Source organism: Triturus cristatus, chromosome 7 (assembly GCF_964204655.1).
Source record: "Triturus cristatus chromosome 7, aTriCri1.1, whole genome shotgun sequence".
Taxonomy (NCBI): Eukaryota; Metazoa; Chordata; class Amphibia; order Caudata; family Salamandridae; genus Triturus; species Triturus cristatus.
The window spans coordinates 433,813,982-433,958,160 of record NC_140590.1 but is presented as its reverse complement, the minus strand read 5'-3'; the positions used below and the strand labels follow the sequence as shown (position 1 = coordinate 433,958,160).

Here is a 144,179-nt window from a genome sequence, read left to right as displayed (position 1 = left end):
AACACACAGCAAGGGCAGTCCTTCTCTTCAATTTCTTCAGCTGTTCTTCTTTGGCAGAGGTTCCTCTTGATCACGAAGTAGTTTCAATCCTTTTTCAGGCTTGAGTTAAGTCTTGAGTTCAGGGGTTTCAGCTCTCACATTTATACCCCTAAATGCCTGTGAAGTCTTTGTGTTCAGGGGGCTCTGAGCCCGGTCCAAACCAGACCTGGGTGTCTTCCTGCCAGTGCATGCCTTCTTTCTTTGATAGTCAAGGTCTGGGCCTCAGACACTCCGCAGGAGGTGGACTCATTCTTTTGTGGCAGCAGCACAGCCCTCTTCGCATCAAAGGGGCTTCTCCACCCACCACACCAAATGCAGGCCAGCCTGTTGCTGTCTCACCTACTCCTCCCTGGTGTCAGGACACTTCTCAGACCCTGTCACGTCCAAACCCAGACAGTCAATACACAACCAGGCAGAGGCACTTAGGATGGTTAGGACAAGAAACCAGTCACTTCTAAAAGCGTCGTTTCTAAACACACAATTCAAAAATATCTTCACAAAAAGATGTTTTATTACATTTTGAGTTCAGACACACTAAACTGCATCTCTCCATCTTATGCCTATAGGCAGATATGCTGGAAACATGTCACACAGCATTCCCCATTCTGTCCTATGGGCAAGTTGGCCTTGTAACAGTGAAAAACGAATTTGGCAGTATTTCACTGCCAGGACATGGTACACACCTCAGTACATGTCCTACCTTTCACATACACTGCACCCTGCCCAGGGGGGGTACCTTGGGCCTACTATAGGGTTATCTGATGTGCATACAAAGGGAAGGGAAAAGCCTGGCAAGTGGGTGCACTTGTCAGAACAACAAGGCAGTTAACAAACTGGCCGCAGGTACTGCAGTGGCAGGCCTGAGATCTCTTTTTAGGGCTACTGTTTAGCCTTAATGTCCAGTTCCCTCATGCTTAACTCATGAGCCAAGAGAATCTTTTTCTCTTCCAAGGCGAGAGCATTCTTGCTCTCCTCTGCTCGCTTTTCACTTTCAATGAGCAGCTTCTTCTCCTCTGCTTGAGCCTTAAGTTTTAAAACCTCCAACTCATACGCTCTGACCCTTTGGCTTTCCTCCAGCTCCTCTGGGGAAAAACTCCACCCGGAATGGTCACTACCGGCCCCTAAGACTGGCTTTCCCACTGGCAAATCCTGTAGGCCAAATCCATTCCCTGTGTCATCCTCATCCACCTCAGAATCACCGGTCTCCTGAGCCCCTTTGGGTTCCCACCAGGCCCTCAAGGCCGTTTGCAGCTCCTCCTTCTTGGCGCTACTTTTCATGGGACATCCCAAAGCTCTGCAGAATTGCCTCAATTGATCAACTTTGTAGGTAAGCAATGCCTCAATTTCGAACTCCAATTCTGCAACCTCACTTGCTACTTGACTCCTCTGAAACATGATGTGTGGTTTAAAGGTCACTCAAAAATAGAACCAGAAATCCAAAACACGATATGTGGTTCCGTCGTGGTCTGCGCTAAAACTAGTGATGTACGGCAATCACTGTGAATGAATTGCAAATACACGTTCCAATCCCCTACAGCTGACCACCAATGTCAGAACTGGGGGTCTCTAGTTAGCTGAGGCAGTCACCTTAGTCCAAATAGGGACCCTTGCTTCTAGTCAGGGAAAGGAGGGACACCCTCTTTGATAACCCCCGCTCACCCCCTGGTAGCTTGGCACGAGCAGCCAGGCTTATCTTCAAGGCAATGTGTAAAGTATTTGCAACCGCACTCTCAGTGACACAGTGATAACACCACAAATGGACACCACACTGATGTATAAAAATAGCGGTATCTTTATCAAGAAGAAAAAATACGGTAAGACCAAACGATAGAAATCCAACATATGCGTATTCGTAATATTTCACTTTGCCGGTTATTAGGCCAACAAACACTTGTAGATTCTTGTGGTATTAATGAGCTGTTCACGATATTCAAATGCAGTCCTAATGGAATGTTATGCAGTTCATAATGCAGTTTGTATCGCCAGACTAATGCAGTCCGTAATGCAAGAATAACGCAATGCTCAATGCAAGTAATCAGGCAGTTCGTAATGCATGAATAATGCAATCCTCAATGCACGTAATCAGGCAGTTCGTAATGCAAGGATTATGCAATCCTCAATGCCCGTACTCAGGCAGTTCGTAATACAAGTATAACGCACTCCTTAAAGCAAATAATAAGGCAGGTCGTACTGCAAGAATAATTCAATCCTCAATGCACATAATCAGGCAGTTCGTAATGCAAGAACAATGCAATCCTCAATGCAAGTAATAAGGCAGTTTGTAATGAGAGAATTATTCAATCCTCAATGCACATAATCAGACAGTTCGTACTGCAGGAATAATACCAGGCCAATTAATGCGATTAGCGCGGGCACCACTAGGCCCCAATCACAGACAACTGTTCTGAACTTCCGAGGGCAGCCCCGGTACTGCCGGGCAGGTCCAAGCCGCACAAGGTCTCTGCGCGTCTAACGTGATGCAGCGGCAGAGAGTCGGGAGCACTCCTGTACTCTTCCTGCACGCCTCCCCAGGCCACACAGGCTTGCAGCTCCCGACCGGAGTCCAAGCCTTACCTGGGGGATGCGCTGCCTCGCTCTCTCTCTCTCCCTGCTCATCGGACGTCCTGCTGGGCGCTCCTGATGCAAGGCGACGCTGTGGCCGGACAGGTTACGGCACTGCCTTCCCTGTTGCTGACGATCTTGGGCAGATTCCTCTTGCGAACAACGATCACGATTACCTCACGACTTCCTTAGCTTTACGAAATCTTTCAGCTCATTGCGGCTTGGGACGGCGGTGGCGATCTTGATCCGCAGCCTCCGTTACGATGACGGCTCGAGCCACAAACAGCTACACAGCAGCGTGGACGATGATTCACGCTGCGGGGGCACTACCGTCACGGGGCACTTTCCAACCAGCACCACAGACCCTGTGACAGTCTCAGGCTGCACACGCACAAAGCATCGCTGAGACTCGGTTGGGCTTCGGGCCACACAATCCTAGGGCAATGCTTATGAAGGTCTCAGGCTGCAAAAAGCACATGCACACAGCGTGGCTGAGAAACTTTTATGTTCCTGAGTCTCCACAACAGGGAGCCAGCGCTCCTCGGGCCCTTGAGGACAAGTTACTTCAGGACACAGCACACAGCAAAGTCCTTTCATGCAGGAGGACACAGCACACAGCAAAGTCCCTTAGCCTCTCCTTGGTTAAATCAGCAAACTGCAGGCCAGCCCCATAACATACAGCAAGGGTCAGTCCTTTTCTTCAGTCTCTTCAGCTGTTCTTTCTTGGCAGAGGTTCCTCTTGACCATGAAGTTGTTTCAATCCTTTTCAGTCTTGATCAGTCCAACGTTTAGGGGTTTCAGCTCTCATAGTTATACACCTAAATGTCTTTGAAGTCTTTGTGTTCAGGGGGCACTGACCCTTGTCTAAACCATTGCTGGGTGTCTACCTGCCAGTGACACCTTCTTCCTTTGATAGTGGGGGTCTGGTTCCTCATTCACTCAGCAGGAGGGGGAGCCATTCTTTTATGGCAGCAGCCCAGACCTCTTCACCTCCAGGGGGCTATTCCTCCCCCCTACACTCCGGATGCAGGTCAAGCTGTTGCTGTCTCACAGACTCCTCCTCTGGGTCAAGACATTTCCACCATCCTATCACTTTCAAATCCAGACAGTCAATCCACAACCAGGCAGAGACACACAGAATTGTTAGAACAAAAAAAACATCCACTTCTAAAAGTGTGGTTTCTAAATACACCATTCAAAAACCATCTTCATAAAAAGTTGTGTTATTAAATTGTGAGTTTAGGCACACTAAACTTCCCCACTCCATCTTAAGCCTATGGGAAGATAGGCTGGAAACATATTATACAGCCTTCCCCATTCTGTCCTATGGGCAAGTTGGCCTTGCAACAGTGAAAAATGAAATGGAGAGTATTTCACTGTTAGGACATGGTACACACCTCAGTACAACATCTACATGACCCCGCTTGCACACGTCGCCTGACAGCACGGCCTCTACATAATCTCCTACGCCGACGACACTCAGCTGATCCTCTCCCTCACCAAGGACCCCATCACCGCCAAAGCCAACCTCCATAAAGGAATGAAGGCCATCGCCGACTGGATGAGGGACAGCCGCCTGAAGCTGAACTCAGACAAGACGGAGGTCCTCATCCTCGGCTCCAACCCTTCAGCCTGGGATGACTCCTGGTGGCCGACGGCACTGGGGACAGCCCCGACACCCACAGACCACGCACGCAACCTGGGAATCATCCTAGACTCAACGCTCTCAATGACCAAGCAAGTCAATGCCGTCTCCTCCTCCTGCTTCAACACCCTCCGCATGCTCTGCAAAATCTACAAATGGATCCCAACAGATACAAGAAAGACAGTCACCCAGGCCCTCGTCAGCAGCAGATTCGACTATGGAAACGCCCCTACGCAGGAGCTTCGACCAAGCTCATCAAACAACTACAACGCATCCAAAACCACACCACAGCCACATCCCCCCCCCCACCTGAGAAACCTACACTGGCTCCCCGTCAACAAGAGGATATCCTTCAAGCTCCTCATCCACGCACACAAGTCACTCCACAAGACTGGCCCTGCCTACCTCAACAACGTCTCTCCTTCTACATCCCCAACCGGTGGCAAGAATCCTGATGTTACTACTGGAGAGCCTCAGTTCCTTCATATCCTCTTCCTTAGAGAGTAATCTAACTTGTTTTTTTTTTATCGTTTTTAGGATACCGGGCTGATGGATAAAATCCTGCCAGTTGGACATGTCAAGATGCAATTCAGTACAGGCGGTGTGCAGGCTATTGGACCACGAGTTATTTTCTTCCTCAAAAATTGATTTTAAGATTGCTTTCATTGAGTGCGTGGGAGCCGCACATACCTCTCGATAGAACTGCACAATCGAGGCCCAATGCTCGTAGCTCTGTTTGTTTAGCCCGAATTCCAATCGGAGCAGTGCATTCCGGGCATATGTTGGTATTTGAAAGATTCGCTTAAACGCTCGACAATTGGCTTGTTCCAAGATGTTACTATAAGCCGCCGGGAATGCTAGTTCGCCGTATGTGAGAGAGGGTAACAACTTAGCGCTTATGACCTTTCTGATGGATATAGTGGATGGGCCGCTTAATTTAGAATTCAACATGCATAGGGCATACGAACCTGCCTTAGCTTTTTGTTTCCATGGAAGCGATGTGCGCCGTGGGTTTCACATTGCTCGTGAGCCAGACCCCCAGGTAGTTGTATTTGGTCGTTGTTGCTATATTCAAGATGCCTAGTCTCCAGTGTTGTCTAAGTTTATTGGCATATTTCCCAAATATTACCACCTTCGTCTTTCATGCATTTGACCTTAGGTCGTTGTTGTTGTTGTACTTGTTTAGAGCTTCCAATAATCGTTTCATGCCTGTTTTGGTGTGGTCCAATAACACCATATCGTCCGCATACTGCATTAAGAATAATCTAGTCGAGCCAATTTTAGGAGACAGGAGGTTAGCCTTGGATAATGCATTGCCAAGGTCTGCCGTGTATAAGTTAAAAAGGAGGGGCGCCAGTACGCAGCCTTGTTTCAGCCCTCGATCTGTTGGTATCTTTTTAGTGGCTGCATTCATCGTGAGTTTCACCTGTACCCATGTTCCGGTGTAAAGGCTGATTATTGCTTTTAGCAGTATCGGAGGTACCCCCCAGTTTTGCAATTTCTGCCACAACAGGCTCCGGTTAGTGCCATCAAATGTTGCGGAGTAGTCCACGAAACATGCAAAGAGTGGCAGCTGCTTTTTCTGAGTGGACTGTTCTGCTAGGTAAGCGAGAGCTAAAATATTATCCATCGTTGATGCTCCAAGCCCAAAACCGGATTGTTAGGCTTGAAGGATTTCATTGTTGTCGACCCATTCCTGTGAATCTTGCAGAAGGAGGCTTGCATATCCTTTTGCCTCGATGTCCAGGAGAGCAATCAGCCTATAGTTCATTGGATCCCCAGTGTCTCCGTTTTTATGAATCGGTTGCAGCAAAGAACCTTTCCAGGTCTCCGGGACTGTTGAATTGGTCAGGCAATAATGGTAAAGTGGTGTAAGTATGGTACCCCAGAAATTGCAGTCTTCTTTGAAGAGATGTCCTGGTAAACCATTGGGACCCGGTGCTCCATCCTTTCTGATTTTTTTAGGATTAGTGTGACACGGTTCGCTTTGACATGGTGAGCTGTTGTTTCTTCCCAAGGTGAGGGTTTCCCTGTTACTGGCTGTACGGCTGAATCTTTGATGGTTGGAGCAAGGTTGTTTCGCAAATCATTGATGATATGAAGATTTTGCTGATGAGGCTGAGCCTGACTTGGCACACGAGAATACAATGCGGCCACGTGGGCAATCCATGAATAGCTGGAAACCACGTTGCGCCTATCGTGGCCGTGCCCAGAGAGCCTATTGATGTATGACCAGAACTCTGCTTGTGTGTATGACCAGAACTCTGCCTGTCAATATGAACCTGGACAGATTCGACCACAACTATTACTCTATTCCAAGTCTCTCTAATTCACCCTAGACACAGGCCTCACCCTCAAATAAAACATTGGCAAGAACACCCAGTTCAATTGGTACCAGCTTCTCTGTTAAAGACAGATTTTATTTGAGAAAGTGAAGCTACTCCATCTGAAAAGTGACTTTAGAACTGCCATCTAAGCCCTCATACTCATATCTGCATGGTAATAAGACCCAATTTAACTGAATCTCAGAAAATAGACTGGTACCCTGAAAGACATATTACAGGCTGCAGCACTCCTCCTCCAGTTGATGAATAACAAACACTATGGTGCCGATCACGATCCGGTAAAAAATTCCCCCGTGCGACTCGTATCCGGTCTTTTTACCCTACGAATTGTACAAGTGCCGTACGAACTGGCAATCACGATTCGCATGGTAAAAAGTCCATACGAACCGCATTGGGAACATTTCCCCACACGTCCTCGGGTCGGAAAATGTGTCCGATACGTCCTCGGACGATTTACCGTACAAACGTGAAAAGTCAAGTCCGACCGAGGAATCACGATCCATCCCGTGCGTCCGAACTCACAACCGTATGGAAAAAACACCGTCCGCACCGAACTCCTACAGCAACCATGGAGACATGTGCCCGCATACGCGCCCAACACTCCCCCCAGCCCCCGTACGTCCGACACGTACCCCCCGTGTATGTACACCCCCACCCGTCTAGGTACACCCCAGTACGTCCGAGTCCTACCCCCACACCTGTACGTGTCATACCCCCGTGTACCCACACCCCAGTACGTGTCGTCCCACCGTCTATGTACACCCCAGTATGTTCCAGTCGTACCCCCACCCCAGTACGTGTCGTACCCCCGTGTACCCCCACCCCAGTACGTGTCGTACCACCGTCTATGTACACCCCAGTACGTTCCAGTCGTACCCCCACCCCAGTACGTGTCGTACCACCGTCAATGTACACCCCAGTACGTTCCAGTCCTACCCCCACCCCAGTACGTGTCGTACCACCGTCTATGTACACCCCAGTACGTTCCAGTCCTACCCCCACCCCAGTACGTGTCGTACCACCGTCTATGTACACCCCAGTACGTTCCAGTCCTACCCCCACCCCAGTACGTGTCGTACCATCGTCAATGTACACCCCAGTACGTTCCAGTCCCACCCCCACCCCAGTACGTGTCATACCCCCCGTGTACCTACACCCCAGTACGTTCCAGTCGTACCCCCACCCCAGTACGTGTCATACCCCCCGTGTACCTACACCCCAGTACGTTCCAGTCGTACCCCCACCCCAGTACGTGTCATACCCCCGTGTACCTACACCCCAGTACGTTCCAGTCGTACCCCCACCCCAGTACGTGTCGTACCACCGTCTATGTACACCCCAGTACGTTCGAGCCCCACCCCCACTCCAGTACGTGTCATACCCCCCGTGTACCTACACCCCAGTATGATCCAGTCATACCCCCACCCCAGTACGTGTCGTACCATCGTCAATGTACACCCCAGTACGTTCCAGTCTTACCCCCACCCCAGTACGTGTCGTACCATCGTCAATGTACACCCCAGTACGTTCCAGTCCTACCCCCACCCCAGTACGTGTCATACCCCCCGTGTACCTACACCCCAGTACGTTCCAGTCGTACCCCCACCCCAGTACGTGTCATACCCCCCGTGTACCTACACCCCAGTACGTTCCAGTCGTACCCCCACCCCAGTACGTGTCATACCCCCGTGTACCTACACCCCAGTACGTTCCAGTCGTACCCCCACCCCAGTACGTGTCGTACCACCGTCTATGTACACCCCAGTACGTTCGAGCCCCACCCCCACCCCAGTACGTGTCATACCCCCCGTGTACCTACACCCCAGTACGTTCCAGTCGTACCCCCACCCCAGTACGTGTCATACCCCCGTGTACCTACACCCCAGTACGTTCCAGTCGTACCCCCACCCCAGTACGTGTCGTACCACCGTCTATGTACACCCCAGTACGTTCGAGCCCCACCCCCACCCCAGTACGTGTCATACCCCCGTGTACCTACACCCCAGTACGTTCCAGTCGTACCCCCACCCCAGTACGTGTCATACCCCCGTGTACCTACACCCCAGTACGTTCCAGTCGTACCCCCACCCCAGTACGTGTCGTACCACCGTCTATGTACACCCCAGTACGTTCCAGTCCTACCCCCACCCCAGTACGTGTCGTACCATCGTCAATGTACACCCCAGTACGTTCCAGTCCTACCCCCACCTCAGTACGTGTCGTACCACCGTCAATGTACACCCCAGTACGTTCCAGTCCTACCCCCACCCCAGTACGTGTCGTACCACCGTCTATGGACACCCCAGTACGTTCCAGTCCTACCCCCACCCCAGTACGTGTCGTACCACCGTCAATGTACACCCCAGTACATTCCAGTCGTACCCCCACCCCAGTACGTGTCGTACCACCGTCAATGTACACCCCAGTACGTTCCAGTCGTACCCCCACCCCAGTACGTTCCCGTCCTACCCCCAACACAACCTCCTAAGTACGGAGCGCACCCCAGGCCCCAACATCACCACCGCATGTACGAGTCGTACCAACCCACACACAAGGACAGCACCGTACAACCAAATGGCCCATGTACACACCGTACACACGCTCAAAACGCACGTACACAACCAGGACAAAACAAAACAACACAAGAATACACCATTCGAATGGCACAAAGCCACTAAACATGTCCAACAACCACTAAAACAACACATTCACTGACCTGCAACTGCCAAAAACAAACAGAGGCCAAATACACCACCACTCCTTATAACCAACCCACCCAAGATTCAAACACAGCCACACCCACCAATGGACCAATAAAAAGGGCCCACACACACAAACCATGAGCCTTTGCAACAGACTCACTGCTGCCAGACACCACAGAACCACACTACAAGCTACACCACATCTTACACTTGCACACCTTCACACAACCACCCTCACAAACACCCCCTCATCACATTCACGCACACACACACACAACCATCCACACACCCCCCAACATCCACACACCCCCCCCACCATCCCCACCCACACCCCTCACCATGCCCACCACCAAGAATCCAAAGTTCAGTATCCGAGAATTGGAGGTCCTTGTTGATCAAATCCTCAGAGTCGAGCCACAGATCTTTGGAACATTGGTCAGAAGCACCAGCCTGGCAGCAAAAACTGCCATGTGGCAGACCATCGTCGATGCTGTGAATGCTGTTGCGGACACCAGACGGACCAAGCAGGAATGCCAGAACAGGTGGTACGATCTGCGGAGGAGGGTCCGAGCCAAGAGGCAGGATGAACACGACCAGGCCAACGCCACCGGAGGAGGGCCCTCCCGCAGACCCGTACACTACCATCCCTGGGAGGAGAGGGTGATGGCCATACTGCCGGTGGAGGCAGTCGAAGGATTAGAAGGACTCCGAGACCCGGGTGAGTACACAAACAACGCACCTCACAAGGGGGGAACGGCATCCACAACCAAAATCACCAACAGGCACGCAACCACCACAAGCCATCGCATGACTCAACCACACTCCATGAGCACGCACATGCCACTGCTGCCACCATGCCCCATGCACCCAGCTGGACAATGTCAAGTCACAGGCCACAGAAGACAACAACACATGACACGGTAACCCGGATGGCGGCAGGCTGGGCCCAAAAAAGCACATAGTGCAACTCAGAAGCAGACAGCAATTCACTCTACCCATATGGCCTAGGTCACAGCCAGACAAACAGTGTGTCCCAACACAGGAATGACTTGCCAGCAAATGGCGGACGCCTTGCATCAACACATGGGGGTGAAGGCACTGTTTTGCACATGACAGCAGCTAATGAACAGCCAACATTGTGAACGAGTGGCAGCACACACCACCACAGCAGCAGCGCACAGACACAGACACTACACCCAATGGGTGCCTGGAGATCAGAAACAAACTCACATCAACAATCCAAGGGCCACTCAAAGATCTGCTAACAGTGTGTGCCCAGGAATCTGGGCAGAGGTGACAGAGGGTGACACACGGAGGGAGGGAGAGGGGGACAGAGAGGGAGAGAGACGGACAGAGGGAGGAGGCTGACACACGGAGGGAGGGAGAGGGGGACTGAGAGGGAGGGAGAGGGGGACAGAGATGGAGGGAGAGGGGGACAGAGATGGAGGGAGAGGGGGACAGAGAGGGAGGGAGAGGGGGACAGAGATGGAGGGAGAGGGGGACAGAGATGGAGGGAGAGGGGGACAGAGATGGAGGGAGAGGGGGACAGAGATGGAGGGAGAGGGGGACAGAGAGGGAGGGAGACGGACAGAGGGAGGAGGCTGACACACGGAGGGAGGGAGAGGGGGACAGAGAGGGAGGGAGAGGGGGACAGAGATGGAGGGAGAGGGGGACAGAGAGGGAGGGAGAGGGGGACAGAGATGGAGGGAGAGGGGGACAGAGAGGGAGGGAGAGGGGGACACAGAGGGAGCGAGACACAGGGAGAGCCAATCAGCCGTGTTGCGTGTGTGAATGTCTGCTCGTCAGCAGGTAGACTGCGTGCATGTAGACAAGGGTGGCCAGTGCCAGAAGCCCCCCTCTTCACCATGGCAAAACACATGGCCATGTCACAACCTGTTCACGAGCACAAGGACAGCTACCTGGATCATATAAGTGTGTGGATCCACTCCATGTGCACATGTACAGTGCATGGCTCGCCACACCTGCCCACTCCACTGCTGACTGCAGTCACACTTGACGCAGCAAGTAAGACTGTGCCACACATAGTTAAAGGGGCCAAAGTGGTGCCCAAGGGACACACCCATGCACAAGTGCACTGTGAGTGGAATGCAAGACAAATCCTAATTCCGAGAGGAAATGTGCCAACTGTGAAAATGATGAAACATGGATGTTGCATGGACAAAAATTAACATTGTCTCTCTCACACACAGGTCAACGTCGTGGTGCACCCCCCAACACTGGGGGGGAACACTCACAGGACCTGGATCTGCAGGAGCCCGATCCCACCGGCAGCGACCACTCTCACCACTCTGCGGACGACCCCGACCAACCTGGCCCCTCTGGTGTCCAACCACCTGCAGCACCTGCGTCAGGTACAACTGTGCCAACCACCACCCCCACTCCTGCCACATCCCAGGAGACACCCAGGATCCCTGCCCCAACACCACAATGCAGCCAGGCTCGCCAGGAGGGACACGGTGTCCCGGGCACCCAGGAGGAGGCAGGCGACAACGCCAATGCCACCCCTCAGGGGTCCCGGAGACCCCATGTGCCCACAAGTGCAGGCCAGGTGCAAGTGGGCAGGGGTGGTGGGAGTGGAGGACGGCGGAGGCGCGAGCCTGACCAGTTGGCTGGGGATCCGGTATTTTCCCATGTCCGTAACATCCTGGACTCATACCGGCAGGACACCACGGGCATGGCCCAGGTTGTGTCCGTCCTCGAGGGGATCAAGGCCCAGCAGGCCCAGCAACATGCGGAGCTAATTGCCTGTCTACTGGTACACCAACGGAGGATGGAGGACAGACAGGCTGAGCAAGTGACGGCATTCCAGGGGATTCACGCTACACTCCGTCGGATGGCCGACACCATGGCCGACCCTCCCTGTGCCAGAAGGCGGAGAACATCACCACCCACAGGGAGGGATCAGGAGGAGGAGGAGGAAACATCCGACGGAGCATCCCAGACGTCGTCACGGCCTGCTGGTGAGGTTCCCCGCAGGAGGCCGGGTCGTCCACGGAAAGGACCGTGAGGGTGGCTGCTACATCACCATCTCCCAGGACACCTGGCCTGGCACCTGGCCCACTGGAGCAACAGCATCACAGCATCAAGAGACATTCTCTGCCACATGGCCCTGCTGGTCACTGGCTGACCAATGTTGACAAAGACTGTGGCATGGACTCTGAGGATTTCCAATGGCAAGGACCCCAACTCCCCTACTGAACTTTGGATTCAAACATCCCGGAAAGACCCTTACTTTGCCCCACCCCCCGCCCCCCCCCACTAATAAATCACACTATGATGAGTAGATGCCTGCTGGTAGCATTATTAACTAACATGTGTCTTGTAAAGTCAAAACATGCCTGAGTCATCTTTTGTCTTCAACCATCCACACCCTGGGGCCTGAGTCTGGCACAGGACACATGGGTCACAGTGTATTAGGCAAGACAGACATGGAGCACCATACACACCCGTGATGGGCCCAACCAGCTGAGGGGGTTGCCGAACAACCGTGCTGACACACACATTGAGTACAGCAACTGTCATGCGCAGTGGTCAGGGATCCAGTCCAGTGTCCTGGGGGGCACCCAGGCATGTGTACACAGGTGGCAGAACCATGTCCTGCAAGCCGGAGTCCGGTGGATGCCGAGAATGGGGGCCTGGCCAACGTTGGATGCATGGGGATGGCACATGTCACAATACCAACACAGTCATGGACATCATGCCCAATACACAGTCTCAGCCCACACCCACAGCTTGCATCTTGCAACTCGACACATTGACACATAGCAACAATCAGGGAATACCATGCCAGACATGCAGGATGCACCGTGGCAACACACCAGCATTGACTGAGAAGAGGCACCTTGGAGGCATAGGGACACCTTTATTAGACATGTATTCGGGATTGCAGAGGCCACTCGAAGTACACATGAACACATCATGTGGAGTAACATGTGGGTCCAACACTGGCACCCCCCTTCTGCAGCACACATGCGTGTTTGCCATGGAAGTGGCACACAAGCGTCGGCTAACAGCTAAATACCCACAGCTGCACACGGAGAGCCTGCCATACACCATAGATCCGCTGATGTCGAAGTCCCACACCATGTCCAGCCAATGCTAACCGTATGTGGCCAAGGGCAGTGTCACACACATTGATGCCATCATCACAATCCCCTATCCCATCACTGATGCCTGTCAACCAGGCAGACCATCTATTCAGGTGTACACAGCTGCATGTCGTGTCCCATGGGGATGCGACATGGCTGCAGAGGAACAACACATCGACAGGGGCAGTGTGCATACATCATGAACAACTGCCACACCCAATACACCCCAGATGCATCCCTTACCCCATGGAGACTTCCAAACGTGTCCGTGCCTGTAACGCTGAGTCAGCCCACGATGTCATGTCCATGATGAATAGCAGTGCCACAACAATGCAACCAGCAGACGGCATGTGCAGGTACCTGGGGAAGAGAGACACACAAGAAGTCAGCCACAAAAATGCACAGCCACTTGCATGTGCATTTACTCGACACATGTATGGATGACAACATGCTAGGTCATTATGATGACTGGGGAAATACTACCATCACTGGCACCATCACTCCAGTGACACACCCACACACACCTCTGAGTCACATGCCATACATGCAGGTGGAGACACACATCACAACGCATGCCACACGGGGACCAATGCGTGCACACTCAGACACTGGTACTCACCACTAAGCAAAGAAGTCGCGTATGAGCCGAGTCCGGATGTCCTCTTGCGGCTCCACATCCTCCACATCAATAGCCCCATTGCCAAGCCCTTCGTCCTCCACGGGTGGATGGTCCTCGTCATGTTGATTCAGGATGAGTGGCACAGCTCTTTCAACTGCCATGTTGTGCAGCATGCAGCAGACCATGAAGATCTTGCAGACCTTTGCCGGGGCATAAGGGAGTGCACCGCCGGTCTTGTGGAGGCACCGGAATCGGCTCTTCAGCATGCCAAACGTCCTCTCTATCACTCGCCTTGTCCGGCCATGGGCGGTGTTGTAGCGGAGCTGTGCCGGCGTGATGGGGTTGCGGAGAGGTGTGATCAGCCATGGCATGTTGGGATAGCCAGCGTCCCCTACATGGGAAGCACATGGTCATCGTTAGAAGTGGTGAAGCGGTTGTGCTGGTAGGCGATACAGAATAGAAGACAGACAGACTGTACCCACCTACAACACATGCCCGTTCGTTGTGCAGCTGCATCATCATATCAGGCATCCCGCTACGCCTCATGATGTAGGCATCGTGTGCTGATCCTGGAAAACGAGCACAGACATGTGAAATCACCATGTTGGAGAGACACACCACAAGGGCATTGATGGAGTGGTAGTGCTTCCGATTGCGGTACGCCACCTTCCGTGCGTGTGGTGGTACCAAAGCTACATGTGTCCCATCTATGGACCCTATGACATGGGGCATCCCTCCCAGGGCATAGAATCCACGCTTGACCTCAGTCATCTGTTCAGGGGTTGGGAACTTGATGAAGTCATCCAGGTGAATCAACATGGCCTCCAAGAAATCATGCAGCACACCGCTGAACATGCTCTGGGACATGCCACCAACATGAGCTATGGTATTTTGAAAGGTACCCGTGGCAAGAAAATGTAGGGCAGCCATTACCTTCAGCTGGGGTGTCAGTGCCGTAGGATACCTGTGCAGCGGTTGCAGGTGTGGTGCCAGTCTCGCCGTCAACTCCAGAATCAACGGTTGGGTGAAGCGGTAGAGCCGGATGCTGTCATTCTCCTGCATGGCAGCCAAGTCTGGAATTATTTGGGCAAGAGGCGGCGCTCTGCAGTAATTTGGAAGTGACAAGGAAGAGTGAGTGCACCACGACAACAACTCATGTCTACTGAGCACATGTTAATCTGGCAATACACACATGCTACATAGGGAGTCAGGTATGTGCTACATGGCCAGCACACGTATGGATGCAAGGTGGCACTCCTTCCAAGACCCAGCTACACACGGAGATTGAGAACCTCCCCATGCCACGCCATGGGAATAGCTGTGTCCCAGTGCAAGTGAACAGCCAGACGCAAGACAGGAGTGACATACACCCACACATCAGCAGAAGTAGGATGCCGATTGCAGAGACTGGTCGCGGAACACTGGAGCCACAAATCACATGACATTACACTAGGACAGCCCACACACCTTGCCATGAAGGTGCACATGTCATGACTCACCACACATTCCTTGTGAGGATGCAGACATGGCCTTGTCACGCTACTCCGTGTCCCATGCATACATGTGCACCTCACATCCGATACCACATGTGGCATGGTGTGCGGAACAGTGTGCAATGACAATCTACACACAGACACATGTTGGTTGCTGCTACGGCTGCAGCTTATGAGGGTGCTACAACATCAACCTGATGTAAATCCCCCACACATAAATGACATAGTCACATTGTGCACTGTGGGTAGTGACAAGTCAGGTGTCATAACCCCTGTCCCGGGCATCATGGGACACTTCCGTGTGTTGGTGTCCGTGCCATGCCAGTGACGCTTACCCCAAGTGTGCAGTCCGACATGCACACATGTCAAAGGAGTCAAGGGCATGGCTGGCACACATTGCACCGTCACACAGTACACCTATACACATCTCATCATACATCTGGTGCCTTCTCCACTCAGGAGTCATGTTCCACATCACAGCCTGTCACACCTGTGCCCCACACATGTAGTAATGCACAGACGATGCCTTGATGTCCATTCCTGGACAAGTATGTCCATCCATGGACAAGTATGTCCATCCATGGACAAGTATGTCCGCCCTATTCCTACCTGTGTGTCGCCTATCACCACTGTGATGTGTAAAAACCGCCGTACTGCTGCTAAGAGGGCCTGTGTACGTTCCCAAATCACTGTGGGAGTGCTGCCGTATGTGTACCCATCGTGATGGCGAGCGTACAGGCATTTGTACGGTCCGTACCACTACGAGTACGCATACGCGTGCAGACCCATAGTGATTGTGAGCGTAGATGCGTGTGTACGGCCCTGTCACAATGTGTGTCCTCGCGTATGCGTACTCGTAGTGGTACAGGCCGTACACACGCATCTACGCTCACTATCACTATGGGTCTGCACGCGTATGCGTACTCGTAGTGGTACGGACCGTACACACGCATCTACGCTCACTATCACTATGGGTCTGCACGCGTATGCGTACTCGTAGTGGTACGGACCGTACACACGCATCTACGTTCACTATCACTATGGGTCTGCACGCGTATGCGTACTCGTAGTGGTACGGACCGTACACACGCATCTACGTTCACTATCACTATGGGTCTGCACGCGTATGCGTACTCGTAGTGGTACGGACCGTACACACGCATCTACGCTCACTATCACTATGGGTCTGCACGCGTATGCGTACTCGTAGTGATAGTGAGCGGACATGCGTGTGTACGGGCCGTACCACTACGAGTACGCATACGCGTGCAGACCCATAGTGATAGTGAGCGTAGATGCGTGTGTACGGTCCGTACCACTACGAATACGCATACGCGAGGACACCCATACTGATAGTGAACGTAGGCATGCGTGTACGGTCCGTTGCAACGCATTTGGGGTGCCCTAGGGCCCCGAAACGCACCGTACCTGTGTGTGATGCTCCAAATTACATAGGGGACACGTATTGAGGCCTACATGCATGCTGGTTGTCATGGAGACCAAGTTCAAAATCCGAAATTGTTCTGGAAGGTGCACAGCAGAAGTCAGTTGGAATTCTTCTACATTGTTGCAATGTGTTTGTGGGTCTGACATCATGCAGGAGAATGAAACCGATAGAGAACCCACAGACTTCTAGGTTTGAAGGGATTGGTGGAAACATAGGATGCAAATGTGAGTGACCAATCACTCTGTACTCCTGTGCATGAGACAGGGCAGAAAGGCAGATATAAGGCAGCCAGGTCCCATGAGGGAGTACTTGCCTGCACATCTTTGCATTCGTCGACCCAGCTGCTGCTACTGATTCCCTGGAACCATGTCAAGGGCTGTGGAGAGGACACAGCCATTCACCCTGGAGGAGAACATGGCTCTGCTGGATGTGATCCTCCCACAGTACTCCATGCTGTATGGGCGACCAGGGTATCAGGTGAGTGCATAGGCCACTGGCACAGACTGTCCCTATGTTGTGACTGTGACTTCTGGCATTGTGTCCTGGTGTGACACACATGCCATGTACTGTAGGGGGGGTCCCAGGGGGGGAAGCCTGATGTCTCCCAGCAGTGCCCTGAGACAGGAGGGGTGGGTGTGGAGTCCTCCCAGCAGTGCCCTGAGACAGGAGGGGTGGGTGTGGAGTCCTCCCAGCAGTGCCCTGAGACAGGAGGGGTGGGTGTGGAGTCCTCCCAGCAGTGCCCTGAGACAGGAGGGGTGTGTGCCTATCACTCCCAGCAGTGCCCTGAGACAGGAGGGGTGTGTGCCTATCACTCCCAGCAGTGCCCTGAGACAGGAGGGGTGGGTGCCTATCACTCCCAGCAGTGCCCTGAGACAGGAGGGGTGGGTGTGGAGTCCTCCCAGCAGTGCCCTGAGACAGGAGGGGTGGGTGTGGAGTCCTCCCAGCAGTGCCCTGAGACAGGAGGGGTGTGTGCCTATCACTCCCAGCAGTGCCCTGAGACAGGAGAGGTGGGTGTGGAGTCCTCCCAGCAGTGCCCTGAGACAGGAGGGGTGGGTGTGATGCACAGTGTGAGCCTTGATCACTGATTGTGACATTGCCATCATTCCACCTGTGTACCCACTATGGCACGTACAGCTTTTTCCCTCACCAGGGGATGATGTCCCTATGACAAAGGTGCAATGCGTTGGCTGCATGACATGCCTTGTTGTAAACAGCTAATTTGTTCTCATATGTCTCTCTGTGACATGTGGCTGGTGTATTGATGTGGTGTCACTTGTTCTTCCTCACAGGTAGGCGCCACTGCCAAGGAGCAGATCTGGCTGACCGCCGTCAGTGCTGTGAGGGGTGTGGATGGTCGGAGGCGGAGCCTGCCCCAGGTGAGGAAACGCTGGCAGGATATCCGGTGCTGGACGCGGAGGATTGCACGGCTCCTGCTGGGGGACTCACCTGAGAGCCACAAGAACCGCGGCCGCCGCCGTCTGAGCCACCTCCACTGGCGTGTGCTGCCGGTGGTCTTTCCAGACCTGGAGAGGCGCTTACAGGCGATGCAGCAGCCGGAAGGGGGTAGGTACACGTGCGTTTGTTGTGTGTCACCGGCATTTGTAAGGGCACGGTAGCATTAATTCACTGGCAGGGTTTAAAGGTGCTGTGCAGATCCTGTTTGCCCCAGTATAGCGCTGCGCCCCTGCCACCCTTCCCCTCCTTGCAATGTGTTCCCTGGTCTGTGTGTGGTCACTCCTTCACAAGATAATGTAGGCTGGTGCTTTGTCCACGAGAACAATGCCTGTAGCATCATGTGTGGGGGTGGTGTGTAACAGCTTTTTGGACCTTGGCTGTGCCCTGTCAAGTGCACTGCATGTGGGTTCCATGTCAGTTGGCACTGATGCTGACTCCAGACATGGGAGTTGGTCTCTCATGTGTCATGCCTTACAGCGCGCATGTCCTATGTAGTGGCCTGTGACATGATGTGCATGAGTGTGCGATACGCATAGTGCAGGGATGGTGGCGTGTGTTGCAGTCATTACCATTCAGTAGCATGTGGTTGCGTGGCCACTACTGTCCCCTGGAGCACCTTTTCCTCAGTGGTGTGTGTCATCATAAACGTGGACACTCTCAGTGTCTACAGCGTAGGTTGTGCTCTGTGCCATTGTCCCCTGGCACCATGTATATAGACGTGCTATTTTGTACAGGTGTCCACTGTGCAGCCTGACCTGATTGTCCTTCTTCATACTCACAGTTGGCAGTGCCTGTGTGTCTTGTTATACTCATCTGAGGATGGGCACTGGTACCTCATTATTTGTACAGGTGCACCTTGGCTGTTTGGCGTCCAATCTTCCATTTTGCCTGCCCCTGTGTTTATCACCCAGACTATGAGATGTTGGTGCCACCTGTGTCTCAACAATTTGCCTCGTGTAGGGGTTGGTTGGGGCGGGCAATGCCTATATGTAAATTCCTGATTTCTACTTGCTGGGTCTGGGCAGTGTGTGATGTTTGTCTGGACACACACGCAAGGTGCAGTGACCGAGTCATGTTGGGCATGTTTCCAGCATTACCTATGCAGCATGTGTCTCAAGTTCGTGCATATGGTCCCTGGTCATCGGTATTTTCACCGACGCTGTGTGGTGCAGATGCAGTGCTGGATTGTCCCCAGGGCCTGGGTGCTATGTCAGACTACGTTTCCTGTCTTGAGCTATTGTCTCATGCTCTCCATGGTGTTGCAGTGGCATGGTGGCTCAACCAACTGTGTGTTTCATGCCCTACATCGGTACCTTGTTTAGTAGATGTCAGGGATCTTCCTTTTCAGGCTATGCAATGTTACCTATGTAGATTGGACTCATGTGACTGATGTGTACAGCTGTCTGATTAATTTCTGTCTCTCCACCCTGCCCACAGCATCGTCGGGGGACACAGAGGGAGACATGGACACAGGCAAGGCGGAGGGACCGAGCACCAGTGCCAGCCGTGACATCGGGGCTGGCACATCGAGTGGGACAGAGGTGGAGGATAGTGCGGCCGAGGACCTGTCGACTGGCACGTCAGAATACGAAGCTGACAGGTCCGAGGAGGATGTCTCCGAGTGGGCAGTGGCTGCACCAGCAGCTGACAGCGGAACAACACCTCGCACCGCCCCCTCAGTTCCCATCAGCCGCCTCCCACTTGCTCGTGTCCCTTCCCAGCGTGCCCGGTCACAGCATGTCTCCTTCCTGCCAGGCACCGCACCCCCTGCCCCTGTCTCCACTGCTGCCGCCAATGCAGATTCTGTGGACATCCAGCGGCAACTGCAGGTTGGTCAGGCTGCGATCCTTAATGTCCTCCATGCCCACGGCAAAACCCTCACCAACATCGAGGCATTCTTGGAGGGCATTCATTCATCGCAGGCTGACCAACGCAACTTGCTGAGGTCCATAGACTCCACACTGACTGCAGCAGTGGGTCTCCTGCAGCGCGACCTCCCCCCACCTACCCCTGCCCCATCCACACTTCCCACTCCCATGCCTGTCCCACATACACCCAGACGTCGGCATGCACCCACATCAACGGACACGGGCACCACACCAGCAGGGAAGGTCCACCGCACTCCTCCTGACACGCACACACAGGGTGAGGTAGGCACACCCACTGGGTCGGGGGGCAAACGTGTGACACGCAGCCATAGTGGGAGTCCGCATTCCACCCAGTCCACTCCCTCCAAATCCCCTCCCCTCAGCTCTCCTGGCCACATCTCCCCCAAGGACTCCTTCATGGCCGCTCTGTCCCTGAGCCCCACAGTTACACCACCACGCAAGCGGTCAAGGAGGTCCCTGGTCAGGGTGGTTGAGTCTCCCCCCCTGTCTCCACCCTCCCCCGGTGGCGCTGCGACCCATCCCTCTGACCCCCCCCCCCCCTCCTTGGGGCCTGAGGTCCCTTCGGGTGCAGGGGACTCCCTGGAGGACCTTGCAAAGGTGTGTAGTGCCATCCTGGCCTCCGCCTTTGGCACTGACCCACCCCCTGTGGTGGAGTCCTCCATCCCTGCACCCACAACGCCGCCCCTTTGCCCTGATGTCCCTGCGGTGCCTGTTGCTTCCCCCCCCCTGATGCCCTCACCAGTGTGGAAGACGATGCCATTTGACTGTGCAGGCAAGGTAGGGGACACGCATCCCACTGTGTCCCCCATCCAGCTGAGAATCATTGACTGCCCTATGGGCTTTGTGAATATTGAACTGCCTGCGATCCACGGACATTGTGCTCATGCTGAATAAAGCTTAATTTTGTTTTCATTATCACACTACTGCTATGCTGGTATTGGTGTTGGTGGGGCTGCTACATGGTTTTGGGTGGTGTTTAAGGGTTTGGGTGTGTGGGATATGTAGTAGTGTGCTTCTCATTGGTGGGACCCTGGGATCTGTGTGCCATCACAAGGTGTTGGCTAACTTTCTTTGTTCATGTAAGCAGTTACTGCATGGTGCACTTGTCCCAGGGTGTATTCCTTCCTCTGTGTACCCAGCTTTCTTCCCTGCAGGGTGTTCCCAATGTTTAGCGCAGAGCTGTGTCTACATGAGCTGTGTGTGTGACGGAGCCCTTCTACTTTGGCCATGCATGCAGGGCCATGTCTCCACCTGCAACAATCGTGGCATCCGTGGTGATCACTGTACTTGTGTGTGGAGTCTGTTGACATGAGTTCATGGGGACATGTTCCCTTGTAGGCAGTATGCATGAGGATAATTCTGGCCTCACACACATGTGTTACACCCCTCCTGTCTCAGGGCACTGCTGGGAGTGATAGGCACCCACCCCTCCTGTCTCAGGGCACTGCTGTTAGTGATAGGCACCCACCCCTCCTGTCTCAGGGCACTGCTGGGAGGACTCCACACCCACCCCTCCTGTCTCAGGGCACTGCTGGGTGGACTCTGCACACACACCTCCGATTTCAGGATATGTACGCTTGGAACATACACGGTGGGGGTACGCTCAATGCATTCGAGGTGAGGGTACGAGTCTACTTACACTGGTGTGGTGGGGGTACGCTCCATGCATACGCGGGTGAGGGTACGGGTCGTACTTACACTGTTGGGGTGTGGGGTACGCTCCTTGCATACGCGGGTGAGGGTACGGGTCGTACTTACACTGTTGGGGTGGGGGGTACGCTCCTTGCATACGCGGGTGAGGGTACGGGTCGTACTTACACTGTTGGGGTGGGGGTACGGTCCGTGAGTCCGCGGGTGGGGGTAGGAGTCGTACTTACACTGGTGGGGGTGGGGGTACGGTCCGTACGTCCGCGGGTGAGGGTTCGAGTCGTACTTACACTGTTGGCATGGGGGGTATGCTCCATGCATACGCGGGTGGGGGTACGGGTCGTACTTACACTGTTGGCATGGGGGGTACGCTCCATGCATACGCGGGTGGGGGTACGGGTCGTACTTACACTGTTGGGGTGGGGGGTACGCTCCATGCATACGCGGGTGGGGGTACGTGTCGTACTTACACTGTTGGGGTGGGGGGTACGCTCCTTGCATACGCGGGTGAGGGTACGGGTCGTACTTTCACTGTTGGGGTGGGGGGTACGCTCCTTGCATACGGGGTGGGGGTAGGGTCCGTACATATACGTCCCCACGCTATGTGATGCTTGTGCGGCCCGTACCCAGGCCTTTGCCACGTGGGTGCGATCCGTCCCGCCATTGTTGGGGTGACGTGTGTGGGCGTGGTACGACTCGTACCCACGCTCTTCAGGTGTGGGTACGGGACGTACCTGTCTGGTTGTGTTGCCGGTTCGCGTGGTGACGGACTTCCGTTGTGGCGGTCGCTGGCTTATCAGGACACGCCCCCACCCCCTCGTGGTGACCAGGGCATGGGAGTCAGGTATGTCCAGGCCATGTGTGGTGTGTGACTTATGTGGTTGTTTTGTGGCCTGCCCTGGTCCTGCCACCCCCACCCCACCCCACTTTCCCCCCTCCCTTAGTTATTCTGACCTTCTGCGGCGTCTGCGTCGTAACCTGTAGAGGAGGTGGACTGCTATGAGGGCAGGGATGACTCGTAGGTTCGGGTCCATGTCTGTCCGTCGCGTACGGGTACTCCTTGATCGCGTCGTCCTGTCGCGTACGGGTCCTCCTTGATCACGTCGTCCTGTCGCGTACGGGTCCTCCTTGGTCGCGTCGTCCTGTGTGTCCGTCGCGTACTGGTCCTCCTTGTTCGCGTCGTCCTGTCTGTCCGTCGCGTACTGGTGGTCCTTGTTCGCATCGTCCTGATTTCCCGGCAGTTTTTGGGTGCCGGAAAATATTCACCGTGCGGGATGACGTCGGTGCGAATCGTAATTCCTGGGTCGTGAATGGCTGGCTGCGAGCGTCCCGACGTCAGGTCGGCGCTTTCCCGGATGGCATTGGTAGGGTTTTTTTGTTCGGTCGGGCTTTTTTACGAATCGTACGGTGATGGTGTACCCGTGCGAATCGTAATTCCTTGTTTGTATGAATTGACGACCGGGTACGCGTCGGACGGAGATTATGCTCCGTCCGACGGTTCGTACCCGGTTTTTACCGGATCGTGATCGGCACCTATATATGCCTGAAAAAAGATAGGTCTGACAAGAGTAACAGCATACTACTTTTGTAAATCAGCTATCGGCACAAAATGATATATTAAAATATTGTCAGTTATTTTCTTTTACTATTTTTTTTATACTATTTTTATTTTAATTATTATTTGTTTAGATCTACACAGATGACCACTTGGTGAATTCAGAATGTTGTCTAGTTTTCTGAAATGTATAGCTTTCTGGATTCACTCCTGGGTTTCATACCTGTTTTCACCACAAACTGCAAGTATGCTTACACCACAAAAATTAGAAAAAAAAATAACTGCCGCTTAGACAAAATGTAAAAAACTGCGGTAAAAATTTTTTTTTACAACTATGCCTATTCCTAAAAGGTTGAAAGATGGTGCACTTAGTACAGAAATTACTTTTGTTTGTGCCACTTTTAGAAAAAGAATATGCGCTTTCTTGCACCGCACTATTTTCCATTTTTCGAAAAAAACACAAAACTTTGCTATATTTTATTTTTTTCCCTGTTCCCATCAAGGCAAATCCACTAACCCTGGCTGGGTACCTTTAAAATCTGCAACACATGGGGGGAAAGGATGCGTTTAGTGAATAAAACGTTATGAAGGCTTCTCAGCGAAGGGTCTCAGTCATCAAGAAAATGGCTCAGAACTGGAGGTGCAAAAGACTCAGCAGTTAAAGAGTTTATCACTATGATGGAAGTAATAGTGTCATCTTACAGTGGGCTTTTCATTTCACTCAAAGGCAGGCAGTATGACTCCTTGGCACATGGTGACTGGGTCACTGTTTCCAAACTAAATGGATACCATTAGCATGGGGACAGATTGATGACTTTGTCACTCCTCACATGTGAGAAAGACTTCATGGCGCTGTCAGCACTTCCCTGTGTTATGTTTCTAATTAAGCATCACCCACGTTATGCTTTTATCGAGTCGGTGACCTACGAGGAAAGAGCAATATAATTTGAAAGTATTTTGAGTTAAAAAAAAGTTTAAGACTAGGGCCGGACAGGGAACAGAAACCAGCCCTGGCAATCTGCTGGGGGGAAGGGGGAGGGGTGGAATAAGCGGAGGTGGGGGGGGGAGGGGTGGGGGTAAGGCGAGCTGTTTACTAGGGCTGGTTTCGGCCGATTTTGTTACCGGAGGCGATATTGCCAGCCCCCGGTAATAAAACAGCCCTCAGGGGCCCAAAACCGGTCCCCACCCTGGCGGCCGACCGGAGAAACGCCCGGTTCCCGCTACGGCCAGTCCGGCCCACAAGCGCCAGAATCATCATTCAATAAGAACGCTTCTGACTGGAAGTTCAGTTTCATTGCCATCCACATGAGGGTAGGTGCGAGGGGCCCATCTGCAGGTTGTTTGCTCACTTTAAACACTTAAAACATCTCTCTCTCTCTGATTAATTATAAAGCACGTAATCATGGAAGACGCTTGCTAAATAAAAACGGACATCAGTCTTAAGGATTGAAGCATTAAAGTGGATTAAAAAACACACAGCCCGCCCAGTTTCCCCTGGGAAGGACGGTGACTGAAGCTGTGCTGTGACCTTCGCACGTATCTCGTCTTGTCTTGCTTGGAATCCTAAAACCGCATGCCTGGGACAGTTGGAGACGCCCCCTAATGACCACATCAACGCATGACAAACCCTCCCCGTGTTATGAACTTTACGTTAGGGAAGAGATTTGTTTGTTCTTTGCTTCTTTACCAGATTGTTATTATATGAGTTGAACGTTCACCGAACTATAGGAAGTCGTTGAAATGGATGCTGTCTAGGGACCTTGGTAAAAGTACACATCTCTAAAACAAGCGGAAATTAGCACAAGTTATCTCTGTGTTTGCAGCACTAAAAGAAGTATGAATTAATGAAATGATTTGTTAACGCGACGAATCACCCCCACAGGCGCATCTCGGCGCACACTTTGCTTATCCTCGGGGGAACTGCACCATCATTTCCATGTCTTGTGTGTTATCCATGAGAATTTACGTTGCTCATGAGTGTGTTTCTTGCGTGCTTGGACTCACAGAGTGGAAGAATCATGGTTTGCGATTTCTAGCCCTTTCTGCCATGAGTGTGTGACCAGTAAGCACTTTAGTGTGTGGTGCCGCCCCTGACTATACCTGCTCCCACTATGGGTATTCTTAAAGTCCCTGTGACTCCTTCTGGTCAGCTAAATGGCACCCTTCAAACTGTTGAATATGATCTTAAAAAGTGAGATTATTTCGTGGCGCTATGTAGGAGGAGCTCATTTAAATGTTTGTCAAGAAGGCTCTGGCACCACACCAAATTAGTGTGTGCATTTGCTATAACACACGTCTTATGGGCTCCTTCGCCTAAAGTGGCAACTCCTGACATAACATAATGAAAAGAAAATAACTTTTATAAAGCGTGACAATCACCCCGGGGTATCTAGGCGCTAAGCAGAATCTGGCAGGCTGAGAGGATCCAGAAGATGGGCAGAATTATTTGGAAAAAAGCCACGTTTTTAGATATTTCCTAAACTCTAGTAAGTTTGTTTTTAATTTTCGTTCTGCAGGAAGAGAATTCCATAATCTTGATGTGCATAAAATGAAGCCTCTCTCACCCCAGTTGGCTTTCTTAAATCTGGGGGTTACCAGGTTTCCACTTGAGGATGATCGCAGTGAGTGCGCTGGGATATATCGCTGAAAATGCTGTATAAAGTAGTCTGGCCCGACAGCTTGTTGTGTCTTGAAGACAATGCAAAGTGCCTTTAACTGTATACGTTTGTCAATGGGGAGCCAGTGTCGTTGAAGGAGTGCTTGAGAAACAGATATATGTTTTGGAATGCCCAGCAGCAGCCTAGCTGCGGCGTTCTGCAGTGTTTGTAATTTATGTAGAAAAGTTTTTGAATGTTAATAAAAAGTGCATGCCATAATCTACTTTACATAACATACTTTATTGGTCATGCTAGTTATGTAGCATCTTACAAATATCGAAAATAAAGTAAATAAAAAAGATTAAAACATTTACCCTGGGAAAAATGTAAGGATAATATATTGTGCCAGTACTCGGCTTCACTAGGCAGATTAAATGTTTCTAGGTCTCACTTACTCAGAAAGTTGGCGAAAGCCTCTTGTGGACCAACCAAAACTGTGGGATAAGAGCCTATCTATGGCTTATCACTAGTTGGCTTTATTGTTAGCCTCATTAGTAAGATTTTGATGGCTTGCCTTCCACTTCTTGAATGAGCTCCTTCCCTGGAACATGGCCTATTTACCATCCTTTTGATTAGCTGACGTATCCTCCCACTACTCACATTTAGGGAACTACTTGTTTGTTCATCTTCGAGTACCCCATGAGAGTGCATGTGTGACTTCTATCTCGCCATTGCATGCTGCTTCCATCCCCAAGCACCACCTTCCCTGGTGTCCTATGTACTGCTGCCTCATCCCATTCCCTAAAGCTTGGCCATTGCTTTCCTAGCCCATCCCTTGCATTTTATCGTTTTTTGAGCCTCCCTCTGCCCATCCTCAAGCTCCTACATTGCTCTCTTTGGAAAAGCCAATTACCCAAAGATTTCCACCTCACCCACTATGACACCCACTACTCTGTTTCTCCCTGAACCTCTCAAGGTGTTTTTTTATTAATTTTACTGTTTTGTCATGTTTTTCTTTAGGTGTGCACTTGTACATATTTTGGGAATGATGTAGCTACCAGCACCGGCCACACCATTTTTTCTTCTTTTTGCCAAGGCTACACAGCAATAGCTGAAAGCATTTTGCTTATTACTGATGCTGGTCTGCTTCGAAAAGTTTATTTCGCAAAGTCAGTAGGTCACAAATGTGAGACTTGTTTTTATTGGGTCTTGTTTAGGTGACCAGTATTACGAGCTGCCTATTACACTACCAAAAATATGTTTTACCCTCTCTTGTCAGAATCGAATGCTGAGTTCTTAGTAAGTGAGAAGGTAGTAATATAAAAGCAAAAAGCGAGCGGAGCTATAACTTATCTGTTATGACTCTTTAATTGGGAAATGAAAGGGTCAGTATGCTATCAATAAAATCTGAACATGACACGATTCTAAGGGTAATAACCTTGTGGGTTCATTAACAAATAATAGCATTACAGCAGTGGGATTACTTAATAAATCAAAAGAATTAGTGTAATTATAAGTGTCCAAATAAACTGACGTAGAGCCCATCTCCCTGGAAAGCCCAGATGATCACTAACAACTGGCTCTCCTCCAAAATAACACGTCTTTTATCATGTTTTTAGGACAAAAGGCACATGCGTTTTCATAACATGCAATAGCTTAGAAGGGTTGGATTAAAATGTTTCATTCATGACAACCCATGAATCTTTTAGTTGGTGCAACATCTCTTGTAGTTCCTACTTCATAAAGCATCTTGTTGGTTAAAGCTGCACATATTTAGTTAAGGAGTCAAAATCATACATTATGAATCACAGGAATACAATAGCTTCTTCAACTACAGCAGAGCTTGGCTAAGTAACCTTGAACATGGAACAGATATATTCTTCCCTCTGGAGAGGAGAATACATTTTCATACATTCTTATTGGGATATACCATGGTTGAGGCCCTGCTTTTGTTGATTTTCTGAAATAGGAAAGAGACAGGCATAAGGAATGCTTGTACACTTAAAATAAACATGCACCTTTTAAGAAGCATTTCGTAAATGATTGTCAATGAGGCCTGAAGCATGCCTAAATTATAATTATTATCTAGCAAAATTAAAACTCCTTTACATTTGTCATGTTACGATATATTCAGAGCCACAGGGATTATGCAGCAAATGAGGGCCAACATATGCAGTAGAGTTGAAAAATGATGCAGCAAGAAAATGCAAACGATGTGACAAATTGCGGCATATCTTATGATGGTATTATTTGATTATTTGTTTATTGTACATGTTAACACTGTCTTTAAACACCTTTTAAATACACGAATAAGCAACTGAAATGTGACCAGACAACCTTCGCCAAGGGCCTTCTACTGCGAGGAGCATATGTCGCTGCCTTTTTTGTAACTTTAATGCATTTGAGCTAGAAATATTTTTTGTTAAAATCTGCAAATTATGCGGCAACTGATGGTTTATGTGACAAATCCAGAAAATTCATAATTATGCGGAAAACAAAAACATGGTAGCTGCAAAATATGATCATTTCAGTGGCCCTTGGTATATTGTTTGGTACTCACTGAAAATAAAAACTATACCTCTATATTTCCTGTAGCAGTTATCAATTGTTTTCTAAATAGTGTATTTTCTTGAATGGTGACCAGGTCTCTTGAGAATGTACTCAAACAAACAGATCCATGCATATAATAAAAATGTGTTTACCAAACTTTTTGTCATTGTGTATTAATGTAAATACCGAGTTTAGGCCTTGATTGCAAGTAATGCCTCCACTTCTCATCTGCTCTAAGGAAATGGTAAATGAGAACAGGCCTAGGGCATATGCTGGAGGGAAGTGGAGGGGAGGTGGGTGTTTGGGTGGCAAAGTGAAAGGGAGGATATGGCCTCTAAGGATAGAGCATTATGCTTGCTCCTCTATGCCCCGGGAATGAGCCGGTGGAGGCCAGGAGCTGATACTCTGTGAAGAACGTACTACGGAACAGCACCCCAACAAAAAAACTTCTTTTTCCACCAGGCCATGAACTCCCACATAGTTATGGAGATGTGGCAGCCATTCTAGAGTTCTGGTTATAACTTTCTTTCTGGCCCACATTGTCTTTGCTAGGCAATAGTAATGCCACGTTGATGAAGCCAGGACCTTGCTACCCATATCTGGATTTTCTTTGAACAGAACTTTTGCTTTCCATTTAAAGTTGTTTTTAAGGACATTCGGAAAAAAAACTATTGTTGAGGATGAGTTATGTTGTGAAAGGAACTTCGACCTATTTGAACATTTGACTTCTAAGACAGTAGGGTTTTCGGTGTCAATTAACGTTATACAGTGACTCTTAAGTTTGAATCTTTTTTAAGAATGTTGCACATTTATAATAATGCGCAAGGTATTCTGGGGTCCAATAATGTTTATATGAGTTGCAAAGTTAGGAATTTTAGAATATTAATATTTGTGAATTTCTTTACAATGAGTCAAGTAGAAACTATAGGTCATCTTCCACATGAACGTGCGTAGTGATGAAACTTTGGGTAGTTGATAAGTTGATAGGGATAGCATTGAGGAACACATATGTAAATACTCATCTCTTGTATTTAACTTAGGGAGTCACAAGTTTCATATCAAAGTGCAAATAGTTGATTACACAGTGCTATCACTAAGGTATGTCCATTCGCAATCTAATACAAGACTGTTGTGTCCTTTTACTAATAACATCTCTTATTGCCTTTAGTTAGCCCACAACACCTTAAAGACATTAGAGGGGAGCAGAAATAAAAGTGATGGAATTCAGAGTCGCTGCTTTTTCTCTTATCCTATTCCCCTTTCCTCGTGTTTACCACTCACTCATGTTCTTGCGTTCATTAGTTGAGTAAGAGATGGAAGAATGCATCGCTCTTGTTGAATCTTGTGTACAAGGTCAGTGCTCTCTAACACAGAGTTTGGACTTTGTTTCGACTCTATTTATAATCTTCTCTGGGACCATAACCCACTCTGATGGCCCTACATATTCGTGGTCTAAGTTTAGAGAAACAGTGCTACTTCTTCCAAGATTCCTATCATGATGTCACTATTTACCAAATGTATCTCTAGCACTGTTAAATGCTAAACTGTTACCAAATATAACTCACAGTATTTGACACTTTTCACCAATACTGGTTCTTGACCTAACATCAGGCTTTGGGAAATATATTTGGGTGAAAACCCATGTGTATACTTTTGTAAGTCACAATCTATTTTTATTTCTGACACCATTGTCCTCCTTATCCAAGATTTATCTAAGCCATGCCTCATGCTCTGCCTTCTGCACATGGGGACTCCTCGTCACACTCATTTAACTTGAACCGTCACTTACACTGAAGGCAGTCTGCTGCCTGGAGGGTATAACAGTTTTTGTATAATTTCAACACACTATGCTAATTCTTCTGATAGTTTCTTGTGCTTCCTTGTCAGTTTCATTTACCCCTTTTCTGTGATGGCCCATTTCATCATATCTCTTTCCTATGCTACGTGAAATGATAAAGTAATTTCAGTAAATATGAGGATATATGTCTTAAGGTATTCAAAGACAACCAAATTTCCCCTGTTCCTTTTAAATGTATATATGCGCTGTGCGTTTTAAAATGGCTCAGCTGTATTTTTAGCCGGCCTTCTCCAGGAGAGTATCACTCAATATACTTCTTCCATATCAGGCACTGTACACCATAATATGATAGATTTGGACCACAGTGGTTTCCTTTCACAAAGGCCATGCACTGATATAAATTCATTTTTATACACTGCTATTCTAAATCATGACCCTCTTGTTGACATTCCTGCCATTCCCTCACAGCTCAAAAGCCAGCTCTTTTTTGAGTGTCAGAGTGTTACACTCAGCCGCCTTCCATCACTGGTGGGAAAAGGATATTATAGGATTAAAAAATACAGTGTATCTAAAATGATCTCACTCTACTTTCACCTAGGCTTCTAAAGTTCACTGCTGCTTCTATGGTTAGTACCACTGCCTGAAAATGTGGTATTCTAACAAGTTATTTTTGCTGGGCATCACTTATGTACCGCGGCATACAATAATACTTTTGAATAGTGCTATTCTGAAGAAAAGGCCAGTGGAAAAAAAACACACGTAGAACAAGTGCATATGTATATTGAAAATGAATGAGACTGAGAAATGTGTCTTCAGTGAATGCTTTGGCTACATGTGTTAGTCGGAGGTATTTGCTGTATAATTCCATTGTTCATTTCTTTTAAAACTCCGTCTAGTTTTACTCATAATACCAATGAGAAGGGTATTTCATTTCATTGTTTCTCTAGTCTGCAACCTTCATTTGTCCTGTTTCAGTAGTATGTTTGTGAGTTGTGAGCTAGGCCATATGTCTTGAGTATGTACAGGGATCTAATTGGGATGGACTAGTAGTACATGTTTTGAATGCATTGGGGACCAACCACAATACTGCTTGACCTACAACATTACGATTATGAGTTTGGCGGTGTGGGAGTGGCCCGCCATGCCAGTGCCACGTTCCCACACCACCAAACTTGACTTCTGGCCACCTGCCATATTACGAGTGTTTTCATAGTCGGGGGGGCGAGTCCTTTGGTGGTCACACGGCAGTGCCTATTTGAAAGGCACTGCAGTGGGAGCGCCAAAGCCCATTCCTGCACGGCATAGACTGTGTAGTCCATGTCATGCAAGAAAGGGGGTGCATGCACACAGCAGGGCACACCATGTGTCCCCCTGTATGTATCACCAGGCCCAGAGACAACAGGGGGCCCTGTAGGGCCACGTTAGTTTCCTCACCGCCAGCATTTTCATGGCATGAGCACTGCCTTGAGACCTCTGGCGGTAAGGAAACTCGTAACATGCTGCGGCACCGCCAAGCATATTGAGGCCCCAGACTGCCACGCCCCACCAGGGATCCTGGATCCCCGGCAGTTGTGGCGGTCCTATGGCGATCTGACCACCGTAGTCGTAATAGGGCAGTCAGGCCGCCGGTGCGTAACAGGGCAGTCCAATGGACCGCCAAACTCGTAATTAGTCCCTTAGTCGTTAAAGCTGTTCTCGCTTCGGTTTGGAAATGGTAGATGGCTTTGAGAGCTGGGTTAGAGTGATTGGAGTTCTGTACTTTCCATTATAGTTTGAAGAGAATAGTTTTTCTTATTTATTGAAATATTTTTGGCTCCTGAATTAATGCTGACTGGAGAAGTGTTTCCGATTTATATAAGCTTTTTTGTTATCTATGTAGAATTACTCTTAAAGTACGAGTTGGTATGATCCCTAATATAGTGTACACGGCAAACTCAATTGCCTGACGGCACTAGAGTTGTATTGTTATGAGAATAATTCCAAATATTTCAGTAGGAAAGCATTATTTTCAAATAAAATAAAAGGTTTTGTTTATAAAATGTAAGTTGTATTGTAAGTGCACTTATTTTTCATCGAGGGCAAACCTAAATTTGGTTCAAAATAAGGGGTCCTTTTGTTGAGTTTGTTGCAATTTGAGCGGGAATAAACCTACCTTTATCTTGCTATTCTCACTAATTCCTCACCCTGAAAACCCTTTCTGTTCTGCTCTTTTTGCACCCTCCCACCTGGTTGCTTTATTTGCCAGTAATCAACTTCTTATTCACTACACCGTCAATGATCTCCCCTGTCTCTTTCCATCCCTAACTTTTACTTTCTTTTCTGTCCGTCATCTACATGTTTTCTCTCTATTTTTTCATACTTTTTATTTACATTTTAAAAACAACTGGTTGCTGAGACTCCTATCCTTCTGTTTATTACATAATACAATCATTGTTTAAAAGAAACTGTATTTATTTTTGCTATTTTAACAGCTGGTGTTGAAGGGGGTACTATGGATCTATATATGCCCCAGCCTGAACACTGAGCTTATAATAAATGTATGTATAAAACATTACATTCGAGTCGTGTTCAAAACATTTGTGAGGTCACTTCCTATGATATAATTCGCTCCCAAATACGTGCAATGACAATTCCACTACCCTTGTGTTTTTGATAAAATAACACTACTGGATGTTTCACATTATTCACACTTATTACATTGTCACTGCTGTTTTTGCCTGGCCTTGCATATACTTACATGGAAAGTCCTTTTAGTGATCCCTTGATCCGCAGTCACAATTCAGAGATCCTTGAAAATCTGTTAAAGTCAGTATCTATTCCAGTGCATTTTTATTCTCGTTAACGTCTAGTCATTGGCTGGAAATGATGCTTCAAAACCAGGCGTTGTTTTACCAGCTGCCTCCGAGAGCCTCGTCTATATTAATTCAACAGTTCATGGTCCTCTGCAGCTGTACTCAGTTTCATTCCCTCGGAGGATGCCCACTGAGAAAACAACAGACGAGTAGAAGTAGGACAGGGTCTGCTTTCCCTGCTATAATATTATTTCTCAGTTAATTTCTGTGAATTTGGTATCACTAACAAACAAGCTCTGGTGAAGCATATTTGTGTTCCTATGCATAGACAAAATGCAAACCACTGTACAACCTATGACAAGCTAATTCAAGACAAAAAGAGACAACATAAAGGCAAAAAGAAACCAAAATAATATAGGTAAAGACAACAAAACATGAAACGTGACAGCATAACTTAAAGCAACATACAGCATGACAACGCAAAAGTAAAACACAACATTGAAGTCTAGCACACAACAGTGCAACCAGTCTTAGTATTACATAAAATGATGTCAGGCAAGACAACATAATGCAACCAATAAACAGCAAAAGAAAGCAAATATCACAAGAAAAGACAAAATATCAAAGTAACATAAGACATAATGAGGTGACATAACACAAGGTGAGGCAACTCACAAGGGAATACAAGGAGACATAACACAATGTGTGGTCAGGCAATATATGAGCAGACGAGGAGACATTACTTAGTGGAGGTCTAGACAAAAGTATAAATTAAAAGCAGGCAATGTATTACAAGAATGGCCAACCTAAAACATGTCAGTATACCATGGGGCAATTCATGAAGTCATTTTCCGATGAAAACATCTGTTTATGACTGAAAATGCTTTCATTTACGCTTGCAGGAATTCACAAAAGGAATACTGGAAGATATAGGTGGTTTGAATATTGTGCGCTTCTCCATCACAAGTGGAGACAAATGTGCAGTAGTGGTATGTTTAATGCAAGGAATTGGAAGTGGATGGAACAAAGCGTGTCCAGCCTTGGAAATTTGTGACCGCCCACAAACTTGTATATTTTTGAGCATTCACACACTCCGATCCAGTCGACTCTGTGGAAATGGTCAGTTTTACTCCAACAAAGGGCTGCAGCAACTTCCATTCCAAAATCAGAAGAGACAGATCAATTCCAAACTTGATAGTGATGTAATGGGAAGAGGCTTCATAGGGGGAAATGTTTTGCCTGTAGAGAAAAAAGAAAAAAATATGGATTTGCACGTTTCATTTGGTTTTATTTCTTCAGTATGCAGTATTTTGCATCGAGTAAATTGGATCCCAGGAAATATCCCTTATGACATTCTCAATAGTATACGTGGAAACATGCACCTGGCACAGCTTTTCAGGTAAAATGCTTGCAAAGTGTAAACAACATAAATAAATCTCCAGTCTTTAGGACTAATTTTATAGTTGCATTTGTAATATGTTTTCTAAACTGAGCCCCCCCCCCCCCCCCCTACGTGAGAGAACAAATCTGAGTGGTATCCAAGAAGAAGTGACAAAAGAAAACATAATACAGAGCAACAGTGGTCATTACTACACACCTCAAGACATAACGAGTAAGAGGGGTCCTGGGGAAACACTGGGGCAGATTTATGTGGGACTTGCGCCCCTTTTACGCTGCCGTTGCGTCACTTTTGTGACGCAGCGGTGGCGTAAACCCTGCGCCACGTTGCGCCCGATTTACATCGTGACGCATCTATGGAGATGCGTCACGGTGTAAAGCCCTGCGCCACGTGAAACCTGTGTCAGGTTTCATGTGGGCGTTGCGACACAGGGGGGGGGGCGTTCCGTCGCAGGAACGCCCCTGAAAAGTGACTCAGTGAAATCTATAAGATTTCACTGGGTCACTTTCCCAACGCTGATGCGTCAAAACCCGGCGCCTGCTTGAAGCAGGCGTAAGGCTTGACGCACCATGTTAGGGATAGGGTAGGTTGGAACAGTGCTGGAGTTGCGTCGCGCTTGCGACGCAACTTCAGCACTGCGCCAACCTTACGCCGGCAGATACGTCACGCATCTGCTTGTCCTTGCGCCACGATGCACCGCATTGTAAATGCGGCGCATCGGCGGTGGCGCAAAGGCAAACTTGCTTGACGCATCTTCCCTGGCGCATCCATGCTGATTTGCAGGGATGCGCCAGGGAACATAAATCTGCCCCACTGTACTTAACAGCAAGAGGTAACATAAAGGATAACACAGCATATCATGAGGTAAAAATGTGCCTTTGTAAATGACTGGCCCCGTTTGCTGCCAGATATACTGTACATTTGGCAGACCCTGAATGGGCCAGTTGGACATATTACAATCTGCAAGAGCGTTGTATGTTAAAGCTAAGTTTAAGCCCTCTGACTTGTCTGCTCACTAAGGATAAGAGGAGTGCACGCCACAGTTGCTTACCTTGGCAGGCAAATGATACGGTCATTTCTATATTTATATTTTATATGACAAAAAAGGTTGCAATGAAATGATGATCATTCTTAAGTGTCAGTCTCCATCCTCCCAAATACAGAGAGTGGGTGTGCCCAAGGAGGCAGCAAAGGCTTTATATAAGGAAACAAAGGCTGGTAGCTGGTGCTGACTTGGAAGTTTGGGGTAAGTTTTGTCTCTGCTTCTTTTTGTCGTGCTATATCAATCCATCTATGCTGAGTGCTTTGACGTGCTTGTTACTTGTACATCACTTACTCGAGATGCAGTCATTGATAACTAATACAGACCCCCAAAGTCAAAAATATTGTTTAGCCAATTTTAAGTGCAAAATGTTTTTTACGAATATATTATATATTCGTTATATGTACTGCCTATTTTATTATGAAATTCTTTCATATGTACTTTGAATTTTAGTAAAAGCATGTATTTTTCTGTGCATTGAATAACATCATGAAAACGATGTAAGGCGACTGCTGTCTCTTTTGTAGATTAGCAAAGCTTGCATTAAAAGCAGTTTCTTCAAAACGTTTTTACAGGTCAAAACTTCAACTATCTCCCTACTTTCTTGTACTCACAATTTCACAATAAGGTGAGCATCTATGATCCCATTTCATTGCAGTTTTGTCATGTTATACGTTGTAGCGCAGGATGCAGTTTAAACATATTGCTTGTGTGCCTTACTGACTATACGCTGCCTCTACAGCTATTCATAAAACGGCATATTTAAATTTTCCTTTGTACTTAACCCTCGGTGTGTGTAAAATCTGCTTAACGGTGGGGGCATATAAGAAGTGGCGTGGTTGGCATAGCATGTTTGAACACTTGTGGGGTCCGATAACCTACCAGATGCCAACATTGATACTACAGAATGAGCTTCTCGGCGGAGGGGGGGCGGGGGGGGGGGAGGGGCAGGTGCAAGGAGCCCCGTACCACGGTATTCGCAGCTGATTCACACTCCTCATGTCTTCCCTTCTGTACAATCCTCTATCTGATGTAAATTATGCAACTGGAGAGGAGGCGCTGGATACCGTGAATATTGTATAAATGATGTATTGCTGCTGTGCTTGAAAGTTCTGCTGCAGATAATAGACTCCAGGAGTGAGCTGAGTTCAGAGTGCCCGTATTTCCGGGTGTGGAGCTGTTATGAAGCGGACAGCCTACAGAACGCAATAGAATTATGTGTGATACGCAGCGCCATCTTGTGCCTTCCGTGGTGCGGTGGCAGCGGTGCCTAGTCTAGAGTGCAGCCTTTGCAAGAGCTGAGCTCGGTGATTTCTGCACATGCGCAGCTGCTGAAACGCGCGCGTCATTGTATCTGCAGCTACAGCTCCTCCCATCGTCCACCGTGTGTAACTACAGCATTTGATGTGCTTGTATGATTAACGGTTTGATTATTGTTCACGAACAACAGAGTTAGATAGTTGTGTAATAAATCCTTCTCGAAGTAAAAGTCTGCAGCCTTATTATAAACTACGTGTGTAATGATATAGCCCGGTAACAGGACCAGTTGGCCTTGAATAAGCAAAGGGATATTGAAGGCCACGTTTGGTTGACTTAGGAAGGCAAACACTTGGATAGGCTTTAATGATTGATTGGTTCAGTGACCAGTAATATCTTCATCTGCATTTGACACAGAGTGTTCACATTGCCACTCATTGATGACAGGTGTAATACGTGACCTAATATATTCCCTTTCCCACTATTAAAATGAAACACTTTTCATCCCATAATATTCTAAATATACTTATACATGTGTAGGTACGTGCGTGTAGACACCACTAGACAGTGTAATATCTAAATTATTTAACTGCTAGTGAGAGGTTGCTCCATGAAGATGCAGCCTTTTATATTACTATTACTGGAGCAACAGAGCGTTAGTACAAGAAACATTGCCCTTAGCAACAAACTACATGTCAACTGGTCAATGTTGGTTTGGGTGGTTACTTACGTGAGATGGTAAATTGTTAGGTCGTTGGAAAGTGGTGACTATGGCAAGATAAAAAATGTACATTAAATAGTATACAATGCATTTATTTATATATGCTATAACACCCTACTCAGTGCAGCCTCCTATTTAGATATTGCACCTCAGAATGAAGTCACGAGTAGAACTATTGATTGCGCAACATGTATTAAATCACCAATCTCTAAGGGACGGTCGATGTATATTGATTGCTCTTCCTTCCTTGCTTGGTTTTAAGAGGATAGCCCTTTGTACAATTTAGTGTATAACTGGCACCTGATTCATTTCTAGTGGTTCCAGTGAACATTGGTGTATGTTGTAAATATGCCTCCCTCATGCACTAGTACTCTGGAATGATATGTCGATATTTGATTGCTCGCAGCTGCAGCCATGAGCAGTGATGCCGAGATGGCTAACTACGGGGTGGCGGCTTCCTTCCTCCGCAAGTCTGAGAAGGATAGAATCGAAGCCCAGAACCAGCCCTTCGATGCAAAAACATACTGCTACGTGACTGATGCAAAGGAGGAATACATTAAGGGAAAAATCAAGGGCACGGATGGAGGGAAGACAACTGTGGAAACCGAAGACAAGAGGGTAAGCAGGGGACGTTCTGGGGAATTGACGAAGGCCGTGTGCAGCCTTCAGTGTGAGCACCGAAACCCTTGGGGTCCTTGTCATGGGTATGAGGTGCTATTCAAATAGTACCTTATAACACAGTACAAGGGTTTTTTTGCATGTCACAACCTACTTAGAACATGAGGGCTAAGAATGTGTATTCTAGCTCTAGCATTGATGCACTTTTTAAAATTTCTCTGTGTAGCTGTTACATATAGAAGGACCCTATACCGGCAGCCAGGATTACGTTACTCATACATGGCATTGTCTATCAGTGACAACTTGCTTGGCATGAACCCTAACTTCCAATGTGCTCTAACAGTAATAGTGAGTTTGGAATCAATGGAGAGACATTTATACCATATCCCATCACAGAGTGAGTGAACATGTGAGTAGTGCATTTGTGGATGTGGAGTGTTTAGTTTGTCTGCTACTACCAGGCAGCAAGGATCTGGATTACCAAGTTTCATTCCAGAAGGACCTGTCTCATGGAAGCATGGTTGCCCTGGTGACGAGGAGATATCGAAATCCAAAATTAGGAGCAACTTTGGCTTTTCATCTTGCTTAAGAAAGAAAGGCTAGGTACCTTGGTAGTGTTTAGTACACGGTTAATGCCTCCAGGCTGTAATACCTTTTATTGGAATCGCTAAAATAACATGCTCAATTGGCATTGCAGTACAAGTACACTTCTGTAGTTGTCTCCCTCCTTGTTGCTTTAGACATACACAGCGGACTATCCAAAGATTTTATATGCGTACACTCGGACCATTTACTCAATAGAATGCCCCCCACAATCTCCACATTGTAGCAAGCCTCGGGTGCACCCAATGTTATGATATCTTTACACGTCATCTGTTGTATGATTCTTACGATACATCTTCGATGATTCAGCATGTGTTTTGATTGTTGGACCAAGCCAGTCTCCTGGCTCTGCTAGGGCTCTAACAATTAATTTACTGAGTTGCACACCTCAATTGCTGTAATCTTTCTGCAGTCTTGTTACTTAAGTAAAATACATCACAAGCTCAAAAGTGTGCTTTAGAACGTTAGTATCTCAGCACCAAATAATACCTAACTTGCTACTTTACTTACATTATGGTGTAATAAACAATGTGCACTGAAACATCAATCATCTCTTCTCTTCATTTCAGACTGTAACAGTGAAACCTGTTGATGTGTTTCCAATGAACCCGCCTAAGTTTGATAAAATTGAAGACATGGCTATGTTGACCCACCTCCATGAACCAGCCGTACTGTATAACCTCAAAGATCGTTATGCAGCCTGGATGATCTATGTAAGAGCAACTCAGTTAAAGCGAGAATTAGTTGTACCCACCCTATGTAAGATAGTGATGATATTCTGTTATTTCACTGCATCAGACATACTCAGGTCTCTTCTGCGTCACGGTGAACCCCTACAAGTGGCTGCCGGTGTACAACCCAGAGGTGGTGAACGCTTACCGAGGCAAGAAGCGCCAGGAGGCCCCACCACACATCTTCTCCATCTCGGACAATGGCTATCAGTTCATGTTAACTGGCAAGTGTTCTTTGATAACATTTTTAAATGACTCATGGTTTCGAGTAAAAGAAGGACATGTTGGGATGGCATTTACAGAAGTTACTGGTGTCAGCTAAAATACATAGGGCCCAACTCACAAAGACATTTTTATTATTATTTATTTATTTATTTTAATCATTTGTTAAGCGCGCTGTCACCATGGCAGGCATCCTGGCGCTGACTGAAACTAATGGGGTGGGCAAAGGCCAGAAGCAACAGGGGACAAGATTAGTGGACAGAAGTCTTGGGGAAAAGCCAGGTTTTGATTCTTTTCCTAAAGGGTAGAAATTCAGAAATATGTCTAATTTCCGCTGGGAGCGAGTTCCAAAGCTTGGCAGCTGCCACATTGAAGGATCTGCCTCCGGATCTGATTTTTTTGAATTTTGGAACCATTGCCAGCTTGTCTTCAGAAGAGCGAAGCTGCCTAGCTGGGGTATACCAAGCAATTTCCGTCTGTTAACGTAAGTCTAGGGCAGCAAGTGCCTTCATATATGCCTGTTAGGAATTCCACAAAAAGTTTCTTGACAGGTGTAAATGGTTTTACTACTGCAGCTATTTCAAGCATGAGTGTAGAGGAATCCACCGGAATAGATACAAGGTTGGGAAGTTGGCATTATAAAGTGTAGTTTGCCTTAGAAGTTGCCAAAGCCCAAAATCATTTTTGTTTGTGGGTATTCACAAACTAATGACTGTCCCCCTTCCAACTTTAGAAATAGTGTTAAAGTTGCCCCAGCCAAGAGAAGCTGTAACCCCATTTCCAGGATGGCAAGAGGAACAGATCACCTTCACAATTGGTGGGGCTGCAGGGGAAGTGATTTTACCATGGAGACAAATGGAAAAAAAAACAACTATGCATTTGTACAGTGGAGTCAATTTCACCTCTCCCAAAATCGATGCTACATAGAAATCTGCACAGGGGGACTAGGAGCCCATAGTAGATGTCACCTTACATTCATAGTAGTAAACCTGGAAGCCTGAGCCTGGCACAACTTTCCAAACAAACGTGTGGAAATGAATAATTCATACAAGTACATCGAGACGGAGATGTAAATCTTCACATGCACTTTTCCGTTATTTCAACGATTCGACACCATAGACTCTTTACAATGTAGACAAATGCAATTTCCAAGCCCATATTTCTCCAAGAGTTTCCTTGGCAGCTGTTTTCATGTCCAGCTTCCTTCTCATGGCTTGGTTGTCAATGTCACCTAACGAAGAGCATTTCCTGCAACTTCTAATCTTCTTTGGGGAGCTCTGCCTCTTCTTCAAGCAGTGGTAGCCCGGTTTTTATTATCTAAGCATGCCTCTATTCTGGCAACATCACAATCACTGCACAAGTATACTTCATCTTTTTTATATACTTAGAGAAACAACATTTATTAGGGTACTGTTGCAGAATGGTGCCAGAGAGAACAGAAACTGCTGCTCAGGCCTGTTTAGGCTGGGTCATATAACCCTGCTCTGACCACCTCCTTCCGGTCTCTTTCTTGCTACCCTTCAGTGTCTTTGTTCAAATAACATCTTTAGCGATATCTAGCAGTATGTCTCACTTCTTTCTTTCTTATAGCACTGCATATACCCACTATAAATGCTGCTCGGCCTCTGACTCCCCTTCACTAGCAAGTTTGTATACCCCTCATTGATATATGCGTTTCTCCATCTAGCTTTATGGTCCAATTGTTCTGTCTATATTAAATCTCATTTCACTATTGGTCTTTAACTTGACAGAAGTACAGTTCCTGTGTATTACAGAATCATGGATAACTTCATTCAGACAAGATTGCGTGATGCACTCTCTTCCTTGTGCTATGTGTTCTGCATAACCCAGCTCAAACATCATATGCAGGCAATTGGGAGTGTCAATAGTGGCGCCGTGTCAGCCATTTGGGTTCCCAGTTACACTAATCTACCTGCCCATCAGTTGTGTCATTCAAACAGTGTCCCATCTATTTTCTATGCGCCTGCCCACATTCTTTAGGCATTATTTCCTGCCTTCTGGGTTTCTTTTACATTTTCTGATGTTCTTAACCATTACCCCTCTATTTCCTTTTCATGTTGAATACCCTAATTTCTTCTTAGAGATTAAAGCTTGCTCCTGACTATTATTAATTTCACCTTTCAATGTATGCCTGTTCCTGATTTCATAAGAGTCCCAACTTACCTCCTTTCATACTTATGGCTTATCATTAGGCAGAATCTTTCAGACTTCCCATCTTTCTTCGCTTAGCTCTGCTGATCCTTAGATTCTTCAACTCACTTTACCCATCCAATGTTTTCATTCCCTAATCTTATTTCTCTTCTGCCCTTACACTATCACCACCTTCACATGCTTGAACCTGCTTCTCTAGACATTGTGATCCTATTTTCCCTACTTCTTGTTGAGATTTCATCTACTTTGTACCCTAATCACACTGTTTTCTTATTCTCTTTTCTCTCCCTGCTTACTGTCTTAATTCATTTCTTACCACCTTCCATTCAAATTCTCTCTTATGTAATAATTTTCTACTACTACCATTTGCAGATTCTGAAACTTTTGCTATTGCAAGACGTATTACTTTCAATCTGATCTGCTTTCTTTATAGTCTCCATATGTTCTCCTCTTTGTCTTTGCATCATTGCATGGAAACCCTCCCTCAAAATGTAAGCACTTTTTTTAAATCTCAACTCCTCATTCCTAGCTTTCCTGTTACTCCCTTCTTCTCTACAGTCTAACATTTCTTCTTCTTTTCAGTCTGACGTGTGTGCTTCAACTATATTGTAAGTGTTTTAGTCCCTCATGTCGTCAAGCAGTCTAAGCTTTAATGCTTGTTTTCTGCTCCACTTTACACTGTTATTCATCTAATTCCCTCTCTGTGACCTTGTTCTCTGCTGTTCTTCTTGCACCATTCTGACCAGTTTCCTCATGCTAGTAGTCATCATACTTTCTTCTATGACTTTGGGTGCCCGCAAGATCTGTAGTAAGACAATCATTTTGTTTACTATTCACTAACTCCCAAACATAACGTAATGCTTCAAGTGGTTTCTTGGTACTATCGACAAATACCGTATGTGTATTGATAGCTACCTCAATTACACTTATTTTCTTCAACATCAGAAGGCTGAACGCCTGAGAGGACATGCACTGGGATTAGAACAGGTGACAGAGAGTCAAATAAAGATCCCTGAGGTGGAAGCACCAGCCTATTAAGCCGCTACACTCTGCACAGTATTGTTAATATTTCTGACTTGGGCTGTCAAACCACTTCTGTGTGTACGACTGCCAGTTCTTTCTTTCCTTCTCTTTTTCTCAATTACTTCTCGACCATATCGCTATCTTTAAACTTTTAAATTCTACATACCTCTCCATTCCCCATATCACAACCCATTAAAACCCAACTGCCTGGTCTTGACCGTTCATGCATGCCATAGCTTTCTGTCTCCTTCCCTCTGCTCTTCTTATGCCCTTTTATGCCTCGCTCTGTCCATGTTCTTGGACCATCTTTCTACCCGTTTTCTCTGTCCAGGCTTCTGTTTTTTCTTTGTCCGTTCTTTTTATCACTACATCCTTTCTTTCTCACTATCTGCATAGCCAAAGTCTTGAATATCCCTGTACCACGGGGACCACTTCTTCTATCTATTAACTGGCCACTCCGACCTCTTTTTAATGCCTCTTTAGATGATCCTTTAATCCCATTTGCTAACATAAATATTTCTGAATGCGCACAGGCATGAATTACATTTTTCCTCCCCGGCATCCGTTTGTGCCCTCAGCAAGTCTTCAGCATTTTAAAACAAAATAAGAGAAGATGGTTGATGCCTCTTAAATACAGAGGTAGTGGTCCAAAGTTTACCAGCGACTTTTGGAGACAACAAAAACCAGTTGTTTCCAAATGTCGCTGGTCTAACTCTAAGATCTATGAAAAAACACCTTTTCCTCAGAATGGAGTTGTGAGGTTGGCTTAAACCAGGTAAACCTTTCCTCAAGAAAGGCTGATTTATTTGTGAAACATCTTTGTGTACAATGACATAGCTTTAAAACAATACATCTATGTACTTGGAGCCAGTGGAAAGGTTTAAGGACAAGGCAGATAGAATCGTGCATCTTGAGGTCACAGTGATGGTGAGAGGTCGGATCAGGAGGTCCCTCGTGATGAAGCTTTCCTGAGCATTTAAAAGTCAGCCGATTCCGGAATCGAAAACCAGATTGCATTAGTGCAATGATCACAGGGTCATACGTTCCTGATACAAATAGTGGGACATTTTCCTTAAAGACTTTTAATGAAAGAAGCAGGTCTTGGATAAGCTGCTACGTGGGAATTAATTCCAAGATTTGCATTAATGTGTATGCCAAGATTGTTAACTTGTGAAGGGGTGGCTAGGGGTGGATGAGTGCAAGAAGGCGACCATTTGAAATAATATCAGCATTTTACCAATATATTGTGTCCAGAAGTAGCTTACAATTACTGCAGGTTACAATTTAATGACCATTTTGTAATTGACCCTTTGGTTTTCAACTTTGGAAAATGTTCTTATTTGAATTGGGCAGAATCCTGAGTTATTTAAGGTGTATGCTAATGTTTGAAACATAGTTCTGAAATAATGTTTTATGTAGTGATGAGGAGTGATATAGTTCAGTTTCTTTTACGCTTCTATCCAGGGATGAGTTTCACACCATCATGGAGTATGTCGCCAACCACTGGCTGAAAGCTCCGATGGAGTGCCATGGGTTTTGTTCTAGAGCATGCTCCCATATTATGTTCGGATCCTACCATTTATCTTGAAAGATATTTGCAAACCCCCAATACGTATGCTTGCACATACAGGCACACACAGGCGTGCGCTTGCTTCTATACTCTGTCGCTGTTGGGGCTTAAACATGCGGAATATGTCGCTGGAGAAAATATAAAATGGGTTTTACATCAAATTATCTGATGGGCGCAAAGTTGGCTCCTGCCTTTACCAAATCTGTTACTATTGGTGGCTTAGATGTGCCATCTGAAGCTAGGTTTGCTCCCATCTCCTCCAATTAAACAGCCATTCCACTTCCGTGACTCCCCTATCTTTCTCCTGGATCACACCTGTGGCTTCTCCACAGGCCTGCATTGTGGTCCCCTCCTCCGCTCACCCACCCATAGAGTCTCTCCTGCTCCACAGACCGAGCCCACTTCTAATTCATCATATTTACAGGGAACTGAAAAGGTGGATTGGTTTTGGATGGGCAATCATTTTTGACTCTGAAAGAAGACCTGGTGCAAAGCTGTACAAAGTACATCACTTTTTCATTTAAATGCCTACTAGTCATTCAAGAGCATAATCACTCATTCGCAGAGATAAAAAGCAGTGCCTGTTAGATGTTCACACAGTGGCCAGTGAATATGTTTAGACCGCCTTCACAATTCCATGAAATACATCTTTGTTTTGTAGAGGACCACCATGGTTAGATCAATGATTGGCTTGAGTAATGCAAGATTTTCAAACTAGGTCTTCGGTCTGTGAATTTCATTTTCAAATATTCTTGAAAACTCACCCCTTCCAGCTACACCGAGTTGTAGCTTCTCACTCATTTTTTTCAATATAATCTCAGTTTATGCATGGTTGGCCAACAGATGCGTAGATTGCTTGCAGATTGTATTCTGCTTATCGATCTGCTCAGTCATTCTTTTCTTTTTTAAGTTTGCGGATTGAAGGTTATGAACAGTACAGAGGCTTTTCATAGAACTTCTTTGTGTTTTTTTCTAATACATATTTGTATTGCTTTAACAGATCGTGAGAACCAGTCAATTCTTATCACGTAAGTGTTTACTCACGTTTTATTCTTCAATGCAATTTGAATGCCAATCACATCTTTGCTCTGCTGTTTATCTGGGCCAAAGTTATATAATCCTATAATGATTATTATTCCTTTTTCATGTGCTGCATGCCTCCTTGGTTCTAAGGCACCGGTAATTTTAGAAATATCTCTATAATTGCAGAGAAATAGAGAGGGGTGATGGGGCAAAGAGCCAAGAGAGAGTGGGGACAATTTAGAGTTTGCTAGAGCAGAGGCACAGTGACCCCACCCTTCCAAACTCAGCATTCTTCCACTCTGTTTACATCAAGAGGAAGCATTGGGTTTACAAACGCAGACACTCAGATAGCTCCACCAGCGTAAACCCTTGACCTGATGGCTGGTCCACCAAAGTACTCTCAGTTGAGACTGACAGTACTCTACCCTATGTAGGGCAGGGTGAACGTCACTTGTATTCCCTATCCGGGACCGCCATGTGAGGCATGGTTGTCACTGGTAGGGAAAATGCACAATGGCTCCCATGCACAGTGAGAAATCTCTCTGTGTGCATGGCCATTATTTATGTTTGCTGAAAACAAGCTCCTGCAGCAACATAACAAATATGGCCCTGCTTTGCAAAACTTTAATGACCTCACAATGGGGGCTCCACTGAAAGCACTTACATCCCTGTCTGATGGCTGGGATCTCCAAATATGGAGACAGCTCCTTTGCTAGAGAGCTGAGGCCTCCGATGACTTGGCAAGCCGGTGAACCGCCAGCCCTACTCTATATCAGGCTCAGAGTTCGGACATTGTTGTTGATGCTTCTTGCTGAGCCTGTTTTTTACTGTAGTCTTTCGGTCAGTAGAAGGGATATGAGCAATGACTTGGTTATGCTCTGGTGTTGGTGGGAGTAAGTTGTCGGCTTCCTTTCTTTTTCACACTGAAGTAAGAGTACAGTGCCCATTGGGCTCTTGATATGAACCAATCCGTGCTAATACAATCTGTAAATATGTGACTATTTATAATGTATGCATGACATCAGGAATATTCCATTACTGGGCTTTCCTTTCTACACATCGTTGTTTTGGGGTGTGTTAGTACAATTGGTGCATCTGAAGTGCACCAAGAACACAACTCTCAAAATGCATTAAGTTATCAAAAGAGAGCCCTGGACTGGAAACTGGTGTCTGGTGTCATGGAGGCATCTGCTAACCTTAGTTTTAATGCCATTCTTTAAGTTTCATTTGAAGATGTGGGGGCCGTATCATGATTCCATTCTGCACTTAGATCAACTTTTAGTTGCTAGTTATTTTTGCTTAGTTGGTTAAGTAAAATGCTGCATACTCAATATTTCAAGAAAGACTGGTGTGGGCATAGGGATTAAAGATCAATGCCATCAGTTTCATCTGAAGCCTCACATCTTTCTTCATGCCTCTGTTTGCATTGCTCAACTCCAGAAGCACATGCTAGAGGCTTCCTGTAACCAATCTGAGACAGTAGAGTTAGATGGAATCTTGTCTTCTAAGCCCCCAAATATGTTTCAGCAACACAGGCTGATACAGAGAAGGGTTAGAGAACCGGTTGTAACAGAGAATGATCAGGGTATATGACTCTCACTCCACACTGGTCACTACAAGAAGGACTGAGTGACCTGACCTTAACTCTTCTGGTCAATTAACCATGCATGCCCTCACATTGTGGGGAAATACTTAAATTGCCTGCTCAGAGCCTGTGTGGCCTAATCACTGTGACTAAGTGAATAAGAAGCAGACCTGTGGGTCTGACCTTCAGAAATAAAATGATTTTCTAAGTTACATCCACAGTGCTTTGCAGCACCATCATTCAAGAACATGTTCTGCTGCACCATTCCCTGGGAATATCATTTCCTTTGCCAGTTGTACTTTTTATGCCCAAATAATTTACTAATGTAAACATTGTTTTAGCAACAATTCTAAGTAGCATTATTCAGGGAGGTTATTTGTTATCTCTCAACATTTTGCTGGAATAATTCCCATGTAATAGTATTTCTGGGGTGAAGCTATCTTGTCAACTTATTCTGAGAGCAATTAACACTCTTTTGCAATAGTTTTTCTCCCATTATATAGTGATTTGTGTTTGAATTACACCTGTAAGTGCTCTGCATAGCAAGCAAAATTTGCATTGCAGATCAATTAATTAAAATGTTTTGTACTACAAATGGTAAATGTTTAACAAACATATTAACCCTCATGCAAAGAAGGATCTGATTTCTGGATTCAGTTAACATAGTCAAGTTCACATTCACACAGCTAGTTACAACTATGAACTTCAAAACTGGATGAAGGTCTTCTGCTATAATATTGCTGAATATCATGTTGAATGTCATCACTGTAATCAATTAAGCCATTTGTGTTATCGTCAATTATGTTTTTCATTATTTCATTTGAAGTGTAGTATATTGCCCTAATGGGGGTGTTTGGAACATTTGTGGTGTTCAAAATTAGAGTTCCTCCAGTGGAACTGGATGAAATTCATAATGTTTCAATGTATGAAATTGTGAGATTTTTTTTTCTTCGCCCAGTGAAATTATCCTGTTTATTGAGAAAATTGCTCCCTAAATTCAATTTGTTGTTTTCTACTCAAAATAAGTAAAAATAACTTTGAAGGAGTTGCTCCAAAAAGTACATGTGAGTGCTTTTTCTCCCACAAGCATTGTTTTTGAGGGTTAGTAGTCACTCAATTGTTTAATAAAATGTGAATATAACATGAAGTTTCTCCAAATTTCAGGAAATTTTCAGAGGTGAAGTCTAATGATTTAGTACAACCCTCTCGCTTTCTTAACCAATATATATCAATGCATGAGATATTTTCAAAATTAATTGCTTGGCTTTGTAACAATTATGTGCTACGTCTAAAAAAAGATTGTTTGGATTCCGCCATATAGCTTCCTGCTATTAGAATTTTTTCAAGATATGGTCTTCCATTTTCAGCACTCTAAGATACATCCAATTATTAAATTTGTTTACTTTTTATCACAGTGGAGAATCCGGTGCTGGAAAGACTGTCAATACAAAACGTGTCATCCAATACTTTGCAACAATTGCAGCTGTTGGGGATGTGGCCAAAAAGAAGAAGGAGGAAGCAGTTGGCTTAAAGGTATCTCACCTCTTAGTTTTAGTAATTCCTAACACTTCATTAGCAAAGATCAATGCGCATAAAAACTGCATTTGCATTACAAGAATCAATAACATTAACAAATTGCAGTTGAAATTAAAAAGGTGAATTTAGTAGTATCAGAAGTATTATGAAGTACCTAGTAATCCATAGTGTCTGGTTAGTATTTCCTCCCATTTTCTGTGAAAAAGACTGTATAAAGATGAGGTTTGAGTCGATCCAAATGGCAGAGATCGAGGGATTTTGGGAAGAGGTTCACAGAGAGAGCCGACTTCTTAGTTTAAGCCATAGGTAAATTGATACTGTGCATCATGTTATATTTTAAAGTCTGTACACTATATGGCCAGGGAGTCGCCGATGTCCCATGAATATGAATACTTACCATAACCCAAAGACCCCATGACACAACAATGCAATGAGCTCATTTCTTATTTCTTTGGGCTAGAGGTCATAAGACCCCTGGGCGTATTTATTATAATTTCTCACACAATAAAACACACATTTTCTAACCTTTTTACACAGTAACCACAATATTTACAATTTGCTTACAATTGTGACCTAGCCTTAACGGAGACTCTAGTACATGGAAATCACCTAATCATAACCAGGCTGTTCCTGTGCAACCAGCAAAAATATTCCATAACTGTTCTGAGTGAGATCAAGACTGCCTCTGCCCCTTCTTTTACCCCATTCCTATGTCCCAAAAGACAGGGGTCCTCCTTATGGGATGAGCCCACTTCCCTCTCCCCTCCCTAAGTGGATGTCTCAAACCTCTGAAATTCTTGTGCAGGGGGCCCGGTTGCCCTTAGGATACTTACCGTGGGCACCCCCTACACCCAGGTTTGTCGTCCTCCAAGAGCCTGTGCTAGGTTGTGCACAAATGCGACTGCATGGGTTGTGGATACGTAAGGACCGCATGTCAGCGACCGCCCAGAACACCCCTTGCCACCTACTTTTGACATGGTAGCATCACTCCTTGGAGAGTCCAGGGACGCAGATAACAAATTTGGTAAAACAGGATGCTGTAAAGGGCCCGAAGTGTCCCCACAATCTTGACCTGACCCGGCAAACTTAAATACGACAATTCAAGAAAAGCAAAATACCGCAACTGCTAAACCAAACGAAGAGATCCAAACAAACATTATTAAATACCACACCTATGTCATGATCAATCACTAGCACAATACTTACCCTGTTATCATTAAAAAAAACCTTCTTCGCCCGACCCCTATTAGCACCCCAGTGGGCCCCTTGCTCTGGGGATGGTGGGTGGGTATTAGCTCGAACCCGCGCGGCTCGCAGCAGGGCAGTACCGAGTGGAGGAGGCCCTCAAACTGCCGGCAGCACGTGGTTCCTGCGGGGGGTGGTGTGGCATCCAAACGGCGACCGAGTCTTCTCAGGCCACGGGCAGGAAACAAGAGATGCCTAAATAGGGGCAGGACCAACATACACTGTCCTGGAAGCATTTAGTGCTTCCGGGGCAGCGGCCGCGGATAGCCAATTAGGGCAATCCCTCACAGACAAGACAGGGCGGCCACGCCTGTTTGTGCCGCTGGCCCCCTGCTCCCCGCCATATTGTTGGCTCTCCCGAGGTGGGGAGAGTCTCTGTTAAATAACTCAGCCCTAAGTATTCTGTGTCCCATGAGGATATTTTGGATGTATAATGTGTGAAGGCTAGTACATGCACTTTATTAACAAGAGTGGATTTGAGAATGTTAAGTACATTAGTCAAGTGTTTTTTAATGTATTGTTTTTTATGTCAAATTTGCAATTGGCCCATAATAGGAAAATATGTATAAGTTACTCTTTAGTGAATTATTGAAATGCTTGGAAGATTTGTTAAAGTCAATAATAAACATATATTTGAATTGAAAATACATAGCCAATTATAAAAAAACAATTATAAATAGGGTTTGTTTAATTCTGTTGAGACATCATTTTTCAAGTGATATTTGATTAACTAAAACCATCAACAAAATCATAATTTTATTTATTAAACACAAAGTTTAGGTTCAGGGTACAATCACTCTAAGACTTGCAAAGTAACGTTTTCTATGATGTTATTGATATGGCAAAATCTACATAATAGTTAGAGAAATTAAACTAGGTAATGTGTTTTTCAAATGATTACAACATATGGTAACATATTACAATTTTTACTTGTTCATAAAAAAGATTGTGAACTTCACATAAAAAGCAGCAATTTCTTCAGTTGGTTTAAAAAAAGGGCCCGTTTTAGAATAAAAAAATTAGAGCTAATATGAGTAATGTTTTTGTAAAGATTGGTAATTGTATGACAATAGTTCCAGAGACAATATGTATAGGTATCATTTCAACCAGTCACTGTATTTGAAACTAGTGTCAAATGTATGTACTAAAAGTATTGTTTAGTGATTTGATGATAAGGCTCCATACATGTCATAGATAAATGTTACATATTTTTTATAATTTGTTCTCTATTGTTTTGCTAGCTGTTATCTGCAACAAGATTATTGTAACATATATTTGTAATACTTTTAAGGGTACATTGGAAGATCAAATCATTTCAGCTAACCCACTCTTGGAAGCTTTTGGGAATGCCAAGACCGTGAGAAATGACAACTCATCACGATTTGTAAGTTCACCATGCAAACCAAATCTGAATTGTATAGTTTCTGTGAGCAATTCTCAGAATAAGACGGTGGAGGGGGGCACTGTAGGGGGCATAGCACCCACAAAAATGATTAAACATTTAAATTAGGAAACCATTTGAAACATCTTTATACAGCATACAGCCAAAAGCCACATGCTTTGCATCAATTTGATTTCATATGTGTATTAGTGCCATAAGATACCTTTTAAAGAGATGCTTTGATAGAGGTTTGACAAGGGCAATTGTATTTTTAAATCCTTTCCCAGGCGCCTTTTCGAGTATCCCATGATTAAACAGAGAAAGAAACAATAATTTTGGGACCAGAATTAGGCCACAATTATTCTATGACATGTTATGATTTTATGATACCTGACCCAATATACTCAATCAATCAGTCAATCAATCAATCAATCAATCAATCAATCAATCAATACCCTTTATCCGATTTTAAAGATAAGATTATATAAGTCAAGTACAAAACGATACAATAAATACACGGAAGCAGCAATACAGAATTGATGAGGTCACAGTTTACCCAGCTTCAGAACGCCTGAGAGATACCATGATAAAAAATACCAGACTCTGGGGGGGGTAGATATGTGGTAAATAAAATAAATATTACCTGACTGAATTTCATGCGGAATCTTAAATTAAAGTAAAATAGCTCAAAATAACGAGAGGCAGAATCCGTGGTATAAGAGGTTTTCTAATGGGCTTTATTCCATTCAAAATGGCCGACTCGAGTCGCGGCCCTCAGGTTCCGTCACCACGAAGGTTCAGGAAGTGAAGTACAATAATTTATTAACAGACATGTATTTTTATAATAAGTACATTACAATGAAACGAATGTAGAAGGCGTAACATTTGATAAGAAAAATGACGTGACAGTGACATAATCGAAACTAGGCGTAATAAGGAATAAAAGAAACATGATTGGTTAGAATTATCAGGCATAGGTGGATCTATAAGATAATACTTGGCATAGATGCGCGCGCGGCAGCATGACGTGTAATTGACGTGCAACTAGGGGGTGAAGGGGACTTGACATTTAGCTCTACATGTGGAGACGAGAAGTCTGGGGTCAAGTCATCCTAATCCCAAATCATATCTAACATCCTATGTTTAAAGAACTATGTTATCCACAAGGAAGGACTCTCGGACAGAATCTATTCTATACTGACTGTGTGCGTGTACAAGCGTCTAAGTGTCTATATGAGATGCGAGGGGCAGAAAACTTTCCATGGCAACAGGACTATGAATCACTTGCAGGAGGACGGAAAGGCTGAGTCCTTTGCTTGTGAGCTAAAGGAAATGTTTACCTAAATCACAGGACAGGAATGCATCGGCTGGAGAGCAAAATAGATAATTCGAAGGTGAAATACAACTTCTTGGCAGACAGGCGAAAACTGGCCGAGGCAGGCACCGTTAGCTGCACAGGGAGTAGGACAAAGTTCATGGATACAGATGCGAGCTCAAGCTGAAGCTGTCAGAGACAGAGAGCAGGGAAAGGCTTTGAGGACAGAATCGGGCCTACTCGCCTGAACTGTAAAAATGGAGTAACTTAGCCATATAAAGTCGGTGGCCTTTCCTATTTAGGAATTAACTATCCGGCCCATTGATGGCGGATCTGACAGAGAACATGTTGACGGTGGCCGCACATGTATTTGCGTCTTCAAAACTGGAACTGGAGAGAACATACATGTACTTGTAACATGCATATAGAACCGTTGGGGTCCAAGATAGGGGACATAACTGATCAGGAAAATCCACATTTCCACAGATAAAAACTGTAAAAATAATAGCAGTGGGCTCACTTGATTAAAATTCATAGATAGCAAAAAGGGGTGTAAAAATTTGTGATACGAATTACTATACCTAGGGCAGATCATGACTATATGCAAAGTATCAGTGATGGAGACATTATCTCCTATACATCCAGTTAAACCAGAATCTTTGTAGCAGCAACAGCTGGGGGATATATGCAGTGGAAAGAAGACTGAGCCTAAAATGGCTTCAATGGTAGCTAGACATATTAATATTTAGATAAGGTTCCATGCCACTCATAGTTTTGACCAATATAGAGTGACGTACTGAGTACTTGCTACCACCTTGCCACTAAAGGCCCGTTTAACCCAAGTAAAACCAGTTTTAACGATACAACCTGATTCAAAGAAAAGCTCAGGCCTCCCAAGGGTTTTCAGGCTAGATGAGATATAATACAGCTAGGGGGTTTGTAACGAATTATCCAAGGAAATGCAATCATAAACAATCTATTAAACCCCAGCTTGACCCTTAATCCTAACTGAAAGCCAGAGAAGCTAGAGCGAAGGGGAATAAAGTCAGAAACGTAACCGGTGCCCATTTCTTCGTGGGCTACCTCACTGGGTGTACTTTGTAGGATCATTAAGAGCTCCCTAAAACACTTGTTTTCTGCTAATTGGATGGAAGCAATGGGCCCGTAGCCCAAACCCATAAATGTATACGGGAATGCATTTAGCTTTGAAAATATTCAAAACTGTCTTAAAATGAGTGTGCCCTAGCCACAAGAAAAATTACTAATGCTATCGATAGCCCTGTTGAAGAACATTATGTTGTGGTTAATCAGCGGGTACCAATTAAGACAGGAATCCAATTGGATGCCCATGTATCGAAAATTGTCAAACTTGCTGACATATTGCCCCTTCACCACAAATTTCTTGCTTTTATTCTTATTTGAGCTAAACACCATCACATGAGATTTTGAGAGATTAATGGAAAGATCAAGGCTTTTCATAAAACCATTAACAAGATCTAAAAGACATAGTAATCCCCTAGAAGTGCACACAATTAAAACCATGTAATTTGCATAAAGCAGAGCAGGGATCTGATGTCCTCCTGCCCTAGGAACATCCAAGGTTACTTCTGTTAAAACTGATTCCAAACAATTGATATAAAAAATGAACAAAAAAGGTGCAAGTATACAATCCTGCCAGACCCCATGCTTCAAGTTAAAGTGCGATGTGTATTCCCCATTGGCGCCGTATCTAACTGATACCGAAAGGCCATCGTGCAAATCACGCAAGAAAGTGACTAATGTGGGCTCAACCCCCATCCGCACCATCATTGGCCACAGCCGTCCGGGCCATAATCCTATATTGTGGATCGGGCAGAATGTTGTGCTCTTTCACTCAAGTACTCATAAAATCCTATTTCACCTGTAGGTTATCCTATTTTATCATTGGCTCTTTTGAAAGTATATCGCATAATTGACTTGACATGTATTGAATATGTGCACATGCTTCAGGGCAATAACAATACATTGCTTTAGAATAGTTTTGATGTACATTGTTCATGTTCTGAACTCTCGTTATGTGCTGAGTTTTGTCATGATTGTAACACCCTTTTTCCGCTGGTGGTACATTCCATCACCTTATACAATAGTTCGGGTAGAAGGGCGATCTGTACAGCTCGTGGGGGAATCAAACCTGCTTACCTGCCTTTTCATTGCACATCCACTACAATCCCTCACAGACTTAAGTGATAACAGAGTAAAGACAACCACTTCCAATCTGTAACCAGGTGCTGCCATTCCTTTTAATGGCTTGTTTGCCAGTTTATCTATGAAGATATGATTTATGCCCTGATGGAGCTGGATCTCTCTCATCGCTAAACTGCTACACATTCATTGATATATATCACGCAGCTAGAGTGGCAAGGCACGACTTTGATATTTTGCAAAATATGGGTATGTGAAATATTCTGGGGAAAGATTAAACCCAAGGATGTATTTCCTGCAGATGGTGTGATTTTCAGTGCAGCGAGATGATGTTCCATAAAAGTGGTCATTAAGTTAAGAAAGTAAACATCTTTTTTAAACTGAACTAATAAATAAACATTGCATTCGTGATGGAAAATGTTAAACTTGTGTCTTATCGTTTTTCACCTCATAACAGGGTAAATTCATTCGAATTCATTTCGGCACCACGGGGAAGCTGGCTTCTGCTGACATAGAAACGTGTAAGTTGCTTTTTTCTGTGTTGCTTACTTTAGTCTCTAAATTAGATCGTTGATTTGCTGTGAAGTGACAATGTTATATCTCTGCTGTAGATTTGCTGGAAAAGTCTAGAGTCACTTTCCAGTTGCAAGCTGAAAGAAGCTACCACATCTTTTACCAGATAACATCAAATAAGAAGCCTGAACTGATTGGTAAGTGATTGGGCATTCAAAGTCTATGATATAAAGTGCAATATTGTCCTATTTGCAAGTTGTCTGGAAATACCTATAGGTCTCTGTATGACTAAATGTACACACATGGAAACTGTCATTGTGTGAAATGTTATTTCTTTGCTATGAAACACAGCACACGTGAATCCACCAGTCTTGACATTAACATTGTTGCACACACTTGCTACTGGAATTGGAAATAGTGTGTTAACTGTGTGTCTGGGATGTTTGAGTAGTGTGTGAGTTGAATTCTTGTGTGTTGTGTTAATGCATCTAGTATGTGTTTGTGTTATACAGAGAGTGTGTGGTTAGCATTGAGTGGAGCATGATGTACAGGGTATAATGTCTATATGTGGGTTGTGTATGTGCACAATGAGGTGTAGGTGTGTTAATGACTGGTGGAAGTCATTGCACTTGGTGTTATATTGGAGGGACAGAGAGAGGGCTTTAGATTTTGCGTTGCACAGTCTGAGAATGTTAAAGAGGCAATGCCGCCTTCGGAGGAGCAGTTTTTATAGCTAAAGTATGATTTCTCTTAAGACAGATCTGGTGCTTTCAGGTGTGACTGTTATTTGATAAGGTCCATTGGCTAGTGTAAATGAATTCCACTGAAAGTGAGGATACAGTATTGAAGACAGACTTAGTGCCTGATTTACATCTTGGTGGATGAGATATCCGTCACCTCTGTGAGGAGTAACCTGTCCGCCAACATCTAAATCTGGCTCTTAGTTTCCAGGCTGAGATAGTGCACGGTTCCTAAATTGCAGTCATGTGGTCCAAAGCACGACAGCATGCGATACGGTGGACTGCATTGTATCGACCCTATTTGCCTAATCTGAGAATCCAGTCAGTAGAGTGTTAATATACTCAGTCCTAGAATGCAATGTGGGATGTAGTGATTAGTGGGTTACATGCATTTCTGGATCTTTCGTAGCAGATACAATAATTGGGCTGAAGGAGCAGTTATGTGGGGGTCACACCACAGTTTATATCCTAGCAGGAAACCTTATAAAAGTGCTTAGGAGACCAGTGAGGGGATGGCCTAGTTTGCTGCTAATTATCCTTACCAGGTTATGTGGTAAATCTTCATGACAAGGGTAACAAGAAAATGTATTTACTTTAAATGGAATAAGCCTGAGAAAAGGTCATGAAGCTCAACCTTTGTTTCTGAAGATCATTGTCTTGGAGTGAAGGTATATCTGTATATTTGGTATACCTTTGTGCTATGATTGCAGTGCAGACCAGGACTCACCAAACCCGACCCCCAGAGGCTCCAGTTAAAAGTTGGACAACATGGGCAACCGACTCAATCCCTCAGGCATCACACAGATCATTTGTATATGTTAAGTGTAAACTTTAGTATGGCTGATTGTTGATAGTAATCTAGAAAAGACTGGAGCCTACCCATTTACTAGTGGCATTGACCTGCTCCATTACCAATGTTGCATCTGTCTACATTTTAATCATAGCATTTGTAATCAATCATAGCATTTGTAAAGCACGCTACTTACCTGTGAGGGTCTCAAGGTGCTGGGGGGTGGGGGATGCTGCTGCTGCTCGAAGAGCCAGGTCTTGAGGAGTCATCTGAAGGACAGCAGGTCTTTGGTCTGCCGTAGGTGGATAGGGAGGGTGTTCCAGGTCTTGGCAACGAGGTGGGAGAACGATCTGCCGCCGGAGGTCACTCTTCGGATGCGGGGGACTGTGGCCAGGGCGAGGTCTGCCGAGCAGAGCTGGCGGGTGGGGGTGTAGAAGCTGAGTCGACTGTTGAGGTACGCTGGTCCGGTGTTGTGGAGTGCCTTGTGTGTGTGGGTGAGGAGCTTGAAGGTCATCCTCTTGTTGATGGGGAGCCAGTGTATGTCTCTAAGGTGGGGTGTGATGTGGCTGCAGTGAGGGATGTCAAGGATCAGGCGTGCAGAGGCGTTCTGGATGCGTTGAAGCCGTTTCAGGAGTTTGGCCGAGGCTCCTGCGTAGAGGGTGTTTCCGTAGTCCAGCCTGCTGCTGACGAGGGCCTGGGTGACCGTTCTTCTTGTTTCGGTGGGAATCCACCTGTAGATCTTGCAGAGCATGCGGAGGGTGTTGAAGCAGGAGGAGGAGACGGCGTTGACCTGCTTGGTCATTGAGAGGGTGGAGTCGAGGATGACCCCTAGGTTGCATGCGTGGTCGGTGGGCGTTGGAGCTGTTCCCAGTGCGGTCGACCACCAGGAGTCGTTCCAGGCTGAAGAGGATGAGGACCTCTGTCTTTTCGAGTTCGGCTTCAGTCGGCTGTTCCTCATAAATTGGGCGACAGCCTTCATTCCTTCGTGGAGGTTGGTTTTGGCGGTGTGGGGGTCCTTGGTGAGGGAGAGGATCAGCTGGGTGTCGTCGGCATAGGAGATAATGTTGAGGTCATGCAGTCGGGTGACGTGGGCGAATGGTGCCATGTAGATGTTGAACAGCGTTGGGCTGAGGGAAGAGCCCTGGGGTACGCCGCAGATGATCTCGGTGGCTTCGGAGCTGAAGGGGGGGGGGAGGAGGACGCTCTGTGTCCTGCCGGAGAGGAAGGAGGTGGTCCAGTCCAGGGCCTTCTCTTGGATCCCGGCGTCATGGAGGCGTGTTCGTAGTGTGCGGTGGCAGACCGTGTCGAATGCGTCTGACAGGTCCAGGAGGATGCGGGCCGCAGTTTCTCCGCTGTCTAGCAGGGTCCTGTTGTCATCTGTGGCGGCGTTGAGGGCAGTTTCGGTGCTGTGGTTGCTGCGGACCCCGGACTGGGACGGGTCTAGGATGCTGTTCTCCTCGAGGAAGCTGGTCAGTTGTTTGTTGACGGCCTTCTCGATGACATGTTGAGGCCGGATTTATGTCCATTGTGAGAAGTGTGGGCATGCTATTCGAATGGCATATAAAACCCTGAGAAAACAATGCAGGACAAACATCTCACCATTATCAGCTCCCACATCTCAGCTACCAAATAATGTCTATGTAGAGCTGAGTTCATGTGCGTAACAGGCTTGTACACATTACTAACGTGTCAGGAAATCTGCCTTCTTTTGTACATTGCTATATCGCCTTTTCTTCCTTTCAGACATGCTCCTTATTACCACCAATCCCTACGACTACCCGATGGTCAGTCACGGGCAGATCACTGTGGCCAGCATTGACGACAGCGAAGAACTGATGGCAACAGATGTAAGTACTCGATATCTCTGGGATTGTACACATGACCTGCTCAAGAGAGAACCATTGGGGATACGGGCAGTGGAGGCTGGCACGGATCGGGGGAGGCGGGACAGGGGGCGAGGAGGGGGTAACGGGATATAAAAAAAAAGAAAAAACGTACCCTACTGCCGTGTCTCTCCATCGTCTCTCCTAGTGTCGGGAATGGAACAGGAAGCAGCCAGGCTCCCCAGACCAATCACAATGCTGCAATGCAGCATTGTGATTGTTCTGAGTGCCGTAGTTCGGCCCTCAGCCAGGGACTGGGGGTCTGGCATGTTCTTCACGCAGGCTGTAATGCAGCCTGCATGGAGAACATGCGAAGTCCGTCTTGGGCTGGCCTAACAGTCATTGCATACTTAGGAGTGTGCTACCACTCCTACCCTGCCCTGCTCTGTGAGCAGAGCAGCCCTGTCCTATCGCGCAAAGCTGCAGCAGCAGGACAAAATAAAATGATAATAACTATGTTATTATCATTTTATATTTTCTTTCTTTCACTGCTTCAAAACAGTGGGGAGACACTCATCCGCCTTAGCGGAGGAGCCGCCACTGGATACAGGGGTCTTTAAAACAGCAAAATCTTGTTAAACACTACCTATGCAAGTATTGCATGCCTATGACCGTTTGCTGTGTAATGCTGACAGAGAAAGCAACAGTACTTTGACACAACATTAGGCTCATGATAGACACCAAGGCATTAATGTCGAGTTGCGGTTGTTCTGACCAGTGCTTGCTCCTGACTCCAGATGACTAGTTGTGGGGTAACCTTGCTTTCAATGATTTATCCACACACAGATTCCTCCACGTATGTATGAAGGAATGTCTATGGGAAGAAGAGGCAGAAAAGGGGAAACTGTGCAGAATTAGTTAAACGGATTTCATACTTAAGTTTTTTTTCCGAAACAACTCAGATTGAAGTGGTGAATTCACCCCGGGAAAAACGTAAAATGCAGGAATGGATTTACCGTGCAGCGATGTTACCGCACAGCCTTTCTGGCATCATTCCAGCCGCAATAAACTGTAAGCAGCGCAACACTAAAGTATATGGATAGCTGACTGGCACTTCGTATGCTCTTATTAGATTTAATCATTATAATCTGCGTCTATATCCAAAATGCTCATTTAACCCCTTCGCTGCGGCGGGAATTCCGCCGCAGCGCTGGGGGGTGCGGGGGGGGGGGCAGCGCGGTGGCGCTGTGCTCATGACGGAGCCACTCCGTCATGAGCCACGGTTGAGCTGTGCTCATGACGGAGCGGTTCCGTCATGACTCCGCCCAGTTGTGTTGTCCCCCCGCACAGGCGGGGAAACAGCGCCGCGTAGGCGGAGCGGCCGCCAACGGCCGTGGCATGACGGAACCGCTCCGTAATGAGCACACGGCAACCGTGGCTCATGACGGAGCGGTTCCGCCATGAGCGGGGAAGGGGTTAATGAGCCTTTCTAGCTATTACAACACTCGTTTGACATTAGCCCTCTGTCATGATGCCAGTATTTTCTTTTAAAAGTTTTCATTACTGATCTGCTGTACTAAAGCACATATAGGCCATCAGGGGGCCAAGTGTAGTAAAACAAAGGGAAACCTTATTTATCAGGTCTGATAAATAGCGTCTATTACATATGTTTTCCTAAAATGGGCAGAACATGGGTATTCTGTCACACTAACATTTCCATATCACAGAACTTTGGGCCTGGTCCTTCCTTTCAATTCTGTCAGGTTTGACCAGCCGGAAATTATTGGAGGGCAGACCAGGTGCAATAAAACATGCAAAACTCATAATTCTCATATGTGCGGTAGCAAGAGTTATAGAACATATCGGAAATTATCATACCATATTAATGATGGCCACAGTGTGTTTGATATGGCAATATACGTAATGTGCTATTTTGTTTTGCCATTTCTCTAATTGACATTATAGATATATATTGGACCTCAAACATCATAACGCAAGCAATGTTTAGATCAGACCTGAAACATTTTTGTTAAAACACAGCCCTATCCATGCTGTGCCACGCTGCCTCACTTTAAAAATGCAAACAGGCCCTTTCCAATAACGGTGTTGATTGTAACTTCTCCTTCCTCAGCTACTGAACAGATGTTCTGTCAAGTCTTGATGTTACATCTTGGTATGTGCTAAATTAAGCAAGGCAGGCAGTTATCTTTGACACCATCAGCAAGAAGATGCCGATTGCTCTTAGAAGCTTGACATCTGGGCCAATTTTCGGAGAGCTGCAACAAAATGCAATTTTTCCCTGGGCAGCAAAAGTCTTGAAACAGGTTCTGTTTATTACACAATTGAAGATAAGTATTCTTTAGTCGAGGGAGACTTGCTGCGTCCATTTTTATCACTTTCAACGTTGGCTGCATTTGACGAATATTCACTAAATTTAAACTAATGTATTAGGCCACAATGGAATTCTTATCCCAAATTTTGAGGAGATTGGTCATGGGGGACAGAAAGGTAAAGTAGGGACAACATTTTTTATGTTTGTGTTGGAAAGTGGGTTATGCCCAGGTGTAAGTACACTAACACTGTATAGCATCCAGTAAAGGTCTCAGTAAATCAGCCCCTGGCTCAACCCTTGGTAGCTGACAACAAGCAGTTAGGCCTAACTTAGGAGACAGGAGTGTAAAGCATTTAAAAACACCAATACATCAAATAAGTAACACATAACCCTCAATAAAAATTCCACACCAATTCATAAAAATAGGCAATATTGTTATAAACAAATAGACACCAAAACAACAAAAATCCAATGTAGGAATCCGAAGATGTGAATTTTTAAAGACTAACCCCTTTATAGTGCTTAAAAACCTATAGTGCCACACTGGGCACCTGGTCGCACTTGCCTGGGACAAAGTTTGAGACATACTGCGACAGAGCGATACACTAGGCTGGAGGCCCCGGTCAAAATTTTACCTTCACACTTAAATACTTTTCTGGAGCTTTTTATTCAGACTATCCACAACAGGCTGGATTCGGAGGGGGTTAGCCGCCTTGACTTTCCTTGAGGCCCTGTCAAATCCTGGAAGTCTGAAGCTCTGGAGCTTTCTGTGGGACGAACCTGAAAACCTATCTGGGTCGCGGTTGAAGGTAATTGGCTTGACTCTCAACATGGGGTCGGTCACCTCATGGAGCTTTTTCACAAAAGTTCTCCAAAGTTCTCCAAACTTCAGGAGGTGCTTCCTGAAGGTCTCCTTGTAAGTTCAAAGTGTTCAAATCACCAATACAAATGCCTGGAATCTCCTAGATGATCTCTAGGATATCTGTACTACAAATCCCTCAATACATCTGACAGATCCTTAAAAGTTCACCTGGAAGCACTAGGATGGGGACACTTTGTGGAGTTGATGCAGGTGGGCTCCCTTACCCTGTAGCTTGCAGGGAGTTCACTTCTTATTCTTAATCCTACTTGAAGGAAAGAATAGTCCCCAGGGATGTAGCACCAGATTTTGCAGCAGGCACAGTCATTCGGAGAGTGGGCCTTTGGGTGCAAATCCAGATTCCAGCACGGCAGTCCATCTTTTCCTTGTAGTTTCAGGCAGCAGATCTGAGCGACTATGCAGCTCTCACATATTTATTCAGTGTTCTGAGGTGACAAGCAGGGGGCACCTCTGTCCAAACAGATGTTGGGTGCCACCCAAAAGCATGCCAACTCCCTCCAAAGTGTGGCATCTTTTTGTCCCACAAAGCACTGCACTTCCAAAATCCAACATGGATGATTTCTCTCCAGAGGAGTAAGAGCTAGCTAAACCAACCCACAGTGTGGCTCATTGTCATTAGCTCTCCTACCACTGACCTCTGTAAATTCCTGCGCAAAGCCTGCCATCTGGCTGGGGCACTGGATGTGGAGGTAGTTACACCTGGTTTTCCTTACTGACCTGCTCTTTCTTTGAGCTCAGTTTAAATTACCCAGCCCTCTCTGCAGGACCCTTGCTCTCCAGCTGCAGAGCTCTCTCCATCAGATAACATCTACTCCGTCAAGCCACTTATCACATAATCAAACCAGCCTGGCTAACCCTTTTAATACTGACCAATCAGCAGAGAACACTAGAAGGCTGTATTTTGGCTTACAGAAGCGAAAGTTCCATAACTTCTCTTCTTTTCTAGTTATGATAAATTCAACAATGGCAAGTTGCATTTATCAACACCTTTTTTTTAGTCCTTGAATAATATTTTGCTCCTTTCCTAGCAAAAGTTATATCTACATAAAATATTGTAATGTTAGCATGGAGCTCAGTATCTACAATGGGGGAAAAATGACATGGGCAGTTTTTAACTCACCAGGGCACATAAAACATATTTTATTAGGGCCTTACTCAAGGTTACATGACCCCCACCCCTGGGACACCTTCAGGAGACCTGGAGGGTGCCTAATATGTAAAAATAAGGTAAATTATCACTTGTAAAGGGCCCATACCACCAAAGTCGAGTGTACACATAATTTCCTTTTAAAAACAGGCTGCCTTTAAAATGACAGCAGGCACTCAGCAGTTCACACATGCAAGTGCAAGAAATCTGCTGGGTATCTAAACATCCAAGTCTTATAACATAGTAGGGACTTACAGGTATTTGTAACCCCATAGCCCTATTATATAAGAGGGACTTATAGTGTCTGTTAATACCAATTGTAAGAATTTACTTTTAAAGACAGGCTGAAAGGTAGGACTGCCTTTTAAAGGACAGCAGGCACACAGCAGCGCAAACATGCAAGTGCATGAAATCTGCTGGGCCTCTAAACCTCCATGCCCCATTATATACTAGGGACTTAGGTAGATTGCACCCCCTGGCCCTATTATCTAATAGAGACTCATAGGGTCTGTCATTGCCAATAGTAAGTGTTCCCTATTACATTTTCCTTTTTACGCATAGCACTGGCACTGGGCGTGGTTAGCAGAGCCCACGGCACAGACAGAGACAGTTAACACCAGTATTATTCATCAGAAAAATGGGGGTGAACAAGGCAAAAGAATGACTTTCTAACAGTTTCCCATTCCAAGCTGAACTAAATCTGAACATTTAGCAATGGGAGGAGAAGTCATAATCTTAGAGAAGTTTAATCTTCCTCAAAGTCAAATCATCTGACCTGCATGTTAACCTAGTTTCTGTAAGTAATCCTTGGCTCTTCCTTAGCAACTTGGATCAAAGAGCAAAGAGCAAGGTTTTCCTCTGAGAAAATTCATGTGGTATGTGTACAAAAGTTGATTTTAAAACCAACTTTTTAACGTATGATCATCTTAAAGATAGGAAGCATGTGCATTCATTGGGATTATCTTGGCTCAAACGCATAACATGGAGGGTCCCAAGGCATGAAGATTTGCATTTAACCAACCTCCTTTAGCAGTCTGACTCTGCAGGTCCTTCTGGTCCCAGGCCCACCTACATTCCCTGAACACTCAGGTAACTCAGAGGAAGTTCCTAATGGGCAAACATAACCTTTCATCGGGCATGCACATCAAAGTATCCGAGCTGCGTGGTTCTGCACTGAGCATGGAGAATTCATGATGAGCTAAGGGTATCTTATCAAGACTTGCTTAAGGCTTCTTCGATAAAGTTCTTCCAGTAGGCAGGCTGAATTACATATTTTTGTGAATGGCAAGGCTCTAAACTGGCTCTAAACTGATTTTTGAACCATGTTCTGTTGTTACTGTCATCCACATCACGGACTGCATGGTTTTACTCTTCTGGAGACTTCGGAAATTTTCCTAAATCACTGAAGTCCATGTGTGGTGAGATGTTGGATATAGCACAATATACTTGTACTCTCCTTGCTTCATCATGTAGAACAGTGAGTTTAATTGTTTTATCTATTGTCTTTGTATAGCAGTCAAGCTGCACTTGGCTGAGATATATTATTTGTACAGATGCTAATTTGTGTATAGTTCTAAAAGTCTGTCTGTCCTAAAGTGTATAGCATCCTAGCAAATGGTTCATACTAAATGTGTTCCATGGATGTTTGCAGGAATGCATTAGTAATATATATTGCGATTCAACACAATAATGTTCTGATATTTATGCGATCTTTTTTTTTAACCTAGTCTGCTATTGACATCCTCGGCTTCACTTCAGAAGAGAAGATGGGCATTTACAAGCTAACTGGAGCTGTGATGCACTATGGCAACATGAAATTCAGACAGAAGGCCCGTGAAGAGCAGGGAGAGCCCGATGGTACAGAAGGTAAGCAGGATCCTGCTTTGTGCCGAGTGAAAAGTTCACTTTCTGTAGGGGCAGTGAGATTATGTGGAAGAGCTTTGACTTTCAACATTCCTAATTTTGGTAGCAAAGCCTCTCCACTATCCCCATGCTCATGATTCAAGAGTCTTATTGTTTAATTCATGAGTCACTAGTATTATCAATCCCATGAGGGGCAATCCCATAATCCTTTAATAACACTTGAACCTCTGGTGTTCTTGAACCATAAGCATATCTCGAGTCTTCTTGAATCCATGAGCAATAAATCTGTGGTGTTGCCAAAGTCATGAATCCAGAGCTTTCAGTGGCCTCAGACCCATGAGCAATGAATAACTAGGTTTCTCACTTTGATGAGCTATACCTGATTCCATTGATCCTGGTTGAAAAGATCTCTCACCTCCATGAGTCATGAGCCTCATGCATACATATTTCCTCGAGCCATTGTAAATTGCGATAGCAATAAGCCAAATAGATTATTTGCAAAGGAGGCACGAGTCTCCAGCTTTCGCAAAGATGTCTGCAATTAGTGGCCAGAGTTCCTAAAAGAATGGATCATGGGCCTCGGGGGTTTTCAAACACATTAACCATGTGTATCCAAAAGACTTGATCACATGGACCATTAGTTTACTGAAATCTCAATGCCAAGGGCCACAGCTCTTCTGGGATTTTAAACCCAGAAGCAAAATGTGAGCACCATTAACAAACTTCTGCTTCCTGAGTCTCCAGTTTTCTGAATCCCAGCAGATCCCCTTTGTGAATGTTGCCAAAATCGTTTTTTAGATGTAGGATCATGGGACCACTACCTACTCCTAAAAATGGTATGTGTAACTTTTCATTTTTTAACATATCTAGTTTTCCTTTAAGGAAAATGAGATGCACAAAAAAAAGATTGCTTTATTTAAAAAGCGCTCATTGACATGGTGGTCTGCTGACCCCAGCAGGCCACCCTACCTGTGATTATGGTCAGTCATAGTGGATCGCAATAGGCGACCTGCCTCATGAATATCGAGGAAGTGAGCCGAATCGCTACCCAAAATGATTTTGGGAACCGGCTGATTAGTACATATATCGGTTTGCAAAATACCAAAGCATTCTGTAGATGGTGCAGGTTGCAACCACTTTTACTGAATTCTTTTTAATACATTACAAATAAATAAATGCAAATTGCGAATCAGTATTAGTTGCAATTTACTGTCTGCACAGAGACAGTTCCTGTCTGGTGCTCAGTGAACATTTCCACTTTGCTCAATTGGAATTCTTAATAAGAACTAGAAACTAGAAATCAACGTTAGTCAAAGAGATGACCCTTAAGTCATTGAATACAATCAACAGACAGTTATTTCTGAGCAAACATAGACACTTATTTGGTCATAATCAGACCTCCTCTGCTAAACATGAAACTTAATGCACTTATGCATGTTCTGAAGTTATTGCTTGTTAAAACGTTGCATGTTTTTAAATGCAGCTGCCATCTGTGTGCCTGGGATGCGTATCCCTTGATGACTTCTAAGCTTCACATCACATTTGCATGGCACCATGGGCAAGGCACCTACTACGGAAACCGAGTATATTCAGCTATGATTTGACCAAGCTAGTTTGAGGTGCTCCTGATGTATATGTGGAATAATTGTGGGAATACCTTGTGTATATAGTGGATGCACATTCCACATAGTTCATTATTTCACTGGCTTTACTTATATCTGGTGTGTATTGATAGAGGAAGTGCATTCTGACAGAAAGTACTGTATATCTCTTCCCTCCATGCAGAGGCTGACAAAGCATCATACCTGATGGGTTTAAATTCAGCAGAGTTACTAAAAGGACTGTGCTACCCAAGAGTCAAGGTTGGGAATGAGTATGTAACCAAAGGCCAAACGGCAGAACAGGTAAGTGAAGGCATGGACCATGTTAAAAGATTATGTCTGAAGACTAATGCCTTGTGCAACTGGCTGACATGTCTTTGGGACCTTTTCCTATTCAGGTTCAGCAAAATGTAAATGCCCTTTGCAAATCGGTTTACGAAAAGCTGTTCTTGTGGATGGTAACCCGCATCAACCAGCAACTAGACACCAAACTTGCACGACAGCACTTCATCGGAGTGTTGGACATTGCTGGCTTTGAAATTTTCGAGGTTTGTACCTTTGTTTCAACATTCGCTTGTAGTTATCTCAGGCTGATAAATGAAGAAGCTTACTTTTTTATGTCACAAAATCACCACTCAGCTAAATGGCAACCAAGGTGTTGGAATTCTCTTAATCCACATTAATGTTTGTTGTGAATGTGCAAAAGCAGCATCTTGCTTTGCTAGGATGGAAAGGGTCACGTTTTGAAAATTGACTAGTCCAGAATAACCTGAGTCGGGCACCCTCTTCTGGCCTAACTGGACAACTGCATCATTGTGACCTTTCCAGAAATTAAAGAGCAGTAAGGTTGTGTATTGCTTTTTTTTTTTTAAATAGAGAAATAGATTTATCTTTATTCTTGCCATATAAATGGATCCAGCCAACTCGGCATCATCAGGGATGTCTTTCACACAGGTCTAAATAGGTTTTGCACTGTCATTTGACTGTGAAACAATCAGTTGTTTTGTTTGGATTCGCTTAAATTCTGTGACGTTGTGATTCAGATTGCAAAAAGTCTACTTTTACATTTAGTCATTTTCATTAAAAATATTCAATTCATTTACCTTTATGAAAATCTCGAATCTACTTTTCACAAATCTAATTCTATTGTCCTGTCTTTCTTCTTTATCTTGTTCATCGATATTCCTCGCTTGAGTTCGTTTATGTTCCTCTACAATTGATACAGTAACATTCCACTTCAACAAATCATCTGAGCGATCCCCCTCCCCTGCTCGATTTTCATAGACCTTCATACTTCTCTGTGTAGAACAGCAACAGTACCCACCACCTGATTTTCCTTCCCTTATTACTCATCTCACTCTTTATATTTTACCGCACTAGCTCTCTGGAAGGCTGCTTTCTTTGAGATATAAAGAGACATTTTAAATCTCTCCTTCCATTGATTTTCTTTCGTTGACCTTCTTTCTCAGTACTCTTCTGACCGCTGATCTGTTAAATCACTTTACTTCAGACCTCTCATTTCTTTTCTTTCCTCTTGTTGTCATGTCTGAACCAGCTATTCATCCATTATCTGTCTGAATCCTCTACTTATTCTTGTTTTTCTCTCACAGCCTCTGACAATAACGCCGCAAATACAATCTCTCATCTCTGGCTCCTATCCCTTTTTTCTGCTTCTGCCTCATTGTTCCCAAATGCATCTCTTCTTTTGTTCTTGCTAATCCTTTATCATTAACTCTTGACCATCTTCTAACAATTTGAACTCTGGCTGTCAGTAATACTGTTTTTTATTTCAATGTCTTTGTAAATACGTCTTGGATCTTTCCTCGGTTCTTTAAACATGCATCAAACTTCTTTTCTCAAGAAACCACCTCTTTATGCTCACACTTTGTAGCTAAAGTTGATCGTGTTTCCATTCTTTCTATTTCTTAACTTCTTTTGTGCTTTTACTCATGTCTCGATTTCCAAACTTGCTTTAACATGAGGGATCTACTTTCCACTCTATACATTTCACTGAAACTCCTTTCCTATGTCACTATAAACTCCCTTCCATTGCGATCCACAGTACCCTTTTCTCTTTTTTGATACATTTGATGATCCAAGTTTTTGTTATTTTAGAACTTCAAACTCAGTCCTTCTTGGCAATCCTATTGCTTTTGTTAGCACTCCTTTTGGTGCTATGCTCTAATTGTTCCTCATTTTCAATGCCCTATGAAAAACATTAAGGTTTGGTATATAACCACCTTCAATTGCTGTTTCACTATCTTCACCTCAATTTGATTCTCTTTTGTCTAAAGTTTCCTTCTCTGGATACCTATTTGACTTTATCTATGCACATTTTCTTCCCTGTGCCTCTCCATTTCACTGTTCCCACTCTCTACTTTATCTTCTTCTAATTCCTTTATCCCTCCTTCCTTTTCTTTTCATTATCTTGATGCAACATCCTGCCAGATTTGCTTCTCTAAAGACATAGATTCATCTCCCACCCCCACCAGTTTCAAATCTGATATTCATGGAGTTCACCATTTCATCACTTTCTCTGTGAATGACACCTGAGCAGCTGTCCCACACCTCTAATTTGGCCTACCTCACTATACTTTCCAATATATTCAACCTATTGTTTCTGGTCTTAAAAACTCCCTAAACCATCAAATTCTATTTTGTATGATTCAGCTTCAAATATATTCTTCCTCATGTTTATTCATATCCCTGGTTTCTTGTCTCTATTTTCTCAGTATCAATATCAGCACTCAGCTGACAAAGTTCTCTCAGCCCCTCCTCTTTTTTCTTCACTGTGATTTAATTCTTTCCCTCCCAAAGCTCTTAAACCTTTAAATACACTCCTTTCTCTAACAATATACAGTACAACCACTTCTCTCCACTACACTCTAATATTTTCTTAATCAACACACAACTCACATCTACCCATCAACATAACACCCCTAAACCTCCTACTCCTAATCCAATAAATGAACACACTCTAAACCTACCATCTTCTCATTACATCATGACATGATATACATGACAGGTAATATTCGTCCTGTACCTTCTCTACCTACAGACATACCAATCTCTCTGACAAAACACACCAACGTTCTCCCAGAGCTCCTTCACCAAGCTCACAATGACCTCATCTCACTCTTGGACAATACATCATTTAATCTTTTTAGCTCACCTCTCAGCTACACTTCAGAATTTCAATATTCACTAACCCACTGACTACCTTCATCCCCCTTCAACAGTCAGTCCCACAGACATGGACCTCACCAAACATCTGAGCTGCACAAATCAAGAGGACTGCCTTACTACACAAATTGTGCAGAAAACTTACCAGGGCACATCTACTGTCTACTGCAATCGACAATGCCAAATCATCTTTCAGAACTTCATCTCATCTCCTCAACCAATCCCTCTGAGACTTTCCACCACTGCCTTGCACTAATCCCAAAATGTCTTGATCTTTCTGATCACTTTGATACTGTCACACACTTCTGTCCTCTCTTCACTCTCATTGCATCACCGGTCTAGCGAACACCTAGATTACAAGGGGGTGGGTTCACACTGCTTGCATGCTAATCCTAGTCCTTCGAAGTGCATTATAGTATATACAGTGTTTGTACTCACAGTAGGAGGTATTTACCATCCCATATAGGCGCAGCCAGTGCTAGACATCGCTGGGCATGTGGTTAGGGCTATTTGTCTTTCATCATAGAGAGAAGCATTCCCTGGAATAGTCAGTGGCGTAGCTAGGCCTTTTGCCTCCCACGGTGGCCCCTGTGTTTGCCGCCCGCAACGGCCGCAGGTAAGAGCGGGTGGGGTTGGAGAACGCCCCCCCAAAACTCATGCCACCCAGGGCGGACCGCTCACCACCCCCTTGCTACGCCACTAAGAATACATCGGTTTTCTCCAACCACTCCTTTACAATCACATGGAACTCAAAGAAACCTGTACCCACTCCTCTTCCAGGGGGTGTCGCACAAGGGACATCCTTTGAGCCTCTTCTTTTCTCTCTATAACCACCTCCGTTGGAGATATCTTTCCCTCCTCGATTTCTCATTATCATCTTAATTCTTATCATAACCAGATTTTCTTCTCCTTTCCAAATTTCACATTTGACCTTCAAGCATACATCACCGATTTTCTCACAGCTATCTGTCACTGGATGTTCACTACAATTGTTGATCCTATATTCTGCCAAAACTGGAGCAGTAGTCATCCCCTCTTCCTATTCACCTTTCTCTCTGAACGACTCCATCTTATTTCCCCCTGATTCACTGAAATTAACCTTATCAACTAGGACTTTCGTGTCTTTTTAACACATCGATGAAGGCCATCATTACCAATATAGCTACAGCAGCACGATTCCAACTATATACAACATGTAGAACCACCTCCGTCAAGAATAATAGACGTATGCTTATATAATGTGATCATGACTTGCAAAGATAAAAATCTTCCCTTAGGTCCCTTAACCTAAAAAATATGTTTACAAAAATTTAATTTACATTCAGTACAGAAAGTGCACATTTGAAAAAAAAGAATAAATCAGTATATTTTGGCTCTGACATTACTTTGCAATTTCTTTATCCTAATTATGCAGCTCTGTATCAGTTAAGCTATAGTAACCTAATTCTACATTGAGTTAACTAATGTTTATTCTGCATTTGGTGGTAGCTGAACAGTTTGGAACAGCTGTGCATCAACTTTACCAATGAAAAACTGCAACAGTTTTTTAACCACCACATGTTTGTCCTGGAACAAGAGGAGTACAAGAAGGAAGGGATCGAGTGGGAGTTCATTGACTTTGGGATGGACCTGGCTGCTTGTATTGAGCTCATCGAGAAGGTAGATGTTATCTAGTAATGCTAATATGGAAATATATTTTCCATTTCTAACCAACCATACCTTTTGACTAATTCATCCTTTTTTTGTTCAAGCCAATGGGTATCTTCTCAATCTTGGAGGAGGAGTGCATGTTCCCCAAGGCCTCAGATGTTTCCTTCAAAAACAAGCTCTATGATCAGCACCTGGGCAAGTCCAACAATTTCCAGAAGCCCAAGGTGGTCAAAGGAAAGCCTGAAGCTCATTTTTCTTTGATCCATTATGCCGGCACAGTAGATTACAATGTCAAGGGATGGCTGGAGAAGAACAAGGATCCACTGAACGAAACAGTTGTTGGATTATATCAAAAGTCATCCATGAAGATTTTGGCCAATCTTTATGCAACGTTTGCTGGAACAGAAAATGGTATAAAATCATTTTTTTTAACGAAAATTTGTGGAGATTCTGAATTTATATTTTGGTTTTCCTTTTCAGTTTTGATATTAATCTTTGGTATCATAACTTCAGGCTGTTAACAATTGGGTTTCCTCTTACAATTGCACAGCTATAAATTTAAATTATAATTTTTGCAAAAGTATCACTTACATACCAATAATGCATGTTGTTTTTCACTTCTGACCTATAATATGCACATTTCGCGACAGAAGGTACCAAAAAAGGAGCTAAAAAGAAGGGGTCTTCCTTTCAAACCGTCTCTGCACTCTTCAGGGTATGTCTATTTTATTGAATATATGTGTTTCACTTTGAATGCGTCTTACCTCTATTCTGTCTGTGACTTAAACATAAATTCTCACGAATAAGCCATACTAACTCACACTGTATGCAAAATGGATTTGTTAACCATTCCTGGAAATTTTCTCCAGTTTATGAGCAATGCAACCCGAAGCACTGAGAGACTTAAAGACACACTAAAAGTTAGGGAATAGAAAACATTGATCCACAATTGATATGGAGCGGGGAGGGAAGTGGCATTATTTCTGCACTATACAAATTCTATCCACTATAACATTGTGTCCGAAGCAAGAAGATGTAAGCTGTTTGCGAAGTGCCATGTCATAATTTAATGAGAAACATGAAAATATGTAAAACATGTATTTTTCAGAATATTTTCGAGATTTGAACTTTGCAGAATAGAAGTTAGTGAAGAATTTGTGTCAGGAACATAGAACAGAAAGTAATAAGGGGTAATGCAACATGATTCTATATGGGAGCATGATGGGATATGGGACTTTCAAAAAAGAACATCAAATAATTAAATTAAAAAATACCAAACCTCTCCAAAAACAATTCCCAAAGTACAATAGATGCTACTATATTAATTAATTTATTTACAATTTTATCACATTTTACAACATACCAGGAAATAATGAGATGAACACATTAGGAGGTGTGCAGTGTTTACTATCAATAACCTGTGCGCTGATACAAAATGTAATCTAGGGCTGCCATTTTCATAACTGAAGGGCCAGAGGAGAGAGACATCATTGTACATTTAGAGTGTGTAACGTCTCATTCATCCAGAGGCCAGTTGGCATCACTTGTTGCTGCGGGAAGAGTACTCTCTGAAGATAAAATGCTCTTAAGAAAAACAAAAGCTGACCAGACTATACAGTCGTGACATTTATAAGAAATGTAAAGTAAAAAAATAGGCAATCAGATTAGCCATTAATACAGTTTAGATGGAAAATCTCGTTACTGAAGTAGTTTGGAAATGCAGTTCATGCCAACTAACCTTGACATGAAGCTAGAATTCTGAATCCTTCACTAACTGCACATGATATTTTGACAATTTAATATTTATTAGGATGGAATTAATTAATCAGCTAAGTTTTGTGACTCGAAAGTTTGTTGTTCCCACCCACTTCATGCTGCAAACAGTCTAACCAAAACACAGATCTAGACTTATGAAGATCAGTGCGAATGGCATTAAAATGCATTAAAATTTAAGGGCTGATTTTTATGTCAGTGGGACCGCCACTGACAAGTTGTCGGTGGCGGTCCTACCGACAGACAGCCTTTCGGTCCGACCAACACATTATGATGCAGGTAGTAAGACTGAAAACATCGGGGATAAGACCGCTTCCTCCAACAGGATCTACGATGTCATCGGGCAGTGGTCGGAATAATATCTGTTGAATGGTGGCGGTGCTGAGGTAGGCACTGCCGTTGGGATTACACTATCCCTTACCGACAGCCTCTTCATGGCAGTCTGACTGCCATGAAAAGGCTTTTGGAAAGGGACTTTGGGGGGTCCCAAACAGGGACCCCGTCCCTCGTGGGCTACTGTAAAGTGGTCCTCGGGGCACATGTAGTGCACCAAGTATATCACGCATGATGTGCCATGTACCACATGGTGCACCCCACACCATGCATTGATGTGCAAAAAGTGCTCGTTCACACTGCGGCTTGTGCTGTGGCCGTTTTCCTGGGCCGCATCACAAGCCGCTGTGTTAAAGAGCACTAATCCAACCACCAGCATGGCGATCACATCCTTATTCAGAGGTCAGACTGCTTGTCGGGCAGTCTCTGTCCACCCGCTATCATAATTCAGCCCTAAGTTACTGTAACATGCTTTATCATTGTGCATGACACACGTTTTCAAACATATCTTAATTAGTACTTTTATTATAATTGATCATTATTATGCATGCCATTTCTTGTACAAATTAATACATGTCAACAAAGAGATAGAATTCATAGAATGGCCCTCATTGCTAAATTCAAAATATTGTGCGCAAATTCCAGGAAAACCTGAACAAGCTGATGTCAAATCTCAGAAGCACCCATCCACATTTTGTCCGTTGCATCATCCCCAATGAAACTAAAACCCCAGGTAACTTATAACATTTGAAAACAGATACGACTTAAAAACAATGAATGTGCATTACCACATATACTTATGACCTTTATTGTATCAAGGTGCCATGGACCACCATCTGGTTTTACATCAGTTGCGCTGCAATGGTGTACTGGAAGGTATTAGAATTTGCAGAAAGGGCTTTCCAAACAGGATCGCGTATGGGGATTTCAAGCAACGGTAGGTGACATAATCAAAATTGTTTATCTTTAAAAGTTTTGTGGTTTGCCTAACTTCAATAGCAAACAGAACCATATGCAGGTAATATTATGAATATGTTTTCTAAAGCGATAGACTGACATAAGTTTCATTTCCTTTTAACAAGTTATTTGTCTGAGCATGTAAAGTTGTTCCCTTCATTCATACTATTCTGATCTCATAATTACGACATAATTATCTGTGCAAATTAAATTGCCTAGAGGTATATTTGAGCAGAACATAACGAGCAGAGGAGGTACAAACAGAGGTTAGCAGGTAGACAGGCAGCAGAGGATAGTGGACTGCGGGCAAACTGGACAGGAAAACTGTAGCAGGGGCACTGGCACGAGAACATACTCAATGAGGTCAGGATGCAGCCTCCGTTAATTAGGTCCTGGGGGAGGGCAGGGTGCTAGGTGGCAGGAAGAGGGAATTGGTGGGAAGAGGGAAGAATCAAGCAGAAAAAGGCAAAACAGATGGCAGAAAACAAACAGAAAAGCAAAAGGCAAAAAAACGAACAGAAAAGGCAAAGCAGAGGGCAGAAAACTAGCATAAAAGACAAAACAGTGCAAGAAATGAGCAGAAAAGGTAACAACAGAGCAAGAAACGAGCACAGGAGGCACAGACATAGGGCAGAAAAAGACATAACAGAGGGAACAAAAACAAGCAGAAAAGGCAAAACAGAAGGCAGAAAAATAAGCAGAAAAGGCAAAACAGAGGACAGAAAAATGAGCAGGAAAACAGAGCAGAAGAAGGCAAAACAGAGGGTAGAAAAATGATCAGAAAAGGGCAAACAGAGAACAGAAAAGGCAAAACAGAGGGCAGAAAAACCAGCAGAAAATGCAAGAGGCACAACAGGAGCAGAAAAGCGAGCAGAAAAAGCAAAACAGTGCAAGAAACGAGCAGAAAAGGTAACAACAGAGCAAGAAATGCGCAAAGGAGGCACACACATAGGGTAGAAAAATTAGCAGAAAAGGTATAGCAGAGGGCAAAAAAACAAAATGGAAGGCAGAAAACTTTGCAGAAAAGGCAAAACAGGGGGCAGAAAAATGAGCGGGTAAACTGGACAGAAGAGGGCAAAAGAGAGGGCAGAAAAATTAGCAGAAAGCCAAAAACAGAGCAAGAAACTAGAAGAGTAGGTACAAACAGAGGTCAGCAGGAAGACATGCAGCAGAGGGCAGTGGACTGCGGACGAGCTGGACGGGAGAACTGTAGCAGGGGGTATGGCAAGAGAACCTGCTCAATGGGATCAGGATGCGGCCTCCATTAAGTAGGTCCTGGGGGAGTCAGGGTGCTGGGTGGTGGGTGGAGGGAAACAGCGGGAAGAGGGAAATGAAGGAAAAAGAGGGACAAAACTAGCAGAAAAAGGCAAAACAGACGGCAGAAAAACAATTAGAAAAGATAAAACATAGGGCAGATAGACGAGCAGAAAAGGTAAAACAGAGAGCAGAAAATGAACAGAAAAGGCAGAAGAGGGCAAAACAAAGGTCAGAAAAACAAGCAGAAAAAGGCAAAACGGAAGTCAGAAAAATGAGCAGAAAAGGCAAAAAAGGGCCAAAAATGAACAGGAAGGGAAAAAAAGAAGGCAGAAAAAAGAGCAGAAGAAGCCAAAACAGAGCAGAAGAGGGTAAAACAGAGGGCGGAAAAACAAGCAGAAAAGGCAAAACAGAGCAGGAAATGAGCAGAACAAGCCAGAACAGAGGGCAGAAAGACATGCAGAGAAGGCCATAAAGGGCAGGAAATTAGCACAAAAAAAGCAAAACAAAGGGCAGAAAAATAATCAGAAAAGGTAAAACAGATAAAGAAATGAGCTGAGGAGGCACAAATAGAGGGTAGCTGGCATTGGTGGCTTCTCCGATATGGCGGAGGAGCGTTGCCCCACTACTTTGAGCAGTGCAAAGTAAAGGACATAAAAAACGATAACTTTGAATTATTATCATTTTATGTTTCCTTTGCGGGCGGGTGGGCGGTGCTGCTCTGCTCTCGGAGCAGGGCAGGGGTGGAGTGGTTTGCCCACTCCTAATTGAGCAATGACTGTTTGGTCAGCCCTCTCAGGCTGCCCAAACCAGTCATGTTGCACTTCCCTGTTCTCCATACAGGCTGCATTACAGCCTGCATGGAGAACATGCCCAGGCCCACATTCCCTGGTTGAGCGTCCAACCAGGATGCTCAAAACCAATCACAACGTTTCAATGCAGCGTTGTGATTGATAAGGGGAGCTTGGGTGTTCTTCTTGGCTTTCTGTCCCATGAGGAGAGCAGGAGCAGAGGTGCAGGACCGGTGGCAAGGTAAGTGAATAAATATTATTTCTTTCTCCATTGCGCGCTCCTGCGCTCCACTCCCGCGAGTCATGCCAGCCGCCACTGGCAGCAGGTAGACAGGCAGCAGAGGCTAGCGAACTACTTGCAGGCTGGACTGGAGAACTGCCACGAGGACCTGGTCCCTTTACTGTTTGCTCAGTAGAAGGTTAGTGACTGTCAACAATTATTTTGAGAAACAGAAATGGTCCATATCTAACAGTGCTGTAAGCGAGTTCAAGAGAGCTGTTTGTTATTCAGCTAGCCAATGCTTCTTTCTAGGTATTTAATGAAAGGTGTGGTAATGATCAATATCACAGATCTATAGACTATGGATTGGTAGACTGTTTAACATACAATTGAAGTGACTACGATTATTAGATGTCAAGTGAATTAAAGGTATATGTATATAGTTATGATATATTAATTGTCAAACATAATGAATATGGTAACCCTACACATTGATCCAGACCCACTTATGCATTGGACCGGAGTACACTTAAAAAGCATATTATGGCATGTGGTAATCACATGAGGTTCCACATCCAAATTAATGACATACAATTGAACGAAATGGAGTTTTAGGATTTTAGTGTGGGTGGTATTAAGGGGAAGTAAAAATCCAGTTGGTCATATCACCATTCAGGTTGGTCTTATCATATACAGTTAGTATGCTTAGTCACTTCCTCGCTTACTCACTTCATTCACTGATCATTTTATTAACTGTCATCCCTTGTTTGCTTGCCTTATTGTAAATCCTCACTACTATCATCTACTACAATTCCTGAATATTTTGCTCCAAGCACCTTCTATTCTCCTTTACTGGTGAAGAAGATATCTGCTTAAGAACTCTGCAAGTTCTTCATTTCACTCCACATTAATTCTGTTATTCAACACTGCCACTTCCTTCCTACATTATCTTGATATATACATTGCTGTTTCATTTTAGATTCCCATTTTCACCTCTACAGTCTCACAAGCATTCACATTATGCAGGCTACGGCTGCTTCTGTGGTAGGCTAATGCTGGTTGTCTCCTATGTCCTGGTACCCTCTCTAGATTTGAGTCTTTCACAATGCCTAACTCACTAATCAAGGAACCACATTTATGTTATTCCCTGAATTTTAGGCTTTCAATGAAACAATGAATCATTTCTTTTAAAGGAATCCCCTTGATCAGCCATTTTTCCAGTCATGCATTCTATCAATCATTTACTTTTTTCATATAGATAATGATTTCTCTATTTTCTTTTCTAAATTTTATTTTATTAACTATTTTGTGTTTTAGACATTATGAACTAGACTGTTTTGAGGTACACTATTTTTTGTGTTAACTACTTAATACATCCACAATAAATGACATATTTTCATGTTTTGAATGCCCTTTCTCACCCCTGCTGCAACCTATTTGTACACACATATTCTTCCTTTTCCAAACAACTCTCTTGACTTATTTCTCAATACTCATGTTCACCTACTAGTACTCGATCTCTGCTTCCACAGTAACATTTCTTCTATAAAGGCATTAGCTTTATTCTTTCAATCTTTTTTACATAGAGGAATCCCTAAAATAGTTTCATAGTCCCAGGAACCCTTATTTCTGAACATATTTACAGGCCAGAAAAAGTTGACAGCAGGAAGCACAATAATTGCAAAGATTTTTGACAAGAAGATATATTTGTAAGAGACTTCTATAATCTATATTAGTCAACTTATGCATAAGAAAACAAATTAAAGCATATTCCAGTGTTTTTGTACTTCCTGATTAGTTTTCAAATATCAAATTATCAAATCAAAATAAAATGTGGTTAAACATCAACATAAAGTTCTCATCCAAATCCAGTGTCAACTCTAATTTCATTGACAGAGATCTTTTTGATAGCTTTCACTGTCCTCTCCCTTTCTAGTGCACCTTCTTTACATATATTTTAACATCTTTCAATCTTCAATAGCCTATACAAATAGTGATAAATGGGTTAGATATTAGAAACACAAAAATATACATGATGTCAGTATAATACTAAATAGAAAAACATAGAAATCCTATAAATCTACAAAATAGTGAACAAAGCGACACATACTAAACAGCAATAATTCCCCAAATTATCATTCTCTGATAAATATGTTTAAATAAAGAAAAAACACATTTTGAAACAATCTGGAAACTGAGAGATCAAAAAACAACTAGAAATCCAGAAAAGTCTGGGAGGCATTCAGCAAGCAAAAGGGATAGTCCGAACCTGACCTGCAGATGTGGACAATGCTTCATGTCTGTACAGGGCTTGCCTTTCAGTTGTCAATGGTGAGACAGCTCCATAAAATAAACACTGACACATTACAGCTAATTACAAACTAAAATATAAACTGTAAAAACCAAAGAGGCATTTGGTAATGCATGGAGATTCCTCTAATATTGCAATTACCAGATTTTTTTTCTCTCATATTTTGATAGTTTAGAATTCCTTGCGATATTCCACAAAATTCTTTCAGTTTATTTTGTTAGCACTTATTTAATATTTCACAGTTTATCATTCAACAAATGTGCTGTGAAAGCTGCATCACCATAAAGTGCAAAAAATGCATTTTCACCTAATGACCTGCACCAAAATGCAATTTTGTCCATCCCTGGTGATGCTGAAATTAGTTTCTTAGCTTTGTTCATTAATCATCACAGCCTTACTTGCCAGCTGCTTTCTTCTGATAATTCATATAAATGATAGAATCTTCTTTTGCATTCCTGTACTTTAGTCTCTATGTTTTCATCCATTAATGTTTATAATAACTTCTATGTGTTATTTTAAGTATGTGTGTTTTGTAGTTAGAATTTAACTGAAATAGATGTTTGAATAACCATTGTGTTTTTAACCTTTCAGATATCGTATTTTGAATCCCAGCGCCATTCCAGAAGGACATTTTATAGATAGCAAGAAAGGATGCGAAAAGTTACTGGGGACCATAGAAATTGATCCTACACAATACAAATTTGGACACACAAAGGTAGTTATTCCTTGTCTTTAATGTCTGATCAGGGATGAGCCACGATTAGATGGTGTGACAATTTTATAAGGGGATTTATGAATCGTAACATTGCTGTGTTATCACTGCGTAGGGTAGAAAGCATAATAGAGTTGTTTCCTCTTACACAATATGCCACGTTGGCAGAAACAAGGAGTACAAATACCTCATGTGTTTAAAACACAATTAAACATGTGCATTAATAAAGCATAATAACAAAATGTATGTAAAATACTTTTAGAGCATGAATGTATTAGAAATAATTTAGGTACAATAGTGATTATTGTTGTTGTCTCAGATTTATCATCTGTTAATTTTGCAAAGCATGTTAAACATAAAATAGGTGTAATTGAGAGGCAACAAAAAACAGTCACCAGCAAGCAAACTGACATTTGTTTTAAAAAGAAAATAGGCAGTTAGTCTGTTCTAACACAAAGGTAGAGGCCGATAACGTGACTTCGTTAACCGCCAAAGCCTGGCTTTTGGTGAGATTGTGTTTTACCTATAGGGACCCTAGGAAGATTTGCATTAGTTTATCTCTGTCAGGAAAGGCAGACAAAGTCACGGTTGTGCCATATGCACCACAAATAAATATTGATACCTGCAAATAAGACATAATGACCCACTAGCCCGTTGGGGGTAGCTGTGCGCTTAACAAAATTCCTTTATTATTATTATTACTAGTCTCTTCCAACTATTCGATATCTACAGTTATGTATGTATTCTATTAGTGGAAAGATATGAGAAGTGGTTTTGCCGATGTTCGCCAGCTTCAATGGTTCATTGAAATGCATTTTATTACTATCAACATTTTTTTAAACAAATCAATGTGTCCTAGTGTAGTCTGTCTTTATGGGTTTGCCTCTTTCTATGTTTGAGATGTACTTGCAAATGTTGTTTTTTATTTTCTCATTCAGGTGTTCTTCAAAGCTGGTTTGCTCGGTACACTGGAAGAAATGCGAGATGAACGCTTAGCGCTCTTAATTAGACGCACTCAGGCTCTTTGCAGAGGCTATTTAATGAGAGTTGAATTCAGAAAGATGATGGAAAGAAGGTACCATACATATTCTTTGTTCTGAAACAGCATTCAATTATGTGAAAGTATTCCTCACAAATAAAGGACATTCCTTTCTTTCCTTTACCATTCATATTAAGGACTTAGGCCATACAGACATTTATGAAACCCTTTCTGCCTCAAGGAGTGATAACTCTTTCTGCATGATCCTTCTAATAATTTTCAAAATGGGTACTGCTGGAGACCCCTTGAGTTCTGGACATACCCCTACATATGGCTGTTGAGTAGTGCTTGTGAGTTTCATGTGTGTGGTACACTAATAGCCACAACACTTTGTCATTGATTCTGCAATATGGAGAAGGTTCTCCTACTTTGCAGAAGCATAGGGGTAAGTAAGGAGTGTAGTTAGTATGCACTCCCACACACAAGCTTCTGTGCTGGGTAGCAGTGTAACTAGTGGTACACTAGTGCTATACTGTTGGTGGTTCCTTACAATCATTTTTGTGATGGGGTCCAATATAAGTTGCCACTGTATTCACATACAATCTCACCCAGGCGGTTGCTATGAGAGATTCAGATGCTAGGATCATTGATAGATTTTTACTTGGCTCTTTAACTCTCATCACTGCAAATCTTATAAGTTCATGAATATTTCTTAAGCTTACTCACATTCTATAGATTAGCAATATCACTGGGGTTACATTCTCATTTTTCTGATGCATGGAACATACACCATGTTGTATGTTAGAACAATGTCTTTCATGCTAACATTGAATCTAGATAAGTATATAATCTTACTATTTTACATTAAGCAATCTCCTAGCACTTCCTTACATATAGTTAATTATACACTGAAAATATTTTATTTATTTATTTTATTTAAGAGTCATATAGTGCTGGCCAGACCCGAAGGTATCAGAGCGCCTTACAACATTTATCATGTTGCTAACGGACACACATTGTTACAGTAAACAGCATTGTCTGGTGTTGAATCTGGTTACAGCCTGGAGGGGATCATAGAAGCGGATCAAAAGACAGGAGATGTAGATGCCCCCTTGTTAAGATGGCTGGTTTATCCTCTGGACAAGATTCCTGTAGCAGAGGTACTCTGTCTCGCTGGATGGTTGCTATCCAGTTGGTTGAGTTTGGTCGAGGAAGAGGTCTTTGAGCTGTCTTTTGAATTTATAAAGGAAGGGTTTGTCCTGATATGGTTTGGGATGGATTTCCACATTTTAGGAGCATTTCCAGAGAAGGAGCATGATGAGGTTTTTTGTTTGTGAGTTTTGGGAGGAATGAGAAGTAGTGTGTTTGTCCTCCTGAGATTTCTTGTTGGCCTGCCTTTTTGAGTTGGGATGCCAGGTAGGCAGGTTTGCCGGTGTGAAGAGCTTTGTGAGTGAGACATGCAGTTCTGAAGTTGGAACGCGCTTCAATTGGGAGCCATTTTAGTTCTCTTAGAGAGGGAGAGATGTGGTCGTATTTCTTTATTCTGGGGACCATCCTAGCAGCTGCATTTAGTGTTGTTCGGAGCGGGGCTAAGTGAGATTTTGCTGTGCCTGTGAGGGTTGCATTTCCGTAGTCCAATCTGGACAGAACCAAAGATTGTGTGGGCTGTTTAAGATCATTGGGAAGGGTAAAGGGTTTGATTTTGTTGAGTAGCTTTAAGTTACAGAATGTGCTCTTTGCAGTGCTCTTTATTTGTTTGCTCATGTTCAAACGTGGGTCCAGACTGATTCCCAGGGATTGTAACGAGTCAGCCAGGGTAAGATTGCAGTTAAGAGCATCAATGAATTTTAGCCATTCTGTGACTTGGGGGGTCGGCTTATTATTGGATATGAGAAGCATTTCTGTCTTATCTTGGTTGAGTTTTAGGTGGTTGTGTGATAGTCAGTGCTTGACTTCTCTTAGAGTGTCATTTAGTCTCTGTATGTCTCCAATTGAGGATGTTTCTAGGTAGATCTGGGTATCATCCGCATAGTGGTGGAAGGGGATGTTGGCTTTCTTGAGTATGGTGGTGAGGGGCTCCATGTAGATGTTTAACAGTGAAGGGGAGAGAACTGACCCTTGTGGGACACCCAGGGTTAGTGGGAGTATGTCAGAAGTGGAATTGTTAATTTTTATTTGTAGAGAGCGGTTTTGTAGGAAGGAGGTGAACCATTGTAGGACCACCTTGTCCACTCTTATTCTTTCTCGGAGGGCTTTTATGAGAAGTTTGTTGTCAACCGTATCAAAGGCTGCTGATAGGTCAAGGAGTATGCGTAGGCAGCATCGGTCGACATCGATTGATTTGTATACATCATCTATAACATTCAGGATCGCTGTATCGGTGTTGCACCCTTTTCTGAAGCCCGATGGAGGAGTTTCCAGAAGGTTGTTGCTGTCAATGTGTTGGTTGAGTTGGAGGAGAACACATCTTTCGAGTATTTTGGCTAAAAAGGGGAGGTTGAAGACAGGCCTGAAGTTGTTGGGGTTATTTGGGTCTGTGCCTGTTTTTTTTAGTAATGGCGTGACTTGGCTGATTTTAGGACAGCCTGGCAAGACTCCGGTTCTCAGGGAGCTATTTATAATCTTGGCCCAAAGAGGGGCTAAGACGTGGTTCAGCTTTTTTGCCAGGTGAGCAGGAATAGGGTCAGCTATGTGGGAGGAGGGATTGGACATGTTAATCATTTCAGTGATGTCTGCTTCTGAGATTGGGTTGAATGTCTTCCAGCACCTGGGGGAGTGCGTGGTGGAGTTGTCTCCTTCAGTACTGGATTGCGGGATTTCGTTGAATGACAGGGAGTGGTCGTCAAGGGAGTGCTCAATCTTGGTGATTTTATCATTTAAGAAATTGGCAAAATTGTCACATAGTTCTTTGGAGGCCTGCCCGGTTATTGTTGGAGGCTTGGATGTTTGTTGTTTAATGATTGTGAAGAGCTCTTTGGGACGGTTTTTTGCATTGTGTAATACGCTGCGGAAGAAGGTAGCTTTTTCATTCCTGATGTGTTTTTTATATTTCCTGCGTTCTGTTTTGAGCTGGTCAAGGTTGGTTACGGATGAGTTATTCCGCCAAAGTCTTTCAGTGGCTCTGGGTTGTCTTCTTTCAGAGTTTAGGTCTATATTGAACCAGAATCTCGATGGGGTGTTCCTGACTCTTTTTTTTTCAAAGGGGCTACTTGGTCTAGTATGGTTGTCATTGTTGCGTTGTAGTGTGCAGTGAGTTTGGCTGAACAGAGGTATTTGTAGTGGGGGGAAGTAGTGTCTTCACCCTTTCTTCCAGTTCGGCAAGGGGAATCTGTCTTAAACTTCTCGCCCAATGACAGGATTCCTGTATTTTGGAGGAGGATTCATTCAACCAAGTTTCTGTGATGAACGTAATATCAATGTCATAGTTCAGGATGGTTTCTGCTAGTTCTGTTGCGTGTTTGGTTGCAGATCAGCAGTTTATAAGCATGCAGTTGGACGTTCCCTTGGTGTTGAGTTTCTTAGGGGGAGGTGCCATGGGAATATTGATGTGGTTAGCTGGTGGCCTCATCGTTCTTAGTGAGATGCGGTCTCTATCAAATCCTGTGATTATCTGGATCATGGAGCTGGGGTTGTCATTAGGTGATGATGAGTCGTAAGAATTGGCTAGATCTTTCGCCTCCCTCAGGGACATTGCAGCACTTGTTCTTTTGGGTTTCTGAGGCTGGTTTGTAAAAGGAGTCGAGTTCCAGCTGTGCGGCTGTGTCTTGGGAAGACGTGGGTGTTGATTATTGGTGCTGGTGGGTGGAAGGCTTCAGATGTGTGGTTAGGTTCAATAAGATTTTGTTTATACCCTGTATTACTATCTCTAATTGGCTTTCTATCAGATAAAGTCTCTGAATCATATTCAGTGAGGATGGGGTAATGGTGTTTAATTTCAAGCTGGCCTGAGTGGGGCAGTACAGAGAGTGCCTGTCAGTGAGAGTGTGGTTCATGGTGTCATTGGTAACTATATCGTTCATGATGGTTATCGTGGACATTTGGTTTGAGCACTCTTGTCTTGTTTCAGACAGCAGATTGTTGAGTGCTGATGAAAGGTGAGAGTCTGGTGAATTTGTTAGTGGGTCAACCTCACGAGCAGCCTGTGGGAAAGAGGATCGCGGTAAGGGAAGAGTGGAGGGGGGGTCGCCAGGGGGTTGGGGAGTCGCAGTAGTGACGTTCCTTAGAATTGGTCTGGATAAGATGTTTTTAGTGTGCGAGTGAGGGGTAGTGGTAGAGGTAGAGAGAGTGGTGATGGAGGGGGTAAATTTGAAGTTGTTGTTGCGAGTTGTGAGATTGTTTTGTGTTGTCACTAGTGGGGCGGTTGGTGGGGGAGGGGGAGATGTGCCAGTGAGTAAAGTGCAAATGAGTGATGGCATGCCGCAGCTTGTGAAATAGTGATTCAAATGAATCTAGGTTGGCGTTGTTGGCTTGAATCAAGACTATTCTGTTTCTGTTGATGGTAGCAGAGGTGTTGCCATTGAACAAAGGAGAGTTTGAGTTTGAGATTGTCGGTTTGCAGCTGTGAGGGGTGCTGGTAGTTTTGGATATAAGAAGGTAGGTCCTAAGTATAGTGTCCCATTTTGCAGGTCATTGGGTGTGGAAAATGAGATCCATTTTTTGTTGGCCTTTAGAGGAATTGTATTATAAATCAGCGAAGAGTGCTTCAGGGTGTTGTTTAATCAGCCTATGTTTGAATTTTTTTTTCGTCTTTAGTGAGAGATTAGGGAGGATGATGATGGAGAAAGAGTTTGGGCCGGGAGGTTTCATGCACTTTGGCATTGAGGGGTGGAGGGAAGTTGATGGGGCAGGCAGCATCTTGCCTCAGTGAGTACCCAGATGTCATTTACGCGTAGATAGGTGGCTTTCAACCTGAGGGTCTACCCTGGATATTGGTATAGGAGGGACAGAGCAAGGAAGTGCTGGAGGCAGCCTGGAATCAGCCCAGTCCTTAATGGCTGGGAGTATGAGAGCTTAACTATTATTTATTGTTTCTTTCTACATTTCATTTTATGAAACTTGCTTTAGAATCCGCCTACATAGCTGGAGAGAGACTGGTTTTGTAATGATTAGGTTGTGCGGTTGGAGAGTTGGTTTCCTTTGTCTTTTCCTGTGCTGCGAGGGTAGAATAAGTCCTTTGTTAGTTTCCACGGTATTTTGATTCCCTCTTGGTGAGAGTTCTCTTTTTGTTTCTCAACCTGGATTGTGAGAGTATATGTAGTCTTTTGTTAATTTCCACAGTATTCTCGACCTAGGTCGTGAGAGGGTTTTTCCTCCCACTGGTTCCCTTTGAAAAATACATGTATGCTGTGCATAAACTACTTTTCAAATACACCTGTTATTCATACTACAATGTTTTTCAAGATAAACAAAGAACAACTAACATCTACTCATATTATTTTTCAAATCATGCAGAGCCTAAATTGCACACAACAGATACTGTGCAGTAGTACATGTTGATGGTGTTTTGCCATATTACATTGTTGGGTTATAATGTATGTTCAGATCTGAAGTAATACTTCACTGTGTAACAAACTGCATCTATGACATGTCATAAGCTATTTGAAAAGATTGTGCATTTGTGAAACTCTCCCAGTGAAAATCTGACACTTCTTGTCCTTAATATAGGATAATCAACAGCAGCAGCACTGCACCCTCAATTGTGCACCCGACATTGCTGTAAATGGGGCGTGTGACTAATGCATCATCCTTTCTTAAGAAAGTCTCTAGTTTCATCACCAGAGTGCTCATAATGAATGTCATATTTGTTCATGGTCAAGAATAAGAAATCACTATGATCAGAGAAGTTTGATTGTTTTTCATAACATATAACGTAAGAACAGTTAGTGTCTTTTAGTAGATTTTGACACAGGTGGCTCTATAGGACATGCGACAGACACAATAATATTAATCAATAGAATATAACAGTGTAGCTTGATGTAATCTGACATAATATATTATAATATAACTTTAAATAAAACATATTGTTATTTGAAAATAGGTTATTCTTCACTAATTGTGTTCTGTAATTCAAAAAAATAATTTGGGTTGATTATCTTTAGATTAAAGCACATACTGTTTATACATTCCCTAGTTCCTTACAATTCAGGTCTATAATTTAACTTTTCTGAATACCTTCTATCTTTTACATTCTTCTGAATAGCCACTATCTTTCTTATTTCTGGATGATAAAGTTGAGGTACCTGTATTTAAACAATTCTTCTTCTAATGCCCACCCATGTCCTACTTTCCTTGAACGCCGTGGTTTCTCGTGTTTATGCTCACTTCCCACATCTTGGGTACAGTTGTTGTAATTGTTGTCACCTCTCTGCAGCAGTTTACTTACCTAGTGCTTTCTATTGATCCCCCTTTGTATTTTTCCTGTTCATCAAATCCCTGCACCCCAAAAATTAGCTCCTCTGTTTATTCACTGATTCTTCACAGTACTGCTTTTTCCATCTTATCCAATAAATTAGTTTATTGCATTGCCTAAATATTTATTTTCCCATTTAGAAACTCTTTCCACTTGACATGTTAAATAATGAGTAATGTATAATAAATACATTTAAGCCTCTGTTTAAGCTTTGACACAGTCTAGGCTTTTTCATCTTGTGCACTAGGTTAAAAACAAATACAATTGTTTGAAGAACTTGCATTCTCTATAGTAAAAATATTTACTATACACTTTGTAGATCACATAGGGATTTTTTTATCACGCACTGCTTCTTTGTTTTCTCACGCACTGGTTACATTCATGCAAGTAATAACTTACTTAGCTGCCCCCTTCAGGTCTATCAAACTATGCCTGTTGATAAGTTGTCCAACAAATGCATATAAATACAAAATGTATGCATGGATAGCTAGTTTCATTTGTCTTTTGCGGCTTCTGACATTTTGACTTTTGACATTCAAAGGGATTTTGTATCTCAAATCGTAAAAGAGCAGTTTTCCTAATGATAAAACTGTATATCTTAAATATTATGTTCATCATAATGTAACAGTCTAGTCAGATGACAAGTATCAAAGTAAAACTATATCAGTCCCAGAAAGTTTATTGGACATGCAACAAATACAGATGATTGGGAGAGCAAAAAATTGTAACGCCACCAAGCGGTTTCCCTAAGAACAGAAGAATTAAAGTTATTACTGGTGGACCAGGTACTATTGTATTTCATCTCCTTATCTCTATTATGGGACATAATATGTTGAGGTTAATATCACACTTAGGGTCTACTCTTGGACTTACAATTCCGTAAGACCTGTTTTTTTATCTGTACTTAAGTGTGTGTGAACTATGTACCAATTGCTTTGCAGGTTCAGATTTTGATTTTGATCCCCAATGTTCTCCAGAAATGCGCAGTTAGCTTTATTTTTATAATGAAAAGAGGAACATATTCAAGATACTTCACATTATTTCTTGGTTAATCTTCACAGGGTGAGTTGTAAGTAAAAGAATTTGCTTACTACTGCTATTGTGATTGACAATTTTCTGATCGTAATCCCACCAGGTAGCCATTATAAGAAAGCTTACATCAAATGTTTTTGTCTTAAAACAGAAAGCCAGAGGTGGACAAGGTGATAATGTGCCCTATATTTAAATTGTTTATTCTTGTTCTCCATCATTCTCCCTTATTTACTCATGCTAAAGGCTTCACCTAATTTAAAAAATTGTCTCTATCAAGCAAACCTTCTCTCTTAGGCATCACACTAATATATTATCCCTTTTTTCTACAGACACTTTATTCAACCTGTCTTCTCCTTTTCACTCCATTACATAAATTCCTCATAATTCTTTCACTGTCTCCTCCATCTATTTTGCTCATGACATGCATCCTACTCTTTGCTGCAAGAGCCTGTTCACTTCTCTACAGAAGGTAAAGAGGTCTTGCCATCAATGGTCTACCTTAATATATGTTTTTACTCACAACACCGCAAACTTTTTATACAATACCAATACAGTCGGCACAGCTCACAGAATGAAATACCGGAGTGACTTGGCCATGCCCTTGACCTTGGCTTAAAAATTATGCATCTTCGTGTTTGTTCGTCTACGCCAGTATGTCTATGACTTTGTGCACCACGCCATGATTCTACCGAGATGCCTTTATATTCATATGCTTGTTCGTCCACTTGAGCGTCACCACAATACTATGTGTGATGACAGCCTACCACTTGGTAAATAGTATGCTGGGGGATAACAGTAGATGGTAAATACCACAAGCACACAGTCGACCAGTGGGGGACCTTAGCTCCGTTCTCTACCTGTACCCTCCTACAAGGGTTTACACACACAACTGCCTTTCCTCCATTCCTTTTATCTTGTTTCTTTTGTCGTTCCAGATTACATTACTCTAGCAAGTGGTACTTTGACTAATTGACAGGCCACCACAATGCACTAGCACTCACTGCACTCCTTACATTGGTCCTGAAGAAGCGCAACGGATCTCCTCCTGAGACCACGATCTGCGCGAAAGATGTCGACCTTCAACATGCCCAATATGAACATGACACCTGTGTAGCTACTGAGGGCCATTATCACCTCCAAGCAGCACGACCGTCTGGTTTTTTATTGATGACAGAGGGGTTATTCCCTAATAAATCTACTAGTTTCCCCTCCAGCCATCTTTTAACCTCACACTCAGACACCACTCCCACTCAGACTGCACACACTCTTACAGCTTTATTTTTTCAAAAGATCTCTGATAAAGTGACCCTTCGAGGGACCTGTAGGGCATTGCTGCGCTGGCCCAATGAGGGCACCAAGATAAGGACACACTGTCCCCAGGCATTATATTAAGAGAACGACTCCTTCTCCCCGCCTCCTATCACACTTTTTTCATAGGAACTGTGACTCCCCCTAGCAACACTTCTTTACAAGCTCTTTGGATTAGGTCTGAGGAACTACTTTGTGTTTCACTTCAACTCTCATTAAGTTCCATTATTTACTCATCTTCTCCTCTTCAAATAATTGACATTGTCTTTATCTTTCTTCATGTAGCCATCATCTATTCTTTTCGACCCCCTATTTCTATTTTGTACATCTTCACACCTCTTTCTTTTGGATTCCATCTTTAACCTTCATTGATCCACTATTCCTATCCCTTTCTTCTCTCATAAAACCTTTTAATCTCTCTCTCTGCTACTTCCAATATGTAATACTTAAATAGAGCATATCTTTATTCTGCTCAGTTTCCAAAATGGATTTAATTTGTGATTGGGTACTCAAACAGGTAACAACATGGTTCTCTTAAACAAGGTGGAAATGGTAGCTCTTTGCAACTTTAGATCTATATTGCATGTCTGAAAGAACCTGAAAGTGCTAAAATTGAAGGAAAGAAGACGCATGACTTAGGTTATTTCATTAGCAGATTTTTTTATATCATGTTGTGTAGCTTCATCTTTTCTGTCATGCTTTTTTGCAGCATTTACTTGTTTAAATATAAGAACATTCTTGATGCTAAATATTTATAAAACTGTGACCTTTGCAGCTATCCATATCATCAACATGACTGAACCTATCTGTAGTATGTTGAATTAGACATTCCAATAGGGCCCATTTTACAATGTCTTGTAGATATGTTTATTGTTATGAAAGAACTAGAATACATTTAGCACATGATATTCCTGTTATGGGGCAATTTCTTGTGATGCCCAGAATCATGGCTGGAATCCATTTCTCTAAACCCGTTATTTCTAGGCATTTTGTTAAACCGTCCTGTGTTGTCACTGACAAGAGGTTACATGGAATATAGATATAAAAAAGGAAATAAATGCTTATTACAGTGCCCATGGCTGATGCACGTAAAAATATTTTGATGACCTGGATGAGAGTTCCCTTCAATGGCCCTAACTTAGTTTCTTAAAATATAATTGTATTTCAGGGAAGCAATATTCACCATCCAGTATAATATCCGTTCATTCATGAATGTCAAACACTGGTCCTGGATGAAACTTTTCTTCAAGATAAAGCCTCTACTGAGGAGCGCTGAGTCTGAGAAAGAGATGGCCAACATGAAGGAAGAATTTGCGAAAACAAAAGAAGACCTTGCCAAATCAGAGGCTAGGCGGAAAGAACTAGAGGAAAAAATGGTCAAACTTCTCCAAGAAAAGAATGACCTAATGCTTCAAGTCCAATCTGTAAGTAAACACGTCTCTGTTATTGATTTTATTTTAGTTGTTGGTGATATTTTTTTAAACTACAACAGTACCCGTATAAATATGCCTATTGCTCAGCCCGTGCTTAGAAATTGCCCTCAAAAGACATGCATGTTTTGTTAATTTTGTGGCTAGGCTGCCAAACCACTTATGTGGCGGAGTCCCAGCCTCCAGCAATCTGAAGGCTGCCCACTATCAAAATGGTGGGCTTCCTGTCACTTTGTTGGGGGATTTTCATTCAAACTGCTTTGTGAACGCAGAGGGGGCATTTTCAGTGAAAATATAATATCCGATTGGCCACCAGTTCGTGACAGTCTACTCAGCCAAAATAAGGGATTTGTTTCTAAAAAAATCTGATGTCCCAGAGATCGAGGGCGTTTTTTCCATTTACATTTGGGGCATGTTTTCTTACCTGGGACTGTCATGCATAGCTTAGTCGAGCCACACAAGCAAAATCAGCATTGACAGGGCCACAATAAGTGGCAGATAGGCTACCAGCTAGACGTTTTCAATGGCGGAGAAATCTGAGACTCTGCTGCTTGAAACTCAGCTGTTTCCCTGACACTAAATGAGTCAACAAAATTGTGAGCGTAGTGGGATGGGATATCCACCAATTTATGCTGGATGTTGCATTCCACCAAAGCCCAAATGAGGCCCATCATCAGCTAATGAATCACTCATGCAATCAATAACCTTGTTTGTTTGATTGTGTGAATTGAAAAATAAATGGCATGCTTAATTTATTTTACCGTAGAACTTTGGTTTTCAAATAATTACTCAATACATACATTGCCCCATTCAGATCTATTGTATGTAAACATATGTTACAATTAACAATAGTAAAAATTCTGAATGTTCAAGTGTATTTGGTTTGTTTAGCATTTTGAGTACATGACACTCTGGCCCTATGAGCTGGCCTTTCACAAATACTGCTAAGGTGCTGGCTTCTCCAAATCTCGTCTAACCATGATAACTATGTTATTATTTTTAAAATGGAGTCATAGCATAAGTCTAAGGAAATAATCTATTGAAGGTTCTTATTGTCCGTTGTAACCCCATTTCTAATGGAGACGTGTTTCAATTACACCCTTCACTGTTTCCCTGATCATCTTGAATAGAGTACATGCTCTTTCGTGTTGTTGTACATATTGTCTAACATATGCATTCCGCCTATTTCTGAGGCGTCCTATTGTTACAGATAAGGGGCTGAGACATTGTGAGATAAATGTAATTTGTCCAAGTTTGTCCCATCATTTAGTGAGGAAGACAGTGTCCCATCTCTGTTCCACCAGTTTTTCAGTTGATGATTTGAACACTTCTTGTCCAAACTGTGCTCCCTTTTTTCTGATAAAGAGAGGTTTGTAATAAAACAAACATTCCTTAGTGCTAGAAGTGGTCATTCATCAAGTTCACATCATGCATTTGATCTTGTTTTGAAGACGAGATGTCTCCCCTGAACAAATGTACTTGTAAATATGGAAAGGTCGGCCCCTGTGGCACCATTATAGATCCAAACAGGCAGAATTCAGTTGTAAATTTCAGAGATCGAGTGATCCTTGTGTTGTAAAACCCATCATTTTTCTCTAATGTGCAGTAACCATCAAGTTTCCATAAACTTAAATGCTTGTGATGTTGTTTTACTCTGTTCAAGTTGACAGACATCAATCAGCTATGCACCTACCAAGATTAAATATGACAGTCCTAATGCTCAGGTGCATTGCTACTTTAGCTGTGGTCTCACCCACACCCCCTGTATGTTTGTGAATAGCCCTTGTGTAGATTGTGCGGGGACTTGAGGGACCCCAAACGTGAGTTTGTCTGCACAGACAGCATTCACTTGGATCATTCTGTATGACAGAAGAACTGACCAGACCTTTTGTTAATAACAAACTTGAGTTGGAAATCCAAAATATTTTGAGATTCACCTACTCTGCCACAATGCAATCACTTGCACCTCCAGCACAATGTATGCTATGAGGCTCACAGTATCACATAGGCACAATATTTAAACAAGTAAATCATCAAGAATACAGGCGTACCAGTGACCTAGATTACTACTGTAAGGACCCTGCTGAATAGTTTAATTAGCTCATATATTTCACTGAAAGGCCTAATACTGGATTATATAGAGATCAACCCTGAAATAGAGGGGCTGTAGCAAAGAGTTTTTCATGTTTGGACTCCCCAGTTTTGAACGTTTACTGTGAGCGAGTCTCACTAACTGAGTCTCATGCACAGTAAATTTAAAAGAAATGGAATGAATGTGCTGTCCACCAGATAAGGACACTGCTGCACCACTGGGGAGGGGCTCTAGGTTGGTTACGCAAGAACATGTGAGCACCTGTATGTGCTTGGGCTCTGCGTATGAGACTACCATGTTGTGCAGTCTGGTATCTTTGCATTGGTAGCCTCTCATGGAAGGGACCCTTTGAGGACTGGAGCAGTCCTGTCGTAAGCCTTTTTAATGGGAGTGGGCATCCATAGTGTAGGTCTGTAGTGCTTACTGAAAGTCTGTGGTGATCCGCTAAATGACACATTATAAGTGAAATCTGCACCAACATACAGTTTTGCTCCACATAGGCCTACAGGTCCTGTGCGGTATTAATCTTAGCATAAACCTTGAATGTAGATCAATTGTCACGGTTCTCATAACTACACTTCTTATGGCACAGTGAGATTTTTCATATTTCCCTGACTCAGCCATAATCATATTTTAGGCGTTTATCACCCTTACTGGTCCAAGTTAATTAATGTGCTAGCCAGCAGGAGAGTCGAATGCTTCCCCGCACAATAGAGCCATTAACAGTGCTTGGCCCAGCTCCTAAAAGGTGTGGAAAGGAAATCTGCATCTTTGAATTAACTGTTCACACTGTACCTGGTCGGGACATGCTGAAGCCCACAGAAACAAAGGAGGAAGGCTAGACCTCTGGAGCCAAACACAGGAGGTGCTCCTTTTTGAAGTTTTGATGGGAAGGGTACTGGCAAATGTGTCAGTTGGGAGAGGAGCTGAGACTCCCAGGGAAGATCTTTCCTTAGAAAACTTGAAGTCGCCATCTTAAAATGGCCCAGAATACTGTGTTGGAAGGTTATGACAGGGGAGGAGTGATACTGTGGCACACATGGATTGACCAGGGGTGCCTGGCTTCTAGAACTTTCCATCTTCACTTAAAAACCTGTGCACGTGGGAAGTTTTTTTTAGAAGACACTGGTCCTGGGAGCGATGATTGCAAAGAATTCCTGGCTGGAAGGAGAAACCACCTGGCCCAACTGAGAAGATGGACTGAAGGACTTTGACTCCAGTTAGCACCCAGTACTAGGACGAGTCTATTCAGGGCTGTGTAAGACGCGCTGTAGCAGTAGAGTGTCATGAGCCCCGGTAGAGGACATGTCTGGCAAAGGAGCAGCAAAAATCAAGCTCCCCCAATGGCAATCCAATTTAGAGGTCAGGAGACATGACAAAAGTGTTCCTCTGGCTAGAGCTTGCCATTAGGAGTAAAACTACATGACAATTAAGAAAATAATCCCTATGAGGCCAGAGAAACCCAACTCTAAAGTCTGGTACTGAATGAGAAAATGAGCCAAAGCACGCCATATGTCCAAGAATTCCCCTGTGAAGGGCAAAGCCCATGATGGTTGGCAAAACAACCTTTATTCATAATTTGAATGGGAAGTGGGGAGGTGTGTGAGTCCCCTTCCCAGAGCCATATTCGGCTTCTGGGGTCCATCTCCCAGATTTAGCTGCTGTTCCGGGAGACTCTATCTCCTTGGGACACAACGCCAAACATTGAGTGCAACCATGCTGCCTAAGTGTGTGTCCCTCATTCCCCATGCCTGTGTGGTGGTGGAGGGATGCATATCACATCACCACCTGCCCACAAGCCATACAGATGGGAGAAATAGACGCTATTGGCTCCCTCGCAGGCACCCGATTGTGTCAGATGGGCAGGGAGCTATCCAGGATAGTTTAGGGGCTCCCCATGTACCACCTAGAATTACCACACACCATGTGTCCCATCAAAGGGGCACCCAGCTCTAATATGGAAATAAACATATTTGCACCATAAAAAAGGGTTGAAAACACAACGTGAGGCTGCATCTTAACAAAAGAAAGCAACATTGGCAATGCCCCCGCTCATAAAAAAACTCATCCCTTGGTGTAAATGAGCACCACAGAGTCCTCTGGAGCACTCCCAAAATATGCCTACATGTTTCCTGTGGTGAGTCAGGAGGGACAGGGGCACCACCAACCATTTTGAGGAGTGTTTGTGGGGCTGCAAGAAACACTGAAGCCCTCAAAAGATGCTCCCAAAAAGTCTCCCGGGGTTGCATCCATGACCCCAGGGGAAGTTTTTCAGTTCCATGCAATGCTAGAGCTTAAGGTTTGGCACAGAGATGCTGGAGTGGGGCATTTTTGGTTGGTCTTAAAACTGCAGTAACAGCATAGTAAAGTTAGAAATAAGTCTCTGGGACACGTTATTCAGCACAATGCTTTAATGACAATTTTAATGGTTGTTAATGCAAGATTGCGATTGTGGGATGAGGGTTTTCTGGGGATGTACACTGTTCTGAAGGTGTCACCAAAGGTATTTCTATTTACCTGATTATGTATGTGTGGGATTAATGTGTAGTATTTAGTAGTGTTTGATGATAAAGAAACTTTTCCTCTTTGTAAGCAAAAACACTGACGGGACAGTAATTTATTTAGTGTTGTTTATTGCATACCAGCAAGCCAGGGTACTAACCCACACCACCTCCCCTGAGTAGATCTTGCACTGCTGTACATAGGTACCCTGAGAGAGTTAAGTGCCACTATGGGGTACTTGGCTCCCAATAAAGGGAAGGTTGTGGACTTATTACCTGTGAAGGACTCACATCCTTTGCAAATAATAACCCAATTTCTTAGAGGATCAAAGGCCAGATCCACAAATTAAAAAAAAAAATGCTTTCCTTGAACCTCTAAGATGTGAGTTAACGACTGTTTTAGCGGCCTCATGTTTTGTAGTAGGCTAGAACTAAAGGCTAAACACACTTCTTAAACAGAATGTGCACACTATGTAATTGATGAGCTTGTGAAAGATATAGTAACTATGGCAACTACCCAAATCTACTGAGGATGAAGCAATTAGGTGAAGCAAACAAGAACAACAAAAAAGGCAATTGTAGAATAATGTGTAGCTCTCCTAGATGTTTTTAATAGTGTTGGGGCTACTACATAAAATGCACAACAGCATACCATTTAATCTTTCCAATTACTCCTTCAGATTCCATTAAGTACATTTTGGGGGGAAGGGGTAGATTATTGTCTCCTTCTTTCCTCAGGGGCTACTCAGATGCTAAAAATTAACAACTGAATTATTTTTAAAATCAAGAAGAAATTAGCATTATTTTTACTGCTTTGCATGTGTAGCTTGTGGTTGACAGTGAAATAATTTACCTAGCTTTTGTGTCTTCTACATTTCTCTATTCTGGGCTTCCTCAGACTGTGCACCCTGAATTTTGACCCCAGAATATTGAGGGGACACAATATTGAGGGTAAAATATCGAAACAAAATATCAACAGATAATTAAGTCTAGACTTTCTATACCTAACTCCAGAAATATGTAGCTCATGGTACATATATCTTGAAGGTACTCAGATGTGGAGTTAGGAATAACAAAGCCCTTACGTTTCTGTAGTTTGTCCCTCGATATCCTGTCCTCAATTTACTTGTGCTGTAATATTCTGGAGGCGATATTCAGCAGTCTAATCCTCCTTCATTGAGTATTGCAAGTCAAAAATTACCTTTTTCTGTATCACAGTGATCACGCTAGTGAAATCATTTAGGTTTCCTACTCACATAGTAATCTAAACATGGAATGGCCAAGTAGAAGTGACGCTAAATCAAAATCCTAATCAAAGAAAGAAATCAATGGATTAAACAAGTTTCATGTGATTATTTTAGCAATGTGTTTCAAAACATTCTAATCAGGTAATATGAGAAAATCTAATTTCACTCATTTTTGCAAAGGAAACTGACAATTTGATGGATGCGGAGGAAAGATGTGACCAGCTGATTAAAACCAAAATTCAGTTGGAGGCTAAGATCAAGGAGCTCAACGAACGCCTTGAGGATGAAGAAGAGTCCAACGCTGAATTGACAGCGAAGAAGAGAAAGCTAGAGGATGAATGCTCTGAGCTGAAGAAAGACATTGATGACCTTGAGCTAACATTGGCCAAAGTAGAGAAAGAGAAACATGCCACAGAAAACAAGGTGCGCTGTCATACTTTACTGTTATTTTATGGAAAAAATGCTTTAATTATAGGCAACATTATGGGAATGAAACCAACAGTTCAGTCTCAGTGTTACACTTATAAAAGCATTATACCTATTGTATTGTACTCACATCCACATATGGGATGTCCCTGACTTTCAGCAATACAATCAATAGACGAACAAAGAAGTTAATTGATCATTCATGTACATCTCATTCCAAGGTTTCTATATTTTGAAATTCCTAATTCATTATAAATTAACTTGCTGTTTGAAAATTGCCACCAAAAGCCAAAGCATCAACCACTTCTCATTAAAATATGTGTGTTTCACATCCTGTTGTGGGACAGCAGAGCTTACACTTGATTTTGAGTATTATGTGACTGCCAATGAATTTGGCAATATTCCAAAATTCCAAAATTCTGGCAGAATACAGCTGTCACAGCTGTAAGTGTGCGGTGTATAATAGGAAGGAATGACAATTAGAACAAAAGTTAAGAAAAAAGAGGTTATAGAGAAGACAATGATAGGAGAGTAAATAAATGAAAGAGATGAGTAACGGAGGGTGGCAGAGTATTTGGAGTTGGTAGAAGGGACCATGGTTCTGGAGGAAAGCTTTGTGAATTGAATTCAGACAAAAGGCTTAGATTTTGTTAATATGAAGAATATTGGACCTTCTCAAGACCAAGATAGGCCCTTTTCTGGAATCTCAGGTAACCATTCTTTGAATGTAATAGTGCTTACAGTGTAGAGTTAACGTCTGATAGCCTATAGCTACAATAAGGGCCATCACCCTCCAAACTGAGTTCAGTGCATGAGGAAAATAGCAAGATCAACTAAAGGATCTAAGAAAATATGTACAAGAATGTATCTTACAAATATTGATTTCAATTATTGTCACAGGTGAAAAATCTCACTGAGGAAATGGCGGGTCTAGATGAGACTATTGTAAAATTAACAAAGGAAAAGAAAGCTCTTCAAGAGGCCCACCAACAAGCCTTGGACGACCTGCAGGCAGAAGAAGACAAAGTCAATTCTTTGACCAAAATCAAATCAAAATTGGAACAGCAAGTAGACGATGTATGCATTTCATTATTGGGAATTTTGCATTTATGGAAAGTACAGTTACACCAGTAGCAACATTGATCTAAATCTAATGTTTTTCTGCAGCTGGAAGGTTCCCTGGAACAGGAAAAGAAACTTCGCATGGATCATGAAAGGTCGAAGAGAAAACTGGAAGGGGATTTGAAGCTTGCCCATGACACCATTATGGATTTAGAAAATGACAAGCAGCAGATGGATGAAAGACTAAAGAAGTAAACAAAATACCAGTCTGGTTAGTTTATATATGTTTATAATAATCTTATTCTCCTAACTCACGATGTCTCTAATTGTCTTGCAGAAAGGACTTTGAGATAAGCCAGCTGCTTAGCAAAATTGAGGATGACCAAACACTGGATTCCCAACTACAGAAGAAAATCAAAGAACTACAGGTTAGTGTCTTAGTTTGTTCACTCTATCCACTTTACTGTACTTCATCTTAATTTTCCTTATGGTGATTAATTTTCTGATCAAAGCGCTTACATTTCAATATTATGAAAAAGCATTGCCTTGGAATTCTAAATGATAATGATAATTCGAATAATAAGAGAAGTATGTTTAGTACCAAAAACGTTCTCCTCAGATGCATAGTATTGTGACATTGAAGCAAAATTCTAGTATTTCTGTGTATTCTAGTGCATCCTGTAGTACTTTTTTTTAAAGTACTAAATATGTTCTTATTGCAATGGGGTTTTGCCTAACATGTGCCTGTAGTTTGAAAGGAGAGTATATTTTTCATACCAAATCTATGAAAGAAGTTGCATAGAACATTGCCACAACTGTGGGTCTTGCCCTGTTCGGGCACAGATCATCTTGCCTTTGTTGTAGAATTGTCTCACACACATTCGTATATCTGCTGTGCAGGTATACCATTACCCTGGCATAGTGGGCAGCACTCCTTGCAAGATCTCTTCCAAAATCATGCAGCAAACTATAAATGTAATATTGTCATTTTCTCTCACATGATGGTGTTGCATTGGGGAGGTGATGGTGAGTGGGAGGTGATGGTAGAGGGGATGAGCAAGCTAGAACAAGGTGACTGATAGTAGGGACTAGAAGCAGACCAGCAAAGCTAGTGTAGGCTGTCTTTGACATGCTTCCATTCTGGATAAAGAGCTAAAAACATGTTTAGCTACCTTTCACCTGAAAGAGTGAACAGCACACTTCCAGAAAGAAAAGAGAGCTGTGTTCTGGTACGGCGACCTTAAGGAAAACATTCCACTGTGGATGAACAAGAGTATCTTCTGTTATTGACATTTATATATGAAGTACGGAACATGATTTACAAATTTAGCTACATGTGAAGCCACTTGTCATAGAGACAGTATAAGGTAAATTCTTCACATTAAAGAAGTAGAAGGACTCTCCTAATGCTGATATGAAAATAGATTTGAGGGGACGTAAAAGGACCTAACATACACACTGACATTGCGCGTCTCAATATTTGCTTTGTGGGAAGAGCGGAAGCATACTTAAGTTAACTAATAACAATGGACAAAGATGACAATATCCTGCATTGAGTGGTGATAGAGTGCCAAGTCAATAGTATAACTTTTGTTTAGGACGCAAAGGCTCACTAGCCTTTACGAAGGCCGGACATTTGCTGAAATATCAATGCCTCCGAACGACCTGAAAGGCTAGTCCTGAGCCACTCGCAGGTTTTTGATTAAACCTACCCTGCTTACCTTTCAGAGACTCCAGCCTGTCATCTAAAGTCTCAACACTGCAATACAGTAGTACCCTCTGGTTAGATTTACAACCATTGTATTTTGAGAATGCAGTCTGATTAACCAATCACAAAACATGAGCAAAGCACTAAAGTAAAATGCTAATTACATACTCAAGGAGTAAATAACTAACATAAATTGATAACTTAGCTGCATAGTCTATGATTAGGATGCATCGTGTCCTGTTAGAAGCCTGGCAGCAAGCAAGGCCTCTACAAAGTTGCAATGGCTTGTAAATAAAGTATATGGTAAAACTTTCTTTCAGTTCCCGGTAAACAATTTTTGAAGTCACAGGAACTCTCCAAACATAAACTCCTCATTAATAGGATGTTCTTGAACACAGGAAGTCCCCACTCTCAGAAAGGCCATGGTCACAGGAGTGTTAGCTCTCAGGAATGCCTAGTCGCTCCCAAAGATGGAAGACGTAGCCAGTCACCACACTTGTTACTGTGAGTTATGAGCCAGGAGCACCTAGTGCTTGTTACGGAGAGGACTGGTACCAGGAGGGATAGGAGGTAAACTGTGAGTCCTCTTGTAGAGGTACATAGCAGGCTTTTTGGTAGCAGTGCTTATATAGGTTGAAAGGAATGTTAGGGTTTTATAGGGTTTATGACGGTGTGCCACATGGAATACGTAATATGATAATCTTATTTATCTGCAATAGGATTGTCACGTTGAAATCATTATGTGGAAATGGGTTATACACAATTGATAGCCAGATATGTTGGATTTTTTAGGTATCAATTTTTTTTAAAACTGAACAAATATTTTAAATGAACAGTTATTAACTACTTAATCATCGTCATAAATAAATAACTTTATTAATCTAACGCTTAACTAATCCTCAGTTTCTACAAGTGGGGTGAGTGAATATTTAAATGACATAACTCATTTTTTGTGGTGTAAATGTAATTGAACTCTGACTTATTTTCTACAAACATTACATTGATTGAAGCACACATAGAGCAGAAAACAAGTTCTTCAGGTTAGGGTCTTGGTGGAATGTGCGTAACATTGAGGAATCTAATTTTCAGCTGAAATGGTCTATCATTGCTCATTGATGGTTAGTTTCAAAACTGTTGAGCAATAGTTTAAAGCTCCTAGTCGAGCATTAGTTAACACTGAGCAATTCAGAGTTCATGTAAACATCATTACCAATGCTCAATGAGGCTCAGTATCAACAGGACAGAGAAAGAGCTAAGAGCTGCAAGTGGCGTGCGCCATGAATTGCCATGAATGCCCATGATGGACTATCTGCACAGAAACTGACACTCTAATAGGATGTGCATGAATCAAATGCATTCAGCTGGCCAGATGTCTAAGACCAGCCAAACTTTTAAATGGGATTTAAATGTTTTACTTACCTAGCCTCCACCGAGTCTTTATCATCTTACTTTACATCATCAGCTGGCTTCAAGGAAGAGTAAACTGAACACGTCCAAACCAATCTAGAGCCTCCTGATCAGTGGGTCTACCCTCAGTGCTTCTCCACTGGGTTGATATAGCCTGGTTCCACCATGCTTACTCTTGCAGTTTGGGAGGCTAACACCTCTGAACTTGTCCACTAAGGCAACCACTGTACCGAGTGCACTGTTTTGTAGCCTACTGTGTGTACCACTTTGCAGAAAGTGGGATTAAATAGATAAATTAATCTATTAGAAGCCACTGGATTAATCAAGTGAACATTATTCCGTTAGATTGCTGAGTTGACTTTTAGTGGCAAAACTTCCCATACCTGTTTCTGAAAAACTTTACAAGTGTTTGCATTTTGCAAATAAATAAAATGTTGAACATATCTGAAGCCGACTTCCATTCCACAGTGAACCGGATATTCAGTTTATGCTCAGTTTATATATTACAACAAAATCTCAACAATATAGCCTTTCTTTGTCTCTGACTAAGTGGTAATTTCACTTCTGATAGGCGCGGGTGGAAGAGCTGGAGGAAGAAATGGAAGCTGAGAGGGCGATGCGCGCCAAGGCCGAGAAGCAGCGGTCTGACTACGCACGTGAGCTCGAGGAGATCAGCGAGCGCCTCGAGGAGGCTGGTGGCGCCACCTCGGTCCAAATTGAGATGAACAAGAAGCGGGAGGCTGAATTCCAGAAGATGCGCCGGGATTTGGAAGAGGCAACGCTGCAGCACGAGGCAACGATGGCCGCCCTACGCAAGAAGCACGCGGACAGCACCACGGAGTTTGCAGAGCAGATCGACAGCCTGCAGCGCGTCAAGCAGAAGCTAGAAAAAGAGAAGAGCGAATTTCGGATGGAGATTGATGACCTCGCCAGTAACATGGAAAATATTTCGAAATTAAAGGTATTGTACAGAGATTTCTGCAAGATGCACATTGGCTAAAATATTACAGGGGTGTTATTAGGATCAAGAATGACCATATGAACCTGGTATGCTTTCAGGCTAATCTGGAAAAAATGTGCCGCACACTTGAGGACCAGCTGAGTGAGGTGAAGTCAAAAAGCGAAGAGAACCAGCGCGGGATAACGGACCTGGCAGCCCAGAAGGCGCGCCTGCAGACCGAATCAGGTAATTATGTTGTACACCAATGGATTACATTCAACTCTTTAATATGTCAAGTGTCTGCAGGAATTTTAGAACATCATAGTCAAATGAGTGGAGAGCCCAGGCTCTGAGATCATGAAATATTGAGGAAATATATCATACTCACAGTTATTGTGCAGCCCCATCACACCACTTCAATCAGGGAGACAGACTGCAGAAGGTAGGTGTGCCTGTTTCTGCCTCACCTTCCTATCATGGACGCCAAATAGGGGCGCAGCTGCTTCAATTAGCTTACCAGGGTGCCCCTGACACTGGACTTCCTACCCTGATCCGAGGAGCCCATAAAAAGAAAACAGGGCTCAAAAAGCCCTCTTTACTTTTCTTAGTTTCCTCTTTTTGCCCCAGCACTAACACTCAGCAGCAAGTAAGATGTTGGGAGGATAAGTGTGGGGCCAGCGATGAATGCTGCTATGTCATTGGGTGTGAACGCACATGTGATATCAATTCCAGCATTTTGTTGAATTGTATCCATATTGTCTTTCTCCCTTAAAACTGCTATAGAGACATGTTCATGGTTCATTGAACGTGGAACTGGTCCACTTGGGTGGATCACCCAAACTAGTCCAGTTGTTTTTCTTTATTGGTGGCTAAGTAAGATGATGGGTTCATAACCCTCATCAGCCAGGCTATCTTGAATCCAGTGGCAAAGTTAGCAAGGAACCCACGTCTGGGCATATCCCGCCAACTTAGGGCAAACAAAGCAAAACCAAAGGGGATGATGGACAGAGCGTTGAACATTGCAAACACTCACCCCCAGTCAATGAATCTGGGTTTAATCCATCATCATTCTTTAGCTCACTTCGCCACCCTAGTTCAGACATGGCCATATGCAAATCAGTCTGACCCTGTGCCTCATGGGAACAGTCCAGCCCGAACCACCAAGCCATGTCTTCCCTGGACCGTAGACAAGCATCCTGGGAACAGTTGCTTCCGGTCCTAGGATGCTTGTTTCCAGTCCAGGGAGGACCTGGCTTGGCAGTTCGGGCTGGACTGTTCCCATGGAAACACGGGGTCAAGACTGATTTGCATATGGCTGGGTTCAAACTGGAACGGCATGGTGTGCAAAAAAACGATGGATTTAGGCCCAGATCTCTGTACTGGGGTGAATGTATGACATTGTTCTGCATTCTGTCCATCAACTGTTGTTTTTGCATAAGTAAGATGATATACAGAAAGAAAACAATATTGACATGCTTATGTACACTTGCCACTGTCCCTTCCTTGGGCCCCCATTTTGTAAAAATCTGAAAAGTATTTAAGAGAATTAAGTATCAGTAGTTCCTTTTCAGCATTATAAGAACTGAGTAGTGGCATGCATGCGTTGAATATCCAAGGACAATAACACTGCTCTTTACAACTAGAACACTTAAGCACACAGGAGGTGGTTCGTAAGAAAGAACAGTGGCAAGCTCAGGCATGTGTAGATGTTAAATCCATTTGTACCGCGCACAGCTACTCAGCAGAGTGTCCTGGCGCAAAAGCAGAGTGTCCCGGCGCAAAGCAGAGTGTCCTGGCGCAAAGATAGACCTATACATGGCTATAGTTTAGAAGCTCTTTAGGTATTGACGTACCATTTCACTAGGCACATTATTAAAATATGTGCTTGGAATCTACAAGCTTATGTATGTAGATTTCACATACAGTGTACCCTACTTGAGTTTGCATTGCTAATAATAAGCATGCATGGGTTTACAAATATTGTGGAAAAACACTATGTGAAGGGTGAAAAGTTCAGGGTAGAATGAAAATTGATATGTAATCTTCTCTATCCTCTATGTCCGTAGATCTACAATTAGAAATACTTTTATTTATTTACCCAATGAATGAAGAAAAATTAATTTACATTGAGCAAATTATACAATTTTTCCAATGCCTGTTTGCAACATTGATTATTGTAAATGCATGAGTCAAAAAGTCCATTCTCTTTCTCTATTATTGTCTCTCTGTCTCTTTCTCTCTGTCTTTTTTTCTCTTTCTCCCTCATGTATCGCCTGTTAATCATTCTCTCTGTCCCCCTTTCTGTTTGCCAAAAAGTAACGCAAAGCAGCGCAGAGTGCTTCTTTGCAGCAGAAGGGCGTTTCCTGGGTGGTACATGGGTGTTCCCGTGCTTCCACCCATGCTTCTTCATGCAAAACCCTATCTACTTACAATAGTAGTCAAGGTTTTGTACCAGAAAATAACACCAATTCAAAGCAGGTGTCAAAAAGAAACAGATTTTTATTTCTAATATCTTTTCTGGCTTTGCTTGTGGGCTGCACTGTACAGCACACATCCTAAGAAAAGGTTTAAAGTTAGTCTAAGCATTGTATTTTTGTATTGGAAGGGTACCCTTCCAGTACAAACCTATGCTAGACTCACACAGACACCCTTGCACTATTGTGCAATAGTGTGCGTGGCACACGACTGTCTGATTGTGTTAGAGAGAGCGGATGATAGTGTCCTATTTCTGTAGATATGGTGCTATCCTGCTCTCTCCTTGTCACGCAACACAGCAGAGCAACTTCAGGTGGTACGCTACGTTGCCCGCAACACAGCAGAGCAACTTCAGGTGATACGCTACGTTGCCCGCAACACAGCAGAGCAACTTCAGGTGACAGGCTACGTTGCCCGGCATCTTTGTAAATCTGGGTCTTGGTGGAATATCCTGATCATATTCAGTGCCACGTGCAGGAGCAGATTTTGGTCCATGCTTTTGCCTTTTTCTTATATTACACTGTACACATTGCACAGATTAAGGGCCGGATTATTAATCAGATTGTCAATATTATAATCCCTGCAGAAAACAGGCTCGTCAATCATGAGTTGGGTAATAATTATTGCGTGCTCTGAATTTTTCGCTTGAAAAAACGAGGTTAAATATATTAGGGGATAGTGCCTAGAAAAGTGTCTATTTTCTAGGTTAATGTGGGAGCTGTAAAGTAAACAGCGCAATGTTAGGAAAAAGTAAGCGTAAAACGGATACGGCTATTAATAATTTAAATTATTTTAATTGAATTTTGTGTACCATTCATGAATTGCATTGAGAAACCACTAGGTGGTGGTATCTCTTCATACAAGACTTCTTTGTCAGTTGCAATACATTTATTAATTTTAGATCATGAAATACTTGTAAGTTTATTCACTCATGTAATATTAGTAAATCTTAAAACTAAAATACTACAAGAGAACAAATAGGACAACAGGCATGCACAAATTACAAATAAGTTAGTCAGTGGAAAAGCTCATACAAAGGGAACATTAAGTTGAAATTCGTGTCATTTTGTAGTTCGGTTTCATTTATATTCTGCTAGCTTTCCGTTGAAATTCAGTGATTTGGTCGCCTGATGTTACATTTTCTTGTTGGAAGACTAATAATTGTGGGAAACGTTTCTCAAACGCGGATTCTTTAAATAATTCGCCATAGTTGCGACATCCGAATTTACATATTTAGGTAAATCATTTTCTAGATAATAAATAATTTTCTGAACAGTGCTTAAAGAACATGGGATGTGTTGATGAAATGAAAGGAATAAAAGAACTAGGATAAAGGTCTATGTTCCAGGTTTCTTTTTATTTAATCTTCCATTGCAAATAAAAATAAAAATGCGTTCTTCAGCAGGTGTTTGTTTTTTCTGCTGTATACTTGTTGAAAAGAGAAAATAGCTCTCTTGGTGGGACTGCAGATAATCTAGTGGTCCTCTCGTGCACCAATACTTTTATTTTGAATAGATTTCAGTCAGTATTGTTACAGAAATGTTTTTTAACATCATGTCCAAGATTTTAAAACGCGCAACATGTTTCTTGATTTAGCCAATCTTAGACTACTGAGCAAAGGAGAGCAGAACCCGGAAGTCTTTCTAGCATGGCTTGTTCATATTGTGGATATTTGGAATATATTTTTGTTTTTGATTTGAATTAATATTTCGGAAGGAACTTTGGTATTTTCTGTACTCGAGCGTCTCGTTAACTTCTAGTTAAACTATAGACTGAACACTATTCTTACTACAAGTGTCAGGCACATGATGCAAAGATTCTGTACGTCCAGAAGTGATCCTTATTACTGCTTGAGATCAACGACCTCAATAGTAGGGCTGCTACCTCCCTGTTCCAGTTCCACTACCAAACGTGGACCAAACTCTTGCCCCTAAATTGTCCCCATTTGAACCAACAGCTTAACCTCCAGTGAGAGCTAAAATATGAACCCACATGGCCAACTGTATGAACTATTTACTTGTTTTTCTATAGTATTTATTGAAGATAAAATGAATTAAAAAATGGTGATTTAGCCTACCTTATGTCATTTGGTCATAGGTGAATTGGCCCGTCAGCTGGAAGAAAGAGAAAGTATAGTGTCTCAGCTCTCCAGGAGCAAGCAAGCATTTACCCAGCAGATTGAAGAACTCAAAAGACAACTGGAAGAAGAAATCAAGGTATGAATTACACATAAAATGATGAATTACAAATAAAATGACTATTTTGGTATACAGTTCAACGTCCTATAATGCCTTTTTTAACAGAAACGTTCCATAAACTCCACTCATGCAACAACATCAAATAAAAGATATATAGTATGCATTCTTTAAAACTTGTTTCCAAAAAGTCATGTTCACTTTTCATGCCTAACATTCTGCATTGCAGTGACAAAAATGTAGAACTTTAACGAAAGAGGCCCTCCATTGTGTAAAAATCAAATGCACTTTAAGGAACAGGTATCTCACTTACAGACCCGGAAGGAAATATTGGCCAAATATGGGTACTGCTGAAACTGTACCAATTGTCACCAGGGAGGATTTACTCTTGTGGGACTAATTTTGTGGTAGATCTCATTATTGCTGGCTGAGCACCCCCTAAATTAATTCCAGGTTGCCTCTATCCTCACATTTGCCATTAACTAGTTGAAAAAAGGGCCCATCTTTAGAAATATTAATATTTCACATTGATTTCTTTCTGTATTAGGCTAAGAATTCCATTGCACATGGCCTGCAATCATCCCGCCATGATTGCGACTTACTGCGTGAACAGTATGAAGAGGAGCAGGAGGCCAAATCGGAGCTGCAACGAGCCCTGTCCAAAGCCAATGGAGAGGTTGCTCAGTGGAGGACCAAGTATGAGACAGACGCCATCCAGCGCACCGAGGAGCTAGAAGAAGCTAAGTAAGGATTTTTAAAATAATTTTTCATTAAAAATAAAATTAACTGCATGTTAATTTCTGGTAAAAATAAGTACACCACAGTTAATGCTGTTACTATATGCCCTACATAAATGCTGATCTTTAAAATCGTGATACACTTACATAAATTATCATCTTACATTGCATTGCCAAGCAGGTACAATTACTATAAATCAATGTTCAGACATATCCTTATTTATAGGTAGTATAAGAGCTGAATAAAACACCATTTTTAGGTTGGGCCAACCAGACAGCACAAACCGTCTGTTTGGAAAAAAAACTATTGTTAGCTTACCAAACTTTACAGAAGGTTTAAGCCCGCCCATTGCTTACCATTGGTTGCCATTATTGCCAATCTCATTTGCTTGCTTCTTATTCAATATCTTGCCTTGTCCACCTTGTGTATGTGCGTCTACTGGAGTGTCGCCTCTTTACTTGTGTCCTTTGACTGTTCACCTCTGGGGAACTCCCTTTTTTTGTTTGCTTAAGCCCTCCACAAATGTATGTGTTTAGCAGCGATCTCCTTTGTGTGCTTCTCATACCTTTTTGTGTTGCTCTCATCTCTTCTGAGTGCTTCTCCGTCAAACTCATGAAACTCCACCTAATGACGGTGGGTGGGTTTTTCTACAAATCAATTCTGGCATTACCCATTATTAGTTGTGCTCCCAGGGGTAGCTCCTCCGTAATGACGTAGGAGTGTCACCCCACTGCTCAGTGCCAGCAACCAGGGGCTGCGCAAGTAAAGTTTAGCTGATAAGCAGTGCCAATGCTGCGATTGTAGGGCGGGGAGGGGCTGGGCAATCCTCTATAATCCAGGGAGAAGGAGTGGTGGGCACTGCAAGTGCGCATCTTAGTTTGGCTGGCTGTCCTAGGGAGGCTAATCCGACATGCGCACTTAGATTTCTCCAACCCAGCTGTGTTGTACAGCTGGTTGGAGAAGAGGCACAGGATCCCTGTGCCTGAGCGAGCGTCATACCAGCCCACCCAGGCCAAACCCGGTGCTGCTCTCATGTTGGGTAATAACATAAGAGTAGTGTCTGGATTGGGTGGGGAATCTGGGAGCCTGTGCTGTGTGCCCGTGGGAGCAGAGGAGCACCGAGGCTGCCGGCAGTAGCTTTTTTTGTATTATTTTTTTCCCCTGTGCTGCCCCACCACTTTCTTTTGGAAGCAGCCGCTATGGTGTGCTCATTTATCAGTGTGTTTTATTTGTAGACGCGGCTAATCACTGACTAGCTGACAATAAACAGTGGCCTGATGGACAGACAATTTACTGAGCTTCTGCTTTATCAAACCATCTTATTGTGCAGTAGAATGGCGAAACCACCATTTTATTTCTTGAGAACAGATAGAATAGGTTCCATAAATTACACAGATTTCTTGCATTTTCATGTGTTGTTTCTAGTCATCAGTCAAGGTTTGAAAGCCATAAAAATTCAGTTTCAAAATTCTATTCTACATGACGGTTGATTAAATTGGTAGGTTTTTATTATCATTTCCAAAAATGTGCATAACCGTTAAGGATTTCTCACTCGCACTTTTACAATGTAAATAAATACTGAAGATATATGTCAATGTCTGCACTCATAAATATATTGAGATACAATAGGAGCACTAAACAATTAGTTGTGAAGACAAAACAAAATATAAGTAATTCCAAATGCTTGCTTTTAGCATTGTGCAGATGATAAAAATTAACTTTGTTTCATGCCCTTCGCATTTCATGCAAATGCATTTGAAAGCCAAATGCATTCTTAATACATAAGCATTCTGCAGGTACATTATTATATGCTACAGTCTTCAAGGGGACCAGTCCCAAGTCTTAAGATGCGTTTAAATTGTTATATACCAGAGGTCTTCTGTTGTTTAAGTCTAGTCGCACTTATTTGATGGTGAAGCACAGGGAAATCAACCCAGACTGTCAGAGTTTACTTTAAATTCCAGTTAATTCAATAAGAAGGTCTTTTTCAAGAGCTATGTGAATTAAAGTTTACAGGTAGTCTATTAATAACATTTTACAGCACACATCTGCTTCCTGGCATCGAACCTCATGAAATGGAAGGGTTGCTGTATTTTTATGCAAAGGTAAACCCGTCATCCACCCTCATTTGATGTGTGCTTCTTTTCCAGGAAGAAACTTGCTCAGCGTCTCCAGGATGCTGAGGAACAAATCGAAGCTGTGAATTCTAAATGCTCCTCATTGGAGAAGACAAAGCAGAGACTGCAAGGAGAGGTGGAAGATTTGATGATTGACGTTGAGAGATCCAACTCGTTTGCAGCGGCTCTTGACAAAAAGCAGAGAAACTTTGACAAGGTACACATATACATCAATGGGCGATTCGGGACAGTCATTTCCATGTGGGATTCTCAGTCATTTGACTCCCGACAAGGACACAAATATTTGCGTTTTGCAATAATACCATCAATACTCGACCCCAAGTTGCAGGGTACTTGTAGGGAGTATACTCTGTACTCATATTTACTGGTACCATGAGGTAAATATCCCACCAGTACCATGCAGTTATGATTTAGACCACTTGGAATGCAGAATAACTGCGGAATTCTGCATGCTATTCTCTTTGCTGGGGATTTTAATGCTCCCATTTACAATTTGCTCTGAGTAGATGCTATTCTATGTGGCTGAGAGGAGGAAGGCGGTCGTGAGGCTAGGAGCGTGACAGGGTAAAAATGCCCTGATGGGTAGAGCATCATATTATATGCCCACTCCCTCCAGTAGAGAGAAGGCCAGGTGGGGACACAGACAGATCCGGCTGTGGTTGCAGCTGAACTCTCAAACAATTTACTGGCCAGCAGGGTTTTAAGTGGGATGAAAATACTGGGGGGTCTTTCAAAAGGCGTGGTCGATGTCATTAAGGGCGTAGCTGAGAAACACGCAAGCTAAAAATCTGTGCCTAATATAGTGTGCCGCCCGACTAGTATTTTGCTGCTCCTGTCATTGCATCCAGATATATAATACAACACGTAATATTACACCTACAACAAGCCGGGACTATTGGCTGTGCAATGGATGTTAGTTGCTTAAGAAAAATAAGCAACAGCTATGGCTTCGTTGTATATTGAATTGAAAATGCTTCAGATCTGAAATGAGGAGACTGTGCAAGAACTATAACGAGTCTCTTTGAAGTTACATCACAGGCAGTTAAGGGTGGTACTGCTGCAGAGTTAAGATTTCTTTTTCGCCCTGATGGTGAGGGTAAAAATGGAGAGCCCGATAGAGACCAGTCTCAGCACCTCCTTTTCTGTCCGCTGATTGTAGCAAATTGTAGTGCACAAATTGGGTATGAGTAAAGCTAACAAAAACTCATGGTTATCAAAATTATTATTTCGATCAAATTCAGTAAAATGTCAGATACAGACCTTCCAACATGTATTCTTCTTTATCCCCGCGAAGGTTCTGGCAGAATGGAAGCAAAAGTACGAAGAAACCCAGGCAGAGCTTGAGGCCTCGGTGAAGGAATCCCGATCCCTCAGCACAGAGCTTTTCAGAATGAAAAACGCCTATGAGGAATCCCTGGATCAGCTGGAGACAATGAAGCGAGAAAACAAAAACCTGCAAAGTAAGATTGTTTGTGAGAGAAACCCCGCAGCATTGAGTTATTCAAATCCGTCACTGTTATCCTGGAAGCTGTGGTGCTTCCACAGGAAGGGATGTGCTGTGGTAGATGGAAGAGTTGAGGGCAAAAGAAATATTCTTCTGCCTCAAAGGAATTCATTACCACTGAGTGCCTTACAACAAGGCTATCATTTGTATTTTTGTTGAAAAAACAGGGAAACAATACCAAAATAAATATTTAGTTTTGTATGTGGGAAAACAATGTATCGAAATGTCTTTTGGGCCGAATGTGCACCGGCGTGCCGTCTATAAACAGTATATCATGTCATCTGATTTGTAGATTTAGTACCTTTAAAATGAAATTGGTTGAGATTTATTTGTTTCAACAAACATTATTTTCCTGCGAAGCTATTATTAACATTTTTTTTCCATGGATCTATTTTATGAGCTGACACAACTGAGTGGTTTTTGGTACTTTTGTTGACAGCTCCTCCCCATATCTAGCAGAAATACCAATCATAAGGAGTTTTTGACAAGCATACTGAAATAAAAAAGTACCCTCCTCGCTGAGATGGAGGTTTGTCTCTCTTAATATGGGGCAAGATTAAGGGTGCCTTGGAAATTGATAAAGAAATAGAAGAAGACATGACGTACCAAGAATGATCTTACACTGCTTCTCAAGTTGTGTTTTTTTTTAGCCATCGCTAGATCCAATCCAAAGCAAATTACTGAGAAATGCTAAAGTCCTACAATGCGGTGATAGGGCCAGGGCTGGACCTGTGACATTTTATCATAGACACTGGAATTCTCATGAGTTCATCCATGTGATATTGCAGTCTGACACCCCCACCTATATCCCCACAGATTATTGTAGTAGCAATCTCAAGAAATACTTGTAATATCTCCATCTACATTGTACAGTATGCTATTTGCTGCTGAAAAACAAAGCCATATCAACATTACGCATTTTTCTCGACCTTTGATTCATCATATCCTCTTTTGTTAAAAACACCATATTTCCTTGTTCCTTCTTTACCCCTTGTCCCATTCAGCAAACCTGGGTGTCTGTCATTTTCTATCCCCAATCAAACTCAAAGTCATATCATTTGCCCGACAATAGTCCTCCCTCCACGTTGCCTGAAAACCTGTAAGTCCACTTCTAAAACAAGCAACCTCATCTAGTGTGATGACCACTCAGTAAACTCTACCGACCTACCTCAATGCAAGGCTACATCATGCCTTATCAACTGGTCACCCACCACCACAGGAATATGATACTGACCCATTGGGTTTGGATATTATGGAGTGTTTTTTCTTGCACTATTAGTTTTGTTAACCTAGTCAGCACCTCATTTGAGTTCTGAAAACAATGCATCGCTGATCTGCTATGTAAGCCTTAATTGCTACCTTGACCAATACTTCCTGCAGAGTTGCACAGAAGATTTATTAGAACTTTGGAATGTTGAGAGCACTATTGAAGACAATGGAGCAGCAGTGGCCTGTATGAACTGGGCTAGGCAAGCTGCCCTCAACATTTCAATGTCCTAATACAGAGCCACTGCCTGTTTTTTTCCCCCTACCTCTCGAAAATAAATATATTTGCAGATGAAAGCGAAAGGCAGATTTCATAAAGGAGGACACACGCAGCCTTCACCCTTCCCTTCTCCTGTCTTTCAGTCTCACTAGGGCTTCAGAATGCTGCTCAACCCTGGGGTCTCCCTGGTGTGGCTGAACTGCAAAAAGTAGTTTAGCCAAGCCAGGGAGAACTAGGGGCTGATTTCCACCTCCTTTCACAGCTATTGCTGTGAATGTTCAACAGCTAACAGCTGTTGCCCTGTGTGCATCTGTTAACTCTAGAACATTCACAGCAAGAGTTGTGAACAAAGGAGTTGGCACCGAGGGGGATTTCAAACCCCATAGCTCTGAGAGGCTTTTGTTTTTCTAAGTAGAACATTCTGCCCTCATTGGGAGGAATGTTCTAATAGCTTCATAGCCTGCCTTTGGCTCGGGCCTTTACCGCTGGGGCGGGTCTTTAATAGCCTGTATAACCCTCTACGGCAGGCTATAAAGCTATAATGAATACAAGTACAAAACAAAGACTGGCTAATAGTGGAAATTAATTCATGAAATGCAATTCATCTTTCCTTTAGAAATACCACAATAATTTTGTCAGAGTTAGGATCAGACTAACTTGCTTTTACTTTCAAACCTCTTTCCTGGTCCTGATGTGTGCGATTTGGGACACTATTCACCCTTTTCTTCTCTTTAGGACCGCTACCTATATAAATCATTATTAAACATGGGTTTTACATGGGCTAATGTCACCCCTTCAGACTCCCCAGAATGCACCCACTATGGCCTCATTTTCTTACCAGCTCAAGTTTTTAACCTCCTAAGAGACATTGAAAAGAGACAAACAGTTCTGTTGTTTCCGCTGCCGGTCACTCACAGACCTTGTTCGACACATTCTGTTGTGAACTCTGAACACAGTACTGGTTTGCCTGTTGTTCCTTGGTCTTCTGCACACTTCCCACATGGTTCTTAAAATCCTACATCTGCACCTTATTACCCGTCTCTCTGTTGATGGCATGGTGTCATGGCCTCCTTAACTACTTATATCAGTGTTTTAAATCTGACTAGATGTCTATATCCCTTTATAATTTTGAGTTCATTTGAATTTCTGACCTTTCTGGCCATTAAGTTTCTCTCTCTTGCCTTGAGCGCCTTATTATAGTTTCTTTTTAGATACGCATTGCAGGTGCACATAGCACTCTTTATTGTTATCCATAATTATCCTACACTATTAAAATACTCCACTTCTAGTAGTGCAGCTTTAAGGGAAAAACAATCTTTGCAATATACATTCAGCTAAAGTCCAAGGGGTTTCCTTTGCTATGCACAGCCTTACAGTCTGACCATTTAGACACAACCGCTAAAAACGAATGCAAAGAACAATCCTTGCTTAAAAACACAAATACACCTCTCATATTGAAGGAGCTTTTGTTCCTGATTATTACCTCAGTGATAAATAATGGAGAATAATGTAAAAAAAAGGTTTTTGCCTCTGTTTGCCCATGTGTTTACTCCTTACACCAGTGATCTTCATTCTTTTTAATGCTGCACCATCCAAGTGAAAACAAATTAATAAATCATCGCCCCCCTCAAAATCTTTCACAATTAATCTATTAAACTGTCAATGATTAAATATGTCTAGACTTATATAAACATAGCAGTTGTTATTTTACCGCTTTAAAAATGCAATCAAACACAATTACCCAGCATTCTATTCTGGTCATGCAAGCCTTACTAACATGTAAACGTATCCACTGTGTGATTATTAGAAATGGGGGTGGGGGTTTTGTAGAGTCTTTTGGAGTCTCTTTCCTTTTGACACCTTCTCCCAGCCAGGATATAAATGACAAAAGATGTTAGTGATGTCCCATTACAAAGCAGCTTACTGCTGCTCATTTTTTTCCACTGAAAATAAAGAACTGTTATCAGCATAATGCTTCTTTTGGCGATGCCTAGAGCCCCCCGCCCCTGGGATCACTTGAAGCCCCCCATGGGGAGGCGGTGGAGCTGCCCCCAGTCTGAAGACCCCTGCCTTACATACTACTAATTACAAGCAATTACCAGCAGCGATAAGCTGGCGGTAATAGCATGAGGAAAAGCCAGAGCAGGTGCAATTTTGCTCAGTTGGTAACTGAAGAAAATCCTAAAACGGATGCATATGGTCCAAATGGCCTTGATCTTGTGAACCATATTGTACAGTTGTCACAAGCCTCAGGAAGGCCCCTACCACTATGTATGCATCCTTCACACTATTGTAATATTCTATAGCATTTACAGAAAGGCATAACAAGTTTGACGGTTTTATTTGGAAAGGGCGGAGCTTACTGTAATAAATTGCTGTTTTGATTACAATAGTTTTGATGCATGTTGTATTCAAGTCGTCACATAAAATATCGGAACATCTTGCATTGTTTGGCAAATGCAGTTTCAAACTTTCTACCATGGTCTGTGGCTGGTGCACTCGCTATAACGGCGTGACTTGCATTTTAACAGGTGAAATAGCAGATTTAACGGAACAAATTGTGGAAAGTACCAAAACCATTCATGAGCTGGAGAAATCCAAAAAGCAGGTGGAGCTAGAAAGGAGTGAGATGCAGAGTGCCTTGGAAGAAGCCGAGGTAAGATATGTTTATTGCTGTGCACTCCACCCTTTGCTGACAGCCAACATTCACTAAGTGGAATCTGGCTGACATGGGCAGTTTCGACCTTGGGACTTCCTTTCTATTGACACATTGCATTTGGGGAAAAGGGAGTGCCCCTTTCACACCACCATCTCCATCTTAATGGCAATGAGTCACAAAGTGAACATTGTGATTTGGGAAGACATTTCTGATTCCTAGTGTACCTTTTGCGCATTGCGACTTGTGGTTTTGCAGCAGACATTTTGAGAATTACATGCTTTGTGACCACAGAAAGCATTTAAGTCATCCGGCCCTTAGTTGTTTAATCTAATAATTAATTAGAGACGTCGGCGTTTTTAGTGGTTTAATAGATGAAGATCCCTGAATTGAAACTTGAAAATTGAATTTGAAAAAGCTGCTACTTATTTCTTATATTGTGATTAAGATAACACTTTTCATGAGATATTAAGCTCTCTGGCACTAGCTGGAGGTGTTTAGGGTGTCCTGTTACCTATGGGACAATTTACACCCATGTGGGTCTAAAGCACTCAGAGCAATTTACATTTGAACCAAGACTAGTGTCTGCTCTTGAGCCCAGTCAACACTTGTGCACTAGTAAATAGGGAACGACGTATGCAAATTGAATTTGGGTAAATCATCGGCTCATTATTGCTTCTTGAGCACAGATCTGCAATTATAGCAATAACGACAATTAATTTTGGTAAAACCCAAGCACTCACTGTCCCCGCAAGCACAGGAGGAATGCAATTTGTGCTCAACTGCTAACTAACGTTGGTGCTTGAACCTTGCCAAATGACAGTTCCACCAATTTTACGTCTGACTTATCGATCTAAATGAGCCAGTTAGTGTTATCACTCTAGCTTGTCGATGGTATATCACCTGTAACTCTCCTTCAACAAGATTTTTTAAAGATATTTCTTCACTGAGTAGCTGAAAGCTCTAGTCTAGTTTAAGTGACTGGAAATAATTTGTTTCCTAGCAGCCTACCAATCACTAAGATCTAAGCACATCATTGTTTCCCTAAACTATTCAGTATTTGTGGAAAATAATTAGCATTTTAAGGCTTCAGTTTTTTAAATTCTCTACCAGGTGAACTGGTATCACTGGTCTCGCTTGGTCGTCTTGATACATCTAAAAAGAATGCACGTTTCATTAACACTTTATGTCTTCAACCATTTATTTCAATAACAGGCAGCTCTTGAGCATGAAGAGGCCAAAATCCTTCGTATTCAACTTGAGTTGACTCAGGTGAGAGCTGATATTGATAGGAAAATTGCTGAGAAAGATGAGGAAATTGATCAGCTGAAGAGGAACCACCAGAGGGTGTTGGAGACAATGCAGACAGCCCTAGAATCTGAGATCCGCAGTAGGAATGAAGCAGTGAGAATTAAAAAGAAGATGGAGGGTGACCTGAACGAAATGGAGATCCAGTTGAGTCATTCCAACCGGCAGGCTGCTGAAGCTCAGAAACACCTGAGGATCGTTCAGGCACAATTTAAGGTCTTCTAGGTTTTTAATTAATACTTTTTGATTGATGGCACATTAAATTGTCACAGTATCTAATATGCATTCTTTATTTTTGTATGAAGGATGCACAGCTACAGCTGGATGATGCTCTCCGAGGCCAGGAAGATTTGAAGGAGCAGTTGGCAATGGTTGAACGCCGAAACAGCTTGCTTCTGGCTGAAATCGAAGAGCTGAGGGCTTCCCTAGAGCAAACAGAAAGGGCTCGGAAAGTTGCTGAGCAAGAACTTTTGGATGTCACCGAACGTGTACAGCTACTCCACACTCAGGTATGTTGAAAAATGGTGGATTGGACTGCTTGGGTACTACCACAGAAAAGAAATATGTAAAAAACATAATTTAATACATTTTCTTTGCAGAACACCAGCCTTATAAACACAAAGAAGAAGCTTGAAACAGATATTTCACAACTGCAAGGGGAGGTTGAGGATTCCACGCGGGATGCAAAAAATGCAGAAGAGAAAGCTAAGAAGGCAATAACAGATGTAAGAACTGACATTGCTTTACTGCTTTTATAAAATCATATTTACAAGATTGCATTCATGTTTTTTAAGATTATTGGCCAAAACCAAACAACGTTGCTGGTTACTTAATAGGCTGATCAGTGCTGTTAATGCACATTCATGATTATCCATCATCATTTTACGAACAGCCATACACTTTGACATCACAAAGAAACATTTTCCGATTTCAGACTTCTACTTCAGTGCAATGTTGTGTTGATTGCATGCCCATTACCTTCAGCACTATTGCACTGTATGTGATGCAACTACATTTAGTATTGTAGCTCACAAAAGTAAACACTGGACAGTTCTATCAGGCCTGATGCAATCAAATGCATGAGAAATCCCTACGTCTTTGCATATGGAGGTCTGTAACATGCTGGTCACAGAGTGCAACCAAAATAATTAAGAGTTACTACTTCTTTATTGAATGAAGGTAGGCTTCTGTTAACCACTTGTTCACTGTATAGGTCCATCAGATGATGTCTGTACTTCCATCTAAAGCACCATGCTATTCCATGTTTGTGTACCACTGTGGTAATTCATACATGCCATCAGTAGGTCATAGACCACAAACAGTGCTGGAGGAGGCAGCAGGTTCATATGAGAATAATCAAAGACATTTAATCTAAAAGACTGGAATCTATTTTTATGAATCACAGATTATTATGTTCTTACAAATGGTACTTTATACTGTACATACTGTTTGATATGTTTTTCATTTTCACAGATCTTTTCTCTTAATGTATGATGTCAAAAATATCTTCGATAGGTTTTACAATTAATGTTTCTTTTCCAATCAGGCGGCCATGATGGCTGAAGAACTGAAGAAGGAACAAGATACCAGCGCTCACCTAGAGAGGATGAAAAAGAATCTAGACCAGACTGTGAAGGACCTGCAGCTTCGGCTGGACGAGGCCGAACAACTGGCCCTGAAAGGAGGAAAGAAGCAGCTCCAGAAAATGGAGGCTAGGGTGAGAGCCTGGTCCAGCTGAGCGCCAACTGAGTAGTGTGGCCAATCTCCTTGCATTTGTGATTCAGCAAAATAATTCTCCTGTTCTCCTAACAGATTCGCGAACTAGAGGGGGAAGTTGATGCAGAGCAGAAGCGAGGTGCAGACGCCATAAAGGGTGTGCGCAAATATGAAAGACGTGTCAAGGAGCTGTCCTTCCAGGTTGGTATAGAGGGATATAATGTCATGCCTGCCTTCTTTTTCAAGACCCTCAACAATCTGTAACTCTCCTAAATTGTATTTAATAGGCTGAGGAAGACAGAAAGAACATTCTAAGACTGACCGACCTGGTTGACAAACTTCAGCTCAAAGTCAAATCTTACAAGAGGCAGGCTGAAGAGGCGGTAAGTGCAGTACAGCCAATAAACCTGTGTAAACTTTGAAAAGTTTTCAGAGATGGGTGGTCTTGGTATGAGATTGGATAACAAGAGAGGTATTTGCGGCTGAGGACCAGATTTCACAATGTAACTGTTTTTAATTGAGCATTTTGAGAAAGTCAGAAATGTTCTGTAATTGGACTTCAGCGCTTGTCACATGATTTTCTCTGGAATTATGGAACCAAAAAAAGCATTGGAAATTCATATCCATAAGCAGCAGCAAGCATCTAGTGCTTATTCTGCACCATCAAAGGTAGAAAAGGATGTGGAAATGCTGTTTTCAAATGTTATTCCTCATATAAGGCTATATATTCAATAATACCATGATTACCGATTATGATAATCAACCCATGTCATATTCTCTAAGTAACTCACCTATTTTAGCATTCCACACAACGCTCTAGTTTCCCAAATCTTTTTTTTGTGGCTCAAAAGAGAACTTAAGTTCTGTACTTATTGAAGTGCTGATCTTTCTATGAGGTGCACAAGCCCTAATATCTTGTTTTATTGCATGGGAAAATGGGAACTGTCATACAGGGCACTTATTGCATGGTTTCAAATTTGTGTTTCTCCAATAGGAGGAGCATTCTAATACTCACCTGTCCAAGTGCAGGAAATACCAACATGAGCTGGAAGAGGCCGAGGAGCGTGCGGATATTGCAGAGTCACAGGTTAATAAGCTGAGAGTCAAGACACGTGAAGTTACTACCTCAAAGGTAAGCAAACATTCATTAACCAAGACAGATAACCATATTTCTGGAAACTATAACTCAGCCTTATTCTTTATATCAGAATAAGCAAATTGACATCCATCCATCCATCCATCCATCCATCCATTTATCCATCCATCCATCTATCAATCTATACATCCACCCATCTATCCATCCATCCATTCATCCACCAAAATCTGGAGGTGAGTGTAGGTAGAAGTATGTTATACAGCCTGTAACCCAATGAAAACATTTGTAACTATCACCATAAACTGGGTTATTATTAAGCCTGCATGAAATTTCAATTTTGCCTGTGTAATCTTGTGCAATTTTCAGTTTTTTGCATTAGGTGTGAATTTATTCTTAGCATAAATTGTGTCTCTGCACCAAAAATAGACATGAGGACGTGTTGTAGCTGAAAAATAGTGCAAAATGCCGTAGCCAGCATTTTCAATAATTGTGCACAATTTCTTTTTCGGAATTTCATCTTGGCATAGATATTATGCTGCCAGGCTAGAACACGAGTCTTCCCAGTAAACATGGTGCTACTTGGTTGATTTGCTCACTCAAATGTTTATATTAACTTGTTTATTTTCCACATATATAACAGTACAATAATTCTGGTAGTTCTACTTGTATTAACCGCTCTATATGCCTTTATTCGCTCCAGGAGAGCCCTCATTTGTCTGATCTTCCTTACACCACCATTTGTAAACCACCTGAGGGTTTTAGCACAGCCTACCTCGCAGCACCCGGTGCAGGTAAGCGCTGTGGGCCGGGAGGGGGAAGTCGTCAGACGACAGAATAGCATTTATTTAATTTTCCCTATTCTGTCGTCTGTCAACTAGCCCCCTCCCGCCCCTTTCTCGGCTCACCACGCTTACCTGCACCAGCCGCTACTCGTGTTCTAGCCTGACAGCATAATATCTATGCCAGGATGAAATTCCGAAAAAGAAATTGTGCACAATTATTGAAAATGCTTGCTACGGCATGTTGCACTATTTTTTAGGCTGATTTGGTTCACAATTTGCAAGCATATGTAACAACACAACAAAAAGCAACACAACACATCCTCACATAGTATTGCCGAACATAAGATTTTTACAGCTTATATGTATGTTTTTGGAATATTAATAATTAAGATTAATAACATTTCCTGTAATGTTATGCAAAGAAGGTAATTGTAACAAAAGATAAACATTGTTTAATATATTTTAAATATGGGCTGTCACATATTACAAACCCTTTGAACTCTTTTTATTTCTTTGTCCAGGTGGTCATATCACATGAAGAATGAGTTCGAGTCTGAGAAGTGGTGGGAAATTGCACAAAATGTGAAGGTTCCTGAAGCTAAAGTCTTAATAGTAGATGCCTTTTCAGTCCACTGTAATTAGAAAATAAATGTTTCATGGATTCAAAAATTGTGTAATTATTCCATGATATTGTGCAAAGAGCATTATTTTCTTTGAGTTCAACTTTTCTTTGGAATTTATGAATTTTAATGTAGATGTGGATGGGATGAAACATATATATATATATATATATATATATATATATATATATATATATATATGCAACACCATACACTTCTCCTCCAGGAAGTATACACGGACACCAAGGATATTTGCAGTTATCAAATTGGTTTAATGGACTGCACAAACAACGCGTTTCGGCTTTCGCCTTGTTCACGTTCAACGCGTTGTTTGTGCAGTCCATTAAACCAATTTGATAACTGCAAATATCCTTGGTGTCCGTGTATACTTCCTGGAGGAGAAGTGTATGGTGTTGCATAATTGGGGTTGCCGATTACCCCCACACGGACCGCCCAGCAGACAGCCTTCGTCTTTATCGGGACGGGTGTTTTTTGATATATATATATATATATGTCATATTTATAGGGCGCAAACCTAGTTGAAAGGCAGCGGAGTGGTGTACAGGGTCAAAGGTAAAGATGGAATCAACGACTGAGTGGAGAGTGTTTGGGAATTTAGGACCACATGTAAAAAAGTTTGAAATAGTGAGTTCCTAATTGCGATTTAATGTGAATCACAATTAGGAAATCACCATTTCATAAGTATGAAATTCTTTAAAGTTCATTTGCGATTCCCAGTTGGTCACAACCTACGGCATGAATATTAATGAGTTAGGGCTCGGTTTGCGACCCGTTTTCCTTCAAGGAAAGTGGGATGCTTTTCAAAAACGAAAATGAAAAGTTTTCATTTCATTTTTAAGAGTACGCAATTGTCCGAGTGACCACTGCCTGCTCTTAATAAATGCTTTTACAAACATTCACAGAGGGGAAGGGGTCCTTCAGGGGCCCCTTCTGATTTGCGAATGGGTTACTGCCAAATTGAATTTTGTGATAAAATGCAAATGTTTTGCGACTGCATTTTGGTCCTGCACACCACTGCGATTCAGTATTAGGAAGGGATGCCCTCAAAACACCCCTTCTTAATATCAAATCACAAACTCAAATTGTGATTCGGCAACAAGGTACTGAATCGTTATTTGGGTTTGCAAACGGCCCGCTTGCGTCCTCAATAATGCTTCGTACATGTGGCCCTAAGACCATGTGGGAGTGGTCCTCCCACCTGTAGCAAGACTAGGATATGTGTGGGTACCGGAAGGAAGAGGAACTGACATAGGGAGGTCAGAGTACAAAGGAAGTAGTAGGAGATGATACTCCTGTGTCCCGAGTTGTCTAGCTGTGCAAGTGACTGCGAGGACACAGCAACTGGTGATGAGGAGCAACCGTGCTTGCATTGGAGCCCTCACCGCAGGACCTTGCCCGCTCTTTCTTCTCTTGCCTCAAGGACTTCTCGTGGTGCTGGTGGCTGCTCCATCGCTTAGTTGGAGAGGGCAGGTGGGAGCACATGTGCAGTGGCAGCTCACATGGCAGCTGACTGTGCTGAGTAGCCCTGCAGGCTGTCACATGGATTCCTAAGTGACTGTAGGCTCTTCATAGCACGTGCTGGCTCTCCTCACCCGAACGCTGCTGGTGTCACCTACCTGGTTTTTCAGGTCTGGTCATGAACACATGGAACTCAACTGCCGCCTGCTGCTGAGGCCCATTTTTCAACCTCCCTCCTGCTCTCACATGGCTTGCTTTGGGACATGGAGGAGATTTCCTGTATGCATAAAGGTACCCCTGGCCTGTCTTCTGTAAGTCTTTCTTTTACATACATTGCTTTTGAGCCTGTGGAACTCTTAACTGCTTACCTAAAGTGGCTGCCATTCCTACTCTTGACACTACTGCTGAAAGACACTGGCACATTTCCCTCTTTACATAACCAATGCCTGTATTAGCATCGCCACAGTGACATTTTCTGGACTTGCTGACCCTTCTATTTGCAATGACCAGTGCCAAAGGCACCCCTATGACCCATAAATACCCATACTTCTGCCTCATCCTATCACGAACACTACCTCACCTCACAATGGCGCAGGAGGGAGGAGACAAGTACCACACGGCCGCTATCTTGAAGCTGACATTTCCATTTGACACTGCTAAGCAACAAAATATTGATACCAGAGGGCCCGCATGGATCAACACATTTGACAGCTCCATTGTCACGCTGGATGAAGACAATGATGCCAAGATAATTAAGTGTCTCAAAAACCTAGCTGGAGAGTTGATCAAAGACGCCACCAAGAAACTAGCAGGTGAAAATGCTACCTCCTTACAGAAAGTGAAGCAAACGCTGGTCAAAGAGTTCAACGACGAAAAAGCCTTGTGCCTTCGCATCAGAGATGGGTGTCAGTCTGACTCATTTTAATGCTGCATGCTCCATGACACCCTCATATTGAACAAAATGTTACTGGCTTCTCAGGCAGAAGAGAGAGCAGAATGACAAGCAGCTGCCATTAAGGCAGGATCCTCATCTTGAGAAACACCACAAGACTAGCTTTGACACATGCATATCAACTCACAACAAGCCGGTAGGGATTTTCGCTCCCACATGGGGGTCAATGCCCGGCCCTCATACAAATCTGCAAAGGATGTGGTAAGGAGAACCACTTCAAGGCTGTATGACTCGCTCACCAGAAGAAAGGCCAGCTAGACACACGAAAAAGCACGCACATTAGGTACATTACGATACAGTCCAACAATAATGTGAAGGGAAGGCAGAGACATCATATACCACAAATTAAATCCCATGTTAGTCCAAGATCCTCTTCAAATTCCAACAGTGGGTCCTCTGCCTCAATGTCAAGGTAAAGTGAGAGGGAAGGATATCTACTAATGACAATGGACATGACCCCAATACGCAAACTTGATTTAACAAATCAACTCCGAACAGCCACCATCTGTCATCAGCATGAAAGTGCAAGTCAAGTGAAACCAAGCCCAAGTTACCTGACATTCAACTCAAAATAAATGGTAGCTCCATATCATTTATCATTGACAGTGGAGCGTCCATCAACATAATGCCCGTAGACAAATTCAAAGAACTGATATCAACACTGACTCTTTCCCCATCAGAAATGAAGGTATACACATGCCCCAGAAAAGCCAAGGATCCTTTATGACAATGGCGAAATACAAAGAAAAATCAGCTCAAGCAACATTACACTTTCTAAAGGTAACAGAGTCCAGTGCATTCCTTCTTAGTTTCACAAAAGCAGCTGACAGGAAGCTGATGTCTGTCAATTAAGATCTGAGCACAGAGTCTGACATAGCTCAATAATTTCTATTGTTGGTTCACGAATTGGAAAGATTGAAGGGTGTCAACGTACAACTACACACTAATGATGATATTTGTTCAATAGCCCATAGGTATTGTCAAATTGCATTTCATCTACAAAACACTATAGAAAAGAAACTAACCACACTTCTAAAACTTTATATTATAGAGCACTCACCTGGACCCACACCATGGGTTTCACCCATAGTTGTAGTGCCCAAAAGAGACAACAAGACTGAGTTATGCATCCGTGTTGACATGTGTCAATCAAATCATACAATACAACATGAAAGACAGTGATGACCCCACATAGCAGACATGATCACCCAACTCAGTGGTGCCAAAGTATTCTCCTAGCTGGAACTCAACAAGGGATACCACCAACTAAAATTGAAAGAACACAGTCAATATATCACCACTTTTTTGAAACATGCAGGCCTAGTCAGATACAAGAGAATCAGCTTTGGTGTCTCCTCAGCTGCTGAAATGTCTCGAGATTCAATTCGTAGAGTCATCCAGCCTATATCAAACGCCTTCCATTACAGTGACATCTTGGTTTTTGGCAGCTCAAAGAAAGAGCATAATAAGGCACTTCCAAAAGTATGTCAACTAATTAATGTTGCTGAACATGACTTTGAACATCCACAAATGTAATTTTCATAGGACACAACTCAAGTTCTTTGGACACATACACTCCGAAAATGGCATGACACATGACATGGAAGAAGAAGAAGTCCTCTCAGAGACCAAGCCACCTCAAGACATGAGCCTGTTACAATCCTTCCTTGGGGCGGCCAGCGATTGCACAGATACATTCCTGACTATGTCACTCTCAGTGCCCCGTTGCATGAGCTAACGAAGAAGGACATCAAGTTTCAATGGCCACGTGACTGTGAAAAAAGTTTCAGAGATATTAAAGAGGCAATTGAAAAAATCAACAGTCATGGCCTATTTTGTCTCAAAACTCCACACTGAAGTAACAATCGATGCAAGCCCAGTGGGGTTTGGAACCATCCTAGTGTCTTCTGGATGCCCGGAGACAGATAGTTGGCCTATGCCAGCCTCAGTCTATCTGATACTGAATGAGCATATTCTCAACCAGAGAAGGAGAGCTTGGCAGTTATCTGGGCCTGCCAACACTTTGATGTTTTCCTATATAACAACCATTTCGCAATCATCACTGATGATCAGGCTCTGTTGACCATTTTTGGGAACCCCAAGGCCAAAATGCCACCAAGAATCGAACGTTGGGTGCTATGACTACAAAAGTATGACTACACCATCATTCACAAGCCAGGAAAAGAACTGCAGAGTACTTCTTGCGAACCCCTCTTCATATGACTTTCACGAGGCCCTCCGCAGAGGAGGAAAACCTCAACTTCATACTGTAATCCAGGACTCTCTCAACGCTATCAGTAGACCAGGTTGCGGTCACCACCATGGCTTGTGACATCATGGCTCTGGTCAAACAACTGATTACCACTCAAGTCTGGAAAGTGAACAACAAGAAAGGAGGTGCGTCAGAAGAGCTTCAAAACATCCACAATGTCCAAGAGGAATTGGCAGCCACTCGAGAAGGAATTGTTCTCTGAGGATCGAGAATTGTCTTGCCTGAAAGCCTGAGACACACTGCTATTGAACTTGTGCATCGTGGTGTACTTGCCACCAAAAGAGCCTTGCGAGAGAGAGTGTTGTTTCCCAAGCTAGATGAGAGAGTTGAGGAGGAGCTAAAGAAGTGGCACCAATGAAAAACAGATATTATCCGATAATAATGTCAGATCTCCCTATTCAAGTCTGAGCCATTGACTTCTTTGGACGGCTAGCTGATGGACAGTATCTCATGGTCCTCATTGTCGAATACTCTAGTTTTCCACTGGATAGAACCATCTTGTCCAGAGGCCACAAAAAGGTCATAACGATAATAATAATAAAATAATTTGTAAAGCGCCTAGTTACTTCTAACAAAGTGTCCCAGCATTCAGGTTTCACTTCCAGATGCAGGGCCAAACAACATGCTGAAAGGAAGCAGCCAATCAAATCAATCTACACAACCAGGTTTTCAATAAGATAGTTCAGTTTTTTCCTGTCTGAATGATACGGGAAGAGAATTCCACATCTTGTAGGTTAGAACACTAAAGGAGCACCCTCCGATGCGTGCTCTTTTCACTGCAGAAATACAAGCCAGAAGAGCCCCTGCTGATCCTTAAATTCCTTCTAGGAGAATAAGGTTTGAAAAAGGGTGCAAATATTTAGGACCTTTTTTAGTCACGTTTCTATGGCAATAGCACACGGCTTTGAACAAGAGCCTTTTCTTTAAAGGTAGCCAGTGCAATTTAGCAAGAGCGGGCATGTGGGGTGTCGCCTCAGGAGGTTTAACAGCAGATGAGCTGCCGCATTCTTCACACTCTGAAGTCTCATCAGTCTAGGCTGTGAGACGCCCAGGTACAAGACATTGCAGTAGTCCAGCCTGGACATAAACAGGGCCTGGACTACTATCTTTTTAAAACACTGAAACATTTTCCAGCTAAAACATTGTCAAACGAGAGTCTTGCATCAAGCCAAATTTCAAGGTTCTTAACCTTTGGCTGAGGGTCTGGTATTGGCTCAAATGAACCAGGCCACTAGGCAGATGGCCAGATCGACGGCTGCTTGCCTAGAATGAGGACCTTAGTCTTCTGAGCATTCAGCTTAAGGCACCTGAGGCCCATTCACTCAGTCACCTATGACGAGCAGAACCTTAACAGAACCGCCGCATTGGCTACATCCTGGGACAGTGTGATAATCAGCTGCATATCATTGGCGCACGTTACAATGTTAAAACCGTAGCACTCAATGATATCAGCTAGGGAGCACATATAAAGATTGACTAGAGTAGAGCTCAATGGGGAGCCCTGAGGCACCCCCTGCTGCAGTGGAAAACCTTAAATGAAAAAGGGCTTTGTGCCACCTGGAAGGTGCGGTTCTGTAAGAAAGAGGCGAGCCACTGCAGGGCCTTGCAGCCAATTACGCAGCTCCCCAGCCATTCAAATAGAAGGCTGTGGGACACGGTATCGAAGACTGCGCTAAGCTCCAATGTTAGCAAAGCTGCTGTGATGCCCCATCCACATCTTGCCGTATGGATTTCGAGGCGAGTATTTTTAATGCAGACTCTGTACTATAATGGGGGTGGAAACCTGATAGAGTCCAATGGAGAAGTTCCTTTGCCTCAATAAAAATCAAGAGCTGTTGGTTAATATGCCTCTCTGCCACCCTCGAGAAAAAGGGGAGCAAGGAAATGGGCCTGAAGTCTTCCGGCTTAGAGGGATCTAATAGTGGCCGTTTTAGAAACAGAACTATGGTGGAGTGTTTCCAGCTCTGGTGAACCCTGTCCCACTCAAAAGAACTATTGAGTAGATCACAGAGGACGGGTCAGTGTAGTGGGACGCATTTAAAAGGTGATCAAAGGGTGAAACATCTCTGAATCGGCTGGAATCTGACAGACCTTGTTGTTAGAAGTCTCGGAGGCTGAAGAGGCCTTGCGCGTTATAGCAAGCACCGAACGGATCACACAGAACTACAACCGGACCTTTTACAGAGCAAAGAAAAAGTTGCAGAACAGGTAGAGCGATTGCGTAGTTTTGACTACAAGACTTACATGCTGAGGGCCCACGTGGCTCGCTATGAGCGTGGCTCACTAACAGCAAAATGTGGCCCAATCAGAGTGGAGCTGGACTCCGAACAGGGCTTTAAACTCCACTCCCAGGAGGACATTAATCTGGAATTGTAAGACTATTATACTGTTCAGTTTGATATATTTATTCAGAAAGTTCACCCTTCCATAAAAATACATGCATATAAAACAATCATCACTACATCAACATAGGTATATTATTGCTTTCTTATAAATCAGATAAAAACATATCTATCCGTAACACTAGATATTAAAAACAAAAAATAAAAACAAGAAATAGCAACAAGTTTATAATTGCAAAGTGCCACGTGCCCTCACTCCATGTCTTAAAAATGAACCTACGCATAAACATGTTTCACCATCAGACAGTTGGAAAATTGATGAAAACTTTGCTCCACTCTGACTAATGTTGGGATATCTCCTTTTAAAAAGTGGAAGCAAAAATGACGTTGTATACAATTCATGAAATTTACAAAACAGTAAGAAATGTATCATGGTTTGGCCTGACTTATTATTGCATGGGCAGGGGATAGCAGCAAGATTTGGTTGGTACCCAGAAGAGAAACATAATAAATATTTTACAGTGTCAGCGCGAAACTTAAATAGCAGGGAACGCTCCCATCTCTCACAAGACTGTACTGAATATACAGGTGAAAATACGAAAATGCTCTGTGACAAATATGCGTTTATCAATGGTTTCCCTACTACACTATTAAAATGATTTTCACGAGCTAGATTATAAAAAGCTGAAGCTACTTCCCTTTTGTTGAAGGTAGGGAATGAATCTCTTGTTATAAAAGCTCGCTCCATGCAGAGTTTCCCCAATTCCGATTTAATATATGCCAGCCACGGAATTTGAAGGCCATTATCAGAAGAGATACAGTCATTTATTATATCTCTTGTGAGCAATGCTTAGTCATTACTCCAAATGGATAGCCAAAGTAGCAATGGTCTCACTCTGATAAAATCGGATATGTATAGCAAATTTAACTCTTAATGGCAGATGACATGGCGGGAAGAAAGTGGTACACCCAACAGGCGTCTACAGAACCTATTTTCCTCTGACTGTATGGTTACGCAATTCACACTCCCTCAAATGGCAAAACCGTATAAAATTATAGTATTGGTTGAAACTGCCCCCCGCCACGTGGTTGAGGAAGGGAAAGCAATGATCCAATTGCTTTTGAAAATAACATTCTACGGTGTGCGATATTAGGTGACCAAGCTCCAGAAACTGAAAACATAACTCCTAGGTAAGGGAAGCTCTTAACACTTTTTAAGGAGTTATTTTTTGTCCTCATTTGCCAAATCCCTCATTCTCTGAATACACCGACCACCTAGCGTGCCCCCCTTTAGAGAACAAGATTAATTTCTCTCCTGAGCCTAGGCACGATATCATATTGGCGGATGATGATGAACCAGAAAAAGAGAGTAATCACTCACCCCAACTAGGGGGCATAGAAGTCAATTGAATACAATGTGGCCCACATGCCATAACATGAGATTTTGCAACATTTGTTCAGAGATTTAGATTAGACATGAAATCAATAAATGCTGACACTAGAAGACGCAGTGCCATGGGGGTCAGAGGCATTAAAAATGCGTCATCCACATATAAAAGTGTAGGAAGGGGTTTCCCTTTGGCAGAAGGAACATTACTGGTTATAGGAGATAGGGATGGGTAGAGATAGTTAATATATAGTATGAACAGGAGTGGGGCTAACACACACCCCTGTCGAACTCCCCTACCAATCTCAATACCCTTGGATACATTCCCACTGTTATTTAATCTGACTTTCACTCTCATACCCCTATGAAAAAATGGGAGGAAGTGAACAAGGGGGACTGCCAGACCCTTAAGTATCAACATGTGCCATAATTTTGACCAGTTGGCACAGTCGAAAGCAGCGCTTAAATCCATGAATGCTGTACAGTCATGGTCAAATCAGCCATGTAGCTTATTGGATGGGCACATAGGTCTGAGAAGGGTGTTTTTTCTACCTAGACAAAGTTCATTACAAGCATCCACTATATTAATGGCACTATCTTCTTCAGATAGACAGACCTCCACTGATCTCCTATTCTCTTTCAAAATTTCTCTAAGGTTTGTACTGGATTGTGCATTCTCCAGACCAATTTTAAGTTATCCATTGTGAGTTGAAGATTGCAAGCCCTTATCTGCCGCTCATATCCTTTCCTTGGGGCGATTAGGAAGACAGCCTCCAGCGGATTATAAACGCTAAAGGTAGATTCAGCACCTGATCCATGGTGCAGGGTTTGTTCCAGGCTCCGAGTAATAAATATAAAGTCAATTGTAGACGAAGACCCTCTACCTTTATAGGTTGGGGGGATGGTTACATCTTTACCTGCAGTTGCCATAATATCTAGTATGTCGAGGTGTTCAACTATTAACCCCAACTCCTAGCTTCTATGACCTGACCCCTCGTATATTCCCCATCGTATTCCTGTCATTTGAAAAGTGTACATTAAAATCACCAGCAAGGCATAAATATATTCCCTTGCCCTGAGTAACAACCTTATCAGACAGCTTGGTGAGAAAATTGGTTAATTCTAAAAATATTGGGTTAGGTACATTATTAAAATCATTTGCAAAGACTATTATACTGCCCGGTATTGCAGTACTAACGTGTTCTAACCCGCTGATGAAGAGGCATTTCAAGAACCCTTGAAGTTCCCTACAGTCTTAACAGAAGATGTTGAGGTGTTGGGTGGGGACATTAAGCTGCCAGAAATTTCAGCAGTGATAAAGTCTATGGCCCTGAATAAAACACCTGGCACAGGCGGGTTGCCAGTTGAATTTTACTCACCCTTCGTCGATACTTTGGCACCTAATCTCCTTGATCTATATAAGGCCACTAGGGATATGGGAATACTTTCATCCTCCACATGGGAAGCCCTGACAGTGCCACTTCTGAAACGTAGCCCATGACTAAAAAAGCTTACTGCCCATTATCAATGATGAACACTGATTACAAAATGCTCAGCAGGATTTTGGCCACTCACCTCTTGCACCATATGCCCTCCCTCATACATGCCGACCAGGAGGGATTCATCCTGGGCTGCAACACAGCACTGAACATTAACATGTTCGTTGTACAGTTGGAGGGTGACACGTTGGAGAACAGACAGACAGCGGTCCCTGCAATAGACATTGAAAAGGCATTTGACAGCATGGAATGGGCCTTCCTCTACTGTGTAATAAATCACTTTGGCCTGGACTGGGGTTTTGTAGCCTGAACCCAACTATTATATACAGAACCCTTGTCTAGAGAGTGAACAGGTAGGGTTATTTCGAATGGCTACAGAGTAGAGCGTGGAACTAGACAGGGTTGCCCTCTATCGACTGTACTTTTTGCCCAGGCAATTGAGCCTCTGAGTAGCTCTGCAAGGGCCAGTACTCCCTTTGGGGGCATAACTATTGGAGTTCAGACACATTATATTGCCTTATATGCAGACGACCTTTTACTTTTTTTACATGACACGGGATAGGGAAACAGCCATTACAACGCATGGCATTACAACACATATGCCTTTACCACACATGCCTTTACAACACATTTCATTGTAAAGGCATGAATGGTGAAGGCATATGTGTTTTACATGTAAGTATAATGTAAGTATAGGAATTAGAGTGGGTTTGGGTTTTGGGGTGTAGGGGTAATTTTAGGGTTCATGGTGGATATAGGTTATGGGGTTCCAAAGGAAATTTTAAGTTTTAGGGTGGGTATGGGTTTTGGGGTGCAAAGGGTAATTTTAGGGATCAGGGTTGGTTTGGGTTTTGCGGTGCCAAGGGTAATTTTAGGGCTTAGTGTTGGTTTGGATTTTGGGGTGCAGGTGTAATTTTGGGTTCAGGGTGGTTATGGGTTTTGGGGTGTAGGGGTAATTTTAGAGTTCAGGGTGGGTTTGGGTTTTAGGGTGCCAAGGGTAATTTTAAGGTTCAGGGTGGCTATGGGTTTTGGGGTGTATGAGTAATTTTAGGATTCAGGGTGGCTTTGGGTTTTGGGATGTAGGGGTAATTTTAGAGTTTAGGGTGGGTATGGGTTTTGGGATAATTTTAGGGTTCAGGGTAGGTTTGGGTTTTGGGGGTGCCAAGGGTAATCTTAGGGTTCAGAGTGGGTATGGGTTTTGGGGTGCTAGTGATAACTTTAAAATCTGTTCCCCCAGCCGTTCCAATTTTAGTCGACAAATGACACTGAAATGCCCACTCGAGGGCTATGAATTATGGAAATGATTCTATATGGGAGTGCACACCTACTAAAGGAAATAAAAAAACTGTTAGCACTACGAATCCCAGCATGCTCTGTAAAGTTGAAAAGCTCACTTGGGAGGCTCACTAGAGGGCAATACTGCTAATTATTATGCTAATAGGGGCTGCTGCAGGATTGTTTGTGCAAAGCTGTATTTCTTCCTGTGACAAAGGACCAAGAAAGGTCTGAAATGCACTAGGCTAAAGAAAGGAACTTCAGTGACAAATGCCGTTTTTAGCCTCACTACACATATTAACTGCCTGGGAGTGCGTCTTCAAACTTGTGGACAAACTTGGTATGGATATTTAAAGCGGCAGTCCTGTCGTGAAGACAGCACCACCACTGCAAATAAAAGGTGGGTCTGCATTGACTGAATTGTTTGTAGTCAAGCTGCGGAATGGCAGGGTGAGCAGAATTTATTCAACAAATGACACTGAAATGCCCACTCGAGGGCTATGAATTATGGAAATGATTTTATATGGCAGTGCACGCCTACTAAAGGAAATAGAAAAGCGTTTAGCACTACGAATCCCAGCATGCTCTGTAAAGTCGAAAAGCTCACTTGGAAGGCCCACTAGAGGGCAATACTGCTAATTATCATGCTAATAGGTGGTGCTGCAGGAATGTTTGTGCAAAGCTGCATTTCTGCCTGTGACCAAGGACCAAGGAAGGTCTGAAATGCATTAGGCTAAAGAAAGGAACTTCAGTGCCAAATGTCGGTTTTTAGCCGCATTACACACTTTACCTGCCTGGAGTGCGTATTCAAACTTGTGGACATACTTAGGGGCATATGTTCTGCTTGGGTTTTCGGATCAGATAGAACCCGCTCATCAGAGCCTTACTAACCCACTCAGAACGTTACCCCCTCCCTAGAACCTATGTACAATCCTACAACCACATATATCTATCACCTAAGGACAGGGGATTCCTACTATGCATACCAAGATCTCATAAGTGGCGGCCTCGCGGTCCCATACGAACCCAGACCTCTCTGCCCATACGACAGTATCACAAGTGGCGGCCTCGCGGTCCCATACGAACCCAGACCTCTCTGCCCATACGACAGAATCAGCACAATCGGCGGCCTCGCTATCCCCTACGAATCCAGACCTCTCTGCCCATACGACAGTATCACAAGTGGCGGCCTCGCGGTCCCATACGAACCCAGACCTCTCTGCCCATACGACAGTATCACAAGTGGCGGCCTCGCGGTCCCATACGAACCCAGACCTCTCTGCCCATACGACAGTATCACAAGTGGCGGCCTCGCGGTCCCATACGAACCCAGACCTCTCTGCCCATACGACAGTATCACAAGTGGCGGTCTCGCGGTCCCATACGAACCCAGACCTCTCTACCCAGACGGCAGTCTCAGCACAATTGGCGGCCTCGCGATCCCCTACGAATCCAGACCTCTCTACCTAGACGGCAGTCTCATACGACAGTTCATCCTATGATCACCATAACATACAAAAAGGGAATCAGTCTCACTATTCATAAGATCACACAAGGATTACCAGTTCGGGCATAGCCTGTTCTCAGGTTTGAGGGGCTCCTCTTTCCCTTATTCAGTTACCACTTACCTGATCAGGGTTAACATCTGTTCATGTAGCCGCAGCTGACTAGAAGAATAGGCTACCCTCTTATACAAGAACACACAGCACATGTTGGTTCACTACAAACTGGATACTTTATTACTCATTGCACATACAATCACATAACATTACGATATAACACATAACCTGCAAAGAAAAGTGAAAGATTAAGTTGTACACTCTAATAAGAAAGGGTCGACATCACCTTAGTAGTATGTAGCCTGCACTCAGTGGTCATCTAGGCTCCCTTCTCGTCTATGCCTCGGCTCGCCTGGAATCACCCTTCTCCGAGTCACTGGGACCTCTTCCTTATCGGCTACTCTCTCCTCTCTGGTTATTCTGTTAGGAAAGCATCTGTCTCTCAGTTCTTCTCCGCCTTCAAGATGGCGTCTGTCTTCCCTGGAATAAGTAGTAGCTTTACTGCTAACGGCTAGATGCCGCCTACGGACTGAACTTGTAACTGCATCAGACTTTCACTAATATAGAGGTGCATTTCCTCATGGAAAATTCCGGCCCGTAACCTGCCGCCCACCAAATTCTTGTACCTCCCCGTACCAAGGACACGTTCCTTCGATAAGGGCCGGCCTGAACCGGTTCTCTCCAAGCGAATAACACCTCATAACTAAAACATCACATTTGACCTAGAAGCATCCCAAGCTGCCGGAGCAGAAAGAAAGATGGAGTCCCTCCCGTTTGAGGCCTACCAGGCCTGCATTCAGCACGGCTCCATGAAATACCCTCACTACAGGACAGGTTATCCCTGATACTAACGAATCTATCCCCTAGGCTATATGTGCAAGCCCTGATCTATGGGGAAGAGCACAGAATCACGTCGAAGTGCCTAGTAAATAGGCTCCATCCACTACTCTAACCCTTAGGCTTGAATGGTAAGAGACTGAAGTCACATTCAATCACCTGTTAATACAAGAAGACCGGGAAAATCGAGCAGAACATTTCACCCTTGACTTCAGTCTATTATACATTCATTAAACAGAACTAACATCTGTGGAAGAATAATATGAAACAAGACTAACTGATCTATGTCTAGTACCAGGTGTGCAGAATTGAAGTAATGAAGGAATACACTGAATAAAGCAACAGATAGAAATCAAAATGCCGATAGCAATCAGAATACCTCCTAATATTTGACGTAACATATGCAAATCAGGTAACCAATTAAAGAGCCAGTCAAACCAGCCCTGGTCTATGTGTTTTATAACTTCTTCTGTCAAGTCATGTAATTTGTCAATGTGAACCTGAATGGATTTTGTATGATCCGACAGGTTAAAACAACAAAGACCCTCAAAATCAGAACAATCGTGTCCATGTTTAAGCAAAAGATAATCAATAGCCGCTCGATTTTGTAAGATAGCCCTTCGTTCACCCTGGGCGTCTAATAGCATGTCAGACAGGATTGTAGAAGTATTATTGATGGATTTTACCATTTTTCGGTGTCCTTTGAAAGCACAAAGTTTGTTCATGAGCGGTGACACAAGGGGCAATACTCATGGGCAGCGAAATCGCCCAGAAGAACATTGGGACGAGCATTTGTTATATTAAAAATATGAGTCAGGGTCTCCAATGAAGCAGGGACAGCAACCAAACAGGTTGCCAATATATCAGTTACCGATCTCATCGGTGTCAAGCAGAAATGAGGGGTCTTCGTCACTTGCTTGGCCAATGCAACCCAAAAGTTTGGCGACGAATCCCACGCAGCGAAGGAACGCGACACTCGGGTTTTCAACTCATCCCGGGTTGATGGGATCCCTCCTCTCTCGTCGCACCAGCCCGAAAACAGTCCGACGCCGACACATCCTGCAGCAACAGTCCAAAGAATGATCTGAAAGAGAATCAAATACAGGCATTATTCATTCTCGTAAGTAACATTTGTCAGCCGGGACTGCTTTCCAGCTATCTTTCCCTGGTCTCATAACTAAAATGGTGTTATCTTGACCGGTTGCAATGACCTCTGCTTGTTCAGGGGGATTCTTAGGCGACTGCACCCAAACTCTGGCCCCAGGATTATCTGTAGAGCCAAAACCTTTCTGGCCTCATACAGTTAGCAACGTTGGGGCAGTGCCTTTTACCATCTCACCACTGAAGACAGGCATTATTAGCAATTGAGCCACTCGGTCAGTTTTATGTATCAGTAAGTCAACCTCACTGCTATTCAGCAGGAGCACCTTAATCTCTCCCTGATAATCACTATCAATGATTCCTCCAAGCACCTGAATGCCTTTTACAGCCAGCCCCGATCTAGGGGCAATTAATCCGAAAATTCCAGGTGGTATCTGAACACCAACACCTGTCTCAATGATGACTCGATCTTTACTTTTTATAATGGTGTCATCCATGGCATGCAAGTCTAAACCTGCCGATCCTGGGGTCGCTCTGCATGGAGCCAAAGCTCCGGGAGTAATCTCCCAGTACATCACAGTCTCTCTGATCTCGTTAGGTTTAGCATCAACATTCGGAGGAAACAAACGCATAAGTGGGGATTCAGCATTTAGAAAAGGACGGTTATTCAAAATCAATAGCGCTTGAGGCAAAAAATCTCACCAATTCTCATACTTGTCATCTGTTAATTTGCGAAGTTGGTCTTTTAGCAGGCCATTCAACCTCTCCACAAGACCCGAGGCCTGTGGATAATATGGTATATGAAATACCCATTCAATATTGTTTTCCACACAGAATTCCTGTACCAATCTTCCACGAAAATGGGATGCATTATCAGATTGAATTTGGAAGGGCCACCAACAGGCCACTGTATGTATCAACAATGGTGCAAACATATTGACAATTGCTACTCATAGGAAGTGGACCAATGTAATCAATCTGCCAAATTTGAGCGGGCAATTTCCCGCGATGTAAATGACCTTTAACAATTTGGGGCACTTTGCGCTGCCTGATATGCTGACAAATGGGACAATGTAGAATAACATTTTTAATTAAATCTAGGGGAATATAAATTCCTCGATCAGCAGCCCACCTGCTAGTGGCTTTCTCTCCAAAGTGTCCTGCTTTCTGGTGGGCCCATTTCGCCAATCCCGCAATATCAGAATCTTGCGTGTCCACCACTGCCTCAGCAATTTTAGATTTCTCATCTGCAATATTATGAAAGAATTTGTCAAGAGAGTCTATCAGGGTATGAGCATCCACATGGAAGATTGTAACAGTACTCTGTGGGAGCATTTCCCAAATCTCCTGCCATAATTCTTTTCCCCACAATTCCTTGGAATGGATTTTCCAACTATGGGAATGCCAAGTCGGTAACCAAACTGCCAGTCCATTGGCAGTAGACCAAGAATCGGTAAAAATATGACATGTGCCAGGTAACTCTTGTTTCAGAACTTGATAAACAGCATAGAGTTCAGCAAATTGACTGCTCTTACCCTCACCAGTTGTACTCAGCAATTTTTGTGTGATCGGATTATAGGACACTGCCTTCCAATGCCGTTTCGTCCCTATGAACCTTGCTGAACCATCCGTAAACCAGACATGGTTTCTGTCCTCTGCAGACAAATCATCAAAAGGTTTACCCCACTTAACAGGAGACTCCTGTACTAAGGGTACGGAACATTCACTCTCAGTTTCAGTTGATGGCGCCCGTGCCACCTGCTCATGCAAAGATGCAACTCCTTTTTGTCCCACACGTGCCCTGTCTTGTATATACCATTTCCATTTAATCACACTCGCCTCTTGAGCGTGTCCAATTCGGTGAGTTTTCGGCGAACTCATAACCCACTGCATGATAGGAATTTCAGGTCGCAAAACTATATCATGTCCCAAAGTCAATTGCTCGGTATCCACCAGAGCCCAATAACATGCAAGTAGCTGTTTCTCAAAAGGTGTATAACGCTCACCAGCATCAGGTAACTTTTTGGTCCAGAAACCTAACGGTACTCTACTCTTACCTTGTTTCTGCCACAAACTCCAATTCGCATAAAGGCCTTGTACAGACACATTCAAATCCACATCACCATCACATACAGGCCATAAATCCAGAGCATGCTGAATTGCTTCTTTTGCCAGACTGAACGCATCTTGCTGTGGTTTACCCCATTCAAATGCATTCTTTTTACGAGTGACCTGGTACAAAGGGGCCAATATTTGACTCAAATGAGGAATATGCTGGCGCCAAAATCCAAACAAACCAATGAAGCTTTGGGCTTCTTTCCTATTTCTCGGAACTGCAAAATCAAGAATTTTCTGTTTAACCTGAGGGATCACTTCTCGGTGCCCTTCATGCCAATTAATACCCAAAAATTTCACAGCCTGGGATGGACCTTGTAATTTATCCGGGTTGATTTCCCAACCTTTCTCACGCAAGCACTCAATGACTCTATCCAATTGGGTCTGAACTTCTTGTGATTCACCTTGGATCAAAATATCATCAATATAGTGACATATCTGAATTTGTGGATGAACCGGCGGTGACATATCGTAGGACTATGCACATAGCCCTGAGGAAGACTTCTAAACGTCATCTGACGCCCGTTCCACGTAAAACTGAATTGTTCCTGACACTCAGGGGCAATCGGAATCGAAAAGAAAGCATTAGCAATATCAATGGATGCATACCATGTACCTGGATGTTTCTGGATTCTTTCAATTAGGGTAATAACATCCGGTACTGCAACAGTCAAAGAGGGTGTGTGTCTATTCAATTCTCGATAATCAACAGTCATGCGCCAAGAATTATCACTCTTACGTACAGGCCAAACAGGATTATTCCAAGCTGGGGTTATAACTCCTGCATTCACCAACTCCTGAATAGTGGTACTAATCTCTTCATGACCACCTGGAATACGATACTGCTTCTGACGAACCACTTTTGTCGCCTGAGGAACTTTTATGGGGGGCATTCTTAAACGACCAACCCGTACAGGCCTGGACGATATATAATGTTTAGTTCCAAATTGGTAACATCCATCATCTAAGTGCAAAGTCATTCCTTTCAAAATATCAATTCCAATTATGAATTCTAAGAGTGGCACCACTAATACAGAGTATTCTTTTCTAGGAATTCTACCTATTCTCATTTCAAGTAAGGTTTGAACTGCGGGAGTTTCCTTTCCACCTAATCCGGTAATTGTAAAAGGCTGACCTTTAAACTTCTTTGATTTTCCATGAATAAGAGTGGCCTCCGCTCCTGTATCTACCAATGCTCGGGCCCTTTGGATATTACGATGTCTCCAATAAATATCAATATCTACATAGGGTCTATTATCTCTGTGAGCCCATCTGTGTACTGGAGCTTGACCTATTTCCTAATCCTTTTTATTGTGTTCTGTGTACCAGGATAAATCAGGATAAAGACTCTCACGGTTCCTAGGTATCGATACCTCCTGTTCATATCCATCTCCATTACGAAATGGATTACTGTTCCCTGCATTGTACTGCGGGTTTCGATCGGCCAATATGTGTCGATCCTCTCTCCTTCTCAACTCAGGGGATTGATCCCTATCATCTCTACGTCTGCTGTTAACATAATCATCTCTCCCCCTCTCTCTTTCCCCCTCTCTCTCCCTGTCTCTCTCACGACGGGGGGACAAATCACGCGCATAACGGCGATCATCACGACGATCAGAGCGCCTACGGCGGTCGTCATCACCGCTACCGTCAGAAAAACCACGATCACACTCAGTTGTCCGAACACGCCGGGCACCCTCCTTTCGATCCAAGCCACGTTTGCGAAACATTTCCCACAAACGAGAAGTAGTCTCACCATCAATGTCCTCCTTACGCACACCATCAGCCAGAAGAGCAAGAAACATATCACGTCTAGTAAATTTATTTTCACCAGGAGTACGAGTGTCAGGCCGGGACTGCCGCTCAGGTTTAAACCACTCACCCAACTCACCGAGTTGGCGTACCGATTCCAGCACCACAGATAACATGTTACCAGTCTGATTAATCAATAAAGTCATCATGACCTGCTTATAAGCAACAGGGGAAGAACGAATAATACGATTCCGCACAGAAGATGTCAAGAAAGCATCAAGCAACCGGTCAGCAGTATTCAGAAAAATTGCCGTTTTCATCACCTCCTCTTTGAGACGTTGCGCAGCATCGCGCAAAGTATACCACGGTTTGTCATTCACAGGCCAGTCAGACTCAGTAGGATATTTTTGATTACAACCCTCAGTCGCCAATTGAAGCAAAGAAATTTGACCACCACCATTAAAGTTACGAAAATGATCCTGTACAGTAGAATCCGAACTCAAGGAACAAAACTTCAAACAATCGCCAGCATCCAACATAATGCCAGCAGCGCCCAGTTCATAAAGGCGCACCATCCATGTGAGCAAGGGCTCACCAACTCGCTGCCGAAATCGCTGCAAAATATCACTAATTTCTTGTTGAGTAAAATCCTCCAAAGAGTCTAAAGCAATACCATTCGGAGCACCGGGAGCCTGCTGCACCTTCCGTCAAAAAACTGGATGCGCCGAGACCGCGGGATGAGCATCACAAGGAGCTCGACCAGTACACGTAGAGGAACAATCAGTGGAAGAAGCATCGACCCCGCTCGAAGGACGAGCGCAATCACGGGGTGCACCATCAGAGGCGCAAGAAGCAGATTTACAAGCACGGCCGGAGCGAGAGGACTCGCGCTTGGCAGACTCCTCACCCGAGGAACGAGAATCACTCGAGTTCCAGATATTACCATCCCATTCATCAGGATTCCAATCCAGTCCGGCTTTCGCCACGACCAGACGCACCTTCCGCGTCGAAACCCGACCACGCCGATTCTTGTATTTATAACGAGCAATTCGCACAGCCGCTCTCTCGGCAATAGTTTGTCAGCAAGCAACTTATTTTGACACCGCAACAAAGTATGAGCATTCTGAATTTCAACAAAGTTCGCTTCCAAATCCTTATGCAAGTTCTGCAACTTCAACAACCTCTCATGGAGAATCCTGTACGCAGACAGAACAATCCAACCTCTGCGCCCTAAAACGGGAAGCTCATCACCCTTAGATACCGGCGCCTTCTGTAAGCAAGTAATCAAATTAGCCGGCTCCGCCAGCTCCAAAAAAGAATTTCAATTCTCACTCAAACCAGTAGAATCAGCCCACTCACGGGCTAAGGCTTCATAAGGCGTTGAATCCCAGCCGGGAATATCAACGGGCAACTTAAAAGTAGATTTCGACTTTCTAGAAAACATCTTTGAAAAGAAAGAAAAAGAGAAGAAGAAAAAAAAAAAAGAAAGAGAAAAGAAAACTACACGCAGGTATATCCAAATATTATAGAAACAAAACCACGCACACGCCGAAGACAAACACAATACAACCACAACGCACACAGGTTTCGTAAACGGTTCGTGACGCCAAATGTTCTGCTTGGGTTTTTGGATCAGATAGAACCCGCTCATCAGAGCCTTACTAACCCACTCAGAACGTTACCCCCTCCCTAGAACCTATTTACAATCCTACAACCACATATATCTATCACCTAAGGACAGGGGATTCCTACTATGCATACCAAGATCTCATAAGTGGCGGCCTCGCGGTCCCATACGAACCCAGACCTCTCTGCCCATACGACAGTATCACAAGTGGCGGCCTCGCGGTCCCATACGAACCCAGACCTCTCTGCCCATACGACAGTATCAGCACAATCGGCGGCCTCGCGATCCCCTACGAATCCAGACCTCTCTGCCCATACGACAGTATCACAAGTGGCGGCCTCGCGGTCCCATACGAACCCAGACCTCTCTGCCCATACGACAGTATCACAAGTGGCGGCCTCGCGGTCCCATACGAACCCAGACCTCTCTGCCCATACAACAGTATCACAAGTGGCGGCCTCGCGGTCCCATACGAACCCAGACCTCTCTGCCCATACGACAGTATCACAAGTGGCGGCCTCGCGGTCCCATACGAACCCAGACCTCTCTACCCAGACGGCAGTCTCAGCACAATTGGCGGCCTCGCGATCCCCTACGAATCCAGACCTCTCTACCTAGACGGCAGTCTCATACGACAGTTCATCCTATGATCACCATAACATACAAAAAGGGAATCAGTCTCACTATTCATCAGATCACACAAGGATTACCAGTTCGGGCATAGCCTGTTCTCAGGTTTGAGGGGCTCCTCTTTCCCTTATTCAGTTACCACTTACCTGATCAGGGTTAACATCTGTTCATGTAGCCGCAGCTGACTAGAAGAATAGGCTACCCTCTTATACAAGAACACACAGCACATGTTGGTTCACTACAAACTGGATACTTTATTACTCATTGCACATACAATCACATAACATTACGATATAACACATAACCTGCAAAGAAAAGTGAAAGATTAAGTTGTACACTCTAATAAGAAAGGGTCGACATCACCTTAGTAGTATGTAGCCTGCACTCAGTGGTCATCTAGGCTCCCTTCTCGTCTATGCCTCGGCTCGCCTGGAATCACCCTTCTCCGAGTCACTGGGACCTCTTCCTTATCGGCTACTCTCTCCTCTCTGGTTATTCTGTTAGGAAAGCATCTGTCTCTCAGTTCTTCTCCGCCTTCAAGATGGCGTCTGTCTTCCCTGGAATAAGTAGTAGCTTTACTGCTAACGGCTAGAACTTGTAACTGCCTCAGACTTTCACTAATATAGAGGTGCATTTCCTCATGGAAAATTCCGGCCCGTAACCTGCCGCCCACCAAATTCTTGTACCTCCCCGTACCAAGGACACGTTCCCAGCCGGCCGGCCTGATGTAGTGTCTTCGGCATGAAGAAAAATACAATCCTTCGATAAGGGCCGGCCTGAACCGGTTCTCTCCAAGCGAATAACACCTCATAACTAAAACATCACATTTGACCTAGAAGCATCCCAAGCTGCCGGAGCAGAAAGAAAGATGGAGTCTCTCCCGTTTGAGGCCTACCAGGCCTGCATTCAGCACGGCTCCATGAAATACCCTCACTACAGGACAGGTTATCCCTAATACTAACGAATCTATCCCCTAGGCTATATGTGCAAGCCCTGATCTATGGGGAAGAGCACAGAATCACGTCGAAGTGCCTAGTAAATAGGCTCCATCCACTACTCTAACCCTTAGGCTTGAATGGTAAGAGACTGAAGTCACATTCAATCACCTGTTAATACAAGAAGACCGGGAAAATCGAGCAGAACAGCATATTAACAAGGGCTTTATCTCCACTTTTTTGGCTTTAAAAGCCAAAGAAGCAGAGATAAAAATATCGCCCTATCAACAACAGGGTGCTGACATGCAAAATCGCATGTTAGCACCCTTTTTCACTACGCTTCCCTTTGCATCTCTAATGAGATGCAAAGTGGGTGTTCCAGAGCAAAATAATAGGAGAAATGTCGCTAAGCGACATTTCTCCTATTATCAAGCTTCACGCTAACCCTGTTATAGACAAAAAAAGCAGCGCTAACCATGGTTAACGCTGCTTTTTTATGTCTGCTAATTTTCAGACTTAGCCATGTAATCCAATGGGAGGTGGATTACATGGCTAAATCCACCATGGGCTATCAACAAGGATATCCCTATCCTTGTAGTTTTATCGCTGCATTACCAGCGATAACCTTCCAAAATGCCGCTATCGCTGGATTTTTTATCGCCTAGGCGGTTAGCGTTGTTAATAACGCGATAACCAAGCGATATTATCCAGCGATAGTGGGCGTTAAAAAAATTAACGCTATGCACCCTTAGCGTTAATTTTCCCCATTCCATGTTAATATGTCCCTTGGTGGGGAGAGAGGAGGCAACACAGATTGCCTGATTAAGGAATCCGCTGAGGACTATGTTTTGCAACCCCCCCCGGGCACTTGAGCTGGTGTGTGGCCCATGTCCATTGTTTGGGAACATCCCTGGATGTTTGGTGTTTCCCTGTCACTGAACCGTCGCCCACCCGGACTACAGTTACCAGCTGTACACTGCATGACCCCCTGAGACAGCGTGGAGCCCGTGAAACCGGCACTGACGAAGGCCATTTAAGGCTGAAACGCGTATGCCCCTGCGTTTCATGGACTGCCAGCACCGCGGAATTTCAATGGTTTCGTACGAGTGAAAAGTCCAGCTAACTATAACGCCCCTGAAACCTATAGTTTTTTCAGTGAATTTCTAAGGTTTTTTAAATGCTAATTCCTAACTATAACGTGCCTGAAACCTATGGTTTTTTCAGTGAATTTCAAAGGTTTTTTAAATGCTTATTTCTAACTATGCCTACAGAGATAGGACATGTGAAGAAAGAAGAAAAAACGCACAGAAAGAAAAAAAAGAAATGCAGAAAGAAGCAACAGAAGTCCTCAAAGACGAAGTAAAGTGCAGGAAAAAGGATAACGTGCAGAAAGAACAAACAGAAGAGCAGAAAGAAGCCTT

The 144,179-nt window shown here is 43.5% G+C and overlaps 1 protein-coding gene across 3 annotated transcripts; it reads left to right on the top strand.

The window, feature by feature from the left end:
• Nucleotides 1–35,805: 35,805 nt before the first annotated feature.
• LOC146809885 (myosin-3) lies at nt 35,806–121,045 on the top strand. 3 transcript variants are annotated; one of them, XM_085616732.1, is made up of 41 exons: nt 35,806–35,889; nt 36,261–36,313; nt 38,070–38,281; nt 39,454–39,597; nt 39,683–39,839; nt 45,603–45,630; nt 48,626–48,743; nt 51,283–51,375; nt 55,326–55,389; nt 55,480–55,578; nt 58,655–58,758; nt 64,821–64,959; nt 66,742–66,860; nt 66,956–67,105; nt 71,229–71,399; nt 71,492–71,801; nt 72,041–72,105; nt 74,142–74,229; nt 74,316–74,433; nt 79,621–79,744; nt 80,680–80,816; nt 90,638–90,893; nt 96,920–97,162; nt 98,066–98,242; nt 98,333–98,478; nt 98,565–98,655; nt 101,914–102,303; nt 102,402–102,528; nt 106,855–106,973; nt 107,500–107,696; nt 109,841–110,024; nt 111,123–111,288; nt 115,350–115,474; nt 116,690–116,998; nt 117,088–117,291; nt 117,382–117,507; nt 118,329–118,499; nt 118,595–118,699; nt 118,786–118,881; nt 119,493–119,630; nt 120,898–121,045. In XM_085616732.1, the coding sequence occupies exons 3-41, from the start codon at nt 38,078–38,080 to the stop codon at nt 120,919–120,921; spliced, it is 5,826 nt and encodes a 1,941-aa protein (XP_085472858.1). In that variant the 5' UTR covers nt 35,806–35,889; nt 36,261–36,313; nt 38,070–38,077; the 3' UTR covers nt 120,922–121,045. The 3 variants fall into 3 exon arrangements, 1 of the variants encoding a protein (XP_085472858.1); XR_014966503.1 differs by having other exon boundaries at nt 35,808–35,889; nt 72,044–72,105; nt 119,493–120,379; nt 120,518–121,045; XR_014966502.1 differs by having other exon boundaries at nt 35,808–35,889; nt 119,493–120,379; nt 120,518–121,045.
• The last annotated feature ends 23,134 nt before the right edge of the window (nt 121,046–144,179 follow it).

What these genes read in the sequence shown, in the direction of transcription:
- LOC146809885 (XM_085616732.1), top strand. Translation starts at nt 38,078, where the DNA reads ATGAGCAGTGATGCCGAGATGGCTAACTACGGGGTGGCGGCTTCCTTC. An exon ending in ACAAATTTGGACACACAAAG is followed by an intron (nt 79,745 to 80,679) that starts GTAGTTATTCCT and finishes TTTCTCATTCAG; the next exon opens with GTGTTCTTCAAAGCTGGTTT. An exon ending in AACTGGAAGAAGAAATCAAG is followed by an intron (nt 106,974 to 107,499) that starts GTATGAATTACA and finishes TTTCTGTATTAG; the next exon opens with GCTAAGAATTCCATTGCACA.